Below are 139112 nucleotides of genomic sequence, written 5' to 3' on the forward strand. Positions count from 1 at the left end.
GGCCGCCTCGGGCCGGACGTCCCGGGGGCCCGGCTCCTTCCGGAAGGCTTCGACCACTCGGGCCAGGCCCAGGTAGTCCTTCCACGGGTTGAAGGCCTCCATCGGCGGGGCCGGGCCGGGCCGGGGGGGCCCGGGGGGTCGGGCGGCGGCCGAGCCCCCGGGAGCTAGGGGGAGAAAACACAAGACCCCATCGATCCGTCGCATCTCTCGAGCGCCCTCGGGCCACCGGCGGTGTCCGTCCGTCGCTACGGGCGCCCCGGAGCCCGGGCGGGACGCAGCCCCCGTCCCCGATCCCCGCTTTCCGGAGGGGGGGACCGGGGTCCGGGGAGGCGGACGGGCGGCGGGGCCGGCGTGCCGGGCTCTGGGCCCGGCGCCCGGGAGAGGACGACGGAACAGACGCCGGGGGTTTACGGGCCGGGGACTCGGAAACGGTCGGCGGGGGAGCCGGTCGGTCGGGCGGCTGTATTTACTGAGCGCCGACCGTGTGGAAAGCCCCGTACTGAGCGCCTGGGAGAGGAAAAGAGAATAAACGGACACGCCTCCTTGCCCGCCGCGAGCCGACGGTCTGAAGGAAGCGGGGAGGGGGAGCCGGGAGTCCTTCGACCCGGCCGGATTTATTGAGCGCTTACGGTGCGCGGAGCACTGTGCTAAGCCCTCGGGAGAGTAGCGCAGGACCCTAAGCGGACACACCGCCTCCCCACGACGAGCTCTCGGTCTAAGAGGGGGGACTGCGTCTACGCCCCACCCAGGTAACTCTTTCTCGGCGCTTAGTACAGCGCTCTGCACCGTGGAAGCTTCCTGTGGCATCCGTGCCCGCCGGGTGCTGAACCAAGGAATGACGACGTCGGCGTTCGTCAGGCGCTCACGCTGCGCCGAGCACCGTTCTGAGCGCCGGGGGAGATACGGGGGTCATCGGGCCGTCCCCCGGGAGGCTCACGGTCAATCCCCGTTTTACAGATGAGGTCACCGAGGCACAGAGAAGCGACTCGCCCGCGGCCACGCGGCTGACAGGCGGCGGAGCCGGGAGTCGAACCCACGACCTCTGACTCCGACGCCCGGGCTCTTCCCGCCGAGCCACGCACGGTGACGGGGTCGGGGAAGGTCCCCGTCCCCCGGGGGGCTCCCGGCCTTCATCCCCATTTTTCAGACGAGGGGACCGAGGCCCAGAGAAGTGAAGCGACTGGCCCGGGGCCGCACAGCGGACGGGCGGCGGAGCCGGGGTCGGAACCCAGGTCCTCCCCGGTGGGTCTCACTTCCCGTTTTACGGAGGAGGGGGAGACCGGGGCCCGGGGAAGTCACGTGACTCGCCCGAGGTCGATCAAGACATCCAGGGCACTCGCCGAGCGCTTACCGTCTGCAGAACACTGGACCGGCGGCGGGGCGGTCGGGGGAGTCCAATACAGCAGAGTTGGCGGACACGTCGTCCGCCCCACCGGGAGCTGGCGGCCTAGAGGAGGAGAGAGACGAAATCAATTACGGATGTGGACAACGGTGCTGTGGCCGGAGCGACTCTCTTGAGGTAGAGATGATGATGATCATAACGATGACCGCTGCGGTGTCGTCAGCTGCGTGACCGTGGGCAAGTCACTTAACTTCTCTGTGCCTCAGTCTCCTCATCCGGATAAGGGGGGGGGGGGGGCGGACGACTGGGAGCCCCACGCGGGACAACCTGACGACCCACGGCGAGCGCTCAGCCAACACCGTCGTCACCGCTGCCGTGTCAGACGCCGTTGTGAGCGTGATCGGGTCGGACACGGTCCCTGTGGGCGGGGAGCGTCTCCCTCGCCGAACCGCACCTTCCAAGCGCTCAGCGGCGTGCGCCGCACGCCGTAGGCGCTCAGTAAATCCGGCCGTCCCCCGTGGGGCTCGGGGTAGAGGAGCGGCGTGGCTCGGTGGGAAGAGCCCGGGCTTGGGAGCCGGGGCCGTGGGTCCGAATCCCGGCTCCGCCACCCGTCAGCCGCGTGACCGCGGGCCGGTCACTTCTCTGGGCCTCGGTGACCTCATCCGGGAAACGGGGATTCACCGCGAGCCTCACGGGGGGGGGGGGGGGGGGCGGGCCGACGACCCCGCGTCCCCCCCCGGCGCTCTTCTCTTCTGACTCCCGGGCCCCGGCCCTCTCCGCGGCACCGTGCCGCTTCTCTCGTTCATCCGGTCGTATTTACGGAGCGCTCACTGGGCGCGGGGCGCCGCGCCGAGCGCTCGGAGGGTCCAACCGGGCATACGGGGAGAGAGGCCGCCCCTACCCGACGACGGGCTCTCGGTCCGGAGGCGGGGAGACGGACCGCGGAACGAAGCGAGTAGACGGGCGTAACGGACAGAGTGAGTGCTTAACAGATATTATCGTCTCTTTCTTGGCGGCGCATCCGTTAAGCGCTCACTATGCGCCGAGCACTAAACCAAGCACCGGGGGCAGATCCGGGGGTCATCCGGACGGGCGCAGCCCCTGCCCCGCTTGTGGCCGACGATCTCGATCCCCGTTTTTACAGATGACGGAACCTCCCCGCCCCACGGCACTTGCCCAACTCTATCCGTACTTATCGTGATAATTCTATTTATTTTTAATTAACGGTGTGTCTAGATCTATAATTCTATTTGTATCGATTCTACCGATGCCTGTTGACCTGTTGCGCCGTCTCCCCTCCTCTAGACCGTGAGCCCGCTGCTGGGGTGGGACTGTCTCTATCCGTGGCCCAGTTGTACTCTCCAAGCGCTCGGTACAGCGCTCGGCACGTCCGCGCTCAATGAATGCCACCGGGTGACCGGACTGAGCGCTTAACGGGTACCAGTCCAAAGAGAGTGATGACAATTCCTGTTATCCCTCTTCCTTTGACCGTGAGCCCTAAAGAGGCCAGGGACAGTGTCCAACCTGAGTAGTTTTTACCTGTCCCAGCGCTCAGTATAGCGTTAGACGCTTCGATACAGCACTACGCACACGTAAGCTCTTATCGAGTACCAGTAAAATAAAAATAAATGGTTCTCCCTGCAACTCGGACTGTGACCCCCCCCCCCCCATGTGGGCCAAGGGACATGATGAGCTTGTATCTACCCTAGCGTTTAGTACAGCGCCCGGCACCCACTCGCGCTTAGTAAGTACGATTTTTTAAAAGAAATACTTCGCCCTCCCGCTTCGCCTGCGAGCCCCGTGTGAGACCGGGGGGGGGCTGCGTCCACCCTGATGCGCTTCCGTCTCCCGCGGCGCTCAGTACGGCGCCCGGCACATAATAAGCGCTTCGTAAGTACGATTTCTTTTAAAAGAACAGTTCTCCCTCCGGCTTAGACCGCGAACTCCGACTGAGACAGGGGTTGCGCTTCTCTCTCCCCCCCCCCCCCCCGGCGCTCAGTACAGTGTCTGGCACGTGATTAGGCGCTTCTAAGCGAAGCAGCGGGGCTCAGCGGAAGGAGGCCCGGCTTGGGAGCCGGAGGTCACGGGTTCGAATCCCGGCTCTGCCGCTCGGCAGCTGTGGGACCTGGGGCCGGTCACTTGGCTTCTCTGGGCCTCAGTGACCTCCTCCGGAAAATGGGGATGAAGCCCGGGGGCCTCACGTGGGCCGCCCCGATGCCCCTGCCTCTCCCCCAGCGCTCAGCACAGCGCTGTGCACATAGTGAGCGCTTAACGAATACCAACGTGATTATTATTAAGTATATTTTTTTGGAAAAAACGGTTCTCCCGCCTGCTTAGACTGCGGGCCCCATGTGGGGGGGGGGGCTGAGCCCCACCTGATGAGCGCCTGCCTACCCCAGCGTTTAGTACAGTGCCTGGCACCTAGTAAGCGCTTAACGAGTAGCATTTTAAGCAGACGAGCCCCTCTCCCTCCCGAGGCCCCGGGCCCTTCTGTGGGAGAGGGACAAGGTCCAACCTGATGCTTCTCCCTCTCTCGCAGCGCTTAGGACAGCGCTTGGCCCTTCTCGGGAAGCGTTCAGCAAATCCCACGGCGATCAATAAGCTGAATGAGCCCGTCTGCCCCACCCCCCACCCGGATCCAACCCGGAGGACGCCTTTTACCTCTTTGCAAACTCCCTGTAGACGGAAAGCGGGTTGCAATCCCCTTGCAGACGGGAGCGGGTCGCAATCCCCCCCGTAGACGGGAGCGGGTTGCAATCCCCCCGTAGATGGAAACGGGTTGCAATCCTCCCGTAGACGGGAGCTGGTTGCAATCCCCCTGTAGACAGAATAGGGTTGCAATCCCCCCGCAGACGGGAGCGGGTTGCAATCCCCCCGTAGACGGAAGCGGGTTGCAATCCCCCCGTAGACGGAAGCGGGTTGCAATCCCCCCGTAGTCGGGAGCTGGTTGCAATCCCCCCGTAGACGGGAGGTGTTTGCAATCTCCCCGTAGACGGGAGCTGGTAGTGATCTCCCTCTAGACAGAGGCAAATTGCAATCTCCCTGTAGACAGGAGCGAGTTGCAAAATCGTGGGAGACAGAAGCGGGTTGCAATCCCTTTATAAAAGGAAGCGGGTTGCAATCCCCCTCTAGACAGGAGCGGGTCGCAACCTCCCCGTAGACGGAAGCGGGTTGCAATCCCCTTGTAGACGGGAGCGGATCGCAATCCCCCCGTAGACGGGAGCGGGTGGCAACCTCCCCGTAGACGGAAGCGAGTTGCAATCCCCTTATAAAGGGGAGCCGGTCGCAATCCCCGTAAAGACAGGAGAGGGTTGCAATCCCCTGGAGACAGAAGCGAGTTTCAATCCCCTGGAGGCGGGAGCCGGTTGCAATCCCCCTGTAGACGGGAACCGGTTGCAATGCCCCCGTAGACGGAAGCGGGTTGCGATCTCCCCGTAGACGGAAGGGGATTGCAATCTCGCTGTGGACGGAAGCGGGTTGCAATCCCCCTGTAGACGGGATCGGGTTGCAATCTCCCTGTAGACCGAAGGGGATTGCAATCTCCCTGTAGACGGAAGCGGGTTGCAATCGCCCTGTAGACGGGAGCCTGTTGCAATCCCCCTGTAGACGGAAGCGGGTTCGGAGCACCGACCCCGGGGGCCTGGGGAGGAGGGTTTTGGGGGTGGGGGGTCGTTGGGGGGCGGGGCAGGAAGAGGAGGAGCAAGGTTTTGGGGGTGGGGGGGGTCCCACCCCCGCCCTCCCCCCTCTTTGCGGCCTTGCATCCGGTGTATTAAGCGCTTCCTCTGTGCGGAGCGCTGTGCTGAGCGCTCGGGAGAGGCCCGCGCACCAGGGTTGGCAGCTCTGTCCCCTGCCCACACTCAGTGGTGTTTATTGAATGCTTACCGTGTGCGGGGCACTGTGCTGAGCGCTTGGGAGACTACCACTGAGTTGGTGGCTCTGGTCACGCCCACAATCAATCGCTGGTATTTACTGAACGCCCCCCCCCCCCCCCCCAACAACAACAACCCAGCAAAGAAAAACAGCAGAAGATGGAGGTTTATTTGTCGGCAGGACTCCAGCTGGAGAAGGGTACCAAGGAGTGTTTAGAACAGTGCTTTGCACGTCGTAAGGGCTTAACAAATGCCGTTATAATAATAATAATAATAATGTTGGTATTTGTTAAGCGCTTACTATGTGCCGAGCACTGTTCTAAGCGCTGGGGTAGACACAGGGGAATCGGGTTGTCCCACGTGGGGCTCACAGTCTTAATCCCCATTTTACAGATGAGGGAACTGAGGCACAGAGAAGTTAAGTGACTCGCCCACGGTCACACGGCCGACGAGTGGCAGAGCTGGGATTCGAACTCATGAGCCCTGACTCCAAAGCCCGTGCTCTTTCCACTGAGCCACGCTGCTTCTCTATTATTATAAAGTGACCCCCCCCCCCCAAAAAAAAACCCAGCCAAAAGACAGCGGAAGGTCGAGGGAGGTTCATTTGTCAGCGGGACCCCAGCCGGAGAAAGGCGCCGAGGATAACGCGCCGTCGGGCAGGGCCGGTATCTAATCCGCTGCCCAATTATACATCCCAAGCGCTTAGTACGGTGCTGTGCACATAGTAGGCGCTCGATAACTACGACCGGATGAATAAAGGGACCGCCCCCCCCCCCCCCCAAAAGACCTGCCTAGAAAGCAGACGGCGGAAGGTCGAGGGAGGTTCATTTGTCAGCGGGACCCCAGCCGGAGAAAGGCACCGAGGACCAATCGAGTGACGCCCCCCAAAATCAACGGGCGGCCCCAGTTCTCCTCCCTCCTCCTTGGCTCCCCAGCCTCCTGTCTTGCCGCGGCCTTCCCCGGTCCCTCATCTGCTTCCTTCCGGAGCGGCCCGGCCTAACGGAGAGAGCCGGGGTGGGGGGCCCCGAGAGTCAGGGGATCCGGGTCCCGATCCCCGGTCCGCCACCCCTTCGGCTGGGAAACCCCCAGCGGGTCGCTCGGCCTCCCCGGGCCTCGGTCCCCTCGCCCGGAGAAGGGGGGGCGAAGCCCGGGAGCCCCGGGGGGGACCCGCGTGCCGCCCGACCGGCCGCCGCCACGCTTACTGTAGCGCCTGGCACGAGGCCATAATAACGTTGGTATCCGTCGAGCGCTTACTACGTGCAGAGCGCCGTTCTGAGCGCCGGGGGAGACACGGGGGGGGGGGATCGGGTCGTCCCACGTTGGGGCTCACGGTCTTCAGCCCCATTTTACAGTTGAGGGAACTGAGGCTCGGAGAAGTGACTCGCCCACAGTCGCACGGGTGACAGGTGGCGGAGCTGGGATTCGAACTCATGACCTCTGACTCCAAAGCCCACGGCGGATGCCGTTTTTTAAAAAGAAGTCATCCCCGTCCCAAGCACTTGGTACCGTGTTCCGCGGGAAGCGTTCGGCGAGCACCTTTGAACCCAGCCCTGCCGCTCGTCAGCCGTGGGACCGTGGGCGGGTCGCTTCACTTCTCTGGGCCTCAGTTCCCTCGCCTGTAAAATGGGGATTAACCGTGAGCCTCGCGTGGGACGACCTGACGGCCCCGCCCTTAGAACAGCGCTCTGCACAGAGCGAGCGCTCAAATACCAACACTAGTATTACGAGAGGCGGCGTGGCTCAGTGGAAAGGGCCCGGGCTTGGGAGGCGGAGGTCATGGGTTCGAATCCCGGCTCCGCCACCCGTCAGCCGCGGGACCGCGGGCGGGTCGCTTCGCTTCTCTGGGCCTCGGTGACCTCGTCTGTAAAATGGGGATGAAGACCGTCAGCCCCGCGTGGGACCACCCGATCCCCCCGCGTCTACCCCGGCGCTCGGAACGGTGCTCGGCACATAGCGAGCGCCTACCGGATACCGACGTTATCATTACCCATCAGGCTCATGCCGGGCAGGGACCGACCTCTCCCCGGCGCTTAGCCCAGCGCTCTGCACCCAGTAAGCGCTCCACAGATACGATGGATGCCTGTGCTTTCTAGATGCTGGGAGCTGGGGGGGGGCGCGAAAGGGGAAAGAGGCGCTGCCGGGGGGCTTCCTGGGGGCCGGGGGAAAGGGGGGCTCCGCCCGCCTTTATCCTTCCATCGGGAAACCGATGGACTTCCTGGATCAAAAAAGCCCCTCAGCAACCTCACCCTCTCTAGGCGATGGCTGCAACGTCTCCGTTGTTGCGGGGTGCGATTCATTGGCTTTCTCGTCCCCCGGTCCGCTCCTCCGGGCAAAAATACACCGCCTCGCCTGTAAATGCCCACCCGCGAATGCCCACCTGCAAAGACACACCTGCAGGACCACCCCCCCCCCCGCCCTTGCTCCTACTCTCCGCTCTCCCACCCGACTGGAGGCTGATTCCTCAACCTCTCTGTGCCCCGGTCTCCCCGGCCGCGACTGGAGGCGGCAGTGGAAAGAACCCGGGTCGGTCACGTTTATTGAGCCCTTGCCGGGGGCGGGGCGCTGTGCTGAACTCTCGGGGGTCTGTCAAGCGCTCGCTGGGTGCCGAGCCCCGTCCTAAGCGCTGGGGGAGATCCGGGGTCATGGGGTTGTCCCCCCGTGGGGCTCCCGGTCACGGTATAATAATATGACGGAAACATTCCCCGCCCACGGTGAGTTTCCAGTCTGGAGGGGGAGACGGACATTAATATACGTAAATAGATCGATCGCTCGACTGGCACCGAGCCAACTTCAGTCCGATTCGCTATCGTCTTTATCGTCGTGTCTCGGAGAAGCGGCGTGGCTCAGTGGAAAGAGCCCGGGCTCTGGAGTCACGGGTCATGAGTTCGCATCCCGGCTCTGCCGCTTGTCGGCTGGGGGGGCCGTGGGCGAGTCGCTTCACCGGGCCTCAGTTCCCTCATCTGGAAAATGGGGATGAAGACCGTGAGCCCCACCTGGGACGACCTGATTCCCCTGCGTCTACCCCAGCGCTTGGGACGGCGCTCGGCACATAGTAAGCGCTTACCGGATAGCGACATTATTATGAAGCGGATAAAGCCCGGGCCTGAGCGTCGGAAGGACCTGGGTTCTAATCCCTGCTCCGCCACTCGTCTGCCGTGGGACCCTGGCCAAGTCCTTTAACTTCTTCGGCCTCTCTAAAATCGCCGTGTTGTGCCTTCCCCAGCGCTTCGTATGGCGCTCTGCACACGGAGAGCGCTCGGTAAATACGATAGATACGTTCATTCGGTCGTACTTATTGAGCGCTTACTGCGTGCAGAGCACTGGACTAAGCGCTAAATAAAATGGGGGTTAAGAACGGGAGCCCCACGGGGGGGGGGGGGGCCAGGGACCGTGGCCAACCCGACTGCCTTGTAACCGCCCCAAGTGTTCAGACCAGTGCCTGGCCACGTAGTAAGCGCTCAAGTGCCCTTAGTAGCAGTGGAGAGAACGCGGGCTTGGGAGTCAGAGGACGCGGGTTCTAATCCCGGCTCGGCCACTCGTCCGCCGCGTGACCTCGGGCGAGCCGCTTCGCTTCTCGGTGCCTCGGTGACCTCATCTGTCAGATGGGGATTAAAAGCGTGAGCCCCCCCCGCCCCCCCCCCCGTGGGACAAACTGATGACCCCGTATCTCCCCCAGCGCTTAGAACGGTGCTGGGCACGCAGTAGGCGCTTAAACAAATACCGGAGTTATTAGATCAGTGTAGCGTATTGGTATTATTCGTTCATCCCATCAATCGTACACGTATTTATTATTCTATTTATTTTATTAAGGATGCGGATAGGTCACTAGTCCTGTTTATTTATATTGATGCTACTGAGGCCTGTCGACTCGTTTTGCCGCCCGTCTCCCCCCTCCTGGACTGTCAACCCGCTGCGGATAAGGATCGTCTCTCTCTCTGTTGCCGAACCGTACCTTCCCGGGCGCTTAGTACGGCGCTCTGCACACAGTAGGCGCTCGGTCAGTACGGCGGAATGACCGTCAGTTTTCTAGCAAGCAAGGAAGCGCTCAGTCGATACGTTCGAGCGCTGACTCTGCGCGGAGCACCGCGCTGAGCGCCTGGGAAAGTACAGCGCGACCCCCGAACGGTGACAACCCCTGCCCCCGGCGGGAATCCTAGCGCCGGGTTCGGAGCGAGCGAACCTCCTCCGGCCAGGTCCGGAAAGCCAGGCGGCCGACGCGATCGACGATTTTAACGTCCCGGCAGAGTCGGGCCCGGCCGGGCTTCGAAGAATTCCCGCCGGAAAATCCCCCCGGGAGGACCGTCCCGGGGCGCCGGCTCCCCCCGCTCCCCGGCCCCGGCTCAGAAATAGTGGTTGTACATTTTCTGGTGTGAAGCGAGGTGGGCGTAGCGGTAGAAGACGGTCTCGCACCGCCAGCAGCTGTAGGGCCTCTGGCCGGTGTGGGTTTTCCGGTGCACGGTGAGGTGTGCGTTGCGTTTGAAAGCCTGCCCGCAATCCCGGCACACGAAGCGCCGCTCCTTGCCGTGGACCTTCCCGTGAAGCAGCAGGGAGCGGTATTCGGGGAACGGCTGCCCGCAATCCCCGCACACGTAGGCCCCCTCTCCCGGGGGAGCGCTCGGGCCCGGAGCCGGCCCGGGGTCCGGATTCGGGGACGCCCCGTTCCCGTCGAGCCGCCGGCTCCTCCTCCAGAGGACGGGGGCCGGCCGGCCGGCGGCGTCGGCCTTCCTCGGACGGCTCCCCCGGGGAGGGACCTCCGTCTGACGGCCCCCTCCGGACCGACCCCCCGGCCCTCGGTCGCTCCGCGGAGATTCCCGGCCCCCCTCCGGAGGGCGAGGCGGCGGGACGTTCTCCTTGGCTCCGGCCAGGGGTTCGCCGCCTTCAGAAACGTCCCTTTCGGGAGCGGGGGCTTCCGGCCGGACCCCAGCCCGCTCGTCTGCGGTGGACAGAAATTACGGCCGTCACCCGTCGGCCGGGCCGGAACCCGGCCGGCCGGCTCATCGACCCGTTCGAACGCGTTCGGTGGTATTCAGCGAGCGCTTACGGGGCGCGGGGCCCCGTACCGAGCGCTTGGAAAGCACGACCGGGCCAGGGACGGAGACGATCCCTGCCCGCGAGGGGCTCGCGGTCTAGAGAGGGGGGAACGCGGGCGTCAAAGAAGAGTAGACGGGCATCAGTAGCCTCAAATAAATAGAATTGAAGTAAGCCCCTCCGGGGCAGGACTCCCGTCTCCTATGTTGTAATCTCCTAAGCATCGAGTAGAGTGTCACACTGAGTAGCAGAAATAAGCCTTATCGAAGGCCCAACTCCACCAAGGAGCCCTCCCGGACTGCGCCCGCCCGTCCTCTTGCGCGTCGCCCCGACTTGCTCCCTTTATTCCGGCCCCCCGCCCCCAGCCCCGCGCCACTTCGGCCCGTTTCTGTCGTGTCTTTATCCATACTAACATCCGTCTCCCCCCTCTAGGCTGTAAGCCCCCCGCGGGCGGGGAACGTGCCCGTCGAACCCCGTCGTAGCGCGTTCTCTCCCGAGCGCTCAGTACGGCGCCCTGCGCAGAGTAAAATCGCTCGGGAGATACCCTGGGTGAGAGCGACGACCCACGCACGGGCAGGGGACTTACCCAGGGAGACTCCGTTTCCGTAATTCTTCAGCATCATGTCCCAGTAGAGGTCATACTGGGCAGGATCCAGCCGCTCCCACTCCTCCTGGGTGAACGTCACGGCTTCGCTCACGCGGGGCGTCACCCTCTGAAACGCCATAATCATCAGCGGTGATAATCGCGGATCGGGGTATCCGTTAAGCGCCCACTTCCGTGCCGGGCACCGCTCCGAGCGCCGGGGCAGATGCGAGACGATCGGGTCGGACGCGGACCCTTGTCCCGCGGAGGGCTGGCGGACTTAATCCCCCTTTCGCGGGGGAGGGCTCCGGGGCCCGGGGGAGGGAGTGACCCGCCCGAGGTCACGCAGCAAAGAGGCGGAGCCGGGATTAGAACCCGGGTCCTCCCGGCTCCCGCCGTCCATCCGCTGCTTCCCGTCAGATTTCCCCGCTCGGTTCCGGGGAACGGATGCAGCCCCGACGTGCGGGGAGGAGGGACAAGGGAGAGGATAAGGAGGTTGGGGGGGGGGACGGGGGGGGGACAGGGAGGAGGGAAGGGAGGGAACGACGGAGGGAGGAAGTTCCGGGCCGGAGGCAGGACGGGGGTGGGGGGTCGGCGGCCAGACGGACGGGACCGAGTTAAAGGAAGTGGGTTGGCACTAGCGAGGTTGCCGCGGGCGGGAAACCCGCCCTCTAATTCCGCTCCGTCGTGAAGAGCAGCGTGGCCTAGTGGAAAGAGCGAGGACCGGGGGAATCAGAGGACCTGGGTTCTAATCCCGTGCTCCGCCACGTACCTGCTGTGTGACCTTGGGCATGTCGGATACCGGCCGCGTGACTCTGGGCCAGTCGCTTCACTCCTCTGAGCCTCAGTTCCCTCGTCTGTCGAATGGGGACGAAGCCCGTGAGCCCCACGTGGGACCCCCGGATGATGTCCCCCGGCGCTCAGAACAGCGCCGGGCGCGGAGTAAGCGCTTGACACATGCCATCGTTATCGTTATTATCCTCGGTGCCTCGGCGTCCTCATCTCTAAAACGGGGCTCCAATACCTGTTCCCTCTTCAAGCCAACGCAAGCCGATCGCGTTGTCCCCCCGGGGGGCTCGCCGTCTTCATCCCCGTTTCACAGAGGAGGGGACCGAGGCCCAGAGGAGTGAAGCGCCGGGCCCGAAGCCACAGAGCGGGACAAGTGGCGGAGTCGGCATCAGAACCCACGACCCGTGACCCCCAGGCCCCGGGCTCTCGCCACTGAGCCGCGCCGTTCCACGGGAGGCGGGCGGGCGGAGGAGGGAGTCCCGCGGGGTCATCGGGAAGCGGCGCGGCTCAGTGGAAAGAGGCCGGGCTTGGGAGTCGGGGGCCGTGGGTTCGAATCCCGGCTCGGCCGCTTGGCAGCTGGGTGACTGTGGGCAAGTCACTTCCTTCTCTGGGCCTCAGTGACCTCATCTGGAAAACGGGGATTGACCGGGAGCCTCCCGTGGGACGCCCTGACGACCCCGCGTCTACCCCCGCGCTTAGAACCGTGCTCGGCACAGAGTAAGGCGCCTAACTAATACCAACGTTATTATTATTATCATTATCAGCCGCGGGGAGGTCGCGGGACGGAAAGGACGACCTCGAATCTCGCTGGCGGGAAGTCAGCGGGCAGGGTCCGTTCTTGCGGGCTCCTCTCTTCCAGAAGGACGAGGTCCCGGGCGGCCGGTCGCTCTGCGGGAGGGGAAAGAATTATCAGCGCTGCCTTCCCTCCTAACGGACAGTGGACCTTCTTCGGTCATTCCCTCATTCCCTCGGCCCTATTTACGGAGCGCTTCTTGGGTTCCGGACACTGAACTAAAAGCCGGGAAGAGCACATTATAAGGGTCAACGGACCCATTCCCTTCCCACAGTGAGCTTACAGTCCAGGCCCGCTGTCCCCAAGCCTTTGGAAGCGGTAAGGGTATCCCGACAAAGCCCCTTCCGCGTCTGCCGTTGGGAAATAATTATCAAGTGACGATGGATGCGGTCGTGGGTTCGGATCCCGGTTCCGCCGCTGGTCAGCTGTGTGACTTGGGGCAAGGCACTTCACCTCTCTGGGCCCTCAGTCCCCTCCGCCGTAAAATGGGGGTGAAGACTGTGAGCCCCACGGGGGACAGTTATCATCGTTGAATTTATCACGGCACCGAGTGCCTCTGGCCGTCCGAAACGGCTCAGAATACAACGTGGCCCATCACTTAAGTGCGGTTATCGACTCAGAGGTGTAAGGGACGCGTCGGTCGATCGATCGATCGCACGTATCGGGCGCGCGCTGTGTGCAGGGCACTGTGCCGACCAGTCGGGAGAGGACGACACAACAGCGTCACGGCCGCGGTCCACACAGAGAAGGGAAAGAGCGAGGCCTAATGGAAAGAGTCGGCGGAACTGGGTTCCAATCTTTCATTCCATAGTATCTATTGAGCGCTTACTATGTGCGGAGCCCCGTACCAAGCGCTCGGAACGGACAGATCGGCAACAGATAGAGACGGTCCCCGCCCTTCGACGGGCTCCCGGTCTGATCGGGGGAGACGGACGGACGAGAACGGTGGCGATAAATAGAATCGAGGGGAAGAACGTCGTCTCATTAAAACGATAGCAAATAAATAGAATCAGGGCGACGTACATTGACAAAATAAATAGGGTGATGAAGATCTATACGGTCGAGCGGACGAGTACGGCGCCGAGGGGAGGGGACGGGAGAGGGGGAGGAGCGGAGAGAGGGGGGAGAAGAGGGTTTAGCTGCGGAGAGGTCAAGGGGGGGGGGGGGGTAGAAGGTGCAGGGGGAAAAGGGGAGCTCAGTCCGGGAAGGCCTCTCGGAGGAGGTGAGCTCTAAGTAGGGTTTGGAAGAGGGGAAGAGAATGAGTTTGGCGGAGGCGAGGGGGGAGGGCGTTCCGGGACCGCGGGAGGACGCGGCCCGGGGGTCGGCGGGACGGGCGAGGAGGCGGGCGGCGGAGGAGCGGAGCGTGCGGGCCGGGCGGTGGAAAGAGAGAAGGGAGGAGAGGTAGGAAGGGGCGAGGGGATGGACGGCCTCGAAGCCTCGAGTGAGGAGTTTTTGTTTCGTGCGGAGGTCGATAGGCAACCACTGGACGTGTTTAAGAAGGGGAGTGACGTGCCCGGAGCGTTTCTGCGGGAAGCTGAGCCGGGCGGCGGAGTGAAGAATAGACCGGAGCGGGGCGAGAGAGGCGGGAGGGAGGTCGGAGAGAAGGCCGACACGGTAGTCTAGCCGGGATATAACGAGAGCCCGCAGCGGTAAGGTACCCGTCTGGGTGGAGAGGAGAGGGCGGATCTTGGCGATATGGTAAAGGTGAGACCGGCGGGTCTCGGTGACGGTTCGGATGCGCGGGGTGAACGAGAGAGCCGAGTCAAAGACGACGCCGAGGTCGCGGGCCCGAGAGACGGGGAAGGCTGGTCGTACCGTCCACGGCGATGGGGAGGTCAGGGAGAGGACCGGGCTTGGGAGGGAAGATGAGGAGCTCGGTTTCAATCTCTGCTCTGCCCCTTGCCTGCCGTGTGACCTTGGGAAAGTCACTTCACTTCTCGTGCAAAATGCCCGTTCTCCCTCCTACTGTGAGCCCCATAGGGTACATTCCGAGCGCTTAGTACAGTGCTCTGCACATAGTGAGCGCTCAATAAGTACTGTTGAATGAATGAATGACAGGGACCGTGTCCAACCTGATTATCCTCTCTCCACCCCAGTGATTAACACATAGTAAGCGTTGACAAGTACCACTATTATTATTATTATTATTCTCCCTCCCTTTTAGTCTATCAGCTCCATGGCATGGGGACTGATGGGATTTTCCCCGGCGCTTAGAACAGTGCTTGACGCATAATAAAGGTGAGGGGGCGGGAGGGGACTGACGGGTGGCAGAAAATAAAGCCTCATCACTGAAGAACCAGCATGATTATGTTGGGACCAAGTCAGAAAAGCCAAAGTTGTAGTGGAGCCACATCTCCCCCTCTAGACTCTGAGCTCGATTCATTCATTCAGTCGTATTTACTGAGCGCTTATACTACGCGCAGAGCACCGGACTAAGCGCTTGGAAGGCACAATTGGGCCACAGAGAGAGATCATCCCTGCCCAGTGACGGGCTCGCGGTCTAAACGGGGGAGAGAGACGGCAGAGCGAAAGAGAAGGAAACAAAAACGAGAAAACGTCATCGAGATGAATAGAATCAAGGAGATGCCTACCAACTGTGTTACTGTGTATTCATTCATTCAATAGTATTTATTGAGCGCTTACTATGTGCAGAGCACTGTACTAAGCGCTTGGGATGAACAAGTCGGCAACAGATAGAGACGGTCCCTGCCGTTTGATGTGTACTCGCCCAAGCGCTCGCTACAGTGTTCTGCGCACAGTCGGCGCTCAGTAGATATCCTTGATTGACAGAGATCCTCCCCAGCCTCCCCTGAGATGCAGGTCTTAATAACAGTAATAATGACGTTGGTGTTGTTCAGCGCTTACTCTGTGCAGAGCACTGTTCCAAGCGCTGGGGGAGACACAGGGTCATCAGGTTGTCCCACGTGGGGCTCACAGTCTTCATCCCCATTTTACAGATGAGGTCGCTGAGGCAGAGAGAAGTGAAGTGGCAGAGCCGGGATTCGAACCCATGATCTGCGACTCCCAAGCCCGGGCTCTTTCCACTGAGCCACGCTTACCGTTCTCGCGGAGGAGATGGGGTTCCGGGGACACCCCGCCGGGCCGGCTCTCCGTCTCTGGGGGCGGGAAGCTCAGAGATTCCTGGGCCTTTCCCACCGTCTCGTCCTCTTCGGAGAAAACCTCCTGCCTGGGCTTTGCGGCGGGGACCTGCGGGATGAGGATAACGATCCCCGCGCATCATCGTCATCATCGTATGACGATAATAACAATAATAATAATAGCGGTTGTGAAGAAGACAGCGTAGCCCAACCGATCGAGCGTGGGCCTGGACCTCGTGAAGGACCTGGGTTCTGATCCCCGCTCTGGCCCAAGTCTGCTGGGTGACCCTGGGCAAGTCATTCCACTTCCCTATGCCTCCGTTCCCTCATCTGGAAAATGGACATTAAGAGCGTGAGCCCCGTGCGGGACGGGGACCGTATCGAACCCGGTTAGCCTGCATCTACCCGGGCGCTTAGTACGGTGCCTGGCACGCAGTAAACGCTTAACGGATGCCATCGTCATTATTATTTGTAGGCGTTTACTACGTGCCGGGCACTGTCTACTGTGAGACCCTGGGCAGGTCACGTAACCTCTCTGCACTCCAGTCACTCAGTCGTATTTATTACTGCGGGCAGAGCACTGTGCCAAGCGCTTCAGTCAGCCCATCTGCCAAATGGGGATTCGACGCCGTCCTCCTTAGCCTGTGAGCCCCGTGTGGGATCTCTTGATGACGTACACTAACAATGACGGCACCTGTTAAGCGCTTACTATGTGCCAAGCGCCGTCCTAAGCGCCCCGGAACTCAGTACGAGGCCTTCACCCCGCTCTCAGCCCCACGGCGCTCTGTGGATATCTATAAATGACATATTATAAATGGTTTATATTCACGTCTAGACCATAGTGGTGGGCAGGGAATTTATCTGCCAACCCTATTTTACTCTCCCGAGCACTTAGTCCGGCCCATGGCGAGCGCTCGCCATCATCGACGATCACGTAGCTGGCGCTTAATATAACTATGATTATTATCATCATCGGGTTGGACGCAGTCCCCGTCCCACGTAGGGCTCACGGGCCCAATCTCCCTTTTCCTGAAGAGGTCACTGAGGCCCAGAGAAGTGAGGTGACTTCCCCGGGGTCAGGTGGAGGGGCGCAGGATTAGAACCCAGGTCCTCCCCGGCCCAAATTCATTCAATCCTGTTTACTGGGCGCCGGCTGCGGTCGGAACACTGTACTGAGCGCTCGGGAAGTACGATTCAGCAATCAAGAGAGACCATCCCTGCCCACATCGCAAAGTGGGGAGGGGGCCATCCGAAAGAGCCAACAGGCATCGAAGGCGTTATTATAAATGTACCCTTCCCAGCCCAGAGTTCTGGCTCGGCACACAATAAGGGATCGATAACCATCATCGATCGATGGAGGATTATAGGGGGAAGGGCGGTTGGGGGTGGGGGGGGGGGGGGAGGGGGGGAGGGAGGATCGTTTGCAAAGACAAATGCCTCCGAACAAAGGCCCCGAAAAGATGCCCTGGGGGGTCCAAGTGGAAAGAGACTGCAAAACGCTCTCCGGGAGCTTAACGGATGCCTAATAATAATAATAATGGGCGTATTTGTTAAGCGCTGACTAGGTGCCAAGCACTGTTTCTCAGCAGTGGGAGGGATCCAAGGCGATCAGGTTGTCCCCGGGGGGCTCCCGGGTTTCATCCCCGGGTTCCAGAGGCGGGAACTGAGGCCCAGAGAAGTTAAACGACTGGCCCAAAGCCACCCCGCTGGCCAGCGGCGGGGGCGGGATTAGAACCCAAGACCTGTGCCTCCCAAGCCCGGGCTCCTGCCGCCGAGCCCCGCTGCCTCCCGTGACCGAGATCATTTGAAAAATATTCTCCCGATACGACCCCGATTCTTTTAGAGCACGATTTTAGAGGATGATGCCGAGAGGCAGCAGGGCGTGGTGGCCGGAGCCCGGGCCTGGGTTCTAATCCGGGTGGGACGACCTGATGACCTTGCATCTACCCCGGCGCTCGGGCCAGCGCTCGGCACATTTATCGGATTAATGACGTGGGCATGATCTATAATTCTCTGTAATGGACGACTGTCTCCCCCACCTCTGCGAACCCGGGTAGGGAATGTCTCCATCTGGTGCCTACTCGTACTTTCCAAGCGCTTAGTACAGTGCTGTGCACCCGGTAAGCGCTCGGTAAAGACGATGGAATGAATGAACGGTAGGGGCTTAACAAATGCTATCATTATTGCCAACAAATACCGTCATCGTCACTGATATTAATGATGATGGTATTTGTGAAGCGCTTACTACGGGCCAAGCACCGTTCTAAGCGCCGGGGGAGAGACGAGGTTGTCCCTCGGGGGGCTCAGAGCCTTCATCGCTTAGAACGGTGCTTGGCGCGTAGTGAGCGCTTAACGGACGCCATCGTGACTGAATCCCCATTCTCCAGATGAGGTGACTGAGGCCCAGGGGAAGTGAAGCCACTTGCCCAAGGCCACACAGCAGACAGGCGATTAGAACCCACACCCTCGGACTCCCAAGCGGGGCCTCTGGCCACTGAGCCACGCTGCTTCTCTACCGGTTGATGGACAGTAGGCGCTTACCAAGGCCCCCCCCCCGCCCCCCCGGCACATAGTAAGCGCGTAAAAATAGCATCCTTCTCACTAGTAGTATTCCTATTATCTGGCAGACGAGGAAACTGAGGCACGGAGAAGTGCCTCGGAGCAGCGTGGCTCAGTGGAAAGAGCCCGGGCTGGGGAGTCGGTCGTTCATTCGATAGTATCTACCGGGCGCTTACTAGGTGCGGAGCACTGTACTCAACGCTCGGAATATACAATTGGGCGACGGGCCCACGGTCTAATGGGGGGAGACGGACGGACCAAAAACAGGCCAACGTAGTCACCATAGATAGAATCGGGGGGATGGACACCTCATGAGCAGAATAGTCAGAGGTCATGGGTTCTAATCCCGGCTCCGCCGCTTCTCAGCTGTGTGCCCTTGGGCAAGTCACTCCACTTCCCTGAGCCTCAGCTGGAAGATGGGGTTGCAGACCGTGAGCCCCACGGGGGGGCCAACCTGATGCCCTTCTATCCCCCCCCGCCCCCCGCCCCCGAGCGCTTAGAACAGTGCTGGGCACATAGTGAGGGCCGAACCGCTACCGACACGGTCACGGTGATTCGTCTCCCCCCTCCTCACCTCTGTGCCTCCTTCCATCGCCCGCTCCAGCTCCTCCACCATCTGCACGGCCTGGTCGCCGCTCCGGGGGCGCCGGATCCGCACCCGGGCCCCGGTGTCGGCGGGCAGGATGCTGAGGAACCGGTCCAGGACCAGGAGGTCGAGGATCTGGTCCTTGGTGCGCCGGTCGGGCCTCAGCCACAGGCGGCACAGCTCCCGCAGGCGGCCCAGGGCCTGGCGGGGGCCCGACGCCTCCTCGTACCGAAAGGCCCGGAATTGCTGGCCCAAAAACGGGGGGTCGGGGGGGTCCCCCCGCCCCTGGGCCCGGGCAGCTCCGCCTCCGCAGAATGAGGGGCCCACCGCCCACCAACTCTCCCGGGACATGCTCCCCTCTGCCCCCCAGACACCCTCCCAGAGGAAGAGCGGCCTTGGAGATGCCCGCAGGCACGGGACCGGGGAGGGTCGGGGCTCATTGACACGCTAATCCAGCCTGATAATAATAATAATGACCTATTTATTGATGGGGCGGAGAGACGCCACCCTCCCGGCACCCCTCCCCCGAAAACAAGGTAGCCGCTAAGCGCTTCCTGGGCGCCAGGCCCCGTTCCAAGCGCCGGGGTGGATGCGAGGTCATCAGGTGGTCCCACTTGGGCCTCACAGTCTTCGTCCCCATTTGCCGGGTGAGGAGACTGAGGCCCAGAGAAGCGAAGCTGAGTCGTTTCGCCCGTGAGCCCGTCAGTGGGCCGGGATGGGCTCTATCCGCTGCCCAGTTGTCCGTTGCGAGCGCTTAGGCCAGTGCTCTGCACGTAGTAAGCGCTCAGTAGATACTATCGAATGGGTGAATGAAGTGACCCGCCCGAGGTCACGCAGCTGGTCTCCGTCGCCGAAGCAGCGCCTAGCCCAGGGCTCTGCCCTGTAGAGAAGCGGTTTGGATCTGTGGAAAGAGCCCGGGCTTTGGAGTCAGAGGTCATGGGTTCGAATCCCCGCGCGGCCACTTGTCAGCTGTGTGACTCTGGGCAAGTCACTTCACTGCTCGGGGCCTCAGTCACCTCATCTGTAAAATGGGGATTAAGACCGTGAGCCCCACGTGGGACCACCTGACGACCCCTGTGTCTACCCCGGCGCTTAGAACGGTGCTTGGCGCATAGTAAGCGCTTAACAAATACCAACGTTATTATTATTATTATTGTAAGCGCTCAATAAATACGACTGAACGATTGAGGCGGCGAAATGGGGACCAGAACTCAGGTGGTCGGGCTCCCAGGGCCGGGCTCTTTCCGCGGCGCCAGGCTGTTGCCGAACTGGACGTTCCAAGCGCTTAGTACAGGGCTCTGCACACAGTCAGCGCTCAATAAGGACGAAGGAATGAACGCCTGCTTCTATACCTCTTTTACCAAATTAGCAAAATCTAATGCAGGAGAATTTCGAAAATGGGGATTAAACCACCAGCCTCTGGGCATTTCCAGCTTGGGAGAGCGACTGCAAATGATTATTTTTTTATATTATCATTCGGGATTTTGTTCTATCGCCGCCTCATCACCTCCTTGGCAGTTTCACATTTAATTATCTGATTGAGGGAGGTGTTTTGGGACTGAGCAAAGCGACCATCCGCTGGCAAGAGGCCGAGCTTTTCGGGAGGGGGGGGGGGTCTTCTCTCAAACAAATTCCAAACTCCAGCTCCGTTCATTCAGTAGCATTTATTGAGCGCTTACTATGTGCAGAGCACTGGACTAAACGCTTGGAATGGACAATTCGGAGACAATCCCTGCCCAACGACGGGTTTAGCTCCAGCCCGCTAAGGGTTTTCTTATTCCAATGAGGCCCTGAAGGAAAGGCGGTTGGGTTTCCTCCGCCCTCCTGCCTCAGTCGCAGATTTCCCGCAACTAACTGGGTGACTCGAGGAAGCTGAGAGAAAGGGGGAGAGATTCATTCCACCGTATTTATCGAGCGCTTACTATGTGCAGAGCACTGGACTAAGCGCTTGGGAAGCCCAATTCCGCAACCAGTTTATAAGAACACCAGAAAAATAAGATGACTTTTCATCTTTGGAGCTACCCAAATTCGGTTAGGAATTTCCCTTCCCATTCCACTGCCCATCGGTTCATTCCAACTTACCTCATTAAATAAATACATAAAATAATAATATACACAAAATATAAAATAAAGTTTACTGGGGCTCAATGGAAAGAGGCTGGGCTTGGGAGTCAGAGATCATGGGTTCAAGTGCCGGCCCCAGTGCTTGTCAGCTGTTTGACTTCGGGCAGGTCGCTTCACTTCTCTGGGCCTCGGTGACCTCATCTGTAAAATGGGGATTAAGTCTGTGAGCCCCACGTGGGACAACCTGATCATCTCGTATCCTCTCCGGCGCTTAAAACAGTGCTGGGCCCATAATAATAATGATGGCATTTGTTAAGCGCTCATTATGTGCACTGTTCTGACTCCCAAGCCCGGGCTCTTTAATAATGTTGGTATTTGTTAAGCGCTTACTATGTGCAGAGCACTGTTCTAAGCGCTGGAGTAGATACAGGGGAATCAGGTTGTCCCACGTGAGGCTCACAGTTAATCCCCATTTTACAGATGAGGTAAATGAGGCACCGAGAAGTGAAGTGACTCGCCCACCGTCCCACAGCTGACAAGTGGCAGAGCCGGGATTCGAACCCGTGACCACTGACTCCAAAGCCCGGGCTCTTTCCACTGAGCCCCGCTGCTTCTCCATTCTCACCGAAGATCGCCGTCTTCTATCGCATTCTAGGTTGCGAAACCAGAACGGCGACCGAGGACCCCACTTCCCCGGAGCGGGACGTTTCTGAAGGGACGAATCCGCGCTAGGCGTCATTGGGAAAAACTGAGGCTGGGAATTCTCATGGCTTTGGGGGGGCGGCCTAGAAATGGAGCGCAAGACCCTCACCCGGGAGAGGCCCCGGAGCTCCCCCAGCACGGACGGAGGTCTGGGAAAGAGCCAAGGCGACCTTCGGACCTCCCCGGAGACGCCGCCCCTTCAGTGCGGGCGGTCCCGCCGGCGGAATTCGTCTCCCAGTGAGCAGCAGAGCATTCGAACGGAAGGGAAACCCCACAGGTGCCCCGAGTGCGGGAAGACCCTCAGACCCGGTTCGTACCTCGCCGAGCATCGGGGAATTCCCAGCGGAGAGAGACCGAACCGGCGTGAGGAATGCGGGCAAGCCTTCGGCCAACACTCCACCCTCGTCGGGCATCGGAGGGTTCGCGCGAGGAGAGAAACCCTACGGGTGCAGCCAGGGTGGGAGACTCTTCAGGCAGGACTCGAACCTCACTCATCATCAGAAAATCCAAAGCGGAGAAAAGCCGTAGGCCCGTCGCGAGTGCGGGGAAGCCTTCGGTCTCCACTCCACCCCGGTGAAACATCAGCGGATTCACACCGGGGAAAAGCCCTACGGATGCGACGAGTGCGGGAAAGGCTTCCGAGTGCACTTCGTCCCCGTCGGACGTCGGAGGATTCACGCCGGGGGAAAACCCCACCGGTGTCAGGAGTGCGGGAAGGCCTTCGGTCACCGCTCGGACCTTAATGAACACCGGAGGAGTCACGCCGGCGAGAAACCCGACCGACGTGACGAGTGCGGAAAGGCTCTGGGGCTCCACTCGACGCCCGGTAAACACGAGAGGATCCACGTCGGAGAAAGGCCTTCGAGTGTAAGGACCGTGGGGAGACCTTTATTCACCGGCCCGACCTTAAAACGCATCGGAGGATTCACGCCGGAGAGAGACCTTACGAATGTAATCGGGGCGGGAGGGGCTTCCGCCGGAACTCCAGCCTTCTCAACCATCAGAGAATTCACACCGGGGAGAAACTCTTTAAGTGCGGCGAATGGGGGAAAGCCTTCCGTCTCCATTCGTTAAGCACCCGAGGATTCACGCGAGGGAAAAACCCGCCAGATGCAGTGAATGAAGGAAAATCTTCGGGGGGGATTCCAGCCTAGAGAATTCATAACGGCCACAGAACCGTCCTACGTAAGGAAGACGGAGAAACTGTCCAACGCAGTTCACCTCTTAGGACCCACCAGGTGGTTCACCCTGTAAAAAATGAACCCCATTCTAACCCCAGAACACTTCATTCATCCGTCGGCATTTTGTAAGTGCTTGCTGAGTTGAGGAATCGGACTCATTGATCGATTACACCGTTCGATACCTACGTGCTGAGGTTGGGCATCAATCAATTCTAGAGAGGCCGATGGAGTCAACAGTTTGGGATGCTGGGAATTATTCGGGAAAGACTTGTTGGAGGTGGGCTTTAGGGGGGATTTTCTCCCAAGTACAGTGCTCTGCACACGATAAGCGCTTAATAAATACTACCGATGATGGTTTGAATGTATCCAGATATATGTGTGAATGTATAAATATATATATATATATACATAGTCGGTTGTGGGGAGAGAGTTTCAAGGCGCTCGAGTAAGGGGCTTCTGCAGATTTGAGAAGGGGGTTAAACGGGCAAGAGGTTTGGAATCCAGTGAAAAGAGTTTACTTTTTTTTCCCTTATCTTCAGAACTCGCAGCCCATCCACCCAGCTGTGTGTCACGCACGGGGCGCGTGCCTTCGTCGGTAGTAATTCCACCTCCACGGGGAGTAAACTTTCATTCAGCTTCTACAACCTTTCTGGAGAGGAACGAGGACCGTTGGACGGACCTCATCCGCTGCGTGAAATGGCACGGGCGGAACCGTCACCAATGGCCACGCGTATTCTCCCCAGCGCTTTGTAGGTTGATTGACATCGCCTCCGGGAAGCCCTCCCCGACTAAGGCCGAAGCTACCGAGCTATTTTTCCTCTCCACTGCCTCACCTGTCCATTTAGTCTCATCCTCTGAATGTTTTCTCACCCCACGGCTAGAGCCCTCGTGTATGCATACTTACACTCGGGGTCTCGTTCTCCTTGGCCGTGAATTATTTTAACGTCCTAGCCCGTAAGCGCCCTGAGGACAGAGATCAAGTCTCCCGAATGTACTGTACTGTCACAACCACCTATTCCGGTTCTCTGGGCCTCGGTTACCTCATCTGTAAAACGGGAACCGATTGTGAGCCCCGCGTGGGATATGGACCGTCCAACCTGATTAGCTTGTTTCTACCCCCGAGCTTAGTCCAGGATCTGGCGCGCGCCGTAAACGCTCAGCAGGCAGCATTTTAAGGTAACGAAACCCAAAATTCCGAGCTCAATAAATAGCACCGATCGTCTGGGCGGATCCGACCGGGCTCTCTGTCAGTCTGGACCCGCTCTCTCTCTCTCTCCTCTCATTCTTCCCCAGTTTACACACTCCTCCCTCCCAAAATAATTTACCCGTTTCCAACTCTCCCCCTTGATGAGCCCGTCACCGGGCGGGGGCCGCTCTCTGTTGCCGAATTGTACATTCCGAGCGCTCAGTCCAGTGCAGAGCGCTCAATAAATACTATCCAATGAAATTGAAACCTCCCTCCCACCTTAAATCCACCGCGCTGCGGTTCTCCGGACCTCCGAGGCTTATTAAAAAGAAAACGGGTCTTGCAGGAAGTCGTCCCCGGCTGTCACCTCCCTTCTCTTTAGACTGGAAGTTCGCCGTGGGCAGGGAACGCGTCTACCAGCTGTATTGTACTCTTCAGAGTGCTTCGTGCAGTGCTCTGCACTCAGGGATCGAGGAATAAATGTCGGTCTGTAAGCTCCCTGTGGGCAGGGAACACCTACCGACTCAGATTGTACTCTCCCGAGAGCTTAGTGGTGTTCCGCACAGTGGAAGCGCTCAGTAAATAACATCGATTAATGGATTGTCTACCACTCTGGACTCTAAGCTCCCTTTGGGCAGGGAACGTGACTACCTTCTCTGTTATATTGTCTGCCTTTAAGCGTTTAGTACAGTGCTCGATAAATGCAACTGACTGCCTGATTGTCACCTGATTGTCTCCCCTTCTCCACCTTCCCTGCGGGCAGGGAACGCTACGGATTCCATTCTGCCGTCCTCTCCCGAGTGCTTAGTACAGTGTTCGGCACACAGAAAGCGCTCAAGAACTACGATTTACCGGAGGCCGGGGTTCACCACCCGTCATCCGTCGTAGTTACTGAGCGCTTACTGTGTGCCAAGCACTGTACTGAGTGCTTGGGAGAGGACGGTAGCAGGATAAATGGACACGTTCCCTGCCCTCGACCAGCTTCCAGGGGAATTGGGAGTTTCGGGTTTAGCCGGATAAAGTTGTTCATTCGATCGGATTTCTTGAGCGCTTTACTGTGAGCAGAGCACTGTACTAAGCGCTGTCCTGGCCACTTGGGGAATCCCCAGGGAAAGAACCGGGCTGGATCTGGGCTGCCTCGACGCATGGAAGGGCAAGAGCAGTAACGGTGTGAGAGTGCGAAGAGTGAGAAGAGCTCAGGGAAAGAGGTCGGGCTTGGGAGTCAGAGGTCGCGGGTTCTAATCCCGGCTCCGCCGCTTGGCCGCTGTGTGACTTTGGGCAAGTCACTTCGCTTCTCGGGGCCTCAGTGACCTCATCTGTAAAATGGGGATTAAGACTGTGAGCCCTCCGTGGGACAGCCTGATCACCTTGTATCCCTCAGCGCTTAGACCAGTGCTTTGCACATAGTAAGCGCTTAACAAATACCACCGTAAAAAGTTGCCCATATAACCCCAAACTGGGCTAGGTTTAAGGCTCTGGAGATCCAGTATCGAACCCCCCGCAGACATCGGTGGAAAAAGCCCAGCTCGGTGGAAAACCCAGGCCTGGGAGTCAGAAAACCTGGATTCTGATCCCAGCTCCGCCCCTAGCCTGCCGTGCGACCTCGGGCAAGTCACCTCACCTCTCTGTGCCTCAGTTTCTTCATCTGCCGAAAGGGGATTCGATCCCCGTTCTCCCTCCTGCTTAGACCGTGAGCCTCAGGTGGGATCCGATGATCTCGTAGCTCCCCCGGGCACATAGTGAGCGCTTAACTATGTATGATAATAATTGCGGTATTCGTTAAGCGCTTACTACGTGCCAGGCACTGTACTAAGGGCTGGTGCGGATGCAAGCCGATCGGGTCGGACACGGTCCCCGGCCCCGCGTGGGAGGCTCGCAGTCTTAATCCCCATTTGACAGATGAGGTGACTGAGGCGCAGAGAAGTGAAGGGACTGGCCCAAAGCCACACAGCAGAAAAGCGGCGGATCTGGGATTAGAACCCATGACCTTCCGACCGCCGGGCCCGTGCCCCGTCGGCTACACCGCGCCGCTTCACAAAGGAAGCTGAATGGTCACCCAGCCCCACGAATAGACAGAGGGCATCACCCAGATGGGGACGTCTGGTCCCCTCTTTCTACTGGGACTCACGTTAGGAAGGCAGGCGGCTTCCCCGGAACGCCGTGAGGGATCCACGTGGGAAGCTGCAGATCCCCTCTTCCAGAAGGTCCCGATTCTCCTGTCGCTGTGAATCATCAGGAACGGACTCACGGCCGAGAAGGTGAGGGAAAAAACCAGGTGACCGTTCACCAGCAGAGGTGACTTTTCGCTCAAGTTCACCAAAACGCTCATCGTGATGGTCTGTCGTCCGTAGAGGAGGACGTAGAGGGCGGCCAGGGCGACCACCCTCTTGGCCGCCCGGACCTCGGGCGTCGCCCCGGGGGAGCGTCCGGGCGCGCGGAGGCGCCGGACCCGCCGGTGGTGCCCGTGCAGGACGAACACCACGTAGCCGCTGGCCACGCTCATCAGCCCCACGAAGAACACGTCGCGCAGGGAGACCAAAATCGAAATGACCAAGGTGGTTTCCGCGATGACTTCGGTGCAGTATTTGAGGTCCAGCAGGAGCCGAGCGCTGTCGTTGTTCCCCGGGCCTTTCACGTACAGCAGGGTATCAAAATCTAGGAGCAGACTGAGGGCCCAGGACAGGAGGCAGGAGGGAAAGACGTACCCGGGTAACCTGGCTTTGATCCGGGCCCACCGGGAGGTGCCGGGGCTGAGGGTGACGGCCTGGAAGACGCTCAGGAGGCAGGTGGTGCAGATGGCCAGGCCCCGGGCCACCCGGTACAGGTACACGAGGATTTTACATCCGACGTCGTCCAGGAAGTTCCTCCGTCCCCACGCCGACAGGGTCTCTGGGACTCCGAGAGCGAGGAGGACCATGGTGTTGGCCAAGGCTAGGTGGGCCAGGATCGCGTCGGCGGAGCTGAACTTGTGGCCGGAAGCGAACGTGAGGGTATAAAAAAGGAAGAGGAATCCGTTCTGGGACACCCCGATGCCGAACTGCAGCACGATCGCGATTCCCAACGAGATCTCCCGTGCGTTCATTCTCCGGACTCTCCGGGTAGAGGCAGGCCGGAGGCTTCCTGCCAAGCAACCTGGGAGCAGAGAGGGAGAGCGGGGGAGGGAGACAGACGAGACAGTCTGCGGAGCGACCCGGGGGGCAAGGAGGAAGAGGGGAAGAGTGTGCAAAAGTTAGAAGCGGATGGGACCCTGAAAAGCAACCTGGAAGCAGGGGGAAGAGAGACTGGAGCAGTGGGAGAAAAAAGGGAGAAACGGGTTAGGCATCTTGTAAAGCACCCTGAGAGCAGGGGGAAGAGAGGGAGAGGAAGAGTGTGAGAAAATTTAAAAGAGCGAAGGTACCGCACCGCCCCAGTTAGAAAGAGGAGAGAGAGAATACGTTTATTGGAAGAGAATACAAATGCCTGCACCGGTTAGAAAGAGACGAGGCTCCCCGCAGGGCGACCTGAGAGCAGGGAGAGGGACGGAGAGTGTGAGAAAGAAACAGATGAGACACCCCCGCCAAGCAACCGGGGAGCAAGGAGGAAGGGGGAGAGGGGGAGAGAAAAAAGTCAGAAACGGACGAGCCGGCCTGCAAAGCCACCTGGAAGCAGGGGGAGGAGAGAGAGGGAGCGTGTGAGAGAAAAGTTACAAGCAGACAAAACACCCTGCCAAGCAATCTGCGAGCCAAGGAAAGGAGAGAATGGGAGGGAGAAAGAGAGAGAGGATGAATTTATTGAAAGAGAATACAGACGCCTGACCCGCCCCCCCCCCCCCCCCCCCGGTTAGAAACAGATGAGAGTACAATAATCGATCAATCCGTGGTATTTACTGAGCACTTATCTGCAGAGAACTGTACTGAGCGGTTGGAAGAACACAATGTAATAGTCGGTAGGCACGTTTCCTGCCCCCAGCGAGCTGATGGGACACAAACTCCTGACACTGGTATCTTCAGGGCAGAGAAATGGCTTTATCGTGCTCAGCGTACTCACGTCTCTTCGGTCCCCGCCGTCCTCCGAGTGGACGGTTCGCGAGCGAGCGGTACCTGTCAGGACAAGGTCGAGGCACCATTTATTTATCAGCCACTTTTCTCATCTCTCCCCTCCCTCGGGGAGTGATTAACGTGCGTTTGGGCGAAGGAGTGACTTCCTTCTCGGCGCTGATCTTCTCCCGTGGGGGAAATCTCTGAAAATGTTGAGATTGCACTCCCCGAATCCCCCAAACCTGGCCCTAGATTAAAGCCCAAAGCTCTCCCCTATTATCTGCTACTAATTGACCGAATGAGGAAGCAGCAGGGCCTAGTGGAAAAAGCACAGGACTGGGGGGTCTGGGTTCGAATTCCCCATCTGCCCGAAGTCTGCCGGGTGACTCCGGGCAAATCAGCTCACCTCTCCGTGCCTCACTTTCCCCATCTGCAAAATGCCGATTCAGCTCCCTCCTACTTAGACTGTGAGCCCCGTGAGGGCCGTGGACTGTGTCCCACCTGATTATTCATTCAATCGCATTTATCGAGCGCTTACGGTGTGCAGGGCACCGTACCGAGCGCTTGATTATCTTATTGTCGGGTAGGGATCGCCTCTATCTGCTGCCCAGTTGTACTTTCCGACCGCTTAGTACAGTGGGAATACAACAGTCCTGATTTTAAAAAATAAGCCACACACAACTTAAAATGTTACATTTATTAACCAAAACGTTATTTAAATGAAACGTTCTTGAAGGACCACATGTACATCTGGAATAATAACTGGTATTTCTCAGCACTTCCTACGTACAGGACACTGTAGTAAGCCCTGGGGTGGATACAAGCAAATCGGGTTGGACGCGGTCCCTGTCCCGCGTGGAGCTCACAGTCTTAAATCCCCATTTTACAGATGAGGCGACTGAGGCACGGAGAGGTGGGGTGATCTGCCCGGGGTCACGCAGCTGACAAGCAGCAGAGCTGGTACGAGAACCTAGTCCCTTCTGACTCCTAGGCCGTGTTTCGAACCCAAACCCCCACTGAATCTTGCTGAATTAATCAATCACGAGTGCATGTCGAATACTAACTGTGAGCGGAATACTGTAGTGATAGTAATCATGATTGTGGTATTTGTTAAGCGCTCACTATGTGCCAGGCACCGTAGTAAGCGCCGGGGTAGATGCAAGCTAACCTATCCCACGAAGACCTCACAATCCCAAATCATCCCCCTTTTCCAGATGAAGTCACTGAGGCACAGAGCAGCGTAGTGACTGGCCTAAGGTCACACAGCAGATTGGGGGGGCGGAGCTGGGATTAGAACCCAGGTCTTCTGACTCCCGAGCCCACGGTGCGTTGTGGCCTCATGGAAAGCGCAGAGGCCTGGGACTCGGGGGACGAGGGTTCTAATCCTGCCTTTGCCACCTGTCTGCTGCGTGACCTAGGGCAAGGCACTTCACTTCTCTGTGCCTCCGTTTCCTCATCTGTAAAAGGGGGCTGATTTGGAACTAGGAAACGCAGACTTCTAGGTGTCGGACATTTGGGTGCAAAAAGTTCACGTCCTGAAGCTCCTACCTGTCAAGCCTTAGAATTAGATAAAGCTACACAAATGGGCTGATTTAGAGAAATTACGGCAGGAAGCTGATCTAACTCTTCAAGCTTGGAATCAGAGTCACCACGGTAATAATAATATCTGTAAGGACTTCCTCCGTTCCAAGCACTGTAATAGACGCGAGACGATCATCAGTATTAGTAAGCTCCTTGTGGGCAGGGAATGTGCCTCTCTAGTGTTACATTGTACTCACCCAAGTGCTTAGTGGAGTCCTCTGCACACGGCAAGCACTCAGTAAATACGACTGACAGACTGATTAGTATTTATTACGCACTTATTATGTGAGGAACACTGTACTAAGCGCTGGGGGAGAACAGAGAGGTGGGATGCATGTCTGCTGGGTGACTGTCAGCGATTCCCTTAAGTTCTCCGGACCTCATTTACTTCCTCTGTTCACTGGGGATGAAGACTGTGAGCGCCATGTGGGGCGGGGACTGGGTCCGTCCTGATTAACTCGTGGACACCCCGGCGCTTTGTACGTAGTGAGTGCTCGACAAACACCCTAAAAAAGTGCTGAACGAATATCATAATTATTAAGCAGACCGTCTTCGCCTGTGTTTAAACGGTACGATCGGTTCTACGCTCACCAACGGCTCAGAGTTTTCATTTTACTTGTCCTTTCCGGGCAAACCCGTTGCCCCTCCCCGATTTGGGGCCGAAGGCAGCGTCTGTGCCGGAAGCGGGGTCCTTTTTCCAGAACGTCCTCATTTTCCTGTTACTTTCAATCATCAGGAACGGACTGAGGACTGAGAAGCTGAATGACAGAACCGTATGGAAATTCACCAGTAGAGGATTTCCTTTCAGATTGAGTAAGACCATCGGCACGATGGCCTGCCTCCCGTAGAGGAGGACGTAGAGGGTGACCAGGGCCACCACCCTCTTGGCCGCCCTGACCTCGGGCGCCGCCCCGGGGGGCCGTCCGGGCGCGCGGAGGCGCCGGACCCGCCGGCGGCGCCCGTGCAGGACGAGCACCACGTAGCCGCTGGCCAAGCTCATCAGCCCCACGAAGACGAGGTCGCGGAACGAGGGCACGACGGCGATGAGCAGGGTGGTTTCCGCGCCGACGCTGACTTTCGCGCAATATCTGAGGTCCAGCATGAGTCCAAGTCTGCTGCCGTTCTGGGGGCTCGTCATGTTCAGCACCGTATCAAAATCTACGAGCAGACTGAGGCCCCAGGACAGGAGGCAGGAGGGAAGGACGCAGCCGGGTAACCTGGCTTTGATCCGGGCCCACCGGGAGGTGCCCGGGCTGACGGTGACGGCCTGGAAGACGCTCAGTAAGGCAGGTGGTGCAGATGGCCAGGCCCCGGGCCACCCGGCACAGGTACATGAGGATTTTACATCCGACGTCGTTCGGGAAATTCCTCCGTCCCCAGGCCGACGGGGTCTCCGGGATGCCGACGGCGAGGAGGATGACGGTGTTGGCCAAGGCTAAGTGAGCGACCATCACGTCTGAGGAGCTGAACTTGCGGTTGGTGGAGGCCATGTGGGAGTAAAACAGGAGAACGAATACGTTGGCCGAGACCCCGAAGCTAACCTGGAGCAGAAGCACGATCCCGAAGGAGAGCTCGGTGCCGTCCATTTTCTTGAATTGGTCCCTTAGATCCGGCGGACGCTTCCCGCCGGTGACATGGGAGGAAAACCCCGTCGGTCAATCCGGTCAGTCACTGATGGCGAGCTTACGATACGGAGGACGCTGCCCTCGGGGCCTGGGAGAGAACAGTAGAGTGGGTAGCATGGTGCAGTGGCTAGAGCATGGACCTGACGGGTCAGGAGGTCATGGGTTCTAATCCCGGCTCCACAGCTTGTCTGCCCCGTGACTTGGGCGGGTCGCTTTGCTTCTCTGGGCCTCGGTCCACCTCATCTGTAAAATGGGGATTGAGACTGCGAGCCCCACGTGGGACGGGGACCGCCTCCAACCCGATCGGCTTGTATCCACCCCAGCGCTCAGTAATAATAATAATGATAATGTTGGTATTTGTTAAGCGCTTACTATGTGCAGAGCACTGTTCTAAGCGCTGGGGTAGACACAGGGGAATCGGGTTGTCCCACGTGGGGCTCACGGTCTTCATCCCCATTTTACAGATGAGGTCACTGAGGCCCAGGGAAGTGAAGTGACTTGCCCACAGTCACACAGCTGACAAGTGGCAGAGCTGGGATTCGAACTCATGACCTCTGACTCCAAAGCCCGGGCTTTTTCCACTGAGCCACGCTGCTTCTCTACGGGGCCTGGCACATAGTATACCCTTAACGGATAGCATTATTACTATTAATACTATTATTAGTTGTGATCCCTGCCCCCAGAGAGTAAACAGTCAAGACGGGGAGGCAGATACATTTCAGATACGGAAAACAGCAATCTAAGGATACGGACATAAATAAATGAGGGGTGGGAGTCGGGTGAGTATCAAAGTACTTGTGGGCAGGGAATGTGTCTGTTGATTGGTATATTGCACTCTCCCGAGCGCTTAGCGCAATGCTCTGCTCACAGTAAGTGTTCAGTAAATACCACCGACGTAGGCGGGAGGGTGATAAGGCGAGGAAAGAGGGGTTAGTCAAGGAAGGTTTCGAGGAGATGTGATTTTAGCTGATTCTGTGACGCAGAAACAACAGAGAGGGACTAGGGGAGGTGAGCGGCATTCCCTAGTGGACAGAGCACGAGTCTGGGGGTCAGAAGGACCTGGCTTCTCATCCCGGTTCTGCCGCTTGCCTCCCGTGTGACCCTGGGAAAGCCACAACTTCTCTGTGCCTCTGTAACTTCATCTGTAAAATGGGATTAAGACTGTGAGCCCCACCAGAGACAGAGATTGGGTCCCACCCGATTGGCTCGTGTCTATCCAGGTGCTCAGTACAGTGAGTAGCGCGTAGTAAATGCTTAATAAACGCCGTTAAAAAAACGGGTAAGAAGAACAGAGGAGGCAGGGTGGGGGAAAGGAGTTTAGGGGGAGGGACTAGAAGGGAGATAAGCGGGAAAAGCGGACCACTAACCTTTATGGCTCACTTTCTTGCCGTCTTCACTCGAATGGGGCCCCAGGGCTCTCTGTGAGCCTTCTGACGCTGGCCACTGCCGCCATCGAGCTTCTGTCGGAGCCAGGATAGTTCGTATGGCAGTTGAGTCTTTTGCGATTAAGCACTTACTACGTGCCAAGCACTGGGGTCGATTCAAGAGAATTAGATCGGAAACAGTCCCTGTCCCACTCAGTGCTCAATCGCCTCGCCCGCTCCTACCTCACCTCGCTGCTCTACCGCCATTCGGCCCTCACGTTTCGCTTCTCTAAGGCCGACCTCCTCCCCGAGCCTCGATCGCGTCTCTCTCGCCCCCGACCTCTCGCCCACGTCCTGCCTCTGGCCTGGGAAGCCCTCCCTCCTCATTTCCGACTTCTCCCCCCCTTTCAAAGCCTTATCGAAGGCTCATCTCCTCCAAGAAGCTTTCCCTGACTAAGCCCTCCTTCCCTCTTCTCCCACTCCCTTCCGCGTCGCCCTGACCCGCTCCCTTTATTCGACCCCTCTCCCAGCCCGTCGCTTACGTCCGTGGCCGTAATTCTATTTACTGATGTGAATGTCTGTCTCCCCTTCTAGATTGTCAACTCACCGTGGCCGGGGAACGTGTCTGTTATCTTGTACTCTGTCGAGCGCTTAGTACAGTAAGTGCTCAATAAATACGACTGATTGACTAACTTGGACCGTGAGCCCCATGCGGGACAGGGACTCTGTCCATCCTAATTCACTCATATCTACCCCGGGGCTTAGAACGGTGTTTGACACAGAGTAAGCACTTAACAGATACCATGAACGACCTCCCCCCCCCCAAAAAAAATAGTCCCAGGAAGTGAAAAGATGGGAGAAAGTTGTGGCTCTCAAGCTGCAGTTAGAAGCAATCAACCAGTCGTATTTATTGAGCGCTCGATGTGAGTAGAGCACTCTACTACGCGCTTGGGAGAGCACAAGGCAAGAGCGTTGGGGGACTCTTTAGAGGTGACCGCCTTCTACTTCTACTTCGGCCTTCTGCTAAATGCTGTGACACCCCGCGGCCGGAGAGATACCGTCAGGCTACTCGCCCGTCAGGTTCACCTGAGAGAGCAGCTAGCAGAGCGGCAGACTGGCTGGATGAGGAAGAGGCGGCATTTATCAGCCGATTTTCCTCCTCATCTCTCCCGTCCCTCGGGGAGCGATTGCGGCGCGGGTGGATGAGTGAATCCCTAAGAAGTAATTCCACGCTCAGTCTCGGACCGAGAAATCTCCGGGACGCCCAGACTCCCCTGCTAAAAATCGGGAACAAGGCGGCTTCTTGAGTTCTTTCTCAATTATCTGCCAGTTGACGATCGGAGACACCCCAGGAGAGATGTTTCTGACTGTCTCCCCTCCAGGGTGTGTTTCCAGCTCATCATTAGTAGCAATTAATTAATAGGGCATCGGCGGGCATTCTATAGGTCCTGCTTGACTTGGCACATAGTAAGCGTTTATCAAATACCGTCATCATCATCGTCATTATTATTATTATTGTTGTTCCCTAGTGGAAGAAAGAGAACTGACTCTCTACCGGGTTCGTGACAGGGAACCTGGCCAAGGAGGGTTCAGTGGAGAGCCAGAGGATTCAATCGATCAATCAGTGCTATTTATTGAACGCTTACTGTGTGCCCAGAGCTAGGCTAAGCGCTTGGGAGACATGCTCCCTCCCCACATGGAGTTTATAATCCAGCGGTGGGGCACAGATGTTTGGACGCTCTATCTCCACGTCCCTCTCACTCCTTCATTAAAATCATCATCAAAATGAGAAGCAGTGTGGTTTAGTGGAAAGAGCGTGGGCTTGGGAGTCCGAGGTCGTGGGTTCTAATCCCGGCTCCGCCGCTTGTCAGCTGTCTGACTTTGGGCAAGTCACTTCACTTCTCCGTGCCTCAGTTCCCTCACCTGTAAAATGGGGATTAAGACTGTGAGCCCCACGAGGGACAACCTGATGACCTTGTATCTACCTCAGAACAGTGCCTGGCACATAGTAAGCGCTTAACAAATGCCATCGTTACCATTATTCTTTACTGAGCACCAGCTGTGCGCAGACTACCCTAAGAAGCTCTTGGGAGAGTAACGATACTTGTTAAGCGCTTACTACGGGCCAAGCACTCTACTAAACGCTGGGGCAGATACAAGTTGATCAGGTTGGACACAGTCGCTGTCCCCATTTTGCAGATGAGGTAACTGAGGCACAGAGGAGTGAAGTCACTTGCCCGAGGTCACACAGCAGACGTACGGCGGAGCCAGGATAAGAACCCAAGTCCTTCTGCCTCCCAGGCCCGTGCTCTATCCACTGAGCCACGCTGCTTAATACTTCTCAGAGTACAATAGAGTTAGTAGAAATAACCCCCGCCCTTAAGGATCTTACGTTCTCATCTTATGCCGTCGAGTCGTCTCCGACCCAAAGCGACTCGGCGCACTCATCTCTCCCGGAACGCCCCACCTCCATCTGCGATCGTTCCGGTAGTGGAGCCGGAGCGTTTACTCGGTGAAAATACCGAATTGCCTTCTTCCGTGCGGTAAACTTGAATCTCCGCCCTCGACTCTCTCCCGTGCTGCTGCTGCTGCCCGGCACAGGTGAATCTTGCGTTCCATCCTGAGAAATAGACCCTAAAATTGCTTTCCATACTCTCCCCCTCTTCAAAGCCTTATCCAAGGCCCATCCCCTCCACGAGGCCTTCCCTGACTGAGCCCTCCCTCCCTCTTCTCCCGCTCCCTTCCGCGGCACCTCGACTTGCTCCCTTTTTTCATCCCCCGCCCCCAGCCCCAAAGCACTTATATACCTATCTGTAATTTTATTTATTTCTATTAATGTCCGTCTCCCCCCTCTAGACTGTACGCTCACTGTGGTTAGGGGCCGTTTATTGTTCATTCAATAGTATTTATTGAGCGCTTACTATGTGCAGAGCACTGTACTAAGCGCTGGGGATGAACAAGTTGGCAACAGATATTGTCATACTGTACTCTTCCAAGCGCTTAATACAGCGCTCTGCGCACAGTAAGTGCTCAATAAATCGTCTGATTGACTGAGCTTGTCTACCAACTCTTCTGTATCGTCCTCCCCCTGACTTCCCCATCACCGTAGGTGGCACCACCACCTTTCCTGTCTCACGAGCCCGTCATCTCGTGTTACGTCCCAAAGAGGCCAATTTAGGGACGGGGGAGGCCGTGACTCAGCTTTACCGACGGAACGGACCATGATATTCAGTATTACGGCACGAGAACGTTGATTAGCATGCACAAGACATCAATCGCAAGGGGTCCGGCTTCTAATAGACCCTCCAAACCGGGGGCCGTGAGATCTCCGACACCACTGAGCCCTCCAACCCGGGGGTGGTGAGAATCTCCTAGCGAGAGATGATTAGTTTCGGCCGATATCCAGTCCAAGTACGGGCTACGACCTGCTCGAGCGTCTCCGTCTAAAAGGCCTCCCCCGGCCCGGGCTGTCGGATAAGAGCGAGAAGCAGCGACCGGCCTTCTCCCCCGGCGTTTATACTGTAGTCGTTGACCGTTACATCGAGCTCCTTCGGCATAAGTTATCCTAATCCGCCAACCACAGTTCCTTTGTGTTCTGTTTTCAGAAGGTGTCCGGCCCGGGTTCTGTCAACATTTGGTCTTCGCTTGGAGCCTATCCGCCTGGCTGGTTGGGATCCCAGGAAGCGTGACGCCAAAGCGTTCAAGAGGCGAGAGCCCGGGCTTGGGAGTCAGAGGTCGTGAGTTTTAATCCCGCCTCCGCCTCTTGTCTGCCGTGTGACCTTGGGCAAGTCACTTCACTTCTCTGAGCCTCAGTTACCTCATCTGTAAAACGGGGATGAAGACCGTGAGCCCCACGAGGGACGACCGCATCACCTCGTATCTACCTCGCTGCTTAGAACGGTGCTTGGCACTTTCCTCTTCTCCAACTCCCTTCTGCATCGCCCTGACTTGCTCCATTTATTCATCCCCCCTCCCGGCCCTTCTGCACTTAGGTCCATATCTGTCATTGATTTATTTATATTCATATCTGTCTCCTCCCTCTAGACTGTAAGCTCTCTGTGGGCAGGGAATGGGTCTGTTGATTCTTGTATTGTCTTCTCCTAAGTGCTGAATAGAGTGCCCTGCTCACAGCAACTGCTCAATAAATATGATTGGATGAATGAATATGAATAACGAATGAATATTGGTATATCGTATTCTCTCAGGCGCTTAGTACAGTGGACTGCACACAGCAAGTGCTCCGTAAATACTATCGCCTCGTCTGCCAGTGGTTTCTCTGCTGGATGACCAGGAGTGGGTAATTGCTGGGGGATTCCGGGCTCACCCAGTCCCAGGTTTGGTAGAATTAGTGGGGAATTTGGCCATTTCCAGGGTATCCCAGCAGGCCCGTCACACCGGATTAATGCTCGCAGACCTACGCACCTGCTAATCGCCCCCCGAGGGAGGGGGAGAGACGGGAAGAGCAGCTGATAAATGCTGCCTCCGACGCATCCTACCCGAATCGGACTCCCCGTGAACTTCCCTCCCAGACGGCGTGAACACGGGAGAATCGTGAGTAGGATAAAATCACCTCTCTGATCGTGGCATTTCAGGGGTTTCCATAGGAAATCTGAGGCTTCTAGAGAAGTAGTGTGGCCCAGTGGGTGGAGCACGGGCCTGGGAATCACTGGGATGCGGGTTCTAATCTCTATTCTGTCACTCATCTGCTGCGTGGCCTTGGGCAAATTACTTCACTTCTCTCTGCCTCAGTTCTCTCTTCTGTAAAATGGGGGTTAAGACCGTGGGACACGGATGGCGTCCGGTGTGATTATCTTATATTTTGCTCAGTGTTTAGTAAAGCGCCTGAAACACGGTAAGCTCGTTGTGGGCAGGGAATGTGTCTGTCTATTGTTACTGCGTACTCTCCCAAGCGCTTAGTAGAGTAAGCGCTCAATAAATATGACTGACATAGTAAGTGCTTAATAAATACCATTTTTAAAAAAAAACACAACCAGCTCCTCTCACACCAACCTACTTCCTGCATCTTCCTCCGAGCCAACCCTCTCCTCTTGGTCCCCTCCCTGAAACTCCCTCCCTACTCCTATTTGACAGGCCACCGCTCTCTCCATTTTCAAAGCCCTGCAAAAATTATATTTTCTCTAAGAAGCCTTCTCTAGCTTCTCAACTCGCCACTTGATTCTCCTTCTCTTTGGTGTCTTGTCTTCAAACCCCCTAAAACACTCTGATTCTCACCCCAAGCCCAAAGCGCTTAGGCACAGCCATCCAACAGTCGGTGGTATTTATTACGGGCCCTGCATTCTAATCCTGACTTCCCACTTGTCTGCTGCGTAACCTTGGGTGAGTCACTTACCTTTTCGGTGCCTCAGTTTGCTCAACTGCAAAATGGGGGTGTAATACCCGTTTCCCTCTCCTACGCAGACCGTGAGCCCCATGTGGGATCGTATCACATCTACCCCAGTAAAGTGCTTAACAAATACCGTTATTATTATTGAGAGAGTAGGAAAAGCAGCTTGGCTTAGTGGCAAGAGCCCGGGGCTTGGGAGTCAGAGGGCATAGCCGGGGAAGGCCTCTTGGAGGAGATGTGATTTTAATAAGGCTTTGAAGGTGGGGAGAGTGGTTATCTGGCATAGATAGAGTGGGAGAGACTTCCAGGTCAGAGGGAGGGTGCGGAAAAGGGGCGAGAGGTGAGCTAAACGAGATCGGGGTGCAGCGAGGAAGCTGGGAAACACTCTTCTGAGCACTGGGGCGGTTAGAGTTTAATCAGGTTGGACACAGAGAGGTAAAATAGGAGTCGGTGAGCCCATCGAGTGTTTTAAAGCTAATGCTAAGAAGTTTCTGTTCAATGCAGCGGTGGACGGGCAACCACCGAAGCAAGACCTTAGTACAGAGCTGATGTATCTAGCCATTATTGATTTATTTACATCAATATCTGTCTCTCCGTCTAAACTGTAAGTTCACTGTGGGCAGGGGACGTGCCTACCAAGTCTTCTATTCTACTCTCTCAAGCACTTAGTACTGTACTCTGCACACAGTAGTCACTCAGTAAATACAACTGATTGATTGATTGATTGATTGATTAGGAGCCACAGGTTTTCACCCATGAAGAGTCTTCTCCCAGGACTTCCATTTTCCCATTCGCGGGCTTTTGCAAGAGAGCCCCGTGGCCATTACACCGGACCATGTCCCACCTGAGGTTTGCAGGAATAAAAACTCCATTTTTAATCATGACGTGTAAAATCTTTGCCCTCTCAGAATGGCTTCTGATGGCTCATATTAATAATAACAATAACTGCGGTATCTGTTGAGCACTAACTACGTGCCAGTCACTGTACTAAGGGCCGGGGTGGACACAAGCAAATCGGGCTGGACACAGTCCCTGTTCCGCATGGGGGCTCACAGTCTCCATCTCCATTTTACAGTTGAGGTAACTGAGGCACGGAGAAGTGAAGCGACAGGCTTAAGGTCACTTAGGTGGCGATTGGCTGGGAGGATTGTGGCAGAGAGAGGCATCCATCCAGCCCACATCTCTCTGTATCCCCGCATCCTATCTCATCTCCAGTGACCTCTCACCCAAAACCTGCCTCTGACCAGGAACTCTCTCCCCCACCATATACACCAGGCCGCCGCTCTCCCCACCTTCCGAGGCTTATTAAAAAGCCCATCTCCTCCAAGAGGCCTTCCCTGATTAAGCCCTCTTTTCTCGGACTCCCTTTCCCTTCTACCTCACCTATGAGCTTGCCTCTGTACCCTTTAAACACTTACTAGTCACCCCTCCTTCTACCCTACAGTATTTCCCAAGAGATCCCAGATTTATTCATTTAGATTAATGTCCGCATCCCCCTCTAATCTGAAGGTACTCTGTGGGCAGGGAACAGGTCCGTCAACTTGGTGATAGAGTACTCTCCCACGTGCTTAGTACAGATCTCAATTGAAAACATTTACTGATTGATTGACGCCTTAATTGGATGGTCAGTGAACTCTCTTTGTCTCTCTTAATTTCTCCATCTTCTCCATTCCAGATTGCTCTACAGGAAGGCCCCTCTGATTCTAATTGACAGGTCGAGTGGATGAACGCCACCGACCTCTCCTTTGGGATGGTGTTTCTGTTACAGATCAGCGTCGGGATCTCGGTGAATCTATTCCTCTTCCTCTTCTATTCCTACATGGCCACTGCCAGCCGCAAGTCCAGCCCCTCAGACTTGATCCTCATCCATCTGGCCTTCTCCAACGCCGTCATCCTCCTCAGCTTTGGACTCCCGGAGACCCTGTCGGCTTGGGGACTGAGAAATTTCCTCAGCGACGGCGGATGTAAAATCCTCATGTACGTGTTTCGAGTGGCCCGGGGCCTGTCCATCTGCAGCACCTGCCTGCTGAGCGTCTTCCAGGCCGTCACCATCAGCCCCGGCACCTCCCGGTGGGCCCGGATCAAAGCCAGGCTGCCCGGGTGCATCCTTCCCTCCTGCCTCCTGTCCTGGGGCCTCAGTCTGCTCGTAGATTTCGACAGTCTGTTCAACATCACGGGCCCCCGCAACAGCAGCGTCTTCAGAATCATGTTGGATCTCAAATATTGTTCGAAGGTCAGTGACGGCGCGGAAATCTCCCTGCTCATCGCCGTCGTTCTTTCCTTCCGGGATCTGTTCTTCGTGGTTCTCATGAGCTTGGCCAGCGGCTACATGGTGTTTGTTCTGCACAGGCACCACCGGCGGGTCCGACACCTCCACGGGCCCGGACGCTCCCCCGGGGAGACGCCCGAGGTCAGGGCGGCCAAGAGGGTGGTGGCCCTGGTCACCCTCTACGTCCTCCTCTACGGGCGGCAGTCCATCATGCTGAGCGTCTTTCTAAACCGGAAGGAAAAGTCTCCTTTGCTGATGAGCAGCCACCTGGTGTTTTCAATCGCCTTCTCCTCCGTGAGTCCGCTCCTGATGCTTCACAGCGACCGCAGAATAAGGACAATCTGGAAAAGGGAATCCGTTGGTTCCCGTGTGAATTCCTCATAGAATTCCAGGGAAGCTGCCTGCCTTCCCAAAGAGAATCCCTAGTGGAATTCCAGAGGGGACCAGATATCTCGATTTGGGGAGCACCGTGCTGATGTTGGGGGTTCTGGCCCGGGTCCCACAGCCCCGCTGGCTCTCCCATAATGGCTCCCTGCTAACAGCGGCTGTCCTGCCCTTGCCCAGTTCCGGTGACGCCGGAAACTCCCTTTACCAAACGGGAAAAAGCATCATCATCGTCATCTAATATTTGTGAATATAAATCTGCCTCAAACAGAGACTCCTCACCATCGGCTTTAAAGTGCTCATTCACCTGACTCGCTTCTAACTCATCTCGCTACTCTCCTCTTTACGGTGCAGCCCACGCACTTTGTTCTCCTAACGTTAACCTGGACTGGAAGCTCATTGTGGGCGGGGAATGTGTCTGTTTATTGTTATATCGTACTCTCTCAAGTGCTTGATACAGTAGCCAGACAGTAAGCACTTAATAAATATTGTGGACTGAGTGACTGAACGTCTCCGTTGTATTGAACTCTCCCAAACGTTTAATACAGCGCTCAGTGGAATGTGTGTGTTCTATTGTACTCTCCCAAGAGCTTAGTAGAGAGCCCTGCACATGGCAAGCACTCAATAAATGCCACAGATTGATCGTATTGGCACCTTTAAGCGATGGCTTCTCCGATGGACGACCAGCAGCAGGTGATTGTAGGGACACCAAGGGCTCATCCAGTGCCAACTCTGGTGGGATGAGGGGGAATCCTGTTATTTCCAGGGTATCCCAGCAGGCCCGTCACACCGGATTAATGCTCACAGACCTACGCACCTGCTAATCGCCCCCCGAGGGAGGGGGAGAGACGGGAAGAGCAGCTGATAAATGCTGCCTCCGACGCATCCTACCCGAATCGGACTCCCCGTGAACTTCCCTCCCTGACGGCGCGAGCACTGGAGAATCGTGAGTAGGATAAAATCACCTCTCTGATCGTGGCATTTCAGGGGTTTCCATAGGAAATCTGAGGCTTCTAGAGAAGTAGTGTGGCCCAGTGGGTGGAGCACGGACCTGGAAATCAGTGGGACGTGGGTTCTAATCCCTATTCTGTCACTTATCCGCTCCGTGGCCTCGGTCAAATCACTTCACTTCTCTCGGCCTCAGCTCCCTCTTCCGTAAAATGGGGATTAAGACTGTGGGACCTGAGCTGTTTCCAACCTGATTATCTTGTATCTTGCCCCGTGGTTAGTATGGTGCTCGGCACATAGCAAGTGCTTAACAAATACCATTTAGAAAAACGCACACGCAGCCGGCTCCTCTAAAACTCATCGACTTTCTCCCGACCGCTTCCTCCTGGACTCCGGCCTGCAACTCCCTTCCCACTCCTATCTGACAGACCGCCACTCTCCCCGGCCAAAATCTCCACTATGAAAATCCTATCGCCTCTGAAAAGCCTTCTCTGACTGCTCAACCTTTCTCACCTCCCCGCTCGATTCTCTTTCCCTTTGGTGTCTCGTCTTCAATATCCACTTCAAGCAGTTTGATCCTCATCCCAACCCAGAAGCACTCATGTGCATCCATCCATACAGCAATCAGTGGTATTTATTGCATTCTAATTCTAATTAGAATGCAATTCTACATTCTAATTCTACATTCTAATCCCGGCTCTGCCGCTTGTCTGCTGTGTTACCTTGGGTAACTCTCTTATCTTTACCGTGTCTCAGTTCCCTCATCTGCAGAATGGGAATTTAATACCTGTTCCTCCTACTTGGGCTGTGAGGCCCCTGTGGGATCTGATAATCTCATATCTACCCCAGCACTCAGTACAGTGCCGGACACACGGTAGACGCTTAACGATTTCCGTTATCATTCTTATGATTACTGCGAGGCGGTACGATACAGGAGAGTTGCTAGACACATTCCCCGCATTCAAGCAACTTACATTCTAGAGGGGGAGACAGGCATTAATATATATAAATTATAAACTTGTACATAGAGGCTGTGGGACTAGGGGTGAGGTGAGCATCAAGTGCTTAAAGGATAATAATAATTGTGGTATCTGTTTTTAGCACTTACTATGTGCCAGGGACTGTACTAAGCACTGAGGTAGACACAAGGTAATTGGGTTAATAATAATGGTGGTATTTGTTAAGCGCTTACTATGTGCAAAGTACTGTTCTAAGCGCTGGGGGATACAGGGTGATCAGATTGTCCCACGTGGGGCTCACAGTTTTAATCCCCATTTTACAGATGAGGTATCTGAGGCCCAGAGAAGTTAAGTGACTTGCCCACGGTCACACAGCTGACAAGTGGCAGAGCCTGGAGTCGAACCCATGACCTCTGACTCCGGAGCCCAGGCTCTTTCCAGTGAGCCACGCCCTGTCCCACATAGGGCTCACCGCCTTCATCTCCATTTTACAGATGTGGAAACTGAGGCACAGAGAAGTATAGTAACTTGGCCCAGATCAAACAGCAGACGTGGCAGAGCTGGGATTGGAGCCCATGTCCTTCTGACACCCAGGCCCGTGCGCTAGCCGCTAAGCCACCCTGCTTCTGATAAGATCCAAGTGCAGGGCAGAGACACAAGGGAGAGGGAATTGGGGGATAGAGGGCTTAATCGGGGAAGACCTCTTGGGGAAGAGGTGATTTTAATAAGGTTTGGAAGGTGGGAGAGTGGTGGTCTGGCGTATTTGGAGGGGGAGGGAAGTCCAGGTCAAAGGGAGGAGTCGGGAGACGGGTCAGTGGTGAGATCGGGTCACAGTGAGTGAGCTGGCACTCGAAGAGCAAAATGGATGGGCTGGTCTGAAGTAGGAGATCGGTGATGATGATGATGATGATGATGATGATGATGATACTTGTTAAGAGCTTACTATGTGGCTAGCTCTGTTCTGAGCCCTGGGGTAGATAAAATGTAATTAGGTAGATTGCAGTGAGGCAAGGTAGGAGGGGGTGAGCTGATGGAGTGCTTTAAAGCCAGTGGTAAGAAGTTTCTGTTTAATGCAGAGGTGGCTGGGCCAACACTGGAGCAAGTGTTTAGTTCAGAGCCTGGGTATCTTGCCACAATTCATTTATTTATATCAATATCTGTCTCCCCCTCTAAACTGTAAACTCATTGTATACCAGTTCTTCCATTGAACTCTCCTAAGCGCTTAGTACACAGTAAGCGCTTGAAAAATAGTTTGATTAGGAGCCATGGCTGATAACCCCTGAAGAGCTCTCTCCCAGGACTTTCATTTTCCCATTTGAGGGCTTTTGGGAGAGAGCCCCATCGCCATTACCCTGGATCATCTCCCGCTTGAGGCTTCTGAAAATAACTCCAGTTTGATCAGGAGCTGTAAAGGTTTTGCCCACTAGAGTCATTCATTCAACGATATTTATTGAGCGCTTACCATGTGCAGAGTGCTGTACCAATCAGCCGGGGGAGTGCAGTACGGCAATAAATGGACACACTCCCTGCCCACAGCGAGCTCGCTTTCTAGAAGGGGAGACAGATACCAATATCTATTAATAAATTACGGATAGGTACATAAGTGCCGTGGGTCTGGGAGGGAGGATGAACAAAGGGAGCAAGTCAGGGCGATGCACCAGGGAGCGGGAGAAGAGGAAAGGGAGGCTTAGTCAGGGAAGATCTCTTAGAGGAGATGGGCCTTCGATAAGGTTTGGAAGGAAGGGAGGAGAGTAATTTGAGGAGGGAGGGCGTTCCAGGCCAGAGACGGGATGTGGGCAAGGGGTTGGCAGCAAGCTAGATGAGATGGAGAAAGAGTGAAAAGGTTGGCATCAGAGAAGCAGTGGAGTTTCTTGAGGAGTGGGGAAACATGTCCCGAACGTTACCGTAGAAAAATCATTCGGGAAGCAGAGTGAAGTATGGATTGGAGTGGGGAGAGGAGGAAGCTGAGAGGGTCAGCAAGGAGTTTCATAGAGTAATCAAGGCGGGATAGAATAAGTGACTGCATTAACATGGCAGCAGTCTGGATGGAGAGGAAAGGGAGGATTTTAGCGGCGTTGCGAAGGTGGGGTCAGGGGGATTTAATGGTGGATTGAATACATGGGTTGCGTGAGAGAGAGGAGTCAAGGATAATGCCGAGGTTACGGCTCCTGAGACAGGAAGGATAAAGGTGTCGTCTACAGTGATGGGAAAGTGAGGGAGAACAGGGCATGGGAGGGAAGATAAGGAGCTCTCTTTTGATCACTTCCCACACTTTACTCCTCTAATGCCAACCGACTCACTGTACCTCCATCTCATCTATCTCGCCGCTGACCTCTAGCCCACGTCCTCCTTCTGGCCCGGAAGTCCCTCCCTCTCCATATATGCCAGACTGCCACTCTCCCCACCTTCAGAGCTTTATTAAAACCACTTCTCTTCCAAGAGGCCTTCCCTGATTACACCCTCTTTCCTCCGACTCCCTCTCCTTTCTGTGTCGCCTATGCATTTGGCTCTAACTCTTTGAGCAGTTGCTATTCACCCCACCCTCGGCCCCACAGCACTTCTGTTCGTATTCCGAATTTATTCATTTATATTAACACCTGTTTCCCTACCTAAACTGGAAAGCTCACTGTGGGCAGGAGACAGGTCTACCGACTATGGTATAATGTACTCTCGCAAGCTCTGTGCACCTTAAACACTCAGTAAGAACCATCGATGAAATGATTGACCCTGGTAACGCATGTTCAGTGTACCGTCTTTGTCTCTATCTCTCTTGATCTCTCCATCTTCTCCATCTCACATTGTTCTACAGGAAACCTCCTCTAGTTCTAACCGAAAGGTCGGGTGGATGAACGCCACCGAGCTCTCCTTTGGGATCGCGTTTCTATTACAGATCGGCATCGGGATCTCGGTGAATCTATTCCTCTTCCTCTTTTATTCCCGCACGGTCACTGCCAGCCGCAAGGTCAGCCCCTCAGACTTGATCCTCATCCATCTGGCCTTCTCCAACGCCGTCATCCTCCTCACCTTTGGACTCCCGGAGACCCTGTCGGCTTGGGGACTGAGAAATTTCCTCAGCGACGGCGGATGTAAAATCCTCATGTACGTTTTTCGAGTGGCCCGGGGCCTGTCCATCTGCAGCACCTGCCTCCTGAGCGTCTTCCAGGCCGTCACCATCAGCCCCGGGACCTCCCGGTGGGCCCGGATCAAAGCCAGGCTACCCGGGTGCATCCTTCCCTCCTGCCTCCTGTCCTGGGGCCTCAGTCTGCTCGTCGATTTAGACGCCCCGTTCAACATCACGGGCCCTCGGAACAGCAGCGTCGTCAGAATCATGTTGGATCTCAAATACTGTTCGAAGGTCAGTGAGAGCGCGGAAACCACCCTGCTCATCGCCGTCGTGTTCTCCCTCCGCGATCTGTTCTTCGTGGGGCTCATGAGCTTGGCCAGCGGCTACATGGTTTTTGTCCTGCACAGGCACCACCGGCAGGTCCGACACCTCCACGGGCCCGGACGCTCCCCCGGCGAGACGCCCGAGGTCCGGGCGGCCAAGAGGGTGGTGGCCCTGGTCACCCTCTACGTCCTCCTCTACGGGCGGCAGTCCATCATGCTGAGCGTCTTTCTAAACAGGAAGGAAAAGTCTCCTTTGCTGATGAGCAGCCACCTGGTGTTTTCAATCGCCTTCTCCTCCGTGAGTCCGCTCCTGATGCTTCACAGCGACCGCAGAATAAGGACAATCTGGAAAAGGGAATCCGTTGGTTCCCGTGTGAATTCCTCATAGAATTCCAGGGAAGCTGCCTGCCTTCCCAAAGAGAATCCCTTGTGGAATTCCAGAGGGGACCAGATATGCCGATTTGGGGAGCACCGTGCTGTTGTTGGGGGTTCTGGCCCGGGTCCCACAGCCCCGCTGGCTCTCCCATAATGGCTCCCTGCTAACAGCGGCTGTCCTGCCCTTACCCAGTTCCAGACATGCGAGAAACTCCCTCTACCAACCTGGAAAAAGCATCATCATCGTCATCTAATATTTGTGAATATAAATTTGCCTCAAACAGAGACTCCTCACCATCAGATTTAAAGCGCTCGATCACCTGGCTCGCTTGTAGCTCATCTCGCTACTCTCCTCTTTATGGCGCGGCTCACGAACCTTGCTCTTCCATCGCTAACCTGGACTGGAAGCACCTTGTGGGCAGGGAATGTGTCTGTTTATTGTTATAATGTACTCTCCAAAGCGGTCGATACGGTACTCTGCACAGTAAGCACTTAATAAATATAACGGACTGAATGACTGAGCGTCTCTGTTGTATTGTACTCTCCCAAACGTTTAATACAGTGCTCGGGGAATGTGTGTGTTATATGGTACTCTCCCAAGAGCTTAGTACAGAGCTCTGCACACAGCAAGCACTCAATAAACGCCATCGTATTGCCACCTTTCGCCAGTGGTTTCTCTGATGAACAACCAGCAGCGGGTAATTTTAGCGGGACTCGGGGTTTGGTGGGATGAGGGGGAATCCGGTTATTTCCAGGGTATCCCTGCAGGCCCGTCACACCGGATTAATGCTCACAGATCTACACACCTACTAATCGTCCCCCGAGGGAGGGGGAGAGATGAGAAGAGCAGCTGTTAAATGCTGCCTCCGACGTATCCTACCCGAGTCGGGCTCCCCGTGAACTTCCCTCCCGGACAGCATGACCACTGGAGAATCGTGAGTAGGATAAAATCATCTCTCCGATCGTGGCATTTCAGGGGTTTCAGTATTAAATCTGAGGCTTCTAGAGAAGTAGTGTGGCTCAGTGGATGGAACACGGGCTTGGGAATCAGAGAGACGTGGGTTCTAATCCCTATTCTGTCACTTATCTGCTGCATGGCCTTGGTCAAATCACTTCACTTCTCTCGGCCTCAATTCCCTCTTCAGTAAAATGGGGATTAAGGCTGTGGGACCTGAGCTGTTTCCAACCTGATTATCTTGTATCTTGCCCCGTGTTTAGTATGGTGCCAGGCACATAGTAAGTGCTTAACAAATAGCATTTAGAAAACCCCCCGACACACACCCGACTCCTCTCACTCATCTGCTTTCTCCCGACCGCTTCCTCCTGGAATCCTGCCTGCAACTCCCTTCCCACTCCTATCCGACAGACCGCCACCCTCCCCGGCCAAAATCTCCACTTTGAAAATCACATCTCCTCTAGAAAGCCTTCTCTGACTGCTCAACTTCTTTCACCTCCCCACGTGATTCTCCTTCCCTCCGGTGTCTTGTCTTCATATCCACTAAAGCACTCTGATACTCACCCCGCTCCAACAGTATTTATGTGCACCAATCGGTGGTATTTATTGAGCGCCCTACATTCCAATCCCAGCTCACCCACTTTTCAGCTGTGTTATCTTGGGTAACTCTCTTATCTTTTCTGCGTCTCAGTGCCCTCATCTGCAGAATGGGGACTTAATACCCGTTCCCCCTTTAGACTGTGAGCCACTTGAGGGATCTAATGATCTTGTATCTACCCCAGCACTCGGCACAGTGCCAGGTACATAGTAAGTGCCTAACAATTTCCGTTATTATTCTTATTATTCTTGAGAGAAAGTACAGCGCAACGGAATTGGCAGACACACTCCCTGCATTCAAGCAACTTACAGTCTAGAGGGGGGAAAACGGGCATTAATATAAATAAATTATAAATATGAACATACAAGCTGTGGGACTGAGGGTGGGGTGAATATCAAGTGCTTAAAGGGCAACAATAACTGTGGTATTTGTTAACGGTAAATGTGGTATGTGCCAGGCACTGTGCTAAGCACTGAGGCAGATATGAGGTAACTGGGTTGGACCCGGTCCCTGTTCCACATGGGGCTCACCACCTTAATCCCCATTTTAAAGATGCGGTAACTGAGGCACGGAGAAGTGAAGTGACTTGGCCCAGATCAAACAGCAGGCATGAGGCAGAGCTGGGATTAGAACCCACGTCCTTCTGACTCCCAGGCCCGTGCTCTATCCACTAAGCCACCCTGCTTCTGATGAGATCCAAGTGCAGAGCTGAGGCAGAAGGGAGGGGGAATTGGGGGAAAGAGGGCTTAAGGGGGGAAGACTTCTTGGGGAAGACGTGATTGTAATAAGGCTTGGAAGGTGGGAGAGTGGTGATCTGGCAAATTTGGAGCGGGAGGAAGGTCGGTTCAAAGGGAGGAGGTGGGAAAGGGGTTAGTGGCAAGTTCGGGTCACTGTGAGTAAGCTGGCACTCGCAGAGCAAAACGGGTGGGCTGGTCTGAAGTAGGAGCTCAGTGATGATGATGGTATTTGGTAACAGCAGATAGGATAAGTGATTGCATTAGCCTGGTAGCCGTTTGGATGGAGAGGAAAGGGAGGATTGTAACACTGCCGTGAAGGTGGGGCCGACGGGATTGAGTGACGGTGTGAATACGGGGGTTGAATGAGACAGAGGAGTCAGGGATAATGCCAAGGTTATGAGCTCGTGAGAAAGGAAGGATGGTGGTGACGTCTGGGTGATGGCAGAGTGAGAAGGAGGACGGGGGTGTGGGTGGGAAGATAAGGAGCTCTCTTTCGAACATTTCACTCGCTTTGCTCCTCTAATGCCAACCTACTCACTGTCCCTCCATCTCATCTGTCTCGCCACTGACCTCTTGCCCGCCCACCTCCTGCCTCTGGCCTGGAACCTCCTCCCCCTCCTTTTATGCCAGACCGCCACCTCCCCACCTTCAGAGTCTTATTAAAAGCCCGTCTCCTCCAAGGGGTCTTCCCTGATTAAGGGCTCAATTCTCCTACTCCCTCTCCCTTTAATGTTGTCTTTGCGCTTGTCTCTACGTCTTTGAGCTGTTGCTATTCACCCCACCCTCTGCCCCACGGCACTTCTGTCCCTAGCCTTGATTTATTCATTTATATTAATCTCCGTCCCCCACTCAAGACTGAAGATTAAGTGTGGGCAGAAAACACGTCAGCCCACTCTGTTAAAGGGTACCCTGCCACATGCTTAGCACTGCTCTGCACACTATAAGCACTCAATTAAAACCACTGATTGACTGATAGACTCTCTGAATATGTATTCAAAGAACTTTCTTTGCCTCTCTCTTCATTTCTCCAACTTCTTCATCCCAGATTGTTCTACAGGAAACCTCCGCTGGTTCTAACTGACAGGTCGAGTGGATGAAGGCCACCGAGCTCTCCTTCGGGTTGGCGTTTCTATTACAGATCGGCATCGGGATCTCGGTGAATCTATTCCTCGTCCTCTTTTATTCCAGCACGGTCACTGCCAGCCGCAAGTCCAGCCCCTCAGACTTGATCCTCATCCATCTGGCCTTCTCCAACGCCGTCATCCTCCTCACCTTTGGACTCCCGGAGACCCTGTCGGCTTGGGGACTGAGAAATTTCCTCAGCGACGGCGGATGTAAAATCCTCATGTACGTGTACAGGGTGGCCCGGGGCCTGTCCATCTGCAGCACCTGCCTCCTGAGCGTCTTCCAGGCCGTCACCATCAGTCCCGGCACCTCCCGGTGGGCCCGGATCAAAGCCAGGCTGCCCGGGTGCGTCCTTCCCTCCTGCCTCCTGTCCTGGGGTCTCAGTCTGCTCGTAGATTTAGACACCCCGTTTAACATCACGGGCCCTCGGAACAGCAGCGTCGTCAGAATCATGTTGGATCTCAAATATTGTTCGAAGGTCAGTGAGAGCGCGGAAACCACCCTGCTCATCGCCGTCGTGCTGTCCCTCCGCGATCTGTTCTTCGTGGGGCTCATGAGCTTGGCCAGCGGCTACATGGTGTTTGTCCTGCACAGGCACCACCGGCGGGTCCGACACCTCCACGGGCCCGGACGCTCCCCCGGCGAGATGCCCGAGGTCCGGGCGGCCAAGAGGGTGGTGGCCCTGGTCACCCTCTACGTCCTCCTCTACGGGCGACATTCCATCATGCTGAGTGTCATTCTCAACCAGAAGGAAAAGTCTCCTTTGCTGACGAGCAGCCACCTGGTGTTTTCAATTGCCTTCTCCTCCGTGAGTCCGCTCCTGATGCTTCACAGCGACCGCAGAATAAGGACAATCTGGAAAAGGGAATCCGTTGGTTCCCGTGTGAATTCCTCATAGAATTCCAGAGAAGCTGCCTGCCTTCCCAAAGAGAATCCCTTGTGGAATTCCAGAGGGGACCAGATATCCCGATTTGGGGAGCACCGTGCTGTTGTTGGGGGTTCTGGCCCGGGTCCCACAGCCCCGCTGGCTCTCCCATAATGGCTCCCTGCCTACAGCGGCTGTCCTGCCCTTGCCCAGTTCCACACATGCGAGAAACTCCCTCTACCAACCTGGAAGAAGCATCATCATCGTCATCTAATATTTGTGAATATAAATTTGCCTCAAACAGAGACTCCTCACCATCAGATTTAAAGCGCTCGATCACCTGGCTCGCTTGTAGCTCATCTAGCTACTCTCCTCTTTATGGCGCGGCCCACGAACCTTGCTCTTCCATCGCTAACCTGGACTGGAAGCACCTTGTGGGCAGGGAATGTGTCTGTTTATTGTTATAATGTACTCTCCAAAGCGGTCGATACGGTACTCTGCACAGTAAGCACTTAATAAATATAACGGACTGAATGACTGAGCGTCTCTGTTGTATTGTACTCTCCCAAACGTTTAATACAGTGCTCGGGGAATGTGTGTGTTATATGGTACTCTCCCAAGAGCTTAGTACAGAGCTCTGCACACAGCAAGCACTCAATAAACGCCATCGTATTGCCACCTTTCGCCAGTGGTTTCTCTGATGAACAACCAGCAGCGGGTAATTTTAGCGGGACTCGGGGTTTGGTGGGATGAGGGGGAATCCGGTTATTTCCAGGGTATCCCTGCAGGCCCGTCACACCGGATTAATGCTCACAGATCTACACACCTACTAATCGTCCCCCGAGGGAGGGGGAGAGATGAGAAGAGCAGCTGTTAAATGCTGCCTCCGACGTATCCTACCCGAGTCGGGCTCCCCGTGAACTTCCCTCCCGGACAGCATGACCACTGGAGAATCGTGAGTAGGATAAAATCATCTCTCCGATCGTGGCATTTCAGGGGTTTCAGTATTAAATCTGAGGCTTCTAGAGAAGTAGTGTGGCTCAGTGGATGGAACACGGGCTTGGGAATCAGAGGGATGTGAGTTCTAATTCCTCTTCTGTCACTTCTCTGCTGCATGGCCTTGGTCAAACCACTTCACTTCTTTTGGCCTCAGTTCCCTCTTCTGAAAAATGGGGATTAAGGCTGTGGGACCTGAGCTGTTTCCAACCTGATTATCTTGTATCTTGCCCCGTGTTTAGTATGGTGCCAGGCACATAGTAAGTGCTTAACAAATAGCATTTAGAAAACCCCCCGACACACACCCGACTCCTCTCACTCATCTGCTTTCTCCCGACCGCTTCCTCCTGGAATCCTGCCTGCAACTCCCTTCCCACTCCTATCCGACAGACCGCCACCCTCCCCGGCCAAAATCTCCACTTTGAAAATCATATCTCTTCTAGAAAGCCTTCTCTGACTGCTCAACTTCTTTCACCTCCCCACGTGATTCTCCTTCCCTCCGGTGTCTTGTCTTCATATCCACTAAAGCACTCTGATACTCACCCCGCTCCAACAGTATTTATGTGCACCAATCGGTGGTATTTATTGAGCCCCCTACATTACAATCCCAGCTCACCCACTTTTCAGCTGTGTTATCTTGGGTAACTCTCTTATCTTTTCTGCGTCTCAGTGCCCTCATCTGCAGAATGGGGACTTAATACCCGTTCCCCCTTTAGACTGTGAGCCACTTGAGGGATCTAATGATCTTGTATCTACCCCAGCACTCGGCACAGTGCCAGGTACATAGTAAGTGCCTAACAATTTCCGTTATTATTCTTATTATTCTTGAGAGAAAGTACAGCGCAACGGAATTGGCAGACACACTCCCTGCATTCAAGCAACTTACAGTCTAGAGGGGGGAAAACGGGCATTAATATAAATAAATTATAAATATGAACATACAAGCTGTGGGACTGAGGGTGGGGTGAATATCAAGTGCTTAAAGGGCAACAATAACTGTGGTATTTGTTAACGGTAAATGTGGTATGTGCCAGGCACTGTGCTAAGCACTGAGGCAGATATGAGGTAACTGGGTTGGACCCGGTCCCTGTTCCACATGGGGCTCACCACCTTAATCCCCATTTTAAAGATGCGGTAACTGAGGCACGGAGAAGTGAAGTGACTTGGCCCAGATCAAACAGCAGGCATGAGGCAGAGCTGGGATTAGAACCCACGTCCTTCTGACTCCCAGGCCCGTGCTCTATCCACTAAGCCACCCTGCTTCTGATGAGATCCAAGTGCAGAGCTGAGGCAGAAGGGAGGGGGAATTGGGGGAAAGAGGGCTTAAGGGGGGAAGACTTCTTGGGGAAGACGTGATTGTAATAAGGCTTGGAAGGTGGGAGAGTGGTGATCTGGCAAATTTGGAGCGGGAGGAAGGTCGGTTCAAAGGGAGGAGGTGGGAAAGGGGTTAGTGGCAAGTTCGGGTCACTGTGAGTAAGCTGGCACTCGCAGAGCAAAACGGGTGGGCTGGTCTGAAGTAGGAGCTCAGTGATGATGATGGTATTTGGTAACAGCAGATAGGATAAGTGATTGCATTAGCCTGGTAGCCGTTTGGATGGAGAGGAAAGGGAGGATTGTAACACTGCCGTGAAGGTGGGGCCGACGGGATTGAGTGACGGTGTGAATACGGGGGTTGAATGAGACAGAGGAGTCAGGGATAATGCCAAGGTTATGAGCTCGTGAGAAAGGAAGGATGGTGGTGACGTCTGGGTGATGGCAGAGTGAGAAGGAGGACGGGGGTGTGGGTGGGAAGATAAGGAGCTCTCTTTCGAACATTTCACTCGCTTTGCTCCTCTAATGCCAACCTACTCACTGTCCCTCCATCTCATCTGTCTCGCCACTGACCTCTTGCCCGCCCACCTCCTGCCTCTGGCCTGGAACCTCCTCCCCCTCCTTTTATGCCAGACCGCCACCTCCCCACCTTCAGAGTCTTATTAAAAGCCCGTCTCCTCCAAGGGGTCTTCCCTGATTAAGGGCTCAATTCTCCTACTCCCTCTCCCTTTAATGTCGCCTTTGCGCTTGTCTCTACGTCTTTGAGCTGTTGCTATTCACCCCACCCTCTGCCCCACGGCACTTCTGTCCCTAGCCTTGATTTATTCATTTATATTAATCTCCGTCTCCCACTCAAGATTGAAGATTAAATGTGGGCCGAAAACACGTCTGCCACATGCTTAGCACTGCTCTGCACACTATAAGCACTCAATTAAAACCACTGATTGACTGATAGACTCTCTGAATATGTATTCAAAGAACTTTCTTTGCCTCTCTCTTCATTTCTCCAACTTCTTCATCCCAGATTGTTCTACAGGAAACCTCCGCTGGTTCTAACTGACAGGTCGAGTGGATGAAGGCCACCGAGCTCTCCTTCGGGTTGGCGTTTCTATTACAGATCGGCATCGGGATCTCGGTGAATCTATTCCTCGTCCTCTTTTATTCCAGCACGGTCACTGCCAGCCGCAAGTCCAGCCCCTCAGACTTGATCCTCATCCATCTGGCCTTCTCCAACGCCGTCATCCTCCTCACCTTTGGACTCCCGGAGACCCTGTCGGCTTGGGGACTGAGAAATTTCCTCAGCGACGGCGGATGTAAAATCCTCATGTACGTGTACAGGGTGGCCCGGGGCCTGTCCATCTGCAGCACCTGCCTCCTGAGCGTCTTCCAGGCCGTCACCATCAGTCCCGGCACCTCCCGGTGGGCCCGGATCAAAGCCAGGCTGCCCGGGTGCGTCCTTCCCTCCTGCCTCCTGTCCTGGGGTCTCAGTCTGCTCGTAGATTTAGACACCCCGTTTAACATCACGGGCCCTCGGAACAGCAGCGTCGTCAGAATCATGTTGGATCTTAAATATTGTTCGAAGGTCAGTGAGAGCGCAGAAACCACCCTGCTCATCGCCGTCGTGCTGTCCCTCCGCGATCTGTTCTTCGTGGGGCTCATGAGCTTGGCCAGCGGCTACATGGTGTTTGTCCTGCACAGGCACCACCGGCGGGTCCGACACCTCCACGGGCCCGGACGCTCCCCCGGCGAGATGCCCGAGGTCCGGGCGGCCAAGAGGGTGGTGGCCCTGGTCACCCTCTACGTCCTCCTCTACGGGCGACATTCCATCATGCTGAGTGTCATTCTCAACCAGAAGGAAAAGTCTCCTTTGCTGACGAGCAGCCACCTGGTGTTTTCAATCGCCTTCTCCTCCGTGAGTCCGCTCCTGATGCTTCACAGCGACCGCAGAATAAGGACAATCTGGAAAAGGGAATCCGTTGGTTCCCGTGTGAATTCCTCATAGAATTCCAGAGAAGCTGCCTGCCTTCCCAAAGAGAATCCCTTGTGGAATTCCAGAGGGGACCAGATATGCCGATTTGGGGAGCACCGTGCTGTTGTTGGGGGTTCTGGCCCGGGTCCCACAGCCCCGCTGGCTCTCCCATAATGGCTCCCTGCTAACAGCGGCTGTCCTGCCCTTGCCCAGTTCCACACATGCGAGAAACTCCCTCTACCAACCTGGAAGAAGCATCATCATCGTCATCTAATATTTGTGAATATAAATTTGCCTCAAACAGAGACTCCTCACCATCAGATTTAAAGCGCTCGATCACCTGGCTCGCTTGTAGCTCATCTAGCTACTCTCCTCTTTATGGCGCGGCCCACGAACCTTGCTCTTCCATCGCTAACCTGGACTGGAAGCACCTTGTGGGCAGGGAATGTGTCTGTTTATTGTTATAATGTACTCTCCAAAGCGGTCGATACGGTACTCTGCACAGTAAGCACTTAATAAATATAACGGACTGAATGACTGAGCGTCTCTGTTGTATTGTACTCTCCCAAATGTTTAATACAGTGCTCAGGGAATGTGTGTGTTATATGGTACTCTCCCAAGAGCTTAGTACAGAGCTCTGCACACAGCAAGCACTCAATAAATGCCATTGTATTGCCACCTTTCGCCAGTGGTTTCTCTGATGAACAACCAGCAGCGGGTAATTTTAGCGGGACTCGGGGTTTGGTGGGATGAGGGGGAATCCGGTTATTTCCAGGGTATCCCTGCAGGCCCGTCACACCGGATTAATGCTCACAGATCTACACACATACTCATCGTCCCCCGAGGGAGGGGGAGAGATGAGAAGAGCAGCTGATAAATGCTGCCTCCGACGTATCCTACCCGAGTCGGGCTCCCCGTGAACTTCCCTCCCGGACAGCATGACCACTGGAGAATCGTGAGTAGGATAAAATCATCTCTCCGATCGTGGCATTTCAGGGGTTACAGTATTAAATCTGAGGCTTCTAGAGAAGTAGTGTGGCTCAGTGGATGGAACACGGGCTTGGGAATCAGAGGGATGTGAGTTCTAATTCCTCTTCTGTCACTTCTCTGCTGCATGGCCTTGGTCAAACCACTTCACTTCTTTTGGCCTCAGTTCCCTCTTCTGAAAAATGGGGATTAAGGCTGTGGGACCTGAGCTGTTTCCAACCTGATTATCTTGTATCTTGCCCCGTGTTTAGTATGGTGCCAGGCACATAGTAAGTGCTTAACAAATAGCATTTAGAAAACCCCCCGACACACACCCGACTCCTCTCACTCATCTGCTTTCTCCCGACCGCTTCCTCCTGGAATCCTGCCTGCAACTCCCTTCCCACTCCTATCCGACAGACCGCCACCTTCCCCGGCCAAAATCTCCACTTTGAAAATCACATCTCCTCTAGAAAGCCTTCTCTGACTGCTCAACTTCTTTCACCTCCCCACGTGATTCTCCTTCCCTCCGGTGTCTTGTCTTCATATCCACTAAAGCACTCTGATACTCACCCCGCTCCAACAGTATTTATGTGCACCAATCAGTGGTATTTATTGAGCGCCCTACATTCTAATCCCAGCTCACCCACTTTTCAGCTGTATTATCTTGGGTAACTCTCTTATCTTTTCTGCGTCTCAGTTCCCTCATCTGAAGAATGGGGACTTAATACCCGTTCCCCCTTCTCCTTAGACCTGTGAGCCACTTGAGGGATCTAATGATCTTGTATCTACCCCAGCACTCAGTACAGTGCCAGGTACATAGTAAGTGCTTAACAATTTCCCTTATTATTCTTGAGAGAAAGTACAGCGCAACGGAATTGGCAGACACATTCCCTGCATTCAAGCAACTTACAGTCTAGAGGGGGGAAAACGGGCATTAATATAAATAAATTGTAAATATGAACATACAAGCTGTGGGACTGAGGGTGGGATGAATATCAAGCGCTGAAAGGGCAACAATAACTGTGGTATTTGTTAACTGTAATTGTGGTATGTGCCAGGCACTGTGCACTGAGGTAGATGTGAGGCAAGTGGGTTGGACACGGTCCCTGCAAGGGACTCTCGGTCTTAATCCCCATTTTAAAGATGTGGTAACTGAGGCACAGAGAAGTGAAGTGACTTGGCCCAGATCAAACAGCAGACATGAGACAGAGCTGAGATTAGAGCCCACGTCCTTCTGACTCCCAGGCCCGTGCTCCAGCCGCTAAGCCACCCTGCTTCTGATGAGATCCAAGTGCAGAGCTGAGGCAGAAGGGAGGGGGAATTGGGGGAAAGAGGGCTTAATGGGGGAAGACCTCTTGAGGAAGAGATGATTGTAATAAGGCTTGGAAGTTGGGAGAGCGGTGATCTGGTGTATTTGGAGGGGAGGGGAGGTCCAGGTCAAAGGGAGGAGGTGGGAGAGGGGTTAGTGGTGAGGTTGGGTCACAGTGAGTAAACTGGCACTCGCAGAGCAAAACGGGTGGGCTGGTGTGAAGTAGGAGCTCAGTGATGATGATGGTATTTGGTAACAGCAGATAGGTTAAGTGATTGCATTAGCCTGGTAGCCGTTTGGATGGAGAGGAAAGGGAATATTGTAACACTGCCGAAAAGGTGGGGCCGACGGGATTGAGTGACGGTGTGAATACGGGGGTTGAATGAGACAGAGGAGTCAGGGATAATGCCAAGGTTATGAGCTCGTGAGAAAGGAAGGATGGTGGTGACATCTGCGGTGATGGCAGAGTGAGAGGGAGGACGGGGTGTGGGTGGGAAGATAAGGAGCTCTCTTTCGAACATTTCACTCGCTTTGCTCCTCTAATGCCAACCTACTCACTGTCCCTCCATCTCATCTGTCTCGCCACTGACCTCTTGCCCGCCCACCTCCTGCCTCTGGCCTGGAACTTCCTCCCCCTCCTTTTATGCCAGACCGCCACCTCCCCACCTTCAGAGTCTTATTAAAAGCCCGTCTCCTCCAAGGGGTCTTCCCTGATTAAGGGCTCAATTCTCCTACTCCCTCTCCCTTTAATGTTGCCTTTGCGCTTGTCTCTACGTCTTTGAGCTGTTGCTATTCACCCCACCCTCTGCCCCACGGCACTTCTGTCCCTAGCCTTGATTTATTCATTTATATTAATCTCCGTCTTCCACTCAAGACTGAAGATTAAGTGTGGGCAGAAAACACGTCCACCCACTCTGTTACAGCATACTCTGCCACATGCTTAGTACACTGCTCTGCACACTATAAGCACTCAACAAGAACCATTGATTGATTGATAGACTCTCTATATCTCTATATATTCAAAGAACTCTCTTTGTCTCTCTCTTCATTTCTCCAACTTCTTCATCCCAGATCATTCTATAGAAAACCTCCGCTGGTTTTGATAGGTCGAGTGGATGAAGGTCACCGAACTCTCCTTCGGGATGGCGTTTCTATTACAGATCGGCATCGGGATCTCGGTGAATCTATTCCTCTTCCTTTTTTATTCCCGCACGGTCACTGCCAGCGGCAAGGTCAGCCCCTCAGACTTGATCCTCATCCATCTGGCCTTCTCCAACGCCGTCATCCTCCTCAGCTTTGGACTCCCGGAGACCCTGTCGGCTTGGGGACTGAGAAATTTCCTCAGCGACGGCGGATGTAAAATCCTCATGTACGTGTACAGGGTGGCCCGGGGCCTGTCCATCTGCAGCACCTGCCTCCTGAGCGTCTTCCAGGCCGTCACCATCAGTCCCGGCATCTCCCGGTGGGCCCGGATCAAAGCCAGGCTGCCCGGGTGCGTCCTTCCCTCCTGCCTCCTGTCCTGGGGCCTCAGTCTGCTCGTAGATTTAGACGCCCCGTTCAACATCACGGGCCCTCGGAACAGCAGCGTCATCAGAATCATGTTGGATCTCAAATATTGTTCGAAGGTCAGTGAGAGCGTGGAAACCACCCTGCTCATCGCCGTCGTGTTCTCCCTCCGCGATCTGTTCTTCCTGGGGCTCATGAGCGTGGCCAGCGGCTACATGGTGTTTGTCCTGCACAGGCACCACCGGCGGGTCCGACACCTGCACGGGCCCGGACGCTCCTCCGGGAAGATGCCCGAGGTCAGGGCGGCCAAGAGGGTCATTGCCCTGGTCACCCTCTACGTCCTCCTCTACGGGCGACATTCCATCATGCTGAGTGTCATTCTCAACCAGAAGGAAAAGTCTCCTTTGCTGACGAGCAGCCACCTGGTGTTTTCAATCGCCTTCTCCTCCGTGAGTCCGCTCCTGATGCTTCACAGCGACCGCAGAATAAGGACAATCTGGAAAAGGGAATCCGTTGGTTCCCGTGTGAATTCCTCATAGAATTCCAGGGAAGCTGCCTGCCTTCCCAAAGAGAATCCCTAGTGGAATTCCAGAGGGGACCAGATATCCCGATTTGGGGAGCACCGTGCTGATGTTGGGGGTTCTGGCCCGGGTCCCACAGCCCCGCTGGCTCTCCCATAATGGCTCCCTGCCTACAGCGGCTGTCCTCCCCTTGCCCAGTTCCGGTCACGCCGGAAACTCCCTTTACCAACCTGGAAAAAGCATCGTCTTCATCATCTAATGTTTGTGCAAATAAATTTGCCTCAAACAGAGACTCCTCGCCATCGGCTTTAAAGCGCTCATTCACCCGGCTCGCTTCTAACTCATCTCGCTACTCTCTTCTTTACGGCGCAGCCCACGCACTTTGCTCTTCCATCGCTAACCTGGCCTGGAAGCTCGTTGTGGGCAGGGAATGTGTCTGTTTATTGTTATATTGTACTCTCCCAAGCGCTTGATACGGTACTCTGCACAATAAGCATTTGATAAATATAATGGACTGAGTGACTGAGCATCTCCACCAACTCTGCTACATTGTACTCTCCCAAGCGTTTAATACAGTGTTCGGGGAATGTGTATGTTATATTGTACTCCCTCAAGAGCTTAGTACAGAGCTCTGCACACAGCAAGTGTTCAGTAAATGCCACTGGTTGATCGTATTGCCACCTTTCACCAGTGGGTTCTCTGATGGACAACCAGCAGCGGGTGATTGTAGGGGGACTCGGGGTTCACCGAGTCCCAGGTTTGGGGAATCCGGTTATTTCCAGGGTATCCCAGCAGGCACGACACACCGGATTAATGCCCACAGATCTACACACATGCTAATCACCCCCCGAGGGAGGGGGAGGGATGGGAAGAGCAGCTGATAAATGCTGCCTCCGACGTATCCTACCCGAATCGGACTCCCGGCGAACTTCCCTCCCAGACAGCATGAGCATTGGAGAATCGTGAGTAAGACCAAATCACCTCTCCGATCATGGTGTTACAGGGCTTTCTATAGGACATCTGAGGCTTCTAGAGAAGAAGTGTGGCTCAGTGCATAGAGCACGGATCTGGGAATCAGAGGGACGTGGGCTCTAATCCCTATTCTGTCACTTACCTGCTGCGTGGCCTTGGTCAAATCACCTCACTTCCCTTGGCTGCAGTTCCCTCTTCTGTAAAATGGGGATTAAGACTGTGAGATCTGAACTGTTTCCAACCTGATTATCTTATATCTTGCCCAGTGCTTAGCGTGGTGCCCGGCACAAAGTAAGTGCTTAACAAATACCATTTAGAAAACCCACCCCCCCAACACACACCCGGCTCCTCTCACTCATCTACTTTCTCCCGACCGCTTCCTCCTGGACTCCTGCCTGCAAGTCCCTTCCCACTCCTGTCTGACAGACCGCCACTCTTCCGGTCGAAAACCTCCACTATGAAAATCGTATCTCCTCTAAAAAGTCTTCTCTGACCGCTCAACTCTTCTCACCTTCCCGCTTGATTCTCTTCTCCTTTGGTGTCTTATCTTCCTACCCACTTCAAGTACTTTGATACTCACCTCACCCCTCTAGCACTTATGTGCATCCGTACACCAATCAGTGGTATTTATTGACCGCTCTACATTTTAATCCCGGCTCTGCCGCTTGACTGCTGAGTTACCATGGGTAAGTCACTTATCCATTCTGTATCTCGGTTGCCTCATCTGCAGAATGGGGATTTAATACCTGTTCCCCCTTCTACTTAGACTGTAAACCCCATGTGGGATCTGATGATCTTAGTACAGTGCCGGGAACATTCGGTAAATGGTTAGCAATTTCTATCGTTATTCTTATTATTATTGAGGGAAAGTACAAAACCACAGAGTTGGCAGACACATTCCCTGCATTCAAGCAACTTACAATCTAGGGGGGAAAACAGACATTAATATAAATAAACTATAAATATGTACATACAAGCTGTGGGACTGAGGGTGGGGTGAATATCAAGTGCTTAAATGGTAATAATAACTGTGGTATTTGTTAATAATAATTGTGGTACGTGCCAGGCACTGTGCTGAGCACTGAGGTAGATACGAGATTACTGGGTTTGACACGGTCCCTGTGCCGCTTGGGCTCACAGTCTTAATCCCCATTTTACAGATGCGGTAACTGAGGCACAGAGAAGTGTAGTGACTTGGCCAAGATCAAACAGCAGACGTGTGGCAGAGCCGGGCTTAGAGCATCTGTTCATTTCTACACCAAGGTCACGAAAGCCTCTCATGCGATTGCGAGATCGGAGTCGTTTGAAAAAATTCCGTAACACTCACAACATGCTTACAGTCTACTAGTTAGTAATTGGACTGTGCATGGAACAAAACACGTTAAAATGCTTTGAGAGCTCTAGAGTAACACGGCTGTAGTTATCTTTCTGAAGAAGTGCGAATGTATATATGGAAGTAACGTGAAATGATTTTAATATACCTGAAAAGATTGGTGATCGATTCAGAATCTTTAAATAAATAAACTATCCATCTGAGAGAATTATTTATCTTAATATCTAGAATTAGAGGATGAGCCCATTGTTGAAATTCAGTAAATATTCAATCATATTTCAGTGGCTGTTTTCTCATATTTTGTATTTTGATCATACATCAAAATCAGCGTGTCTAGAAGTATTGAAATAAGGAAATTTAACATGTCCAAGTTGAAATCTTACTTGCCCCAAAGAACACACGTAACCTTTTTGTCTACAAGTTGGGGAGACAAACTAAGCCTCTGAAAGCCTAGTCTTCATTCTGAGTAAGATTTTATTGGATCAAAACAAAAGATTATAATAAAAGGCAGAAAGGCGGATGAAGAAAGGGTGTATTTAAGAATGATAATCACTTTAAATCAGACTGTAGAAGTATGCTCAGTAAAGGTGCTAGATAAGATTGGCTTAATATAACCAAGGGCATGGGAGGAAAGAGACAGATTCCACTGGGACCTCAAGATCTAATCTTGTTCATTATTTAACAAACGCCGACGAGGATCATTGTGGAAATAAGGCTATCACAGAGCCCAGCCCAAAATTTAGATCTCGAGAAGGTCAGATTAACCAATTTTCCAGTAAAGCAGTGTGGCCTAGTGGAAAGAGCACCAGGTTAGAAGTCCAAGGACCGGGTTCTAATCCCGACTCTGCCACTTGTCTGCTGTGTGACCTCGGGCAAGTCACTTAACTTCTCGGTGCCTAGGTTACCTCATCTGTAAAATGGGGATTAAAACTGTGAGCCCCAGGTGGGACAAGGACACTGTTCATCCTGATTATTCTCTTCCCCTAATTCTCTTCCCCTCTTCAAAACCCTACTTAAAGCTCACCTCCTCCAAGAGGCCTTCCAGACTGAGCTCCCCTTTTCCCTCTGCTCTGTCTGCTCCCCTTCTCCCCCCCTTCACCTCTCCTCAGCTAAGCCCTCTTTTCCCCCCTTTCCCTCTGTTCCTCCCCCTCTCCCTTCCCCTCTCCTCAGCACTGTGCTCGTCCGCTCAACTGAATATATCTTCATTACCCTATTTATTTTGTTAATGAGATGTACATCACCTTGATTCGATTTATTTGCTGTTGTTTTAATGAGATGTTCATCCCCTCGATTCTATTTATTGCTATTGTTCTCGTCTGTCCGTCTCACCCCTTTAGACCGTAAGCCCGTCAAAGGGCAGGAACTGTCTCTGTCTGTTACCGATTTGTACATTCCAAGCACTTAGTACAGTGCTCTGCCTATAGTAAGCACTCAATAAATACTACTGAATGAATAACTCCCAGGCCACTAGGCCACACTGCTTCTGATAAGATCCAACTGCAGAGCTGAGGGAGAAGGAACTGGGGGAAAGAGGGCTTAATGGGGGAAGACTTCTTGGAGAAGAGGTGATTTTAATAAGGCTTGGAAGTTGGGAGAGTGGTGGTCTGGCCTATTTGGAGGGGGAGGGAGGTCCACGTCAAAGGGAGGAGTTGGGAGATGGGTCAGCGATGAGATCGGGTCACAGTGAGTAAGCTGGCACTCGAAGAGCAAAACGAGTGGGCTGGTCTGAAGTAGGAGATTGGTGATGACGACGATGACGATGTTACTTGTAGAGAGCTTACTCTGTGCCTAGCACTATTCTGAGAACTGGGGTAGATAGAATTGAATCAGGTAGGACGCAACGAAGCAAGGTAGGAGGGGCTGAGCTGATGGAGCGCACTGAAGCCAGTGATAAGAAGTTTCTGTTTAATGCAGAGGTGGCCGGGCAAATACTGCAGCAAGTGCTTAGTTCAGAGCTTAGGTATCTAGCCACAATTCATTTATTTATATCAGTATCTGTCTTCCGTTCTCAATTGTAAGCTCATTCTATACTAATTCTTATATTGAACTCTCCCAAGCGCCTAGTACTGTGCTCAGCACACAGTGAGCACTGAATAACTATGACTGACTAATTGATTAGGAGGCATGGCTGATGACCCCTGAAGGACTTTCTCCCAGAACTTACATTTTCCCATTTGAGGGCTTTCGGGACAGAGCCCCATTGCCATTACACTGGATCATCTCCCTTCTGAGGCTTCAGAAAAAAACTCCAGTTTAATCATGATCTGTAAAATTTTGCCCACTAGATTCATTCACTCACTCATTCGATCATATTTACTGAGCGCTTACCGTGTGCAGAGCACTGTACCAATCTTTTGGGATAGTGCAGTACAGCAATAAACAAATTCCCTGCCCACAGCGAGCTCGCCGTCTAGACGGGGAGACAGACACCAAGAGAAATAAATAAATCTCAGTTAGCTGCATAAGTGCTGTGAGTTTGGGAGTGGGGATAAATAAAGGGAGCAAGTCAGGATGATGCAGAAGGGAGTGGGGAAACATCTCCCCAACATTATTGTAGTAAAATCATTTGGGCAGCACTGTGAAGTATGGATTGGAGTGGGGACAGATAGAAGGCTGGGAGGGTCAGCAGGGAGGCTGGTACAGTAATCAAGGCGGGATAGAATAAGTGATTGTATTAACATGGTAGACGTTAGGATGGATAGCAGTGTTGTGAAGTGGGACCGACGGGATTTCGTGATGGATTGAATAGGTGAGTTACCTGAGGTTACGGGCTTGTGAGACAGGAAGGATGGTGGTGCCGTCTACGGGGAATGGAAAGTGAGAGGGAGGACGGGGTTTGGGTGGGAAGATAAGGAGCTCTCTTTTGATCACTTCACACACTTTGCTCCTCTAATGCCAGCCTACTCACTGTACCTCCAATCTCATCTATCTCACCACTGACCTCTCACCAACGTCCTCCTTTTGGCCTGGAATTTCCTCCCCCTCCATATATGCCAGACCTCCACTCCACCACCTTCAGAGCCTTATTAAAAGCCCATCTCCTCCAAGAGGCCTTCCCTGATTAAGCCCTCTTTTCTCCGACTCCCTCTCCCTTCTACATCGCCGATGCACTTGGCTCCGCACCCTTCAAGCACTCACTAGTCACCCCACCCTCGGCCCCCCAGCACTTCTATCCATATCCCCAATTTATTGATTAATATTATTGTCTGTCTCCCTGTTCAGACCGAAAGCTCACTGCAGGCAGGAAACAGGTCTACACATTCTGTCAGACTCTCGTAAACCTGAAAGTGGTGCTCTGAGTACCGTAAATGCTCACTAAAAATGATTGATTGATTGATACTATAAATGCATATTCAACGAATTCTCTCTGTCTCTCTTTCTCTTCATTTCTTCAACTTCTTCATCCCAGGTTGTTCTACAGGAAGCCTTCTCTAGTTCTAACCGAAAGGTCGAGTGGATGAACGCCACCGAGCTCTCCTTTGGGATGGTGTTTCTATTCCAGATGGGCATCGGGATCTCGTTGAATTTATTCCTCTTCCTCTTTTATTCCCGCACGGTCACTGCCAGCCGCAAGTTCAGCCCCTCAGACTTGATCCTCATCCATCTGGCCTTCTCCAACGCCGTCATCCTCCTCAGCTTCGGACTCTCGGAGACCCTGTCGTATTGGGGACTGAGAAATTTCCTCAGCGATGTCGGATGTAAAATCCTCATGTACGTTTACCGAGTGGGCCGGGGCCTGTCCATCTGCAGCACCTGCCTCCTGAGCGTCTTCCAGGCCGTCACCATCAGCCCCGGGACTACCCGCTGGGCCCGGATCAAAGCCAGGCTAGCCAGGGGCGTCGTCCTCTCCTGCCTCCTCTCCTGGGGCCTCAGTCTGCTCGTAGATTTAGACGCCCTGTTCAACATCACGGGCCCTCGGAACAGCAGCGTCGCCAGAATGATGTTGGATCTCAAATACTGTTCAAAACTCAGTGACAGCGCGGAAACCACCCTGCTCATCGCTGTCGTGTTCTCCCTCCGCGACCTGTTCTTCGTGGGGCTCATGAGCTTGGCCAGCGGCTACATGGTTTTTGTCCTGCACAGGCACCACCGGCAGGTGCGACACCTCCACGGGTCCGGACGCTCCTCCGGGGAGATGCCCGAAGTCCAAGCGGCCAAGAGAGTGGTTGCCCTGGTCACCCTCTACGTCCTCCTCTACGGGCGGCAGTCCGTCATGCTGAGCGTCATTCTGAACCGGAAGGAAAAGTCTCCTCTGCTGACGAACAGCCACCTGGTGTTTTCAATCACCTTCTCCTCCATGAGTCCGCTTCTGATGATCCACGGCGACCGGAGAATGAGGACGTTCTGGAAAAGGGAATCTGCTGTGTCCCACGTGGATTCTGCAGTAGAATTCCAAGGAAGCCGCCTGCCTGCCCAACGAGAGAATTCCTAGTGGAATTCCAGAGGGGACCAGATATCCCGATGGGGGGAGCACCGTGATGATTTTGGGGATTCCAGGCTGGGTCTCCCAGGCCCGCTGGCTCTCCCATAATGGCTCCCTGTTCACAGCGCTAGTCCTGCCCTTGCCCAGTTCCAGCTCTCCCAGATACTTCCTTCACCAACCTGGAAAATCAACATCCACTAATACTTATGAATATAAATTTTCCTCAAACAGAGACTCCTCACCGTCGGCTTTGAGGCACTCAATCACCTTGACGCGTCCTAGCCCACCTTGATACTCTCCTACTACAGTCCAGCCCCAACACTTTGCTCCCCTATCACTAACCTAGACCGTAAGCTCTTTGCGGGCCGGGAATGTGCCTGTTCAGTGGTATATCGTACTCTCCCGAGCGTTTGGCAGAGTACTCCGCACAGCATAAGCACTCAATAAATATGATTAAATGAATGAATGAAAAAACTTCTCACTGTGCCTCGATCTTGTCTATCTCACTGCCCACCTCGCGCCCACGTCCTGCCTCTGACCTGGATCGCCCTTCCTCCTCATATCTGACAAACAATTACTCTCCCCGCCCTTCAAAGACTTACTGAAGGCCCATCTCCTCTAAGAGGCCTTCCCTGACCAACCCCTCCGTTCCTCTTTTCCCACCTCCTTCTGCATCACCCTGACCTGCTCCCTTTATTCATCTCCCCTCCCAGCCCCAGAGCCCCTGTGTACATAGCTGTAATATATTTATTCATATTAACGTCTGCCTCTCCCTCTCGACTCTAAGCTTGTTGCGGGCCGGGAATGTGTCTGTATATTGTTGTGGGATGGTTTCCACAGCACTTGGTACAGAGCCCTGCACACGGCAAGCGCTCGGTAAATGCCATCGATTGTATTGGCACCTTTCGCCAGTGGCTTCTCCGATGGACGACCAGCAGCGGGTAACCGTAGGGGGACTCAGGGTTCATCCAGTGCCAGGTTTGGTGGGATGAGGGGGAATCCGGTTATTTCCAGGGTATCCCAGCAGGCCCGTCACACCGGATTAATGCTCACAGATTTGCACAGCTGCTAATCGCCCCCCGGGGGAGGGGGAGAGATGGAAAGAGCAGCTGATAAATGCTGCCTCCGACGCATCCTACGCGAATCGGACTCCCCGTGAACTTCCCTCCCAGACAGCATGAACACTGAAGAATCGTGAGTAAGACAAAATCATCTCTCCGATCATGGTCTTATAGGGATTTCTGTAGGAAATATGAGGCTTCTAGAGAAGTAGTGTGGCCTAGTGGATAGAGCATGGGCCTGGGAGAACTAGGTACATATCTGTAATTAATTTACTTATATTAATGGCTGTCTTCCCCTCTAGACTGTAAGCTCCTTGTGGGCAGGGAATGTTTATTATTATATTTTACTGAGTAGAGTGTTCTGCGCACAGTAAGTGCTCAATAAATACAATTGACTAGCCAAGTGACTGAGTCAGAAGAACCTGTGTTCTGTCACTCGTCTGGTGCGTGGCCTTGGGCAAGTGAAGGATGCAGTTTGCATCCTGGTAAGCGTCTTGGTAAGATATGCATCGACGTGTCTCTTCCTGTGATGGCAACCGGACGGATGGCAACCGGACGGACGAGACCAAGACCAAATGTTTACTCAACCTTGGGCCCGGGTGAGACACCTTCTAAGAACGGAATACAAGGGAACTGTAATTGACAGATTAGGATAATTAAGGGGAAGACGTCCAACAAGTAGAGTAGAAAAGGCTGGGGGCAACACCTGTTCCTTTTAGGTGGAAAGGAAGGTAGAGACAGCCCGGCCCGAGGGATTTATTAAGGTGGGATGCCCTTGCTGGTGCAGCCTGTTAAGGACCTGGACACCGAACAAGACTAATCATCTTGCGGTAGAAGACCCTGTTGGGAGGGAAAGAGTTGTATTACTACTATTATTATTAATATTACTACTAATAAGAAGAATCATATGTTTTGAGTGTTTTCTCTGTGCAAAGCACTGTACTAAGTGCTTGGAAGAAAACAGTAGAATATAGCACACACTTCTGTGATAAAGCTGAATCTTTGACTTTCTGTTGATTGCAACCTGAAAATTAAAGTATCTAGTTTCTTACTAAATGGGGGCAACCATTCCCTCTGCAGCCCCGAGACACGAGCCCTCTAAAATAATCTCGGGTAATGAGTTACCCTCTCAGCAGCGTGGCTTAGTGGAAAGAGCCCGGGCCTGGGAGTCAGAGGTCGTGAGTTCTAATCCCCGCTCTGCCACTTGTCGCTGTGTGACCTTAGGCAAGCGGCTTCACTTCTCTGTGCCTCAGTGACCTCATCTGTAAAATGGGGATGAAGACTGTGGGCCCCACGTGGGACAACCCGATTCCTCTGCATCTACGCCAGAGCTCAGAACAGTGCTTGGCACATGGTAAGCACTTAACAAATATCATAATTATCGTGCCTCCACCTCTCTATCTCGCCACCGACCTCTGGCCCATGTCCTGCCTCTGGCCTGGAACTCCCTCCCCGTTCATCTATGCCACTCCACCACTCTTCCCACCTTCAGAGCTTTATTTCACTCCCCCTCCAAGAGGCCTTCCCCAATTAAGCCCGCTTTTCTCCAAGTTCTTCTCCCTTTTCGTTGCCTATGCTCTTCGCTCCGTACCCTTTAAGCACTTGTTATCACCGCACCCTCCATCCCCGAGCATTTCTGTGCACATTCCTAATTTGTTCATTCATGTTAATGTCCATCTCTCCCTCTACCTGTAAACTCGCTGTGGGCAGGGAACATGTCTGCCATCTCTGTTATGTTCTACTCTCCCATGTGTTTAGAGTAGTACTCTGTACTCTGTAGAGAAGCAGTGTGGTTCAGTGGAAAGATCACGGGCTTTGGAGTCAGAGGTCATGAATTCGAATCCCAGCTCTGCCACTTGTCAGCTGTGTGACTGTGGGCAAGTCACTTCACTTCTCTGGGCCTCAGTTCCCTCATCTGTAAAATGGGGATTAACTGTGAACCTTACGTGGGACAACCTGATGACCCTGTGTCTATCCCAGCGCTTAGAACAGTCCTCTGCACATAGTAAGTGCTTAACAAATACCAACATTATTATTATTACCTAAATGCTCAATAAAAACCATTGATCGATTGACGCTATAAATACACGTTCAACGAACTCTCTTTGTCTCTCTCTTCATTTCTTCAACTTCTTCATCCCAGATTGTTCTACAGGAAACCTCCTCTAGTTCTAACCGAAAGGTCGGGTGGATGAAGGCCACCGAGCTCTCCTTTGGGATCGTGTTTCTATTACAGATCGGCATCGGGATCTCCGTGAATCTATTCCTCTTCCTCTTTTATTCCCGCACGGTCACTGCCAGCCGCAAGGTCAGCCCCTCAGACCTGATCCTCATCCATCTGGCCTTCTCCAACGCCGTCATCCTCCTCAGCTTTGGACTCCCGGAGACCCTGTCGGCTTGGGGACTGAGAAATTTCCTCAGCGACGGCGGATGTAAAATCCTCATGTACGTTTTTCGAGTGGCCCGGGGCCTGTCCATCTGCAGCACCTGCCTCCTGAGCGTCTTCCAGGCCGTCACCATCAGCCCCGGGACCACCCGGTGGGCCCGGATCAAAGTCAGGCTACCCGGGTGCGTCCTTCCCTCCTGCCTCCTGTCCTGGGGCCTCAGTCTGCTCGTAGATTTCGATGCCCTGTTCAACATCACGGGCCCTCGGAACAGCAGCACTGTACAAATCGTGTGGGATCTCAAATATTGCTCAAAAGTTAGCAACAGTGCAGAAATCTCCCTGCTCATCACCGTCGTTCTCTCCTTCCGGGATCTGTTCTTCGTGGTTCTCATGAGCTTGGCCAGCGGCTACATGGTGTTTGTCCTGCACAGGCACCACCGGCGGGTCCGACACCTCCACGGGTCCGGACGCTCCCCCGGGGCGACGTCCGAGGTCAGGGCGGCCAAGAGGGTGGTGGCCCTGGTCACCCTCTACGTCCTCCTCTACGGGCGGCAGTCCATCATGCTGAGTGTGTTGCTAAACAGGAAGGAAAAGTCTCCTTTGCTGGTTAGTAGCCACGTGGTGTTGTCATTCACTTTCTCAGCCATGAGTCCGTTCTTGATGATTCACAGTGACCGGAGAATTAAAACATTCTGGAAAAAGGGATCTGCGCTTTCCCACGTGGATTCCTCATAGAATTCCAAGAAAGTTGCCTGCCTTCCCAACGAGTCCCAGCGGACCCCCAGAGGGGACGGGGTGTCCCAATTTGGGCAATCCCACACTGATTTTGAGGGTTCTGCCCTGGCTCCTACAGGCCCACTGGCTCTCCCGCAACACCTCCCTGCTAATAGTGGCAATCCTGACCTTGCCCACTTAGCGGGCCAGGAATTCCCTTCACCAACCTGGAAAAATTATAATTATAATAATCGTTAAAGGACTTTCTATGTGCCAAGCACTGTTCTAAGTGTTAAAATGGACACCAGACTATCAGGTAGCATAGAGTCCATGTCCCAAACGAGTCGCACGGTTTAAGGGGGAGGGAAAAAAGATATTTAAATGGAGCAGGTCAGGGAAACGTAGAAGGGAGTGGAAGAAAAGGAAATGAGGGGCTTAGTCAGGGAAGACCTCTTGGCGGAGATGTGCCTTCAGTAAGGCTTTGAAGGGGGGGTGGCTAATGATCTATCAGAGATGAAACGCTCCACCACTTGTCTGCTGGTGTCACCTTGGGAAAGTCACTTTACTTCTCTGTGCCTCAGTTCCCTCATCTGTAAAATGGGGATTAAGACTGTGAGCCCCATGTGGGACAGGGACCGTGTCCATCCTGATTCCAAGCGCTTAGTACAGTGCTCCGCACATAAAAAGTGCTCCATAAATACTAGCTACTATTGAAATACTATTATCTTCTATCTACCCCAGTGCTTAGTATAGTACCAGCCACTTAATAAGCACTTCACAAATGCCAGAAAAGAAAAATGCCATTGATTGATTGAGTCAAGGACCATAGGTGGTGGGAGTCCATAACAGATTCCCCGATTCCAGAACATCTAGGCCGCAGGAAAGCTGTCTGCCATCGGTATTCCCAACGGGCCCTGATCAAGCCGGGAAAGGACTCAAACGCCAGCAGCTTGTGAGAGCTGTGGCTTCGACTTCTGGACGAAGCCACGAGGAACCCGAAACCCTTCCATCTCCTGTTTGTCACCTTCCTTGCCACACTGCTTCTTTATTTTTATTTTTATTTATAAAATGAACACATAACAATGTGCCTTCTGTGCCTGTCACCAATGCTCTCCTCCCTTTGTCTTAGATTATGAGGCCCTTGAGAGCTAAGGACCAAGTCTAATACTTATAGAGAGCCACGTCCCCCCTTGTAGAGATCACGGGCCTGGGATCCAGAAAACCTGGGTTCTAATTCCCGCTCCGCCACTTGTCTGTTGCGTGACCTTGAGCAAGTCACTTCACAACGCGGGGCCTCAGTTCCCTCATCTGTAAAATGGGGATGAAAACTGTGAGCCCCATGTGGGATATGGACCCAGTGATTAGCTTGTATCTCCCCCAGTGCTTAGTACAGTGCCTGGCACATGGTAAGCGCTTAACAAATACCACCAAAAAAAAAAAAATCTTGTCCGTGTACTTTTTCCACGTACTTCGCATATGTTAGTCCTTTAAAAATACTATTACTGTTACCGCTGTTCCTCCATGTCAAGCTCTTTCTCTGTCTCTTTCTCTGCTGTCCCTTGGCCTCACTCTTTTTCCGTCTCTCCTCCTCTTCCTCCTCTCTCTCTGCCTCTGTCCCTTTGTCAATCATTTAATCATATTTATGGAGCAATTCATATCTGACAATTACCCACTCCTGCTTCAAAGCCTTATTGAAGGCCCATCTCCTTCAAGAAGCCTTCCCTGACTAAGCCTTCATTTCCTTTTCTTCCACTCCTTTCTGCGTCACCCTGACATGCTCCATTTAATCATCCCCCTCATCCCAACTCCCATAACACTCAAGCCCATATACTGTAAGCTCGTGGCCGGCAGGGAATGTGTCCATCCATTGTTATATTGCCCTCTCCCAAGCGCTTAGTACAGTGTTCTGCACACAGTAAGCACTCGATAAATAGGATTGAATGAAAAATACATTTATATTAACGTCTGTCTCTCCCTCTAAACTGTAAACTCATTGTGGGCAGGAAATGTGCCTCTACACACAGTAAGCACTCAATAAACGTGATCGATTGATTGGTTTGGCATCACTTCTCTGGGCCTCTATTACCTCAACTGTAAAATGGCGCTAAAGACTACGAGCCCCAGGCGGGACAGGGACGTTATTTATTTATATTCATGTCTGTCCCGTCTAGACCGTTGGCTGCGTGCAGGGAATGTGTCTCTTGTTTTTACTCACTTGCCTGATATTTACTCATTTGACTGACTGTAAAATGGGGATCAAGCCTGAGATCCCAATGTGGGACATGGACTACGTCCAACCTGATAAACTCCTATCTACCGTAGCGCTTAGTACGGTGCCTGGCTTGTAGTAAATTTATACAAACTTCCTCACTGGGTCTCATTCTCACATCTCCTATCTGCCCCAGCGCTTAGTACAGTGTCTAGCTCATAGTAAACTTAAATTTCCTCACTGGGCCTCATTCTTGCATGTCCTATCTGCCCCATTGCTTAGTATAGTGTCTGGCTCGTAGTAAACTTAAATACACTTCCTCACTGGGCCTCATTCTTGCATCTGCTATGTACCCCAGCGCTTAGTACGGTGTCTAGCTCATAGTAAACTTAAACTGCCTCACCGGGCCTCATTCTCACATCTCCTATCTACCCCAGGGCTTAGTACAGTGTCTGGCTCTCAGTAAACTTAAACAAACTTGCTCACTGCGCCTCATTCTCGCATCTCCTATCGACCCCAGCGCTTAGTACGGTGTCTGGCTCATAGTAAGGTGACATAAACCTCCTCACTAGGCCTCATTCTCGCCGGTCCGCCGGCGACCCATGGCCCACGTCCTGCTTCTGGCCTGGGAGGGCCTCCCTCTTCACCTCCGCCAACCTAAGTCTCTTCCCCTCTTCCAAGCCCTACTGAGAGCTCCCCTCCTCCAGGAGGCCTTCCCAGATGGAGCCCTCCCCATCTCCCCTCCTTCTTCTCTTCCCCTCCCCACAGCACTTGCGTCTCTATGCGCCTATTGTTCTTTTTATTTTATTAATGGCGAGTATCTATCTCTCATTTATTTATATTGACGCTACCGATGCCTGTCCACTTTTGTTTGGTTGTCCCGCCCCTTTAGACACTGGGAGCCCGTTGTGAGGGAGGGATGGTCCCTGTTGCCCAACTATAGTGTCCGAGGGCTTAGTCTCGTGTTGTGCACACTGTAAGCGCCCCAGAAATACGACTGCGCGCCTGAGCGAAGCCCATTTAATAGTAATTTAAGAAGAGAGGCTGTTTCAGCTGAAGGATGTTGGCTCCCCCCCCCCCAGCCTTTCCCCTTTCCCTCAGGTTCCCTCAGGCGCCGCCATCTTTGTCCCCTCCCCGAGGGCGGCTCCTTCCCGCCCCGGCCTGGCGCGCGGGCGCCCACGTAGCGCTCGCGCCCCCCCTCCCCCCGCGAGCGCGGGCGCGCCTTCCCATTGGCTCCGAGTTGCCCGGGGTGGGTGACGTCACCCGGGGGCGGGGCCCTGCCCTCCGCGCCCTCCTCCCCCCTCCGCGGCGGGCAGTCGAGGGCGGGCGGCGGGAGCGGCCCCCCGGCCTCCCCGGGGGCTCGACCGCCCCCTCGCGGCTCCTCGCGGCGGCCGCGGGAAGGGAAGGGGGCGACCAACGAGAGCGGAGGCCTCCGGCGGCCTAGAGGGGAGCCGGAAGGGCCGTCCGGGGCGCGGGGAGGGGGAGGCCGCCTTTCCGGCGCGCGCCGTTGGGGGGCTCCGGGCCGAGGCCGAGGCTGCGGGCGCCGCCCGGACCGGTGAGTGGGCGGTGCGCACCTTGCGCGGACGCTGTGCGGGAGGAGGGGGGGGAAAATCCACCTTAATCACGCCCCCCTTACCGCGTGCTAAGCCCTGCCCTAAGCGCTTGGCCCAGCGGGGGAACCCCGCCCCTCCCCCACGCTCACTCTGTGCGAAGCGCTGCGGGCAGCTCAGCTCCCCCCCCCCCCCACCCCCTTGCGGGCTGCAGAGCCCCGTGCGAAGCGCTCGGAAGTAGCTCAGCGCCATCCAGTTGGTAAACAAGGCCTTTCCCCACCCACACTGGTGCTTATTGAGCGCCTGCCGGGGGGCAGAGCGCTGTGCGAAGCGCTCAGAGGAGTTCAGCACAACAAAGTTAGCAAACAAGGAACTTCCCCCCCCCCCCCCGCTGGTGTTTATCGAGCACTTGATGTGTGCAGAGCGCTGCGCGAAGCGCTTAGGGCAGTTGAGCGTAACGAAGTTGGCCAACCAGGCCCTTCCCCACCCCCAGTGGGGTTTATTGAGCGCTTACTCTGTGCAAAGCGCTTAGGGGAGCTCAGCCCAACAAAGTTGGTAAACACGGTCCTTCCCCACAAATATCGCCATCTATTGAGCGCTTGCTGGGTGCAGAGCACTGTGCGAAGCGCTTAGGGGAGTTCGGCGCAACAGAGTTGGTAAACAAGGCCTTTCCCCACCCATAGTGGTGCAGAGCACTGTGCGAAGCGCTTAGAGGAGTTGGGCGCAACAAAGTTGGCAAACAAGGAGCTTCCCCACCCAAAGTGGTGTTTCTTATGCGCTTATTGGGTGTAAAGCACTGTGCGAAGCGCTCGGGGGAGTTCAGCGCAACCAAGTTGGTAAACAAGGCCCTTCCCCACCCACAGTGGTGCCTATTGAGCGCCTACCGGGTGCAGAGCACTGTGCGAAGCGCCCAGAGGAGTTCAGCACAACAAAGTTAGCAAACAAGGCCCTTCCCCCCCCACACAGTGGTGTTTATCGAGCACTTACTGTGTGCAGAGCGCTGTGCGAAGCGCTTCGGGGAGTTCACAACAAAGTTGGTAAACACGGTCCTTCCCCACAAATATCGGTATATACTGAGCGCCTGCTGGGTGCAGAGCACCGTGCGAAGCGCTTAGGGGAGTTGGGCGCAACAAAGTTGGCAAACAAGGACCTTCCCCACCCAAAGTGGTGTTTCTTAAGTGCTTATTGGGTGTAAAGCGCTGTGTGAAGCGCTTAGGGGAGTTTGGCGCAACAAAGTTGGTAAACAAGGCCCTTCCCCACCCACACTGGTATTTATTGAGCTCCCACCGTGCGCCGAGCGCTGTGCAAAGCTCTGAGGGGCGTTCACTTTAACAAAGTTGGTAAACACCATCCTTCCCCACCCACAGTGGTGGTTATTGAGCGCCTACCCTGTGCAGAGCACTGTGCGAAGCGCTTAAGGGAGTTCAGCGCCACAAACTTGATAAACACCTCCCTTCCCCCCGCCCAAATATCAGTATTTATTGAGCGCTTACCGTGTGCAGAGTGCGGGGCAAAGCGCTTAGGGGAGTTCAGCGCAGAAAAGTGGGTAAACCCGGTCCTTCCCCATTCAAAATGCTGTTTCTTGAGCGCTTACTGTGTGCAGAGCACTGTGCGAAGCACTTAGGGGAGTTCGACGCACAAAAGTCGGTATGCACATTCCTAGCTCACAAACAATGGTATTTATTGAGCGCTTGCAGTGGGAAGCACTGTACGAAGGGCTTGGGAGAGGACAGAATGGCAGAGTGAGCAGACGCGTTCCTTGCCTTCAAACAGTGATATTTATTGAGCGCTTAGAGTGTGCAGAGCGCTGTACGTAGCGCTTGGGAGAGGACCGTGCAACACTTAGTAGACGCTTTACTTGCCCTCAATCAATCCGTGGTATTTATCGGGCACTTACTGTGTGCAGAGCACTGTACTCACCCCCTGATGGCCATTTTACAGCTGAGGTAACAGACCCAGAGAAGTTAAGCGACTTGCCCAGAGTCACCCAGCAGACGTGTGGCGGAGCGGGGATTAGAACCCAGGTCCTTGTGCCTCCCAGGCCCGTGCTCCATCCCTTAAACCACGCTGCTTCTCTAAGCGCTCGCCTCATGCCGAGCGCTGTACTTAGCACCGGGGTAAATACGGAGTAGGAGAGAGAACCGTCGTCGAGTTCCCGTTTTGGCGGTGAGGAAACTGAGGCGCAGAAAAGTGAAGTGACTTGCCCTAGCTCATCCGGCGGGCGAGTGGCGGGGCCGGGATCGGAACCCGCGACCTCTGACTCCCGAGCCTAGCGGAAGCACCGACCCCTCCTTAAAGTCCGTCGCCCCCGCAGGCCGTTCGCTCCCCGTTGAGAGGGAACTTGTCTTCCCTCTCTCACGTGAGAAGCAGCGTGGCTCGGTGGAACGAGCCCCGGCTGGGGAGCCAGAGGTCGCGGGTTCGAATCCCGGCTCCGCCACTCGTCAGCCGGGCGACCGTGGGCGAGTCGCTTCACTTCTCCGGGCCTCGGTTCCCTCGCCCGGGAAATGGGCTTGAAGACCGTGAGCCTCACGTGGGACATCCCGATGACCCTGTGTCTACCCCAGCGTTCAGAGCGGCGCTCTGCACGTAGTAAGCGCTTAACGAATACCAATATCATTGTCTAGAGACCGTTCTGTTGTACTTGCCTCCAGCGCTCCGCACAGAGTAGGCGCCGACCGATCGGCACCTCCGGGAGCCCGGCCTCCCGAAGGATCGGAGGCGGCCCGTCGGTCCCTTGGATCTTTGAAAAGCTTCGTTTTCCCTGCCCGGCAGCCTGGAAGAGCAGCGCCGGGAGAGCCTCCGGAGAGCAGAGGCCGAGAGAGGCGTGGGGCGGGCCGAGCGCCTGCCGCGTGGAGGGCCGTGGACCGAGCGCTCGGCGGAGCGAAGCCGGAGCCCCCCCCCCGTCCCGGGACGGTGGACGATGACGGCAGAGTCGAGGTGGGAAGCCACCCTGGAGCCTCGGGAGCAGGAGGGATTTCCGCTGGTGAAAACAGAGGAGGAGGAGGGGCCCTGGGAGGCCGAATCCAGCCCCCACGGAAGCGGCAGGATCTTCCAGCAGCGCTTCCGCCAGTTCCGCTACCAGGAGGCGTCGGGGCCCCGCGAGGCCCTGGGCCGCCTGCGGGAGCTGTGCCATCTGTGGCTGAGGCCCGACCGGCGCACCAAGGAGCAGATCCTCGACCTGCTGGTGCTGGAGCAGTTCCTGCTGGTCCTCCCGGAGGAGATCCAGGCCTGGGTGCGGCTCCACCGGCCCGAGAGCGGCGAGGAGGCCGTGGCCGTGGTGGAGGAGATGCAGGGCGAGCAGAACGAGCCGGGGCAGTGGTTCAGCGAGGAGAAGTTCGTAGTAAGTGGCCCGGCCCGCGGCCCCCGGGCACCGCCGTCCATCGAGCGCCCGGGCGGGCCCGGTAGAACGGAGCCGGCGGTCGCGTCGCCTGCCCGCCGAGGGCTCGCGGTCTGCAGGGACGGCGGGTTTTTCCGCAGACGAGGGGCCGGTTCGGTCGTGGGTGGACCCGGTCGGGAAAGGATGACGACGGGAGCGAGGGGTCCGTTGACGGTCGGATCGTCTCCTCCCGAGCGCTCGGTACGGTGCTCCGCCCGCAGCGAGCGCTCGGTAAATACGACCGACCGTCCGGGCCCCGGCGCGCCCCCGCCGACTGGGGCGGAGGAGGTGGCCGGGGTGCCGGGCGGGAGGGCTCGAACCCGTCCGCCGGGCGTCTTCTCACCGTCCCCCCCTTCTCTGTGCCGTTCGCCGCCGCCAGGTCCCGGCCTGCGGGTCCCGATCGGAAGCGCTCGAGGAAGACACGGAGGCCCCGGGAGCCTCCCAGGAGTCACTCGCCACCTCTCCCCAACCCGGTTCGTCACCGGCGCAGACGGAGGCGGGATCCCTTCAGCCCGAGATGTCGCTCCACCTCCCCAAACACGGTACTCGCCGCCACGCTGGGTCTGGGCCGCCCCTCGAGACCGTCGGCTCGTCGCCGGCGGGGACCCTGTCTGTTCGCCGTTCTGTGGTACTCTCCCGACGGTACCGTACTCTGCGCCCAGTGAGCGCTCAGTAAATAGTTCGCTCGACCGACCGCCTCCTCCCGTCGCTCGAACCCACCCGTTTTTCTTAGGCCGGAACTCCCCTTGTCCTCGGTCCGTCTTCCCCTTCCTGCGGCTAATCGTGATAACAGCGGCGCTCGTTAAGCGGTGCGCTGGACGCTGTTCTAAGAGTCGGGGCAGGTACAAGTTAGTCAAGTTGGACACGGTCCCTGCCCCACATGGGGCTCACGGTCTAAGCAGTGTATGCTCTGTGTCTCTCCTTCCAGTTAGACTGTCCGCTCCTTTGGGTCCGGGAGCGGGGGTCTCCTGTTTTCGTTCTTTTGTTTTTACTATGTGCCGGCCTCTGTACTGAGCGCTAGGATAGATGCAGGCTAGACGCGGTCCCCGTCTCGTGTTCTCATCCCCGTTTTTACAGTTGAGGTAACCTGAGGCACAGAAGAGCCAAGCGACCTGCCCGGGATCGGACGGCGGGCAGAGTCGGGATTAGAACCCTAAACCCCCCTTTTCCACTTGCCTCTCCCTTCTGCCTCACCCTGTCTCGCTCCCTTCAGCACGTGGGACACCCTGAGGAGCCCCTGTCTCCCCCAGCGCTTAGAACGGTGCTCTGCACGTAGTAAGCGCTTAACAAATACCAACATTACTGTCACTGTTACCCCGCCCAGCCCCCGGCACTTGCATCCATTTATTCACTCCTGTTAACGTCCCTCTCCCCCTCTAGACCGGAAGCTCGGCGTGGGCGGGGAATGTCGTATCGTTGTAGCGGGCTCTCCCGAGCGGTCGGGAGCCCCCAAGGGCGAACCGAGCGGAACGAGCGAGTCGGTGCGTTTTCTCTCTCCCCCGCAGATAACCCGGCCGAAACGGAGGGGAGGGAGTCGCTGTCGGCGAAGGAGGGCACGTTTGAGAAGGTGGGTTTCCAGAGACCCTTCCGGGGAAGACGCCAACCCAACATCCTCACGGCCTCGGCGGGCGGAAACACCGGCGAGCCCGAAGGCAGGTTAGAGAGCCAGCGCGGCAGGCCGGCCCGGGGCAGACCCAGAAGAGCCGCTCCCGGGGGCGGAGACTTTAAAAAGGTCAGAGAGGCCCAGAAGAGACCCGCCGCCGAGAAGAGGTCGTACGAGTGCAACGAGTGCGGCAAGGCCTTCAAGTGGAGCTCCAACCTGCGCGCCCACGAGCGGATCCACACCGGGGAGAACCTCCGCAGGTGCGACGACTGCGGGAAGGCCTTCAGCGCCCGCTCCACGCTCATCATCCACCAGCGCATCCACACCGGCGAGAAGCCCTACCAGTGCAGCGAATGCGGGAAGGCCTTCAGCCAGCACTCGTCCCTCATTTATCACGAGCGGGTGCACACCGGCGAGAAGCCCTACAAGTGCAACGAGTGCGGGAAGATCTTCAAGATCAGCTCCAACCTGCGGGCCCACGAGAGGATCCACACCGGGGAGAAGCCCTACGAGTGCAACGAGTGCGGGAAGGCCTTCCGAAACCGCTCCACCCTGAAGACCCACCTGAGGATTCACAGCGGAGACAGCTGCCCCGCCCAGCGGCCGGCCCCCGCCGGGGCCCAGGGAGGCTTCGGCGGGCCCCCCCTCTTCCCCGTCGAACCGTTCGAGGACCGGGGTCAGGTCCCGGCGGTCACCGGCCCGTGAGAGCGCGCCCCGGCCTCCCCCCCCCCCAGGGATCTGGGGGGCGACGCCGCCCGTCCTCGGCGCCCGAAATCCGCGTGCAGTTCTGTCAACTCCGCTCAAGGCCGACGGCAGCCGCGCATCCCCCGCTCGCTTCTCCCTCTCCCTCACACCTTGGATGGTTAGCCCCGGCCGGCCCCGGTTCTCCCCTCTCCCTCCTCTCTCGCCCTCCGGCCGGCCCCGAGCCGCTCCTCACCTCCCCGCCGTGGCCATGCCGGCCCACCGACGGCGGGGGGGGGCGGAGTTCACTTCAGGACGCCGGACGGGCCGGCGCGGGTCTCGGGGCTTACCGGCCGGAGCCGGCCCTCTCCCAGATGGCGCCTGAAATTGCCCCTGCTCCTCCGCCCCTCCCTCTCCCTCTTTTTGTTCCCTCACCTCCTTAGCCGCGGCGCTCTTTCCCGGGACCCCTCCATTTCACAGGCGACGGAGAGAAACGCTTAAAAACGTAGCGGTGATGGGAGATCCTCCGCCCCGCTTCGTTCCCCCATCGCCCTTGACACCGCCCATCCTCCCCGTTCCTAAAGCCCGCACCCTCGGCGACGTCCTCAGCTCCTCCCCTCGCTCATCTCTCTCGCGTTCGGCCCGTCCCCGAACCCCCTCCGCCCCAACATGTCCGCGATCCTCCCTCTTGGTCCAGATGGCCGCCGCCCCGGGCCCAGCCCCTCGTCCTCTGCGGCGCGGCTAGAACATCAGCCTCCCAACTGGACTCCCCGACTCTGGCCTCGCCCCCCTCCCCGCCCCGGCCCACGCTACGCTCTCTCCTGCCCGGCTCATTCTCCGAAAACGTCGTTCCGCGCTCATCTCCCCCGCGACGTCCTCTGGCTTTCGGTGTCTGCCCGTTCCTCTCCGTGACGAGTGGAAACTTCCAACCCTTGGCGGGGAGGTCTTCGATCGGCTTTCTCCCTCCCGCTTATCCTCTCCCTCCTCCCGCTGGGCCCCGGCTCGCCCTCTTGGTTGCTCTCAGGCTGTCTCCCAAAGCATCCGGTCTCTTCCCCCACCTCCCTCCCGACTCCTCCCGTCAGGAAACCTCCTCCCGGTCGCATCGGTCAGATTCCCGGTTCCCGGCATCCTCGGAGCCGTTCGGAAAGCCCGGATCCGTCTCCGCTCACCTCGGCACGTCCTTACCGACTATGCACTTCCCGTACTCGCCACCGACCGTAGCACTTCTGTTCCTGTTGATTTAGGAATCCTATCAAGTATTCATTCTTCTGATATGCACTTTTCCTTCCTCCTGTCTGTAAATTATTTCAGGGCCCTCCCTCGCCGCCCCCCGCCAAGGTCATCACCTCCTTCCGTGCAGGATCTCGAATACTAACTCTCTTCTATTTCCCCTAGAGTTTAATACAGTACTCTGCCCGCGGTAGCCGCTCAAAGTGAGGAGCAGTGGGGCCCCGTGAAAAGAGCCGCCGGGTGACCCTCGGGCAAGTCACTTCTCTGTGCCTCAGTTTCTTCACTCGCGGGACGGAGACCCGATACCCGTTCTCCCTCCGACCGTCTGTGAGCCCCGTGCGGGACCCGATTATCCTGTATCTATCCCGGCGCTCAGCACAGTGCTTGGCACGTAGTAAGCGCTTTAACGAAAACTCCAATCATTAATAAACGGTATCGATTGAAAGCTCTGAAGTGGTTTCGAGAGGCCGACTCCCGGCCGGCTGGCGACCGGGAGGCGCTAGGAATGCGGAGCCGGGGCGGAGGGGTGACGGGTCGGACCTCCCACGGACGACCGCGCCCCGTCGTCGTCCACTCCGGCGGGGGCTTCGGGCCCCGCTGAATTCCTCCCGGGGCGTTTTCTAGGTGTGGCGGAACTTTTTCCGTTTCGGAAAAGTCCCGCTACGGGGCGGCCTTAGGACCGTCGCCCCTCTTTAAAGCCAGCTGGCTGGGGGGTGGGAGGTGGGGGTATCCTGCCGGGGGAAGGGGCCGGGCCCGACATCTAACGCCCTCAGAAGACGTTGGCCCTGGGACGGGTCTGCCGGAGCTGAGAACCCTGCGCAACACGGTGACCCATCAGTCGGCGGCGCGCGTCTTGAGCGCCGATGGGCGGGACGCGGTCCGCGGGGGAGGACGCCGCCACAGAATTAGCAGGGAAGCAGCACGTCCTCGCGGGTGAGGCGTGGACCTGGGGGTCGAAACACTCTGTGGACTAGAACCCGTCCCTTTAGCCTCTCTGTGCCTCACTTTCCTCATTGGTAAAATGGGGATGCAATACCTCTTCTCCTCCTCTCAGACCGTGAGCCCCATTTGGGACGGAGATGGTGTGCGATCTGATGGACCAGCGCTTAGCCTAGTGACACCCAATACTGTAGTGGGCTGGCACCCCCGATGAGTGGTGCGAACCGCCCCCAAATCGCCCTTTCTCCGTGCAGACTTAACCCTGACTCCAGGCTACCTCTTGAACGTCAAATCCCTTCAACCGGGAGCCCCAGGTGGGACGGGGACTGGGTCTGACCGGATTGCATGTTTCCCGGCGCGTGGCATACTGTACGCGCTTGATGAGTAACAGTAATTATTAACAGCATCCATTTTTCCCTCTCGATCGCAAACTCGTGGGCGGGGAACGTGCAGTCATTCATTGGATCACATCGAGTGCTTGTGCGTGGAGACGCCTGTACGAAGCGCCTGGGAGAGTTCAGTAGACCGGACGCGTTGCCTGCCCACGTCGAGCACTCGAGTCATATTAAGGGCTTTCTGTGTGTGGAGCACTGTACTAAACGCTCGTCTAATCTACGTACCTACCAGCTCTGTTGTACTGGGCTCTCCCAAGTGCTTAATAAAGTGCTCTGCTCGCGGAAAACGCTTAAACACCGGTGATTGATCGATTTTGCGTCACTATCGTTGGTTAAAGACCTCCGACACCCGGGAAACGGGCCGTTCTTCCTGGAGGCACAGAGAAGAATTCGCACCTGAAGGAGAAGGGGGAGACCCCCCTCTGGATTTATATTTACCTAAATGCTGTGGGTTTGAGGGCGGGGTGAATATCAAGTATTAAAGGGGTACAGATCTTAATACCTAGGGAGAGGGAATCGGGGAAAGGAAGATTTAGTTGAGAAAAGCCTCTTGGAGATGTGATCTTAGGAGGGTTTGGAAGGTGGGGAGAGTGGTGGATTTGAAGCGGGCTGAAGTTCATTCATTCGATAGTATTTATTGAGCGCTTACTATGTGCAGAGCACTGTACTAAGCGCTTGGAATGTACAAATCGGTAACAGATAAGTTGGCCAGGAAGGACGCGGGCCGTGAGATAGGCGACGTTGAGGTCCAGTGAGCAGGTTGGTCTTAAAGGATTAGGGTAGGATTTCAACGTGGTAGCGTAAAAGGGCAACAGCCGATTGAATCCAGTTTCATACCTTGCCCCAGAAACCTTGGTTCCCACACAACAAATTGATTGCCATTGCAATCCTCTGCTCTGAGGCACGGTTTTATTTTTCTTCTTCCAGTTTTTCGCTGGTTTTTTTCCCTTGAGGGTAGGTGGGAATGGACACAAACGTGATGCGGGTTTATAGACGAGCAACCACACCGGGCACGACGGCAACGGATAGAGACGATCCCTACCCAACAACGGGTGAATTGGGATGGGCTCATTCCTAGGCTCTGTGTGTTACTGGGGATTCGTTGACCTTGGGATCATGAGAAGCAGTGTGGTACAATGGATAGAGCACGGGCCTGGTGGTCGGAAGAACCTGGGTTCTAATCCCAGCTCTGCCACTTGTCTGCTGTGTGAACTTGGGAAAAGTCACTTAACTTCTCTGTGCCTCAGTTCCCTCATCTGTAAAATGGGGATGAAGACCGTGAGCCTCATGTGGGACAACCGGATCACCCTGTATCTCCCCCAGTGCTTAGAACAATGCTCTGCACATAGTAAGCGCTTAACAAATACCAACATTATTAAAAGATGTTTTATGCTAAGAGGTAGACTGGAGGTTTGAATTGAATAATTCGTAGAAATGTTCTACCAGGAAAGCCAGTGATAGAGAAGGGGAAGCCAGAGGGAGAGCTAGGGTGAGGAAAAGGGACTGAAAAAGAGGCAGAGAGACAGAGAAAGATAGAGGCAAATAGAAAGAGCAGAGAATGAAGCTCAATTGAACTCTTTTTCCCAAATTTTTCCTTTGAAACATTACTGCGCCCTATCACCTGGAGTGCCTACACAACCCTCAGGAGAAGAGAAAAGATAAATGGAATTGTGGAGGAAAAAAATGGTTGAAGGAGGTCATTTGGATTAAAGGTGACTCTAAATAATACCATTATTGTTGTAAATGATGCAATTCTTGAGGAGTAACATGGCCTCATGGAAAGGGGAAGCAGCGTGGCTCAGTGGAAAGAGCACGGGCTTTGGAGTCAGGGCTCATGAGTTCGAATCCCAGCTCTGCCACTTGTCGGCTGTGTGACTGTGGGCGAGTCACTTAACTTCTCTGGGCCTCAGTTACCTCATCTGTAAAATGGGGATTAAGACTGTGAGCCCCACGTGGGACAACCTGATTCCCCTATGTCTACCCCAGCGCTTAGAGCAGTCCTTGGCACATAGTAAGCGCTTAACAAATACCAACATTATTATTATTATTAAAGAGCACAGGCCTGGGAGTCAGAGGACCTGAGTTCTAATCCTGCCTCTGCCACTTGTCTGCTGTGTGACCGTGAAAAGGAATTTAGCTTCTCTGTTCCTCAGTTATCTATAAAATGGGGATTAACACTGTAAACCCCATGGACGACATGGACTGTGTCCAACCTGATTATTTTCAATCTACTCCAGCGCTTAGTACTATGTGCCTGGCACATAGTAAGTGTTTAAATGCCAATAAAAAAAGTCTGTGTGGCCAGCGATTGGGAGAGTACAGTATAACAAAAAGCAGACACATTCCCTGAATAAAGTGAGCTTACTGTTTAGAGCAGTGAAGACAGACATTAATCAACTAATAAATGACAGATATGTTCAAAGGGGGTGTGGGGCTGGGAAAGGGGCCGAACAAAGGGAGGATGTCAGGGTGAGGCAGAAGGGATTTGGAGAAGAGGAAAGGGAGGGAGGGTGGAGGGTTCAGGTTCCTTCCCATCTGCTGGAGGTAGAAAATGACTGGCAGTTGACGGTGGGGGAAATGGTAAGAGTTTGCCCAGAGATCATCAGGAACCCATCGGCTAGTCAAGAAAATGACATAGACGAAGGGGACAGCGGATCCAGGTTTGATTCAGTCAGTCAGCCAGTCAATCAGTTGTATTTATTAAGTGCTTACAGCGCACAGGGCACTGCGGTAAGTGCTTGGGAGAGTACAGTAGAACAATAGACAGACACCCTCCCTGCCCACAACAAGCTTCATGGTTCCTTCTGTGATCTAGTCTGCTCCTTGGTCCACTCCTCCCTAGCTCATCTGCCTTGCTCTCCCTCATTCCATCCAGTGCTCCCAGTTTGGGATTTTTTTTTCCTCAGCTGGTTGCACAATTGATAAAAATCGAAGAACAAACAGCAGCGCCCTGAATCCCCTGATCTCTCCTCTGAAGCCAAGCCCTGATATCACAGAGTTTCCATAGTGAAGTGGTTATCACATCTGCCTAGCACGCGAAAGGTAACGGGACAGAAAGTCATTTTGGTTCACCGACCTAAAGCTTTTCCCAGTTAACGACAAAGATAATAATGATAACGGTATGTGTCAAACGCTTTCTATGTGTCGGGCACTGTACTAAGTGCCGGGGGAGTGGCAAGGTAATCGGATTGGACATAGTCCCTGTCCCATGTAGGGCACACAGCCTTAATCCCATTTTACAGATGAGGGAACCGAGGCCTTGAGTTGTAGAGTAACTTGCCCAAGGTCACACAGTAGACAAGTGGTGGAACCCAGGTCCTTCTGACCCCCAGGCCCATGCTCTATCCACTAGGCCATGCTGCTTCTCCATGAGGCAATGACGAAGCCCTTCTCTAGAAGGTGAACTCTGACAGGTCAAACACGTCGGAAGGAAAAGCTCTGGGGCCGCCTAATCCCGGATTGGTGGGCCGCAGGGAGTGGAGTCTGAGCATTTCCAGAGAAATCCCTATCTGACTATCAGAGCGGATCGGTGCTCTGCAAGTCACTCATCCTCTCCCTCCTGAACACACACTAATCATTCCCTGAGGGAGGGAGAGACAAGGAACGTGGCTGATAAATACAGCCTCGCTCTTGTTCTGCCCAAATCTGACTGCCCACGAGCTGCCCTCCCAGCCAGCACCAGCGATGGAGAAGGGTGAGTAGGATAAATCTGCCTCTCTGTCAGTGAAGCTGCGGGGTCGGACTCTGAATTTCGTTCGTTCAATCATAATTTATTGAGCGCTTATTGTGTGCAGAGCACTGTACTAAGCGCTTGGAGTGTACAGTTCGGCAACAGATAGAGACCGTCCCTACACAACAACGGGTGAATTGGGAAGGACTCATTCTTTGGCTCCGTGTGTTACTGGGGATTCGTTGACCTCGGGATCAGGAGAAGCAGTGTGATACTGTGGATGGAGCACAGGCCTGGTAGTCAGAAGAACCTGGGTTCTAATCCCAGCTCTGCCACTTGTGGGCTGTGTGAACTTGGGGCAAAGCCACTTAGCTTCTCTGGGTCTCAGTTACCTCATCTGTAAAATGGGGATGAAGAATCTGGGCCCCATATAGGACAGGGATATTGTGTCTAGCCTGACAGATTCGTATCTACCCCAGGGCTGAGTGCAGTGCTTGCCCATTAGTGAGTGCTTAACAAATATTATCGGGATTATTGATGATCGATTAGGATATTTATTATACTTCCATGATACCCTGGACACTGGGCACGAGGAGGCCAAAATGAAGAAATCAGTTATGGTCTCTCACAATCTAAGTGGCAGGGAGGACAAATAAAGACACCGGGAATTAGTGGCCAACAATGGGACCTATTAAAGATGTAAAACTTCAGAGGATTAAATAAGCAAAAATGCACTGGAGTGGCCAGATTTCATCCCCCCCACTACACCCACCCCATTTTGGCCTGACCCTCTATATCCTAATCTCATCGAGAAGCAGCGTGGCTTTCTGGAAAGATCCCGGGCTTGGGAATCGGAGCTCGTGAGTTCTAATCCCAAATCTGCCACATGTCAGTTGTGTGACCTTGGGCAAGTCACTCAACTTCTCGGTTCCTCAGTTACCTCATCTGTAAAATGGGGACTAAGGCCGTGAGCCCCATGTGGGACAACCTGATAACCTGGTATCTAACCCAGTGCTTAGAACAGTTCTTGGCACATAGAAAGCACTTAACAAATACCATCATTATTACTATTATTATTGTGGACAGAGAATGGGTCTCTTATACTGTACACTCACAAGCACTTTGGTACAGGGCTCTGCGCACAGTAAATGTTCAGTAAGAAAAATAGAGAAGCAGCATGGTCTAGGGTTCCCATGGGCCGAGCACTGTACTAAGCACTTGGGAGAGCAAACTACCACAGAGTAGGTAGACATGTTGCCTGCTCAAAAGGATAGTAGAGTCAAGAGGAGTGGAGAATTGCCTAAATGACGATAACATCCTACCAGAGGCAGCGGCATGTAGCACGGACCAAGGAAGGGAAGAAGATGGAGTCTAGAAGACCGACGAGGAGTCCGATATAATCGACTAGCCGTGATGAGACCAGAGATGGTTCATTCTGGTAATGGTTAGTGCAGAGAGGAAGGAGTTTATCTGAGAGTCGCGTAGGAATAACCAGCAAAATTTAGCAGTGAGATCGAATGAGGGAGCTGAAGGGCAAGTTGGAGTAGAGGATAACACTATGGTGAGGGACTTTTAGCGTAAGTGGGTTGATGGTGAAAGTTAGGAGGGCAAGGTTTTCCAGCCCTTCCTTCCAAATCTGGGATAAACCAACAGTGCTTGAGTGAGGACCATTACAAGTCAGACAGACAATGTGGACTTTTGATGTGTATTAATTTAACCCGGAGTCAAATTTCTGAGGGTCAGATATATATTATAATATCTAATATCCAACTATCTATATCTATTGACAATATATATATCAAACAACCTTGTATTTAATATATGTAACGTCCTAATACATATCATATCTCCATGAAGTCTCCTCTCTCTTTCTGTTGATCTCTCTCTCACTCTCCGACAATCCCTCCTCCTCTCAGTTCTTCCCTGCAGGTCGCTCTGTAGACGCCTCCCTTAACTCACACTGAGAATTCGTATCAATGGGCGACGCTCGGCTCTCCTTTGGGATTGTGATGCTGTTACAGACCGGCACTGGGCTTTCCGTGAATGCCTTCCTCCTCCTGTTTTATGCCCGTGTGATCTCCCTCAGCCACAGGCTCAGCTCCTCTGACCTGATCCAAGCCCAACTGCCCTTGGCCAACATCGTCATCCTCCTCACGGGGGCCGTCCCAGGCACTCTGTCATTCTGGGAGTTGAGAATTTTCCTGGACGACGTTCTATGCAAACTGAACATGTATCTTTATCGAGTGGGCCGGGGCCTTGCCATCTGCACCGTCTGCCTCCTGAGTGTCTTTCAGGCCATCACCATCAGCCCCAGCACTGCCCGGTGGGCCCGGTTAAAGGCCAAATTGCCCAAGTGCTTCCTCCCTGCCTGTATCCTCTCCTGGGTCCTCAATCTACTGATAAATGTTGGTGTACCTATGGGCACAAGAGGCCCTGTAAACACCTCTTTTCAGGCCAGTTATAATCTTAAGTATTGTTCAGTGGCTCCTGTCAGTACAGCAATCATGTTGGTGAATACTGTTCTTTACTCTGCCTCGGATCTGTCCTTCGTGGGGCTCATGAGCTTGGCCAGCGGCTACATGATGTTTGTCCTACTCAGGCACCACCGACAGGTCCGGCACCTCCACGGACCCGACCGCTCCCCCGGGGCGATGCCCGAGGTCCGAGCGGCCAAGAGAGTCGTTGCCCTGGCCACTCTCTTTGTCCTCCTCTATGGGCGACAGTCTGTTATGTTGAGTATTTTGCTGAACGTGAAAGGGTACTCACTTAGTGTGTTAAACAGTCACCTGGTTTGGTCGTTCGCCTTCTCGGTTTTCAGTCCGTTCCTGATGATTTGCAGTGACCAGAGAGTGAGATCATTCTGGAAAAGGGAATCAGCTATTTCCAACCTGGATCCCTCCTAGGATCCGAGGAAAGTCAGCCGCTTTTCCCCTTGAAGCCCAGAGCGAGAGCGACCCGTAAGCCGGAAACATATTACAGAGGTGCGCGCTGTCTCGAGAGACTCACTACACTCCAGTCCCGAGTCCTCCCTGACACTAAGGGGTGATGTAGGTGTTTCTCAGCAGTGGCCAAGCTCTCCCCTCATGGTAAGCACCGAACCATGGCAGCGCAGAGGACAACCGTACATCTCACGTAGGCCTCTGGGCTTTTGACCCTTAATTCTAAGGCCGGTTCCACTTCTGAGACTTAGATGCCCAGCTCTGCCACTTGTCAGCTGTGTGACTGTGGGCAAGTCACTTAACTTCTCTGTCCCTCAGTTCCCTCTTCTGTAAAATGGGGCTGAAGACTGTGAGCCTCATGTGGGACAACCTGATCACCCTATATCTCTCCCAGCACTTAGAACAGTGCTCTGCACATAGTGAGTGCTTAACAAATACCAACATTATTAAAAGATGTTTTGTGCTATCAGGCAGACTGGAGGTTTGAATTGAATAATTGGTGGAAATGTTCTACCAGGAAAGCCACTGAATGAGAAGGGGCAGCCAGAGGGAGAGCTATGGTGAGGAAAAGGAACTGAAAAAGAGGCAGAGAGACAGAGAAAGATAGAGGCAAATAGGGAGAAAGAAAGAGCAGAGAATGAAGCTCAATTGAACTCTTTTTCCCAAATTTTTCCTTTTGAAACATTACTGCTCCCTATCACCTGGACTGCCTACACAACCTTCAGGAGAAGAGAAAAGATAAATGGAATTGTGAAGGAAAAAAATAGTTGAAGGGTGAAGGTCATGTGGACTAAAGATGACTCTAAATACTACCATTATTGTTGTGAATGATGTAAATCTTGAGGAGTAACATGGCCTCATGGAAAGAGCACAGGCCTGGGAGTCAGAGGACCTGGGTTCTGCTCCTGCCTCTGCCACTTGTCTGCTGTGTGACCTTGAAAAGGCATTTAGCTTCTCTGTTCCTCAGTTATCTCATCTGCAAAATAGGGATTAAGATTGTGAACCCCATGGACGATATGGACTGTATGCAATCTGATTATTCATTCATTCATTCAGTAGTATTTATTGAGCGCTTACTATGTGCAGAGCACTGTACTAAGCGCTTGGAATGAACAAGTCGGCAACAGATAGAGACAGTCCCTGCCGTTTGACGGGCTTATGGTCTAACTGGGGGAGACGGACAGACGAGAACGATGGCAATAAATAGAGTCGAGGGGAAGAACGTCTCGTAAAAACAATGGCAACTAAATAGAATCGAGGCGATATACAATTCATTAACAAAATAAATAGGGTAATGGAAATATATACAGTCGAGCGGACGAGTACAGTGCTGAGGGGATGGGAAGGGAGAGGTGGAGGAGCAGAGGGAAAGGGGGAAAAAGAGGGTTTAGCTGCGGAGAGGTGAAGGGGGGGTGGTAGAGGGAGTAGAGGGAGAAGAGGAGCTCAGTCTGGGAAGGCCTCTTGGAGGAGGTGAGTTTTAAGTAGGGTTTTGAAGAGGGGAAGAGAATCAGTTTGGCGGAGGTGAGGAGGGAGGGCGTTCCAGACCGCGGGAGGACGCGGCCCAGGGGTCGACGGCGGGATAGGCGAGACCGAGGGACGGTGAGGAGGTGGGCGGCGGAGGAGCGGAGCGTGCGGGGTGGGCGGTAGAAAGAGAGAAGGGAGGAGAGGTAGGAAGGGGCGAGGTGACGGAGAGCCTCGAAGCCTAGAGTGAGGAGTTTTTGTTTGGAGCGGAGGTCGATGGGCAACCACCGGAGTTGTTTAAGAAGGGGAGTGACACGCCCGGATCGTTTCTGCGGGAAGATGAGCCGGGCAGCGGAGTGAAGAATAGACCGGAGCGGGGCGAGAGAGGAGGAAGAGAGGTCAGAGAGAAGGCTGACACAGTAGTCTAGCCGCGATATAACGAGAGCCCGTAGTAGTAAGGTAGCCGTTTGGGTGGAGAGGAAAGGGCGGATCTTGGCGATATTGTAAAGGTGAAACTGGCAGGGTTTGGTAACGGATAGGATGCGTGGGGTGAACGAGAGAGACGAGTCAAGGATGACACCGAGATTGCGGGCCTGAGAGACGGGAAGGACGGTCGTGCCATCCACGGTGATAGAGAAGTCCGGGAGAGGACCGGGTTCGGGAGGGAAGATGAGGAGCTCAGTCTCGCTCGTGTCGAGTTTTAGGTGGCGGGCCGACATCCAGGTGGAGACGTCCCGGAGGCGGGAGGAGATGCGAGCTTTTACGAGATGTTCTTCCCCTTGACGCTGTTTACTGCCATTGTTCTTGTCTGTCCGTCTCCCCCGATTAGACTGTAAGCCCGTCAAACGGCAGGGACTGTCTCTATCTGTTGCCGACTTGTTCATCCCAAGCGCTTAGTACAGTGCTCTGCACATAGTAAGCGCTCAATAAATACTATTGAATGAATGAATGAATGAATGCGAGCCTGAAGGGACGGGGAGAGGACAGGGGCGGAAATGTAGATCCGCGTGTCATCTGCATAGAGATGGTAGTCAAAGCCGTGAGAGCGAATGAGTTCACCGAGGGAGTGAGTGTAAATGGAGAACGGAAGAGGGCCAAGAACTGACCCTTGAGGAACTCCAACGGTTAAAGGATGGGAGGGGGAGGAGGCGCCAGCGAAGGAGATCGAGAACGACCGGCCAGAGAGGTGAGAGGAGAACCGGGAGAGGACGGAGTCCGTGAAGCCAGGGTGAGATAAGGTATGGAGGAGGAGGGGATGGTCGACAGTGTCAAAGGCAGCAGAGAGGTCGAGGAGGATGAGAATGGAGTAGGAGCCATTGGATCTGGCAAGAAGGAGGTCACGGGTTACCTTAGAGAGAGCAGTCTCGGTAGAGTGGAGGGGACGGAAGCCAGATCGGAGGGGGTCTAGGAGAGAATGGGAGTTAAGGAATTCTAAGCATCGATCGTAGATGACTCGTTCTAGGATTTTGGAAAGGAAGGGTAGTAGGGAGATAGGGCGATAACTGGAGGGAGAAGTGGGGTCGAGAGCGGGTTTTTTTAGGATGGGGGAGATGTGGGCATGTTTGAAGGCAGCGGGGAAGGAGCCATTGGAGATTGAGTGGTTAAAGATAGAAGTTAAGGAAGGGAGGAGGGCAGGGGCGACGGTTTTAATAAGGTGAGAGGGAATGGGGTCCGAGGCGCAGGTGGAGGGGGTGGCACTCACGAGCAGGGAGGAGATCTCCTCTGAGGATACCGCAGGGAAGGATGGGAAAGTAGGGGAGAGGGTCGGTGGGGGGGAGGGGAGAGGCGGAGGGCTGACTTTGGGGAGCTCAGATCTGATTGTGTTGATTTTCGTGAGGAAATAGGTGGCCAGATCATTGGGGGTGAGAGATGGGGGACGGGGAGGAACAGGGGGCCTAAGGAGAGAGTTAAAGGTCCGGAACAGTCGGCGGAGGTGACGGGCATGGGTGTCGACGAGGGAGGAGAAGAAGTTTTGCCTGGCGGAGGAGAGGACAGAGTTAAGGCAGGAAAGGATAAATTTGAAGCGTGTGAGGTCGGCTCGGTGCTTGGACTTTCGCCAGCAGCGCTCGGCAGCTCGAGCATAGGAGCGTAGGAGGCGGACGGAGGAGGTGATCCGGGGCCTGGGTTAGTGGAGCGAGAGCGGCGGAGGGAAAGGGGGGCGAGAGAGTCGAGATGAGTAGAGAGGGTGGAGTTGAGAGCGGAGACCCGATCATCGAGAGTGGGAAGTGAGGACAGGGCGGCAAGGTGAGGAGAGATGCTTTTGGAAAGACGGATGGGATCGAGAGAGCGGAGGTCCCTGTGGGGCAGTAGCGAAGATTTGCAGGGGGAGGGAGTGTGAGAGATGAGGCAGGTGAGAAGGTTATGGTCAGAGAGAGGGATTTCAGAGTCGGTGAGGGAGGAGGTAGTGCAGCGGTAGGAGATGACGAGATCGAGGGTGTGACCGAGTCGGAGAGTGGGCGCGGTATGGTGGAGGAGGAGGTCGGCAGAGTCGAGGAGGGATAGCAGGCGGGCGGCAGAGGAGTCGTCGGGTACATCCGTATGGATGTTGAAGTCTCCGAGGATCAGAGTGGGCAGAGAGAAGGAGGGAAGGAAGGTGAGAAAGGGGTCCAGGTGGTTGAAGAAGTCGGAGGTGGGACCGGGAGGGCGGTAGATGACAGCGACAAGTATCCGGAGGGGGTGGTAGAGGCGAATGATATGGGCTTCGAAGGAGGGGAAGGAGAGGGAGGGAGGAGGAGGGATAGTGTGGAAGCGGCAACGGGGTGAGAGGAGCAAGCCGACGCCTCTTCCCTTACCGGTGAGTCTGGGGGAGTGAGACTCTAGCACTTACTACAGTGCCTGGCACAGAGTAAGTGGTTAACAAATGCCAATTAAAAAAAGTCTCAGTGTGGCCAGCAATTGGGAGAGTACAAAATAACAATGAGACACATTCCCTGTAAGAAGGGAGCTTACTGTTTAGAGCAGTGAAGACAGATATTAATCAACTAATAAATGACAGATATGTTCAAAGGGGATGTGGGGCAGGGAAAGGGGCAGAACAAACGGAGGAAGTGTGGGTGATGCAGAAGGGAGTGGGAGAAGAGAAAAGGGAGGGAGGGTGGGGGGTTCAGGGTCTTTCCCATCTGCTGGAGGCAGAAAATGACCTGCAGTTGACGGTGGGGGAAATGGTAAGAGTTTGCCCAAAGACCATCAGGAACCCATTGGCTAGTCAAGACAATGACATAGACGATGGTGACAACGGATCCAGCTTTGATTCAGTCAGTCAGCCAGTCAATCAGTTGTTTTTAATAAGCACTTACTCTGCGCGGGGCACTGTGGTAAATGCTTGGGAGAGTACAATAGAACAATAAACGGACAACCTCCCTGCCCACAACAAGCTTCATGGTTCCTTCTGTCATCTAGTCTGCTCTTTTGTCCACTCCTCCCTAGCTCAGCTGCCTTGCTCTCCCTCATTCCACCCAGTGCTCCCAGTTTGGGATCTTTTTTTTCCTCAGCTGGTTCCGCAATTGATAAAAATTGAAGAACAAACAGCAGAGTCCTGTATCCCCTGATCTCTCCTCTGAAGCCAAACCCTGTTATCACAGAGTTACCATAATGCAGTGGTTATCACGGTTGCCTAGCACGGGAAAGGTAACTGGGAAGAAAGACATTTTGGTTCACCGAACAAAAGCTTCTCCCAAATAACAACAAGAATGATAATAATGATAACGGTATGTGTCAAGCGCTTCCAATGTGTCAGGCACTGTACTAAGTGCCGGGGGAGTGGCAAGGTAATGAGAGTAGACATAGTCCCTATCCCAGGTAGGACTCACAGCCTTAATCCCCATTTTACAGATGAGGGAACGGAGGCCTTGAGTAGTTGAGTGACTTGCCCATGGTCACACGGTAGACAAGTGGTGGAACCCAGGTCCTTCTGACCCCAGGCCCACGCTCTATCCACTAGGCCTTGCTGCTTCTCCATAAAGCATTAACGAAGCTCTTCTCTAGAAGGTGAACTCTGACAGGTCGAACACGTCAGAAGGAGAAATTCTGGAGTCACCTAGTCCCGGATTGGTGGGCCGCAGGGAGGGGAGTCTGAGCATTTCCAGAGAAATCCCTATCTGACTGTCAGAGTCTATCCCTGCTCAGCAAGTCACTCATCCTCTCCCTCCTGAACACACACTAATCATTCCCTGAGGGAGGGAGAGACAAGGAAAGTGGATGATAAATACTGCCTCGCTCTTGTTCTGCCCGAGTCTGACTGCCCACGAGCTGTCCTCCCAGCCAGCACGAGCGATGGAGAAGGGTGAGTAGGATAAATCTGCCTCTACCAGTAAAGCGGCAGGGTCGGACTCTGAATTTCGTTCCTTCAATTGTTATTTATTGAGCGCTTATTGTGTGCAGAGCACTGTACTAAGCGCTTGGAGTGTACAATTTGGCAACAGATGGAGATATTCTCTACCCAACAACGGGTGAATTGGGAAGGACTCATCCTATGGCTCTGTGTGTTACTGGGGATTCGTTGACCTTGGGATCATGAGAAGCAGTGTGATACTGTGGAGGGAGCACAGGCCTAGTAGTCAGAAGAACCTGGGTTCTAATCCCACTCTGCCACTTGTCGGCCGTGTGAACTTGGAGCAAAGCCACTTAGCTTCTCTGGGTCTCAGTTACCTCATCTGTGAAATGGGGATGAAGAATCTGGGCCCCATATAGGACAGGGATATCGTGCCTAGCCTGACAAATTCGTATCTACCCCAGGGCTGAGTGCAGTGCTTGCCCATTAGTAAGTGCTTAACAAATACCACAATTATTATCATGATTATTGATGATTGATTAGGATATTTATTAAACTTCCATGACGCCTCGAACACTGGGCACTGGGCACAAGAGGAGGCAAAAATGAAGAAATCAGGTACGGTCTCTCACAATCTAGGTGGCGGGAAGGACAAATAAAGACACCGGGAATTAATGGCCTACAACGGGACCTATTAAAGATGTAAAATTTCAGAGCTTTAAATAAGCAAAAATGCATTGGAGTGGCCAGATTTCATCCCCCCCACTACACCCACCCAATCTTGGCCTGAACCTCTATATCCTAATCTCATTTAGAAGCAGCGTGGCTCAGTGGAAAGAGCCCGGCCCTGTGAGTCAGAGGTCATGGGTTCTAATCCAGGCTCTGCCACTTGTCAGCTGTGTGACTGTGGGCAAGTCACTTCGCTTCTCTGGGCCTCAGTTATCTCATCTGTAAAATGGGAATGAAGACTCTGAGCTTCACGTGGGGCAACCCGATTACCCTGTATCAACCCGCAGCGCTTAGAACAGTGCTCTGCCCATAGTAAGCGCTTAACAAATACCAAAAAAAAAAAAATTGCCACTTGTCAGCTGTGTGACTTTGGGCAAGTCACTCAACTTCTCGATGCCTGAGTTACCTCATCTGTAAAATGGGGACTAAGGCTGTGAGTCCCATGTGGGACAACCTGATAACCTGGTATCTAACCCAGTCCTTAGAACAGTACTTGGCACATAGTAAGCGTTTAACAAATACCATCGCTATTATTATTATTACTTTTGTGGGCAGCGAATGGGTCTGTTATATTGTACTCTCTCAATCACTTTAGTACAGGGCTCTGCACACAGTAAATGATCAGTAAACAAAAATAGAGAAGCAGCACGGCCTAGTGTTCCCGTGGGCCGAGCACTGTACTAAGCGCTTGGGAGAGCAAACTACAACAGAGTAGGTAGACGTGTTCCCTGCCCATCAGGATAGTAGAGTCAATAGGAGTGCAGTTTTGTCTTAATGACGATATCATCCGCCCGGAGGCAGCGGCACGTAGCACGGACCTAGGAAGGGAAGAAGCTGGAGTCTAGCAGACCGATGAGGAGTCCGTTACAATAGAATAGCCATGATATCACCAGAGATTGTTCATTTTGGTGATGGTTAGGGCAGAGAGGAAGGAGTTTATCTGAGAGTCGTGTAGGAATAACCAGCAAAATTTAGCAGTGAGATCGAACGAGAGAGCTGAAGGACAAGTCGGAGTAGAGGATAACACTCTGGTGGGGGACTTTTAGCATATGTGGGTTGATGGTGAAAGTTAGAAGGGCAAGGTTTTCCAGCCCTTCCTTCCAAAACTGGGATAAACTAACAGTGCTTGTGTGAGGACCATTACAAGTCAGACAGACTATATGGACTTTTGATGTGAATTAATTCGACCCGGAGTCAAATTTCTGAGGGTCAGATATAATATATAATATAATATATAGTATCCAACTAGCTATACCTATCAACAACATATATATAAAACAACCTTGTATTCAATATATGTAACATCCTAATACATATCATATCTTCATGAAGTCTCCTCTCTCTCTTTCTGTCTGTCTGTCTTTCTCTCTCTCACTCTCCAGCAATCCCTCCTCCTTTCAGTTCTTCCCTGCAGGTCGATCTGTAGACGCCTCCCTTAACTCACACTGAGAATTCATATCGATGGGTGATGCTCGGCTCTCCTTTGGGATTGTGATGCTGTTACAGACCGGCACCGGGCTTTCCGTGAATGCCTTCCTCCTCCTGTTTTATGCCCGAGTTATCTCCACCAGCCACAGGCTCAGCTCCTCTGACCTGATCCAAGCCCAACTGCCCTTGGCCAACATCGTCATCCTCCTCACGGGGGCCGTCCCAGACACTCTGTCATTCTGGGAGTTGAGAATTTTCCTGGACGACGTTCTATGCAAACTAACCATGTATCTTTATCGAGTGGCCCGGGGCCTTGCCATCTGCACCGTCTGCCTCCTGAGTGTCTTTCAGGCCATCACCATCAGCCCCAGCACTGCCCGATGGGCCCGGATCAAAGTCAAATTGCCCAAGTGCTTCCTCCCTGCCTGTATCCTCTCCTGGGTCCTCAATCTGCTGATAAATGTTGGTACAGCTATGTACACAAGAGGCCCCGCGAACACCACTTTTCATGCCACCTATGATCTTAAGTATTGTACATTGGCTCCTGTCAGTACAGCAGTCATGTTGGTGAATACTATTCTGTACTTAGCCTCAGATCTGTCCTTGGTAGGGCTCATGAGCTTGGCCAGCGGCTACATGGTGTTTGTCCTGCACAGGCACCACCGACGGGTCCGGCACCTCCACGGACCCGACCGCTCCCCCGGGGCGATGCCCGAGGTCCGAGCGGCTAAGAGAGTCGTCGCGTTGGCCACTCTCTTTGTCCTCCTCTATGGGCGACAGTCAGTTATGTTGAGCATTTTGCTGAACGTGAAAGGGTACTCACTTAATGTGCTTAATAGTCACCTGGTCTGGACGTTCGCCTTCTCGGTTTTCAGTCCGTTCCTGATGATTGGCAGTGACCAAAGAGTGAGATCATTCTGGAAAAGGGAATCAACTATTTCCAACCTGGATCCCTCCTAGGATCCCAGGAAAGTCAGCCGCTCTTCCCCAGAGGCTCAGAGCGAGAGTGAATCGTAAGCCTTAAAGACATGACAGAAGCGCCCGTTGTCTCGAGACACTCACCACATTCCAGTACCCAATCCTCCCTGACACTAAGGGGTGATGTAGGTGTTTCTCAGCAGTGGCCCAGCTCTCCCCTCAGGGTAAGCACCAAACCATGGCAGCACACGGGATGACCATAGATCTCCCGTAGGCCTCGGGGCATTTGGCCCTTACTTCTAGGACCTGTTCCACTTTTGAGACTTAACGATGTTTTTCGGGCAAAAGATGTTTTATGCTACGAGATAGACTGGAGGTTCGAATTGAATAATTGGTGGAAATGTTCTACCAGGAAAGCCCTTGAGTGAGAAGGGGAAGCCAGAGGGAGAGCTAGGGTAAGGAAAAGGGACTGAAAAAGAGGCAGAGAGACAGAGAAAGACAGAGGCAAATAGAGAGAAAGAAAGAGCAGAGAATTGAACTCAACTGAACTCTTTTTCCCAAATTTTTCCTTTTGAAACATTACTGATCCCTATCACCTGGACTGCCTACACAACCTTCAGGAGAAGAGAAAAGATAAATGGAATTGTGAAAGAAAGACATAGTTGAAGGGTGAAGGTCATTTGGACTAAAGATGACTCTAAATACTACCATTATTGTTGTGAATGATGTAAATCTTGAGAAGTAACATGGCCTCATGGAAGGAGAACAGGCCTGGGAGTCAGAGGACCTGGGTTCTGATCCTGCCTCTGCCACTTGTCTGCTGTGTGACCTTGAAAAGGCATTTAGCTTCTCTATTCCTCACTGATCTCATCTGCAAAATAAGGATTAAGACTGTGAACCCCATGGACGATATGGACTGTATGCAATCTGATTATCTTCAATCTACTCTAGCACTTAAAACAGTGCCTGGCACAAGTAAGTGCTTAGCAAATGCCAATAAAAAATGTCTCAGTGTGGCCAGCCATTGGGAGAGTATAATATAACAATGAGCAGACACATTCCCTGTATAAAGTGAGTTTACTCTTTAGAACAGGGAAAACGTATATTAATTGACTAATAAATGACAGATATGTTCAGGTGGGGTGTGGGGCTGGGAAAGGGGCAGAACAAAGGGAGGACATCAGGGCGACGCAGAAGGAATTGGCGAAGAGGAAAGGTAGGGAGGGTGGGGTGTTCAGGTTCTTTCCCATCTGCTGGAGGTAGAAAATGATTTGCAGTTGACAGTGGGGCAAATGGTAAGAGTTTGCCCAAAGATCAACAGGAACCCATTGGCTAGTCAAGAAAATGACATAGACGAAGGGGACAGCGGATCAAGTTTGATTCAGTCAGTCAACCAGTCAATCAGTTGTATTTATTAAGCGCTTATTGTGCGCAGGGCACTGTGGTAAGTGCTTGGGAGAGTACAACAGAACAATAAACGGACACCCTCCCTGCCCACAACAAGCTCCATGGTTCCTTCTGTCATCTAGTCGGGTCTTTTGTCCACTCCTCCCTAGCTCAGCTGCCTTGCTCTCCCTTATTCCACCCAGTGCTCCCAGTTTGGGATCTTTTTTTCCTCAGCTGGTTCTGCAAATGATAAAAATCGAAGAACAAACAGGGGAGTCCTGTATCCCCTGATCTCTCCTCTTAAGTCAAGCCCTGTTATCACAGAGCTTCCATACTGCAGTGGTTATCACATTTGCCTAGCACGCGAAAGGTAACGGGAAAGAAAGACGTTTTGGTTCACCGTCCTAAACCTTTTCCCAAATAACAGCAACAATGATAATAATGATAACGGTATGTGTCAAGCGCTTCCTATGTGCCGGGCACTGTACTAAGTGCCGGGGGTGTGGGAAGGTAATGAGATTAGACATAGTCCCTGTCCCATGTAGGACTCACAGCCTAATCCCCATTTTACAGATGAGGGAACTGAGACTCTGAGTAGGTGAGTGACTTGCCCATGGTCACACAGTAGACAAGTGGTGGAACCCTGGTCCTTCTGTGACTGTGTGGAAGTCTCTTAACTTCTCTGGGCCTCAGTTGCCTCACCTGTAAAATGGGGATTAAGACTGTGAGCCTCATGTGGGACAACCTGATTACCCTGTATGTACCCCAGCGCTTAGAAGAAGTAAGTGCTTGACAAATACCAACATTATTATTATTGTTCTGACCCCCAGGCCCACGCTCTATCCACTAGGCCATGCTGCTTCTCTACGAAGCATTGACGAAGCCCTTCTGTAGAAGGTGAACTCTGACAGGTCGAACACGTCGAAAGGAAAAGCTCTGGGACTGCCCCGTCCTGGTTTGGTGGGCCGCAGGGAGGGGAGTCTGGGCATTTCCAGAGAAATCCCAATCTGACTGTCAGAGTGGATCGGTGCTCAGCACATCACTCATTCTCTCCCTCGTGAACACGCATTAATCATTCCCTGAGGGAGGGGAGAGTCAAGGAAAGCGGCTGATAAATGTCACCTCGATCTTGTTCTGCCTGAGTCTGACTGCCCACGAGCTGCCCTCCCAGCCAGTACCAGCGATGGAGAAGGGTGAGTGGGATAAATCTGCCTCTCTGTCAGTGAAGCTGCAGGGTCGGATTCTGAATTTCATTCGTTCAATCGTATTTATGGAGTGTTTATTGTGTGCAGAGCACTGTACTAAGCGCTTGGAGTGTACAATTTGGCAACAGAAAAAGACAATCCCTGCCCAACAACGGGTGAATTGGGAAGGACTCATTCCTAGGCTCTGTGTGTTACTGGGGATTCATTGACCTTGGGATCATGAGAAGCAGTGTGGTACAATGAATAGAGCACGGGCCTGGTAGTCAGAAGAACCTGGGTTCTAATCCCAGCTTTGCCACTTGTCTGCTGTGTGAACTTGGGCAAAGTCATTTAACTTCTCTGGGCTTCAGTCACCTCATCTGTAAAATGGGGATGAAGAATCCGGGGCCCATATAGGACAGAGATATTGTGTCTAGCCTGACAAATTTGTATCTACCCCAGAGCTGAGTAAGTGCTTGGCCATTAGTAAGTGCTTAACGAATACTACAACTGTTTTTATTATCATGATTACTGTTGATCGATTAGGATATTTATTAAACTTTCACGACTCCCTGGACACTGGACACTGGGCACAAGAGGAGGCCAAAATGAAGAAATCACTTACGGTCTCTCACAATCTAAGTGGCAGGAAGGACAAATAAAGACACCGGGAATTAGTGGCCAACAATGGGACCTATTAAAGATGTAAAACTTCAGAATATTAAATAGTATTAAATAGACAAACATGCACTGGAGTGGCCAGATTTCATCCCCCACGCTAAACCCACCCAATCTTGGCGTGAACCTCTATACCCTAATCTCCCTGACAAGCAGCCTGGTTTTGTGGAAGGAGCACCGGCTTGGGAGTCAGAGTTGGTGGTTTCTAATCCCGGCTCTGCCACTTGTCAGCTGTGTGACTTTGGCCAAGTCTCTTAACTTTGCGGTGCCTCAGTGACTTCATCTGTAAAATGGAGATTGAGGCTGTGAACCCCACGTGGGACAGCCTGATAACCTGGTATCTAACCCAGTGCTTAGAACAGTGCTTGGCACATAGTAAATGCCTAACAAATACCACCATCATTATTATTCTCATCGTCAGCAGGGAATGCGCCTGTTACATTGTACTCTCGCATGCACTCTAGTACAGTCCTCCGCATACGGTCAGTAAAAAAAATAGAGAAGCCGCACGGTCTAGCTTTCCCACTGGCCGAGCACTGTACTAAGCGCTTGGGAGAGCAAACTACAACAGAGGAGGTAGACGTGTTCCCTGCCCATAAGGATAGTAGAATCCAGAGGAGTGGAGATTTGTCTTAATGACAATAGCATCCTTCTGGAGGCGGCAGCATGTAGCACGGACCGAGGAAGGGAAGACGTTGGTGCCTAGAAGACCAGTGAGGGGGCTGATACGGTAAACTAGCCATAAATGACCAGAGATTGTTCATTTTGGTAATGGTTAGGGCAGAGAGGAAGGAGTTTATCTGAGAGTTGCATGAGAATAACCACAAAATTTAGCAGTAAGATTGAATGAGAGAGCTGAAGGACAAGTCGGAGTAGAGGATAAAAGTCAGGTGATGGACTTTTAGCATATGTAGGATGGTGGCGAAGGTTAGGAGGGCCATGTTTTCCAGCCCTTCCTACCGAAACTGGGATAAACTAACAGTGATCGTGGGAGGACCGCTACAAGACAGATAGAATACGTAGGTTTTTAATGTGAATTAATTTAACCCGGAGTCAAATTTCTGAAGGTAAGATATGTTATATATAATAGCCAACTACCTATACCTACCGACAATGCGTATATATGTATTTATATTCATATATATATATGAAGCATCCTAATATTAATATACGTAAAAAGGTCCTGTTATATATTATACCCTAATGAAGCCTCCTCTCTTTATCTCTATCTCTCTGTCTCTCTTTTTGTATGTCTCTCTGTATGTCTGTCTCTCTCATCTCCCTCCCTCCCTCCTCCTCTCAGCTCTTCCCTGCAGGTCACCCTGTAGGAGCCTCCCTTAACTCGCACTGGAAATTCATACGAATGAGCGACGCTCAGCTCTCTTTTGGGATTGTGATGCTGTTACAGACCGGCACCGGGCTCTCGATGAACATTTTTCTCCTCCTGTTATATGCCCGGGTCGTTTCCGTCAGCCACAGACTTAGCTCCTCTGACCTGATCCTCGCCCACCTGGCCCTGGCCAACATCATCGTCCTCCTCACGTGGGGCATCCCAAATACTCTGTCGATTTTGGAGTTGAGAATTTCCCTGGACGAAGTTGGATGCAAAATAATCACGTATCTCTATCGAGTGGGCCGGGGCCTCTCCGTCTGCATCACCTGCCTCCTGAGCGTCTTCCAGGCCGTCACCATCAGCCCCGCCACCCCCCGGTGGGCGGCGGCCAAAGCCAAATTGCCCAAGTGCATCCTCCCCTCCTGTATCCTCTCCTGGGTGCTCAATCTACTGATAAATGTTGGTATGCCAGTGTACGTAAGAGGCCCGAAGAACACCACTTTCCAAGCCGCATATGATCTTAAATATTGTTCAGGGGCTCCTGTCAGTACAATAATTATGTTGGTGAATACCGTTCTTTACTCTGCCTGGGATCTGTCCTTCGTGGGGCTCATGAGCTTGGCCAGCGGCTACATGGTGTTTGTCCTGCACAGGCACCACCGGCGGGTCCGGCACCTCCACGGACCCGACCGCTCCCCCGGGGCGATGCCCGAGGTCCGAGCGGCCAAGAGAGTCGTCGCGCTGGCCACCCTCTATGTCCTCCTCTATGGGCGACAGTCAGTGATGTTGACTATTTTGCTGAACGTGAAAGGGTACTCACTCAGTGTGTTTAATAGTCACCTGGTCTGGTCGTTAGCCTTCTCGGTTTTCAGTCCGTTCCTGATGATTTGCAGTGACCAGAGAGTGAGATCATTCTGGAAAAGGGAATCAACTATTTCCAACCTGGATCCCTCCTAGGATCCCAGGAAAGTCAGCCGCTCTTCCCCAGAGGCCCAGAGCGAGGGTGAATCGTAAGCCTTAAAGACATTACAGAAGCGCCCGTTGTCTCGAGAGACTCACCACGTTCCGGTAGCGAGTCCTCCCTGACACTAAGGGGTGATGAAGGTGTTTGTCAGCAGTGGCCCAGCTCTCCCTTCTGCGTAAGCACCGAACCATGGCAGCGCACGGGACAACCATAGATCTCCCGTAGGCCTTGGGGCATTTGGCCCTTACTTCTAGGGCCTGTTCCACTTCTGAAACTTAACGATGTTTTTTGGGCAAAAGATGTTGTATGCTAGGAGGTAGACTGGAGGTTCGAATTGAATAATTGGTGGAAATGTTCTGCCAGGACGGCCAGTGAATGAGAAGGGGAAGCCGGAGGGAGAGCGAGGGTAAGGACAAGGGATTGAAAAAGCGGCAGAGAGGCAGAGGAGGACAGAGGCAAAGAGATAGAGAGGAAGAAAGAGCAGAGAATGAAGCTCAGTTGAACTCTTTTTCCCGGATTTTTCCTTTGGAAACATTACTGCTCCCTATCACCTGGACTGCCTATACAACCCTCGGGAGAAGAGAAAAGATAAATGGAATTGTGGAGGAAAAAATGGTTGAAGGGTGAAGGTCATTTGGATTAAAGGTGACTCTAAATACTACCATTATTGTTGTGAATGATGCAATTCTTGAGTAACATGGCCTCATGGAAAGAGCAAAGGCCTGGGAGTCACGGGACCTGGGTTCTGATCCTGCCTCTGCCACTTGTCTGCCGTGCGACCTTGAAAAGGCATTTAGCTTCTCTGTTCCTCAGGTATCTCATCTGCAAAATAGGGATTAACACTGTAAACCCCATGGACGACACGGACTGTCTCCAACCTGATTATTTTCAATCTACTCCAGCACTTAGCGCGGTGCCTGGCACATAGTAAGTGCTTAACAAATGCCAATAAAATAAAGTCTCAGTGTGGCCAGGGATTGGGTGAGTCAAATATAATCATAGTGGTATTTGTTAAGCGCTTACTATGTGCAGAGCACTGTTCTAAGCGCTGGGGTAGAGACAGGGTAATCAGATTGTCCCACATGGGGCTCACATTTTTAAATCCCCATTTTTACAGATGAGGTAACTGAGGCACCGAGAAGTCAAGTGACTTGCCCAAGGTCACACAGCAGACAAGTGGCGGAGCCGGGATTAGAACCCACGACCTCTGACTCCTCAGCCCGGGCTCTTTCCACTGAGCCACGCTGCTTCTAACAATAAGCAGACACATTCCCTGTATAAAGTGAGTTTACTGTCTAGAACGGGGAAGACAGATATTAATTAATTTATAAACGACAGATATGTTCAAAGGGGGTGTGGGGCTGGGAAAGGGGCCGAACAAAGGGAGGATGTCAGGGCGAGGCAGAAGGGAGTGGGAGAAGAGGAAAGGGAGGGAGGGTGGGGGGGTTCAGGTTCTTTCCCATCTGCTGGAGGCCGAAAATGACCTGCAGGTGACGGTCGGGGAAATGGTAAGAGTTTGCCCAAAGACCATCAGGAACCCATCGGTTAGTCAAGAAAATGACATAGACGAAGGGGACAACGGATCCAGGTTTGATTCAGTCAGTCGGCCAGTCAATCAGTTGTATTTATTAAGCGCTTACTGTGCGCAGGGCACTGTGGTAAGTGCTTGGGAGAGGACAATAGAACAATAAACGGACACCCTCCCTGCCCACAACAAGCTTCATGGTTCCTTCTGTCATCTAGTCTGCTCCTTGGTCCACTCCTCCCTAGCTGAGTTGCCTTGCTCTCCCTCATTCCACCCAGTGCTCCCAGTTTGGGATCTTTTTTTTTTTCCTCAGCTGGTTCCGCAATTGATAAAAATCGAAGAACGAACAGCAGAGTCCTGTGTCCCAAGACGTCTCCTCTGAAGCCAAGCCCTGTTATCACAGAGTTTCCATAGTGCAGTGGTTATCACGTTTGCCTGGCATGCGAAAGGTAACGGGGCAGAAAGACATATTGGATCACCGATCTAAACCTTTTCCCAAATAACAACGACAAAGATAATAGTGATAACGGTATGTGTCAAACGCTTTCTATGTGTCGGGCACCGTACTAAAAGCCGGCGGAGTGTCAAGGTAATAGGATTAGACATAGTCCCTGTCCCATGTAAGGCTCACTGCCTTAATCCCCATTTTACAGATGAGGGAACCGAGGCCCTGAGTAGTTGAGTGACTTGCCCGAGGTCACACGGTAGACAAGTGGTGGAACCCAGGTCCTTCTGACCCCCGGCTCCCCCCCCACGCTCTATCCACTAGGCCATGCTGCTTCTCCACGAAGCATTGACGAAACCCTTCCCTAGAAGGTGAACTCTGACACGTCGATCACGTCGGAAGGAAAAGCTCTGGGGCCGCCCGGTCCCGGACTGGCGGGCCGCAGGAAGGGGAGTCTGGGCATTTCCAGAGAAATCCCAAACTGACTGTCAGAGTGGATCTGTGTTCAGCAAGTCACTCATCCTCTCCCTCATGGACACACACTAATCGTTCCCTGAGGGAGGGGCGAGGCAAGGAAAGCGGCTGATAAATGCCGCCTCGCTCTGGTTCTGCCCGAGTCTGACTGCCCACGAGCTGCCCTCCCAGCCAGCACCAGCGATGGAGAAGGGTGAGTAGGATAAATCTGCCTCTCTGTCAGTGAAGCTGCGGGGTCGGACTCTGAATTTCGTTAGTTCGATCGTTATTTATTGAGCGCTTATTTTGTGCAGAGCACTGTACTAAGCGCCTGGAGTGTACAGTTCGGCAACAGATGGAGCTATTCCCTACCCAACAACGGGTGAATTGGGAAGGACTCATTCTCAGGCCCTGTGTGTAACTGGGGACTCGTTGACCTTGGGATCATGAGAAGCTGGGCGGTTTAGTGGATGGAGCACAGGCCTGGTAGTCAGAGGAACCTGGGTTCTAATCCCAGCTCCGCCACTTGTCAGCTGCGTGAACGTGGAGCGAAGCCACTTAGCTTCTCTGGGCCTCAGTTACCTCATGTGTAAAATGGGGATGAAGAACTGGGCCCCATATAGGACAGGGATATTGTGTCTAGCCTGACAGATTCGTATCTACCCCGGGGCTGAGTGCAGTGCTTGGCCATTAGTAAGTGTTTAACAAATACCACAATTACTTTCATGATTATTGATGATTGATTAGGATATTTATTAAACTTTCATGACGCCCCGGACACTGGGCCCTGGGCACAAGAGGAGGCAAAAATGAAGAAATCAGGTACGGTCTCTCACAGTCTAAGTGGCGGGAAGGACAAATAAAGACACCGGGAATGAGTGGCCTACAATGGGACCTATTAAAGATGTAAAACCTCAGAGCATTAAATAAGCAAAAATGCATTGGAGTGGCCAGATTTCATCCCCCCCACTACACCGACCCTATCTTGGCCTGAACCTCTATATCCTGATCTCACTGAGAAGCAGTGTGGCTCTGCGGAAAGAGCCCGGGCTTGGGAGTCAGAGGTCATGGGTTCAAATCCCGGCTCTGTCACTTGTCAGCTGTGTGACTGTGGGTAAGTCATGTCACTTCTCTGGGCCTCAGTTATCTCATCTGTAAAATGGGAATGAAGACTGTGAGCCCCACGTGGGACAACCTGATTACCCTGTATCAACCCCCAGCGCTTAGAACAGTGCTCTGCACTTAGTAAGAGCTTAACAAATACCAGAAAAAAATTTTTTTCCACTTGTCAGCTGTGTGACGTCGGGCAGGTCGCTCAACTTCTCGATGCCTCAGTTACCTCATCTGTTAAATGGGGACTAAGGCCGTGAGTCCCATGTGGGACAACCTGATAACCTGGTATCTAACCCAGTACTTAGAACAGTACTTGGCACATAGTAACCGTTTAACCAATACCATCGCTATTATTATTATTGTGGGCAGGGAATGGGTCTGTTATATTGTAAGCAGCGTGGCTCAGTGGAAAGAGCCTGGGATTTGGAGTCGGAGGTCATGAGTTCGAATCCCCGCTCTGCCACTTGTCAACTGTGTGACTGTGGGCAAGTCACTTTCATTCTCTGTGCCTCAGTTACCTCATCTGTAAATGGGGATTAAGACTGTGAGCCCCACATGGGACGACCTGATTCCCCTGTGTCTACCCCAGCGCTTAGAACAGTGCTCTGCACATAGTAAGCGCTTAACAAATACCAACATCATTATTATCACAGGGCTCTGCACACGGTAAATGCTCAGTAAAAGAAATAGAGAAGCAGCATGGTCTAGTGTTCCCGTGGGCCGAGAACAGAAGTGTTACCGTGGGCCTAAGCGCTTGGGAGAGCAAACTACAACAGAGTAGGTAGACTTGTTCCCTGCCCATAAGGATAGGAGAGTCAAGAGGAGTGGAGATTTCTCTCAGTGACGATATCATCCTCCCGGAGGCAGCAGCATGTAGCACGGACCAAGGAAGGGAAGAAGCTGGAGTCTAGAAGACCGTTGAGGAGTCCGATACAATAGAGTAGCCGTGATATCACCAGGGATGGTTCGCTTGGGTAATGGTTAGGGCAGAGAGGAAGGAGTATATCTGAGAGTCGCGTAGGAAAAACCAGCCAAATTTGACAGTGAGATTGAATGAGAGAGCTGAAGGACATGTCGGACTAGAGGATAACACTCTGGTGAGGGACTTTTAGCATTTGTGGGTTGATGGTTGAAAGTTAGGAGGGGAAGGTTTTCCAGCCCTTCCTTCCAAATCTGGGATAAACCAACAGTGCTTGTGTGAGGACTATTACAAGTCAGACAGACTATGTGGACTTTTGATGTGTATTAATTTAACCCGGAGTCAAATTTCTGAGGGTCAGATATATAATATAATATATAATATCCAACTATCTATATCTATCAACTATATATATATCTATATAACAACCTTGTATTTAATATATGAGCGTCCTAATGCATATCATATCTTCATGTAGTCTCCTCTCTCTCTTTCCGTCTGTCTGTCTATCTCTCTCTCACTCTCCAACAATCCCTCCTCCTCTCAGTTCTTCCCTGCAGGTCGCTCTGTAGACGCCTCCCTTAACTCACACTGAGAATTCATATCGATGGGCGACGCTCGGCTCTCCTTTGGGATTGTGATGCTGTTACAGACCGGCACCGGGCTTTCCGTGAATGCCTTCCTCCTCCTGTTTTATGCCCGTGTGATCTCCACCAGCAACAGGCTCAGCTCCTCTGACCTGATCCAAGCCCAACTGCCCTTGGCCAACATCATCATCCTCCTCACGGGGGCCGTCCCAAGCACTCTGTCATTCTGGGAGCTGAGAATTTTCCTGGACGACGTTCTATGCAAACTGAACATGTATCTTTATCGAGTGGCCCGGGGCCTTGCCATCTGCACCGTCTGCCTCCTGAGTGTCTTTCAGGCCATCACCATCAGCCCCAGCACTGCCCGATGGGCCCGGATCAAAGTCAAATTGCCCAAGTGCTTCCTCCCTGCCTGTATCCTCTCCTGGGTCCTCAATCTGCTCATAAATGTTGGTACAGCTTTGTACACAAGAGGCCCCGCGAACACCACTTTTCATGCCACCTATGATCTTAAGTATTGTACATTGGCTCCTGTCAGTACAGCAGTCATGTTGGTGAATACTATTCTTTACTCTGCCTCGGATCTGTCCTTCTTGGGGCTCATGAGCTTGGCCAGCGGCTACATGGTGTTTGTCCTGCACAGGCACCACCGGCGGGCCCGACACCTCCACAGACCCGACCGCTCCCCCGGGGCGATGCCCGAGGTCCGAGCGGCCAAGAGAGTCGTCGCGCTGGCCATTCTCTTTGTCCTCCTCTATGGGCGACAGTCAGTTATGTTGAGCATTTTGCTGAACGTGAAAGGGTACTCACCAAGTGTGTTAAACGGTCACCTGATTTGGTCGTTCGCCTTCTCGGTTTTCAGTCCGTTCCTGATGATTTGCAGTGACCAGAGAGTGAGATCATTCTGGAAAAGGGAATCAACTATTTCCAACCTGGATCCCTCCTAGGATCCCAGGAAAGTCAGCCGCTCTTCCCCAGAGGCTCAGAGCGAGAGTGAATCGTAGGCCGGAAAGACATGACAGAAGCGCCCGTTGTCTCGAGAGACTCACCACGTTCCAGTACCGAATCCTCCCTGACACTAAGGGGTGATGTAGGTGTTTCTCAGCAGTGGCCCAGCTCTCCCCTCAGGGTAAGCACCGAACCATGGCAGCGCACGGGACGACCATAGATCTCCAATAGGCCTTGGGGCACTTGGCCCTTACTTCTAGGGCCTGTTCCACTTTTGAGACTTAACGATGTTTTTCGGGCAAAAGATGTTTTATGCTACGAGCTAGACTGGAGGTTCGAATTGAATAATTGGTGGAAATGTTCTACCAGGAAAGCCACTGAATGAGAAGGGGAAGCCAGAGGGAGAGCTAGGGTAAGGAAAAGGGACTGAAAAAGAGGCAGAGAGACAGAGAAAGACAGAGGCAAATAGAAAGAAAGAGCAGAGAATGAAGCTCAATTGAACTCTTTTTCCCAAATTTTTCCTTTTGAAACATTACTGCTCCCTATCACCTGGACTGCCTACACAACCTTCAGGAGAAGAGAAAAGATAAATGGAATTGTGAAGGAAAAAAATAGTTGAAGGGTGAAGGTCATTTGGACTAAAGATGACTCTAAATACTACCATTATTGTTGTGAATGATGTAAATCTTGAGGAGTAACATGGCCTCGTGGAAAGAGCACAGGCCTGGGAGTCAGAGGACCTGGGTTCTGATCCTACCTCTGCCACTTGTCTGCTGTGCGACCTTGAAAAAGTATTTAGCTTCTCTGTTCCTCAGTTATCTCATCTGCCAAAATAAGGATTAAACTCCATGGATGATATGGACTGTATGCAACCTGATTATCTTCAATCTACTCTAGCACTTACAACAGTGCCTGGCACAAGTAAGTGCTTAACAAATGCCAATAAAAAATGTCTCAGTGTGGCCAGCCATTGGGAGAGTATAATATAACAATGAGCAGACACATTCCCTGAATAAAGTGAGTTTACTCTTTAGAGCAGGGAAGACAGATATTAATCAACTAATAAATGACAGATATGTTCACATGGGGTGTGGGGCTGGGAAAGGGGCAGAACAAAGGGAGGATGTCGGGCGAGGCAGAAGGGAGTGGGAGAAGAGGAAAGGGAGGGAGGGTGGGGGGTTCAGGTTCTTTCCCATCTGCTGGAAGTAAAAAATGACTTGCAATTGACGGTGGGGCAATTGGTAAGAGTTTGCCCAAAGACCATCAGGAACCCATTGGCTAGTCAAGACAATGACATAGACGATGGGGACAACGGATTCAGGTTTGATTCAGTCAGTCAGCCAATCAGTTGTATTTATTAAACACTTACTGTGCGCAGGGCACTGTGGTAAGTACTTGGGAGAGGACAATAGAACAATAAACGAACACCCTCCCTGCCCACAACAAGCTTCATGGTTCCTTCTGTCATCTAGTCTGCTCTCCTTGGTCCACTCCTCCCTAGCTCAGCTGCCTTGCTCCTCCTCATTCCACCCAGTGCTCCCAGTTTGGGATCTTTTTTTTTTCCTCAGCTGGTTCCGCAATTGATAACAATCGAAGAACAAACAGGGGAGTCATGTATCCCCTGATGTGTTCTCTGAAGCCAAGCCCTGTTATCACAGAGTTTCCATAGTGCAGTGGTTATCACATTTGCCTAGCTCACGAAAGATAATGGGGCGGAAAGACGTTTTGGTTCACCGTCCTAAATCTTTTCCCAAATAACAACAATGATAATAACGATAACGGTATGTGTCAAGCGCTTCCTATTTGTCGGGCACCGTACTAAGTGCTGGGGGAGTGGCAAGGTGATAGGATTGGACATAGTCCCTGTCCCACGTAGGGCTCACAGTCTTAATCCCCATCTTACAGATGAGGGAACTGAGGCCTTGAGTAGTTGAGTGACTTGCCCACGGTCACACAGTAGACAAGTGGTGGAACCCAGGTCCTTCTGACCCCCAGGCCCATGTTCTATCCTCTAGGCCTTGTTGCTTCTCCATGAGGCATTGATGAAGCCCTTCTCTAGAAGGTGAACTCTGACAGGTCGATCACGTCGGAAGGAAAAGCTCTGTGGCCGCCCGGTCCCGGATTGGTGGGCCGCAGGGAGGGGAGTTTGAGCATTTCCAGAGAAATCCCAATCTGACTGTCAGAGTGGATCTGTGTTCAGCAAGTCACTCATTCTCTCCCTCATGAACACACACTTATCATTCCCTGAGGGAGGGAGAGACAAGGAACGTGGATAATAAATACCGCCTCGGTCTTGTTCTGCCCGAGTCTGACTGCCCACGAGCTGCCCTCCCAGCCAGCACCAGCGATGGAGAAGGGTGAGTAGGATAAAGCTGCCTCTCTGTCAGTGAAGCTGCGGGGTCGGACTCTGAATTTCATTCGTTCGATCGTTATTTATTGAGCGCTTATTGTGTGCAGAGCACTGTACTAAACGCTTGGAGTGTACATTATGGCAACAGATGGAGACAATCCCTACCCAACAACGGGTGAATTGGGAAAGACTCATTCTTAGACTCTGTGTGTTACTGGGGATTCGTTGACCTCGGGATCAGGAGAAGCAGTGTGGTACAATGGATAGAGCATGGGCCTGGTAGTCTGTAAAATGGGGATTAAGGCTGTGAGCCCCATGTGGGACAGCCTGATAACCTGGTATCTAACCCAGTGCTTAGAACAGTGCTTGCCACATAGTAAACACAACAAATACCGTGATCATTATTATTATTATTGTGGGCAGGGAATGCGTCTGTTATATTGTACTCTCGCAAGCACTTTGGTATAGTCCTCTGCAAACAGTAAATGCTCAGTAAAAAAAATAGAGAAGCAGCATGGTCTAGTTTTCCTGTGGGCCGAGCACTGTACTAAGCGCTTGGGAGAGCAAACTACATCTGAGAAGGTAGACATGTTCCTGCCCATAAGGATAGTACAGTCTAGAGGAGTGGAGATTTGTCTTAATGACAGTAGCATCCTCCTGGAGGCGGCAGCATGTAGCATGGACCGAGGAAGGGAAGAGGTTGGTGCCTAGAAGACCACTGAGGAGGCTGATACAGTAGACTAGCCATAAACGACCAGAGATTGTTCAATTTGATAATGGTTAGGGCAGAGAGGAAGGAGTTTATCTGAGAGTTGCGTGAGAGTAACCACCAAAATTTAGCAGTGAGATTGAATGAGAGAGCTGAAGGACAAGTCGGGGTAGAAGATAAGACTCTTGGGATGGACTTTTAGCATGTGTAGGATGGTGGTGAAAGTTAGGAGGGCAATGTTTTCCAGCCCTTCCTTCCAAAATTGGGATAAACAAACAGTGATCGTGTGAGGACCGTTACAGGATGGATAGAATACGTAGACTTGTGTTTATGTAATTATGTAATCACTTAATATGTGAATTAATTTAACCAGTAGTCAAATTTCTGAGGGTCAGATATGTAGTATATAATATCCATATACCTATAGCATGGCTCAGTGGAAAGAGCCTGGGCTTCGGAGTCAGAGGTCATGGGTTCGACTTCCAGCTCTGCCACTTGTCAGCTCTGTGACTGTGGGCGAGTCTCTTCACTTCTCTGTGCCTCAGTTCCCTCATCTGTAAAATGGAGATTAACTGTGAGCCTCACGTGAGACAACCTGATGACTCTGTATCTCCCCCAGTGCTTAGAACAGTGCTCTGCACATAGTAAGCGCTTAACAAATACCAACTTTATTATCACCTATCGACAATACGTATATGTGTATTTCTATTCGTTTATATATGAAACATCCTAGTATTAATGTATATAAAAGGTCCTGTTATATATTATACCCTAATGAAGCCTCCTCTCTTTATCTCTATCTCTCTGTCTCTCTTTTTGTATGTCTCTCTGTATGTCTCTCTCTCTCATCTCCCTCCCTCCCTCCTCCCCTCAGCTCTTCCCTGCAGGTCACCCTGTAGGAGCCTCCCTTAACTCGCACTGGAAATTCATATGAATGAACGACTCTCAGCTCTCCTTTGGGATTGTGATGCTGTTACAGACCGGCACCGGGCTCTCGGTGAACATTTTTCTCCTCCTGTTATATGCCCGGGTCGTTTCCGTCAGCCACAGACTTAGCTCCTCTGACCTGATCCTCGCCCAGCTGGCCCTGGCCAACATCATCGTCCTCCTCACGTGGGGCATCCCAAATTCTCTGTCAATTTTGGAGTTCAGAATTTCCCTGGACGACGTTGGGTGCCAAATAATCACGTATCTTTATCGAGTGGGCCGGGGCCTCTCCGTCTGCATCACCTGCCTCCTGAGCGTCTTCCAGGCCGTCACCATCAGCCCCGCCACCCCCCGGTGGGGGGCGGCCAAAGCCAAATTGCCCAAGTGCATCCTCCCCTCCTGTATCCTCTCCTGGGTGCTCAATCTACTGATAAATGTTGGTATGCCTGTGTACGTAAGAGGTCCCAAGAACACCACTGTACAAGCCTCATATGATGTTAAATATTGTTCAGGGGCTCCTGTCAGTACAGTAATCATGTTGGTGAATACCGTTCTTTACTCTGCCTGGGATCTGTCCTTCGTGGGGCTCATGAGCTTGGCCAGCGGCTACATGGTGTTTGTCCTGCACAGGCACCACCGGCGGGTCCGGCACCTCCACGGACCCGACCGCTCCCCCGGGGCGATGCCCGAGGTCCGAGCGGCCAAGAGAGTCGTCGCGCTGGCCACCCTCTATGTCCTCCTCTATGGGCGACAGTCAGTGATGTTGACTATTTTGCTGAACGTGAAAGGGTACTCACTCAGTGTGTTTAATAGTCACCTGGTCTGGTCGTTAGCCTTCTCGGTTTTCAGTCCGTTCCTGATGATTTGCAGTGACCAGAGAGTGAGATCATTCTGGAAAAGGGAATCAACTATTTCCAACCTGGATCCCTCCTAGGATCCCAGGTAAGTCAGCCGCTCTTCCCCAGAGGCCCAGAGCGAGAGTGAATCATAAGCCTTAAAGACATTACAGAAGCGCCCGTTGTCTCGAGAGACTCACCACGTTCCGGTAGCGAGTCCTCCCTGACACTAAGGGGTGATGTAGGTGTTTCTCAGCAGTGGCCCAGCTCTCCCCTCTGCGTAAGCACCGAACCATGGCAGCGCACGGGACAACCATAGATCTCCCGTAGGCCTTGGGGCATTTGGCCCTTACTTCTAGGGCCTGTTCCACTTCTGAAACTTAACGATGTTTTTTGGGCAAAAGATGTTTTATGCTAGGAGGTAGACTGGAGGTTCGAATTGAATAATTGGTGGAAATGTTCTGCCAGGACGGCCAGTGAATGAGAAGGGGAAGCCGGAGGGAGAGCGAGGGTAAGGACAAGGGATTGAAAAAGAGGCAGAGAGGCAGAGGAGGAGAGAGGCAAAGAGATAGAGAGGAAGAAAGAGCAGAGAATGAAGCTCAGTTGAACTCGTTTTCCCAGATTTTTCCTTTGGAAACATTACTGCTCCCTATCACCTAGACTGCCTATACAACCCTCGGGAGAAGAGAAAAGATAAATGGAATTGTGGAGGAAAAAATTGTTGAAGGGTGAAGGTCATTTGGATTAAAGGTGACTCCAAATATGACCATTATTGTTGTGAATGATGCAATTCTTGAGTAACATAGCCTCATGGAACGAGCACAGGCCTGGGGGTCACGGGACCTGGGTTCTGATCCTGCCTCTGCCACTTGTCTGCCGTGCGACCTTGAAAAGGCATTTAGCTTCTCTGTTCCTCAGGTATCTCATCTGCAAAATAGGGATTAACAGTGTAAACCCCATAGACGACACGGACTGTCTCCAACCTGATTATTTTCAATCTAATCCAGCACTTAGTGAGGTGCCTGGCACATAGTAAGTGCTTAACAAATGCCAATAAAAAAATGTCTCATTGTGGCTAGGGATTGGGTGAGTACAATATAACAAGAGGCAGACACATTCCCTATATAAAGTGAGTTTACTGTCTAGAACGGGGAAGACATATTAATTAATTTATAAATGACAGTTATGTTCAAAGGGGGTGTGGGGCTGGGAAAGGGGCCGAACAAAGGGAGGATGTCAGGGCGAGGCAGAAGGGAGTGGGAGAAGAGGAAAGGGAGGGAGGGTGGGGGGGTTCAGGTTCTTTCCCATCTGCTGGAGGCAGAAAATGACCTGCAGTTGACGGCGGGGGAAATGGTAAGAGTTTGCCCAAAGACCATCAGGAACCCATCGGTTAGTCAAGACAATGACATAGACGATGGGGACAACGGATCCAGGTTTGATTCAGTCAGTCGGCCAGTCCATCAGTTGTATTTATTAAGCGCTTACAGGGCGCAGGGCACTGTGGTAAGTCCTTGGGAGAGGACAACAGAACAATAAACGGATACCCTACCTGCCCACAACAAGCTTCATGGTTCCTTCTGTCATCTAGTCTGCTCCTTGGTCCACTCCTCCCTAGCTCAGCTGCCTTGCTCTCCCTCATTCCACCCAGTGCTCCCAGTTTGGGATCTTTTTTTCCTCAGCTTGTTCTGCAATTGATAAAAATCGAAGAACGAACAGCAGAGTCCTGTATCCCCTGATCTCTCCTCTGAAGCCAAACCCTGATAACACAGAGTTTCCATAGTGCAGTGGTTAGCACGTTTGCCTAGCACGCGAAAGGTAACGGGGCAGAAAGACGTTGTGGTTCACCGACCTAAACCTTTTCCCAAGTAACAACAACAATGATAATAATGATAACGGTATTTGTTAAGCGCTTACTATGTGCCAGGCACCTTTCTAAGCTCAGGGGAGAGGCAAGGTAATCGGATTGGACGTAGTCCCTGTCCCACGTTCATTCATTCAATTCATTCAATAGTATTCATTGAGTGCTTACTATGTGCAGAGCACTGTACTAAGCGCTTGAAATGTACAAATCGGCAACAGATACATTCCCTGCCCTTTGACGGGCTTACGGTCTAATCGGGGGAGACGGGCAGACAAGAACAGTGGCAATAAATAAAGTAAAGGGGAAGAACATCTCATAAAAACAATGGCAAATAAATAGAATCAGGATGATGTACATCTCATTAAACAAAATAAACAAAATAAATAGGGTGATGAAGATATATACAGTCGAGCGGACGAGTACAGTGCTGAGGGGGTGGGACGGGAGAGGGGGAGGAGGAGAGGGAAAGGGGGGAGAAGAGGGTTTAGCTGCGGAGAGGTGAAGGGGGGGGTAGAGGGAGCAGAGGGAAAAAGCGGGGAGCTCAGTCTGGGAAGGCCTCTCAGAGGAGGTGAGCTTTAAGTAGGGATTTGAAGAGGGGAAGAGAATTAGATTGACGGAGGTGAGGAGGGAGGGCGTTCCAGGACCGCGGGTGGACGTGGTCCGGCGGTCGACAGAGGGATAGGCTAGACCGAGGGACGGTGAGGAGGTGGGCGGCGGAGGAGCGGAGCGTGCGGGGTGGGTGGTAGGAAGGGGCAAGGTGATGGACAGCCTCAAAGACAAGAGTGAGGAGTTTTTGTTTTGAGCGGAGGTCGATAGGCAACCACTGGAGGTGTTTAAGAAGGGGAGTGACAGGCCCAAAGCGTTTCTGCAGGAAGATGAGCCGGGCAGCGGAGTGAAGAATAGACCGGAGCGGGGCGAGAGAGGAGGAAGGGAGGTCAGAGAGAAGGCTGACACAGTAGTCTAGCTGGGATATAACGAGACCCTGTAGCGGTAAGGTAGCCGTCTGGGTGGAGAGGAAAAGGCTGATCTTGGCGATATTGTAAAGGTGAGACCGGCAGGTCTCGGTGACGGATCGGATGCGCGGGGTGAACGAGAGAGCCGAGTCAAAGATGACACCGAGGTCGCGGGCCCGAGAGTCGGGAAGGATGGTCGTACCAACCACGGTGATAGGGAAGACAAGGAGAGGATGGGGCTCGGGAGGGAAGATGAGGAGCTCATTCTTGTTCATGTTGAGTTTTAGGTGGCCGGCAGACATCCAGGTGGAAACGTCCCGGAGGCGGGAGGAGATGCGAGCCTGAAGGGAGGGGGAGAGGATCAGGGCAGAGATGTAGATCTGCGTGTCATCAGCATAGAGATGATAGTTGAAGCCGTTAGAGTGAATGAGTTCACCGAGGGAGTGAGTGTAAATGGAGAACAGAAGAGGGCCAAGAACTGACCCCTGAGGAACTCCAACAGTTAAAGGATGGGAGGGGGAGGAGGCGCCCGCGAAGGAGACCGAGAATGACCGGCCAGAGAGATGAGAGGAGAACCGGGAGAGGACGGAGTCCGTGAAGACAAGGTGGGATAAGGTGTGGAGGAGAACGTAGGGCTCACAGCCTTAACCCCCCTTTTACAGATGAAGAAACTGAGGCCCTGAGTAGCTGAGTGACTTTCCCAAGGTCACACAGTAGACAAGTGGTGGAACCCAGGTCCTTCTGACTCCCAGATCCGCCTTTTCCTCTCCACCCAGACGGCTACCTTACTGCTACAGGGTCTCGTTATATCCCAGCTAGACTACCGTGTCAGCCTTCTCTCTGACCTCCCTTCCTCCTCTCTCGCCCCGCTCCGGTCTATTCTTCACTCCGCTGCCCGGCTCATCTTCCTGCAGAAACGCTTTGGGCCTGTCACTCCCCTTCTCAAACACCTCCAGTGGTTGCCTATCGACCTCCGCTCAAAACAAAAACTCCTCACTCTTGTCTTTGAGGCTGTCCATCACCTTGCCCCTTCCTACCACCCACCCCACACGCTCCGCTCCTCCGCCGCCCACCTCCTCACCGTCCCTCGGTCTAGCCTATCCCTCTGTCGACCGCCGGACCACGTCCACCCGCGGTCCTGGAACGCCCTCCCTCCTCACCTCCGTCAATCTAATTCTCTTCCCCTCTTCAAATCCCTACTTAAAGCTCACCTCCTCTGAGAGGCCTTCCCAGACTGAGCTCCCCGCTTTTTCCCTCTGCTCCCTCTACCCCCCCCTTCACCTCTCCGCAGCTAAACCCTCTTCTCCCCCCTTTCCCTCTCCTCCTCCCCCTCTCCCGTCCCACCCCCTCAGCACTGTACTCGTGTACTCTCACAATCTAGGTGGCGGGAAGGACAAATAAAGACAACGGGAATTAGTGGCCTACAACGGGACCTATTAAAGATGTAAAACTTCTGAGTATTAAGTAAGCAAAAACACACTGGAGTGGCCAGATTTCATCCCCCCCCCACTACACCCACCCAATCTTGGCCTGACCCTCTATATCCTAATCTCATCGAGAAGCAGCGAGGCTTTCTGGAAATATCCTGGGCTTGAGAATCGGAGATGGTGAGTTCTAATCCCAATTTTGCCACTTGTCAGTTGTGTGACTTTGGACAAGTCACTCAGCTTCTCGATGCCTCAGTTACCTCATCTGTAAAATGGGGACTAAGGCCATGAGTCCCATGTGGGACAACCTGATAACCTGGTATCTAACCCAGTGCTTAGTGCCATTGTTCTTGTCTGTCCGTCTCCCCCGATTAGACTGTAAGCCTGTCAAACGGCAGGGACTGTCTCTATCTGTTGCCGACTTGTTCATCCCAAGCGCTTAGTACAGTGCTCTGCACATAGTAAGCGCTCAATAAATACTATTGAATGAATGAATGAACAGTACTTGGCACATAATAAGCGTTTAACAAATACCATCATCATCATTATTATTATTATTATTGTTGTGGGCAGGGAATGGGTCTGTTATATTGTACTCTCTCAAGCACTTTAGTACAGGGCTCTGCACACAGTAAATGATCAGCAAAAAAAAATAGAGAAGCAGTACGGTCTAGTGTTCCCGTGGGCCGAGCACTGTACTAAGCGCTTGGGAGAGCAAACTACAACAGAGTAGGTAGACGTGTTCCCTGCCCATCAGGATAGTAGAGTCAATAGGAGTGCAGTTTTGTCTTAATGACGATATCATCCGCCCGGAGGCAGCGGCACGTAGCACGGACCAAGGAAGGGAAGAAGCTGGAGTCTAGCAGACCGATGAGGAGTCCGTTACAATAGAATAGCCATGATATCACCAGAGATTGTTCATTTTGGTGATGGTTAGGGCAGAGAGGAAGGAGTTTATCTGAGAGTCGTGTAGGAATAACCAGCCAAATTTAGCAGTGAGATCGAATGAGAGAGCTGAAGGACAGGTCGGAATAGAGGATAACACTCTGGTGAGGGACTTTTAGCATATGAGGGTTGATGGTGAAAGTTAGAAGGGCAAGGTTTTCCAGCTCTTCCTTCCAAATCTGGGATAAACTAACAGTGCTTGTGTGAGGACCATTATAAGACAGACATTGTGGACTTTTGATGTCAATTAATTTAACCCGGAGTCAAATTTCTGAGGGTCACATATAATATATGATATAATATATAAGATCCAACAATCTATATCCATCGACTATATATATAAAACAACCTTGTATTTAATATATGTAACGGCCTAATACATATCTTCATGAAGTCTCCTCTCTCTCTTTCCGTCTGTCTGTCTTTCTCTCTCTCACTCTCCAGCAATCCCTCCTCCTCTCAGTTCTTCCCTGCAGGTCCCTCTGTAGAAGCCTCCTTTAACTCAAACTGAGAATTCATATCGATGGGCGACGCTCGGCTCTCCTTTGGGATTGTGATGCTGTTACAGACCGGCACCGGGTTTTCCGTGAATGCCTTCCTCCTCCTGTTTTATGCCCGTGTGATCTCCACCAGCAACAGGCTCAGCTCCTCGGACCTGATCCAAGCCCAACTGCCCTTGGCCAACATCATCATCCTCCTCAAGGGGGCCGTCCCAAGCACTCTGTCATTCTGGGAGCTGAGAATTTTTCTGGACGACGTTCTCTGCAAACTGAACATGTATCTTTATCGAGTGGCCCGGGGCCTTGCCATCTGCACCGTCTGCCTCCTGAGTGTCTTTCAGGCCATCACCATCAGCCCCAGCACTTCCCGGTGGGCCCAGTTCAAAGCCAAATTGCCCAAGTGTTTCCTCCTTGCCTGTATCCTCTCCTGGGTCTTCAATCTACTGATAAATGTTGGTACACCAATATTCACAAAAGGCCCCGGGAACATCACTTTTCATGCCACCTATGATCTTAACTATTGTTCAGTGGTTCCTATCAGTACAGCATTCATGTTGGTGATTGGTATTGTGTTCTCTGCCTCGGATCTGTCCTTCGTGGGCTCATGAGCTTGGCCAGCGGCTACATGGTGTTTATACTGCACAGGCACCACCGGTGGGTCCGGCACCTCCACGGACCCGACCGCTCCCCCGGGGCGATGCCCGAGGTCCGAGCGGCCAAGAGAGTCATCGCGCTGGCCACTCTCTTTGTCCTCCTCTATGGGCGACAGTCTATTATGCTGAGTGTTTTGCTGAACCTGAAAGGCTTCTCACTAAGTGTGTTAAACGGTCACCTGGTGTGGTCGTTCACCTTCTCGGTTCTCAGTCCATTCTTGATGATTTGCAGTGATCAGAGAGTGCGATCATTCTGGAAAAGGGAATCAGCTATTTCTAACCTGGATCCCTCCTAGGATCCCAGGAAAGTCACCCGCTCTTCCCCAGAGGCCCAGAACGAGAGCGAACTGAGGGCTGGAAGGATATTACAGAGGTGACCGTTGTCTCGAGAGACTCACTACACTCCAGTTCTCAGTCTACCCTGACACTAAGGGGTGATGTAGGTGTTTCTCAGCAGTGGCCCAGCTCTCCCCTCAGGGTAAGCACCGACCCATGGCAACGCATGGGACAACCATAGAACTACTATAGGTCTCTGGGCTTGTGACCCTTAATTCTAAGGCCGGTTCCACTTCTGAGACTTAATGATGTTTTTCAGGGCCAAGATGTTTTATACTATGAGGTAGTCTGGCGATTCAAATCGAGTAATTGGTGGAAATGTTCCACCAGGACAGCCAGTGAATGAGATGGGGAAGACAGAAGGAGAGCTAGGGTAAGGAAAAGGACTGAAAAAGAGGCAGAGAGGCAGAGAAAGACAGAGGCAAAGAGATAAAAAGAAAGAGCAGAGAATGAAGCTCACTTGAACTCTTTTTCCCGGATTTTTCCTTTTGAAACATTACTGCTCCCTATCACCTGGTCTGCCTATACAACCCTCAGGAGAGGGGAAAAGATAAATGGAATTGTGGAGGAAAATAATAGTTGAAGGGTGAAGGTCATTTGGATTAAAGGTGACTCTAAATTCTACCATTATTGTTGTAAATGATGCAGTTCTTGAGGAATAACATTCATTCATTCAATAGTATTTATTGAGCACTAAATGTGTGCAGAGCACTGTACTAAGCACTTGGAATGTACAAATCGGTAACAGATAGATACAGTCCCTGCCCTTTGACGGGCTTATGGTCTAATCCGGGGAGACGGACGGACAAGAACAATGGCAATAAATAGAGTCGAGGGGAAGAACATCTCATTAAAACAATAGCAAATAAACAGAATCAAGGTGAGGTACATCTCATTAACAAAATAAATAGGGTAATGAAGATATATACAGTTGAGCGGATGAGTACAGTGCTGAGCGGATGGGACGGGAGATGGGGAGGAGCAGAGGGAGGGGGGGAGAAGAGGGTTTAACTGCAGAGAGGTGAAGGGGGGTAGAGGGAGCAGAGGGAAAAGGGGAGCACAGTCTGGGAAGGCCTCTCGGAGGAGGTGAGCTTTAAGTAAGGTTTTGAAGAGGGGAAGAGAATCAGTTTGGCGGAGGGGAGGAGAGAGGGCATTCAGGGACCGCTGGAGAACGCGGCCCGGGGGTCGACGGAGGGATAGGCGAGAACGGGGGACGGTGAGGAGGTGGGCGGTGGAGGAGCGGAGCGTGCGGGGTGGGCGGTAGAAAGAGAGAAGGGAGGAGAGGTAGGAAGGGGCAAGGTGATGGAGAGCCTTGAAGCCTAGAGTGAAAAGTTTTTGTTTCGTGCGGAGGTCGATAGGCAACCACTGGAGTTGTTTAAGAAGGGGAGTGACATGCCCAGAACGTTTCTGCAGGAAAATGAGCTGGGCAGCGAAGTGAAGAATAGACTGGAGCAGGGTGAGAGAGGAGGAAGGGAGATCAGACAGAAGGCTGACACAGTAGTCTAGCCGGGATATAACGAGAGCCCGTAGCGGTAAGGTAGCCGTCTGGGTGGAGAGGAAAGGGCAGATCTTGGCGATATTGTAAAGGTGAGACCGGCAGGTCTCGGTGACGGATCGGATGTGCGGAGTGAACGAGAGAGTCGAGTCAAAGATGATACCGAGGTCACGGGCCCGAGAGTCGGGAAGGATGGTCGTACCACCCACGGTGATAGAGAAGTCAGGGAGAGGACGGGGCTCGGGAGGGAAGACGAGGAGCTCGGTCTTGTTCATGTTGAGTTTTAGATGGCGGGCAGACATCCAGGTGGAAACGTCCCGGAGGCAGGAGGAAATGCGAGCCCGAAGGGAGGGGGAGAGGACAGGGGCAGAGATGTAGATCTGCGTGTCATCTGCATAGAGATGATAGTTGAAGCCGTGAGAGCAGATGAGTTCACCGAGGAAGTGAGTGCATATGGAGAACAGAAGAGGGCCAAGGACTGACCCTTGAGGAACCCCTACGGTTAGAGGATGGGAGGGGGAGGAGGAGCCCGCGAAGGAGACCGAGAATGACCGGCCAGAGAGATGAGAGGAGAACCGGGAGAGGACAGAGTCCGTGAAGCCAAGGTGAGATAAGGTGTGGAGGAGAAGGGGATGGTCGACAGTGTTAAAGGCAGCCGAGAGGTCGAGGAGGATTAAGATAGAGTTCGAATCCCAGCTCTGCCACTTGTCGGCTGTGTGACTGTGGGCAAGTCACTTAACTTCTCTGTGCCTCAGTTCCCTCATCTGTAAAATGGGGATTAAGACTGTGAGCCCCACGTGGGACAACCTGATTCCCCTATGTCTACCCCAGCGCTTAGAACAGTGCTCGGCAGATAGTAAGCGCTTAACAAATACCAACATTATTATTATTATTATTAGAGTAGGAGCCATCGGATTTGGCAAGAAGGAGGTCATGGGTGACCTTTGAGAGAGCAGTCTCAGTAAAGTGGAGTGGACGGGAGCCAGATCGGAAGGGGTCCGGGAGAGAATGGGAGTTAAGGAATTCTAAGCAGCGAGTGTAGAAGACTCATTCTAGGATCTTGGAAAGGAAGGGTAATAGGGAGATAGGGCGATAACTGGAAGGGGAAGTGGGGTCGAGAGAGAGTTTTTTTAGGATGAGGAAGACATGGGCATGTTTGAAGGCAGAGCGGAAGGAGCCATTGGAGAGTGAGCGGTTAAAGATAGAAGTTGAGGGGAAGAGGGCAGGGGCGATGGTTTTTATAAGGTGAGTGGGAATGGGGTCCGGGGCACAGGTGGAGGGGGTGGCACTTGCGAGGAGGGAGGAGATCTCCTCTGAGGATGCTGCAGGGAAGGATGGGAAAGTTGGGGAGAGGGTTGGGGGGCGGAGAGGGGGGAGCAGAAAAAGGAAGGGTGACTTTGGGGAGCTCAGACATGATTGTGTTGATTTTTGTGATGAAGTAGGTGGCCAGATCATTGGGGGTGAGAGATGGGAGAGGGGGAGGAAAAGGGGGCCTAAGGAGAGAGTTAAAGGGCCGGAATAATTGCCGGGGGTGACGGGCATGAATGTCGATGAGGGAGGAAAAGAGGTTTTGCCTGGAGGAGGAGAGGGCCTCATGGAAAGAGCACAGGCCTGGGAGTCAGAGGACCTGTGTTCTAATCCTGCCTCTGCCACTTGTCTGCTGTGTGACTTTGAGAAGGCATTTAGCTTCTCTGTTCCTCAGTTTTCTCATCTGTAAAATGGGGATTAACACTGTAAACCCCATGGACAACATGGACTGTCTCCAACCTGATTATTTTCAATCTACTCCAGCACTTAGTATGGTGCCTGGCACATAGTAAATGCTTAACAAATGCCAATAAAAAAGGTCTCAGAGTGGCCAGGGATCGGGTGAGTAGAATATAACAATAAGCAGACACATTCCCTGTATAAAGTGAGCTTACTGTTTAGAGTAGGCAAGACGGATATTAATCGACTAATAAATGACAGATATGTTCAAAGAGGGTGTGGGGCAGGGAAAGGTCAGAACAAAGGGAAGATGTCAGGGCGACACAGAAAGAATAGGGGAAGAGGAAAGGGAGGGAGGGTGGGGGGTTCATGTTCTTTCCCATCTGCGGGGGGCAGAAAATGACCTTCAGTTGACGGGGTGGGAAACGGTAAGTGTTTGTCCAAAGACCATCAGGAACCCATTGGCTAGTCAAGAAAATGACATAGACGATGTGGGGACAACGGATCCAGGTTTGATTCAGTCAGTCGGCCAGTCAATCAGTTGTATTTATTAAGCGCTTACTGTGCGCAGGGCACTGTGGTAAGTGCTTGGGAGAGTACAACAGAACAATAAACGGACACCTTCCCTGCCCACAACAAGCTTCATAGTTCCTTCTGTCATCTAGTCTGCTCCTTGGTCCACTCCTCCCTAGCTCAGCTGCCTTGCTCTCCCTTATTCCACCCAGTGCTCCCAGTTTGGGATCTTTTTTTTCTTCAGCTTGTTCTGCAATTGATAACAATCGAAGAACAGACAGGGGAGTCACGTATCCCCCGATGTCTTCTCTGAAGCCAAGCCCCGTTATCACAGAGTTTCCATAGTATAGAGGTTATCACGTTTGCCTAGCATGCGAAAGGTAACGAGGCAGAAAGACAATTTACCAACCTAAAGCTTTTCCCAAATAACAACAACAATGATAATAACGATAACGGTAAGATGTCAAGCACTTACTAGTTGTCAGGCACTGTACTAAGTGCTGGGGGTGTAGGAAGGTAATCAGATTAGACAAAGTCCCTTTCCTAGAACTCACAGCCTTAATCCGCATTTTACAGATGAGGGAACTGAGGCCTTGAGTAGTTGAGTGACTTGCCCACGGTCACACAGTAGACAAGTGGTGGAACCCAAGTCCTTCTGACCCCCAGGCCCATGCTCTATCCACTTGGCCATGCTGCTTCTCCATGAAGCATTGACGAAGCCCTTCTCTAGAAGGTGAACTCTGACAGGTCGATCACGTCGGAAGGAAAAGCTGTGGGGCTGCCTAATCCCGGATTGGTGGGCCGCAGGGAGGGGAGTCTGAGCATTTCCAGAGAAAGCCCTATCTGACTGTCAGAGTGGATCTGTGTTCAGCAAGTCACTCATTCTCTCCCTCATGAACACACACTTATCATTCCCTGAGGGAGGGAGAGACAAGGAACGTGGATAATAAATACCGCCTCGGTCTTGTTCTGCCCGAGTCTGACTGCCCACGAGCTGCCCTCCCAGCCAGCACCAGCGATGGAGAAGGGTGAGTAGGATAAATCTGCCTCTCTGTCAGTGAAGCTGCGGGGTCGGACTCTCAGTTTAATTTGTTCAATCGTTATTTATTGAGCGCTTATTGTGTGCAGAGCACTGTACTAAACGCTTGGAGTATACATTATGGCAACAGATGGAGACAATCCCTACCCAACAAGGGGTGAATTGAGAAGGACTCATTCTTCGGCTCTATGTGTTACTGGGGAGTCATTGACCTTGGGATCATGAGAAGCAACGTGGTTTAGTGGATAGAGCACAGGCCTGGTAGTCAGAAGAACTTGGGTTCTAATCCCAGCTCTACCACTTGTCGGCTGTGTGAACTTGGAACAAAGCCACTTAGCTTCTCTGGGCCTCAGTTACCTCATCTGTAATATGGGGATGAAGAATCTGGGCCCCATATAGGACAGGGATATTGTGTCTAGCCTGACAAATTTGTATCTACCCCAGGGCTGAGTACAGTGCTTGGCCATTAGTAAGTGCTTAACAAGTACTACAATTATTATCATGATTATTGATGATTGATTAGGATATTTATTAAACTTTCATGACTCCCTGGACACTGGGCACAAGAGGAGGCCAAAATGAAGAAATCAGTTACGGTCTCTCACAATCTAAGAGGCAGGAAGGACAAATAAAGACAATGGGAATTAGTGGCCTACAATGGGACCTATTAAAGATGTAAAACTTCAGAGTATTAAATAGGCAAACATGCACTCAAGTGGCCAGATTTCATCCCCCCAACTAGACCCACCCAATCGTGTCCTGAACCTCTCTAGCCTAATCTCACTGACAAGCAGCCTGGTTTTATGGAAAGAGCACGGGCTTGAGAGTCAGAGTTGGTGGTTTCTAATCCCAGCTCTGCCACTTGTCAGTTGTATGATTTTGGCCAAGTCTCTCAACTTCTCGGTGCCTGTTACCTCATCTGTAAAATGGGGATTAAAGCTGTAAGCCCCACATGAGACAACCTGATAACCTGGTATCTAACCCAGTGCTTAGAACAGTGCTTGCCACATAGTAAACGCTTAACAAATACCATCATCATTATTATTATTATTGTTATTATTTTCAGCAGGGAATGTGCCTGTTATATTGTACTGTCGCAAGCACTTTAGTATAGTCCTCTGCATATGGTAAATCCTCGGTAAAAAAAATTAGAGAATTGGCCTTGGGCCAATTGGCCGTGGGCCGAGCACTGCACTAGGCACTTGGGAGAGCAAACTACAATAATAATGTTGGTATTTATTGAGCGCTTACTATGTGCAGAGCACTGTTCTAAGAGCTGGGATATACAGGGTAATTAGGTTGTCCCACATGAGGCTCACAGTCTTCATCCCCATTTTACAGATGAGGGAACTGAGGCAGAGAGAAGTTAAGTGACTTGCCCACAGTCGCACAGCTGACAAGTGGCAGAGCTGGGATTCAGACTCCTGACCTCTAACTCCCAGTCCTGTGCTCTTTCCACTGAGCCACGCTGCTCCTACAACAGAGTAGGTAGACATGTTCCCTGCCCATAAGAATAGTGCTGATTAGGGGAGTGGAAATTTGTCTTAATAACAATAGCATCCTCCTGGAGTCGCCAGCATGTAGCATGGACCGAGGAAGGGAAGAAGTTGGTGCCTAGAAGACCATTGAGGAGGCTGATACAGTAGACTAGCCATAAACGACCAGAGCTTGTTCAAATTGGTAATGGTTAGGGCAGAGAGGAAGGAGTTTATCTGAGAGTTGCATGAGAATAACCACAAAATTTAGCAGTAAGATTGAATGAGAGAGCTGAAGGACAAGTCGGAGTAGAGGATAAAACTCAGGTCATGGACATTTAGCATATGTAGGATGGTGGTGCAAGATAGGAGGGCCATGTTTTCCAGCCCTTCCTTCCCAAATTGGGATAAACAAACAGTGGTCGTGTGAGGACCACTACAGGATGGATAGATTATGTAGATTTATGTTTATGTAATTATGTAATTCACTTAATATGTGAATTAATTGAACCCATAGTCAAATTTCTGAGGGTCAGATATGTAGTATATAATATCCAACTATCTATACCTATTGACAATATATATATGTACATATATTCACACATATATATATATATTAAAAAAATCCTAATATTTAATATATGTGACATCCTTTCATATACCATACCCTAATGAAGTCTCCTCTCTTTATCTCTATCTCTCTGTCTCTCTTTTTGTATGTCTCTCTGTATGTCTCTCTCTCTCATCTCCCTCCCTCCCTCCTGCTCTCAGCTCTTCCCTGCAGGTCACCCTGTAGAAGCCTCCCTTAACTCGCACAGGAATGCATATGAATGAGCGACTCTCAGCTCTCCTTTGGGATTGTGATGCTGTTACAGACCGGCACCGGGCTCTCGGTGAACATTTTTCTCCTCCTGTTATATGCCCGGGTCATTTCCGTCAGCCACAGACTTAGCTCCTCTGACCTGATCCTCGCCCAGCTGGCCCTGGCCAACACCATCATCCTCCTCACGTGGGGCATCCCACACACTCTGTCAATTTTGGAGTTGAGAATTTCCCTGGAAGACGTTGGATGCAAAATAATCACGTATCTCTATCGAGTGGGCCGGGGCCTCTCCGTCTGCATCACCTGCCTCCTGAGCGTCTTCCAGGCCGTCACCATCAGCCCCGCCACCCCCCGGTGGGCGGCGGCCAAAGCCAAATTGCCCAAGTGCATCCTCCCCTCCTGTATCCTCTCCTGGGTGCTCAATCTACTGATAAATGTTGGTATACCTGTGTACGTAAGAGGCCCCAAGAACACCACTTTCCAAGCCTCATATGATCTTAAATATTGTTCAGTAGCTCCTGTCAGTACAGTAATCATGTTGGTGAATACTGTTCTTTACTCTGTCTGGGATCTGTTCTTCGTGGGGCTCATGAGCTTGGCCAGCGGCTACATGGTGTTTGTCCTACACAGACACCACCGGCGGGTCCGTCACCTCCACGGACCCGACCGCTCCCCCGGGGCGATGCCCGAGGTCCGAGCGGCCAAGAGAGTCGTCGCCCTGGCCACTCTCTTTGTCCTCCTCTATGGGCGACAGTCAGTGATGTTGAGTATTTTGCTGAACGTGAAAGGGTACTCACTTAGTCTGTTAAACAGTCACCTGGTTTGGTCATTCGCCTTCTCGGTTTTCAGTCCGTTCCTGATTATTTGCAGTGACCAGAGAGTGAGATCATTCTGGAAAAGCGAATCGTCTATTTCCAACCCGGATCCCTCCTAGGATCCCAGTTATGTCAGCCGCTCTTCCCCAGAAGCCCAGAGCGAGAGTGACCCGTAAGCTGGAAAGATATTCCAGAGGTGCCCTATGGCCCGAGAGACTCACCATACTCCAGTCCCGAGTCCTCCCTGACACTAAGGGGGGATGTAGGTGTTTCTCAGCAGTGGCCCAGCTCTCCCCTCAGGGTAAGCCCCGAACCATGGCAGCGCATGGGACAACCTTAGATGTCCCGTAGGCCTCTGGGCTTTTGACCCTTAATTCTAGGGCTGGTTCCACATCTGAGACTTAACGATGTTTTTCGGGCAAAAGATGTTTTAAGCTATGAGGTAGACTGGAGGTTCAAATCGAATAATTGGTGGAAATGTTCTACCAGGACAGCCAGTGAATGAGATGGGGAAGCCAGAGGGAGAGCTAGGGTAAGGAAAAGGGACTGAAAAAGAGGCAGAGTGGCAGAGAAAGGCAGTGGCAAAAAGATAAAAAAGAAAGAGCACAGAATGAAGCCCAAGTGAACTCTTTTTCCCAAATTTTTCCTTTGAAACATTACTGCTCCCTATTACCTGGAGTGCCTATACAACCAATCCTCAGGAGAAGAGAAAAGATAAATGGAATTGTGGAGGAAAAAAATGGTTGAAGGGTGAAGGTCATTTGCATTAAAAGTGACTCTAAATACGACCATTATTGTTGTAAATGATGCAATTCTTGAGTAACATGGCCTCATGGAAAGAGCACGGGCCTGGGAGTCAGAGGACCTGGGTTCTGATCCTGCCTCTGCCACTTGTCTGCTGTGCGACCTTGAAAAGGCATTTAGCTTCTCTGTTCCTCAGTTATCTCATCTGTAAAATGGGAATTAAAACTGTAAACCCCATGAACGACATGGACTGTGTCTAACCCGATTATTTTCAATCTACTCCAGCGCTTAGTACAGTGCCTGGCACATGGTAAGTACTTAACAAATGCCAATAAGAAAAAGTCTCAGTATGGCCAGCGATTGGGAGAGTACAGTATAACAATAAGCAGACACATTCCCTGTATAAAGTGAGCATACTGTCTAGAGCGGGCAAGACGGATATTAATTTATAAATGACAGATATGTTCAAAGGGGGTGTGGGGCTGGGAAAGGGGCAGAACAAAGGGAGGAAGCGAGGGCGAGGCAGAAGGGAGTGGGAGAAGAGGAAAGGGAGGGAGGGTGGGGGGGTTCAGGTTCTTTCCCATCTGCTGGAGGCAGAAAAAGACCTGCAGTTCACGGTGGGGGGAATGGTAAGAGTTTGCCAAAGACCATCAGGAGCCCATCGGTTAGTCAAGACAATGACATAGACGATGGGGACAACGGATCCAGGTTTGATTCAGTCAGCCAGTTAATCAGTTGTATTTATTAAGCGCTTACTGTACGCAGGGCACTGTGGTAAGTGCTTGGGAGAGTACAAGAGAACAATAAACGGACACCCTCCCTGCCCACACCAAGCTTCATGGTTCCTTCTGTCATCTAGTCTGCTCCTTGGTCCACTCCTCCCTAGCTCATCTGCCTTGCTCTCCCTCATTCCACCCAGTGCTCCCAGTTTGGGATCTTTTTTTCCTCAGCTGGTTCGGCAAATCGAAGAACAAACAGCAGAGTCCTGTATTCCCTGATCTCTCCTCTGAAGCCAAATCCTGTGAACACAGAGTTTCTATAGTGTAGTGGTTATCACGTTTGCCTAGCACGCAAAAGGTAACAGGGCAGAAAGACATTTTGGTTCATCGACCTAAAGCTTTTCCCAAATAACGACAACAATGATAATAATGATAACAGTATGTGTCAAGCGCTTCCTATGTGCTGGGCACTGTACTAAGTGCCGCGGGAATGGCAAGGTAATAGGATTAGACATAGTCCCTGTCCCATGTAGGACTAACAGCCTTAATCCCCATTTTACAGATGAGGAAACTGAGGCCCTGAGTAGTTGAGTGACTAGCCCAAGGTCACACAGTAGGCAAGTGGTGGAACCCAACTCTTTCTGACCCCCAGGCCCATGCTCTATCCACTTGACTTTGCTGCTTCTCCATGAGGCATTGACCAAGCCTTTCTCTAGAAGGTGAACTCTGACAGGTCGCTCACGTCGGAGGGAAAAGCTCTGGGGCCGCCCGTCCCGGATTGGTGGGCCGCAGGGAGGGGAGTCTGGGCAATTCCAGAGAAATCCCAATATGACTGTCAGAGTGGATCCGTGCTCAGCACATCACTCATTCTCTCCCTCATGAACACACACTAATCGTTCCCTGAGGGAGGGGAGAGGCAAGGAAAGCGGCTGATAAATGCCGCCTCGCTCTTGTTCTGCCCGAGTCTGACTGCCCACGAGCTGCCCTCCCAGCCAGCACCAGCGATGGAGAAGGGTGAGTAGGATAAATCTGCCTCTCCGTCAGTGAAGCTGCGGGGTCGGACTCTGAATTTCATTCGCTCGATCGTTATTTATTGAGCTCTTATTGTGTGCAGAGCACTGTACATAGGTATAGGTGGGTATAGGTAGAAAAAATCCCTACGCAAACATGGGTGAACGGGGGAGGACTCATTGCCTGCTTCTGTGTGTTACTGAAGAATAGTTGACTTTGGGATCATGAGAAGCAATGTGATACAATGGATAGAGCCCGGGCCTGGTAGTCAGAAGAACCTGGGTTCTATTCCCAGCTCTGCCACTTGTCTGCTGTGTGAATGTGGGCAAAGTCACTTAGCTCCTCTGGGCCTCAGTTACCTCACCTGTAAAATGGGGATGAAGAATCTGGGCCTAATATAAACGAGGATATTGTGTCTAGCCTGACAAATTCGTATCTACCCCAGGGCTGAGTACAGTGCTTGGCAATTACTAAGTGCTTAACAAATACCACGCTTATCATCATGATTATTGATGATTGATTAGGGTGTTTATTAAACTTTCATGACGCCCCGGACACTGGGCATTGGGCACAAGAGGAGGCAAAAATGAAGAAATCAGGTACGGTCTCTCAGAATCTAAGTGGCGGGAAGGACAAATAAAGACAACGGGAATTAGTGGCCTACAACGGGACCTATTAAAGATGCAAAACTTTAGAGCATTAAATAGGCAAACCTGTATTGGAATGAGCAGATTTCTTCTCCCCCATTACACCCACCCCATCTTGGCCTGACCCTCTATATCCCAATCTCATCGAGAAGCAGCGTGGCTTTCTGGAAAGATCCCGGGCTTGGCAATCGGAGGTCGTGAGTTCTAATCCCTAATCTGCCACTTGTCAGCTGTGTGACTGGGCAAGACACTCAACCTCTCGATGCTTCAGTTACCTCATCTGTAAAATGGGAACTAAGGCCGTGAGCCCCATGTGGGACAACCTGATAACCTGGTATCTAACCCGGTGCTTAGAACAGTACTTGGCACATAGTAAGCGCTTAACAAATACCATCATTATTATTATTATTGTGAGCAAGGAATTGGTCTGTTATACTGAACTCTCGCAAGCACTTTAGTACAGGGCTCTGCACACGGTAAATGATCAGTAAAAAAGATAGAGAAGCAGCATGGTCTAGGGTTCCCGTGGGCCGAGCACTGTACTAAGAACTTGGGAGAGCAAACTACCACAGAGTAGGTAGACATGTTCCCTGTCCATAAGGATAGTAACCGTCTAGAGGAGTGGAGATTTCTCTCAATGACGATATCATCCTCCCGGAGGCAGCAGCCTATAGCACGGACCGAGGAAGGGAAGAAGCTGGAGTCTAGAAGACCATTGAGGAATCCGATACAATAGAGTAGCCATGATATCACCAGGGATGGTTCGTCTGGGTAATGGTTAGGGCAGAGAGGAAGGAGTTTATCTGAGAGTCATGTAGGAATAACCAGTACAATTTGACAGTGAGATTGAATGAGAGAGCTGAAGGACAAGTTGGACTAGAGGATAACACTCTGGTGAGGGACTTTCAGCATATGCGGGTTGATGGTTGAAAGTTAGGAGGGGAAGGTTTTCCAGCCCTTCCTTCTAAATCTGGGATAAACCAACAGTGCTTGAGTGAGGACCATTACAAGTCAGACAGACTATGTGGACTTTTGATGTGAATTAATTTGACCCGGAGTCAAATTTCTGAGGGTCAGATGTATAATATAATATGTAATATCCAACTATCTATATCTATCGACAACATATATATAAAACAACCTTGTATTTAATATATGTAATGTCCTCATACATATCATATCTTCATGAAGTCTCCTCTCTCTCTTTCCGTCTGTCTGTCTATCTCTCTCTCACTCTCCAACAATCCCTCCTCCTCTCAGTTCTTCCATTCAGGTCGCTCTGTAGACGCCTCCCTTAACTTACACTGAGAATTCATATCAATGGGCGACGCTCGGCTCTCCTTTGGGATTGTGATGCTGTTACAGACCGGCACTGGGCTTTCCGTGAATGCCTTCCTCCTCCTGTTTTATGCCCGTGTAATCTGCACCAGCCACAGGCTCAGCTCTTCTGACCTGATCCAAGCCCAACTGCCCTTGGCCAACATCATCATCCTCCTCACGGGGGCCGTCCCAGACACTCTGTCATTCTGGGAGTTGAGAATTTTCCTGGACGACGTTCTATGCAAACTAAACATGTATCTTTATCGAGTGGCCCGGGGCCTTGCCATCTGCACCGTCTGCCTCCTGAGTGTCTTTCAGGCCATCACCATCAGCCCCAGCACTTCCCGGTGGGCCCGGTTCAAAGCCAAATTACCCAAGTGCTTCCTCCCTGCCTGTATCCTCTCCTGGGTCCTCAATCTGCTCATAAATGTTGGTACACCAATGTACACAAAAGGCCCCGCGAACACCACTTTTCAGGCCACCTATGATCTTAAGTATTGTTCAGTGGCTCCTATCAGTACAGCAATCATGTTGGTGAATACTATTCTGAACTCTGCCTCGGATCTGTCCTTCGTGGGGCTCATGAGCTTGGCCAGCGGCTACATGGTGTTTGTCCTGCACAGGCACCACCGGCGGGTCCGGCACCTCCATGGACCCGACCTCTCCCCCGGGGCGATGCCCGAGGTCCGAGCGGCCAAGAGAGTCGTCACCCTCGCCACCCTCTTTGTCCTCCTCTATGGGCGACAGTCAGTTATGTTGAGTATTTTGCTGAACGTGAAAGGATACTCACTTAGTATGTTAAACAATCACCTGGTGTGGTCGTTCGCCTTCTCGGTTTTCAGTCCGTTCCTGATGATTTGCAGTGACCAGAGAGTGAGATCATTCTGGAAAAGGGAATCAACTATTTCCAACCTGGATCCCTCCTAGGATCCGAGGAAAGTCAGCCGCTTTTCCCCTAGAAGCCCAGAGCGAGAACGACCCGTAGACTGGAAATATGTTGGTATTTGTTAAGGGCTTACTATGTGCAGAGCACAGTTCTAAGCACTGGGGTAAACACAGGGGAATCAGGTTGTCCCACGTGGGGCTCACACTCTTAATCCCCATTTTACAGATGAGGGAACTGAGGCACAGAGAAGTTAAGTGACTTGCCCACAGTCACACAGCTGACAAGTGGCAGAGCTGGGATTCGAACTCAAGAGCCCTGACTCCAAAGCCCATGCTCTTTCCACTGCGCCACGCTGGATAGATATTACATAGGTGCCCGCTGTCTCGAGACACTCACTACACTCCAGTCCCGAGTCCTCCCTGACACTAAGGGGTGATGTAGGTGTTTCTCAGCAGAGACCAGCTCTCCTCTCAGGGTAAGCACCGAACCATGGCAGCGCAGAGGACAACCGTACATCTCACGTAGGCCTCTGGGCTTTTGACCCTAAATTCTAAGGCTTGTTCCATTTCTGAGACTTAATGATGCCCAGCTCTGCCACTTGTCAGCTGTGTGACTGTGGGCAAGTCACTTAACTTCTCTGTGCCTCTGTTCCCTCATCTGTAAAATGGGGATAAAGACTGTGGGCCTCATGTGGGACAACCTGATCATCCTGTATCTCCCCCAGTGCATAGAACAGTGCTCTGCACATAGTAAGCGCTTAACAAATACCAACATTATTAAAAGATATTTTATGCTAAGAGGTAGTGGAGGTTCGAATTGAATAATTGGTGGAAAGCCAGTGAATGAGAAGGGAAAGCCAGAGGGAGAGCTAGGATAAGAAAAAGGGACTGAAAAAGAAGCAGAGAGACAGAGAAAGATAGAGGCAAATAGAGAGAAAGAAAGAGCAGAGAATGAAGCTCAACTGAACTCTTTTTCCCAAATTTTTCCTTTTGAAATATTACTGCTCCCTATCACCTGGACTGCCTATACAACCTTCAGGAGAAGAGAAGAGATAAATGGAATTGTGAAGGAAAATAATAGTTGAAGGGTGAAGGTCATTTGGACTAAAGATGACTCTAAATATTACCATTATTGTTGTAAATGATGCAATTTTTGAGGAGTAACATGGCCTCATGGAAAGAGCACAGGCCTGGGAGTCAGAGGACCTGGGTTCTGATCCTGCCTCTGCCACTTGTCTGCTGTATGACCTAGAAAAGGCATTTAGTTTCTCTGTTCCTCAGTTATCTCATCTGCAAAATAGGGATTAAGTCTGTCAACTCCATGGACGATATGGACTGTATCCAACCTGATTATCTTCAATCTACTCTAGCACTTACTACAGTGCCTGGCACAGAGTAAATGCTTAACAAATGCCAATAAAAAAAGTCTCAGTGTGGCCAGCAATTGGGAGAGTACAAAATAACAATAAGGAGACACATTCCCTGTATGAAGGGAGTTTACTGTTTAGAGCAGTGAAGACAGATATTAATCAACTAATAAATGACGGATATGTTCAAAGGGGGTGTGGGGCAGGGAAGGGGGCAGAGCAAAGGGAGGAAGTGTGGGTGATGCAGAGGGAGTGGGAGAAGAGAAAAGGGAGGGAGAGTGGGGGGTTCAGGTTCTTTCCCATCTGCTGGAGGCAGAAAATGACCTGCAGTTGAAGGTGGGGGGAAATGGTAAGAGTTTGCCCAAAGACCTTCAGGAACCCATTGGTTATTCAAGAAAATGACATAGACAATGGGGACAACGTATCCAGGTTTTTGTTCATTCATTCATTCAATAACATTTATTGAGCGCTTACTATGTGCAGAGCACTGTACAAAGCATTTGGAATGTACAAATCAGCAACAGATAGAGACAGTCCCTGTCCTTTGACGGGCTTACAGTCTAATCGGGTGAGACAGGCAGACAAGAACAAATGCAATAAATAGAGTCAAGGGGAAGAAGATCTCATTAAAACAATGGCAAATAAATAGAATCAGGGTGATGTACCTGCTCCATTACAGGTAAACTACCTTTCATCCATGACCTTTTCCTTTCCCGCTCTCTCCTCCTCCTCGCCCTTTCGGAAACGTGGCTCACTCCTGAAGACACGGTCTCCGCCGCTGTTCTCTCCGGCGGTGGCCTCTCCTTCTCCCACTCCCCCAGACTCACCGGTAAGGGAGGAGGCGTCACCTTCCTCCTCTCACCCCGTTGCCGCTTCCGCACTATCCCTCCTCCCCCTTCCCTCTCCTTCCCCTCCTCGAAGCCCATATCATTCTCCTCTACCACCCCCTCCAGATACTTGTCGCTGACATCTACCGCCCTCCCGGTCCCATCTGCGACTTCTTCAACCACCTGGACCCCTTTCTCACCTTCCTTCTCTCCTTCTCTCTGCTCACTCTGATCCAAAATAAATAGGGTGATGAAGATATGTACAGTTGAGCGGATGAGTACAGGGCTGAAGGGAGGGGATGGGAGAGGGGGAGGAGCAGAGGGAAATGGGGGAGAAGAGGGTTTAGCTGCGGAGAGGTGAAGGGGGGTGGTAGAGGGAGCAGAGGGAAAAGGGGGGAGCTCAGTCTGGGAAAGTCTCTTGGAGATGGTGAGCTTTAAGTAGGGATTTGAAGAGGGAAAGAGAATTAGATTGTCGGAGGTGAGGAGGGAGGGCATTCCAGGCCCGCGGGTGGACGTGGCCCCGGGGGTCGACGGCGGGATAGGCGAGACCGAGGGACGGTGAGGAGGTGGGCGGCAGAGGAGCGGAGCGTGCGGGGTGGGTGGTAGAAAGAGAGAAGGGAGGAGAGGTAGGAAGGGGCAAGGTGATGGAGAGCCTCGAAGCCTAGAGTGAGGAGTTTTTGTTTGGAGCGGAGGTCGATAGGCAACCACTGGAGTTGTTTAAGAAGGGGAGTGACATGCCCAGATCGTTTCTGCAGGAAGATGAGCCGGGCAGCGGAGTGAAGAATAGACCGGAGCGGGGCGAGAGAGGAGGAAGGGAGGTCAGAGAGAAGGCTGACACAGTAGTCTAGCCGGGATATAACGAGAGCCCGTAATAGTAAGGTAGCCGTTTGGGTGGAGAGGAAAGGGCGGATCTTGGCGATATTGTAGAGGTGAAACCGGCAGGTCTCGGTAACGGATAGGATGTGTGGGGTGAACGAGAGGGACGAGTCAAGGATGACACCGAGATCGCGGGCCCGAGAGACGGGAAGGACGGTCGTGCCATCCACGGTGATAGAGAAGTCTGGGAGAGGACCGGGTTTGGGAGGGAAGATGAGGAACTCAGTCTCGCTCATGTTGAGTTTTAGATGGCGGGCCGACATCCAGGTGGAGACGTCCCAGAGGCAGGAGGAGATGCGAGCCTGAAGGGACGGAGAGAGGACAGGGGCGGAGATGTAGATCTGCGTGTCATCTGCGTAGAGATGGTAGTCACTTGCGAGGAGGGAGGAGATCTCCTCTGAGGATACTGCAGGAAAGGATGGGAAAGTAGGGGAGACGGTTGTAGGGGGGGAGGCAAGAGGGGGGAGGGGTGACTTTGGGGAGCTCAGACCTGATTGTGTTGATTTTTGTGATGAAGTAGGTGGCCAGATCATTGGGGGTGAGGGATGGGGGAGGGGGAGGAATAGGGAGCCTATGGAGGGAGTTAAAGGTCCGGAACAATCGGCGGGGGTGACGGGCATGGGTGTCGATGAGGGAGGAGAAGAAGTTTTGCCTGGCGGAGAAGAGGGCAGAGTTAAGGTAGGAAAGGATAAATTTTAAATGTATGAGGTCGGCTTGGAGCTTGGACTTTCACCAGCAGCGCTCGGCAGCTCGAGCATAGGAGCTTAGGAGGAGGACAGAGGAGGTGATCCGGGGCTGTGGGTTAGTGGAGCGAGAGAGGCGGAGGGAAAGGGGGGCGAGAGAGTCGAGATGAGTAGAGAGGGTGGAGTTGAGAGCGGAGACCCGATCATCGAGAGTGGGAAGTGAGGACGGGGTGCAAGGTGGGGAGAGATGCCTTTGGAAAGACGGATGGGATCGAGAGAGGAGAGGTCTCTGTGGGGCAGTAGCGAAGATTTGCAGAGGGAGGGAGTGTGAGAGATGAGGCAGGTGAGAAGGTTATGGTCAGAGAGAGGGATTTCAGAGTCGGTGAGGGAGGAGGTAGTGCAGCGGTAGAAGATGACGAGATCGAGGGTGTGACCGAGTCGGTGAGTGGGCGTGCTATGGGGGAGCAGGAGGTCGGCAGAGTCGAGGAGGGATAGCAGGCGGGCGGCAGAGGAGTCCTCGGGTACGCCCGTGTGGATGTTGAAGTCTCCGAGGATCAGAGTGAGCAGAGAGAAGGAGAGAAGGAAGGTGAGAAAGGGGTCCAGGTGGTTGAAGAAGTCGCAGGTGGGACCGGGAGGGCGGTAGATGTCAGCGACAAGTATCTGGAGGGGGTGGTAGAGGAGAATGATATGGGCTTCGAGGAGGGGAAGGAGAGGGAAGGGGGAGGAGGGATAGTGCGGAAGCGGCAACGGGGTGAGAGGAGGAAGGTGACGCCTCCTCCCTTACCGGTGAGTCTGGGGGAGTGGGAGAAGGAGAGGCCACCGCCGGAGAGAACAGCGGCGGAGACCGTGTCTTCGGGAGTGAGCCACGTTTCCGAAAGGGCGAGGAGGAGGAGAGAGCGGGAGAGGAAAAGGTCATGGATGAAAGGTAGTTTACCTGTAATGGAGCAGGGGTTCCAGAGGCCAAACTTGAAGGTAGCTGTGGGTGCAAGGGGGGGGAGAAGGGGGAGAGCTGGGGAAGGGGAGGGTTTGGATGGGAAGGAGGTGGCGGGGCCCTGGACGGGGAGAGGGGGAGGAGGGGTGGCGGTGGGACAGGAGGACTGGGATGGGGCGTGGGTGGGGAAGAGGGAAGGGGAAGGGGGGTGAGGAGGGGGCTTGGTAGGGGGGAGAGTAGGGGGAGGGGGAAGAGGGTGGTGCTGGTAAAGCGGGGTTCTAGGGTGGGGGAAAGGAGGGGGGGAGGAGGCAGAGGAGAGAGCGGGAAAGAGCTGGGAGAGAGAGGGGAAGGGGAAGGGGAGGATAGGAAGGGGCAGGAGGGAGGAAGGAGGGTGGAGGGACATGGTGAGGCCAGAGAGGTAGGTGGCAGGACTGACAACAATAAACAATAAACAATAAGGTTTGATTCAGTCAGTCAGCCAGTCAATGTTATATTTAATAAGCACTTACTATGCGCAGGGCACTGTGGTAAGTGCTTGGGAGAGTACAACAGAACAAGAAACGGACACCCTCCCTGCCCACATCAGGCTTCATGGTCCTTCTGTCATCTAGTCTGCTCTTTTGTCCTCTCCTCCCTAGCTCAGCTGCCTTGCTCTCCCTCATTCCACCCAGTGCTCCCAGTTTGGGATCTTTTTTTTCCTCAGCTGGTTCTGCCATTGATAAAAATCGAAGAACAAACAGCAAGGTCCTGTATCACCTGATCTCTCCTCTGAAGCCAAGCCCTGATATCTCAGAGTTTCCATAGTGCAGTGGTTATCACGTTTGCCTAGCACGTGAAAGGTAACGGGGCAGAAAGACATTTTGGTTCACCGACCTAAAGCATTTCCCAAATAACAACAACAATGATAATAATGATAACGGTATGTGTCAAACGTTTTCTATGTATCGGGCACTGTACTAAGTGCTGGGGGAGTGGCAAGGTAATAGGATTAGACATAGTCCCTGTCCCATGTAGGGCTAACAG

The 139112-nt window shown here is 53.0% G+C and overlaps 14 protein-coding genes and 5 pseudogenes across 14 annotated transcripts in view; 16 read left to right on the forward strand and 3 right to left on the reverse strand.

Moving 5' to 3' along the window:
- The window catches only part of LOC100681943 (nanos homolog 3-like), a 465-nt gene extending 363 nt beyond the window's left edge, over positions 1-102 (reverse strand). Inside the window, exon 1 of the mRNA XM_003429386.3 lies at positions 1-102. This exon is cut by the window's left edge and continues 363 nt beyond it. Coding sequence (XP_003429434.3) covers positions 1-102 — 102 coding nt within the window.
- A 25710-nt stretch (positions 103-25812) lies between these two features.
- On the reverse strand, positions 25813-26862 carry ORNANAV1R3102 (vomeronasal 1 receptor ornAnaV1R3102). Its single transcript, NM_001253494.2, has one exon. The coding sequence runs from the start codon at positions 26860-26862 to the stop codon at positions 25813-25815; it is 1050 nt and encodes a 349-aa protein (NP_001240423.2).
- Positions 29985-30963, reverse strand: ORNANAV1R-PS3263 (vomeronasal 1 receptor ornAnaV1R-ps3263 pseudogene; annotated as a pseudogene).
- On the forward strand, positions 39557-40325 carry ORNANAV1R-PS3888 (vomeronasal 1 receptor ornAnaV1R-ps3888 pseudogene; annotated as a pseudogene).
- On the forward strand, positions 45116-46045 carry ORNANAV1R3223 (vomeronasal 1 receptor ornAnaV1R3223). Its single transcript, NM_001253615.2, has one exon. The coding sequence runs from the start codon at positions 45116-45118 to the stop codon at positions 46043-46045; it is 930 nt and encodes a 309-aa protein (NP_001240544.2).
- A 3370-nt stretch (positions 46046-49415) lies between these two features.
- On the forward strand, positions 49416-50345 carry LOC114807582 (olfactory receptor class A-like protein 1). Its single transcript, XM_029053729.1, has one exon. The coding sequence runs from the start codon at positions 49416-49418 to the stop codon at positions 50343-50345; it is 930 nt and encodes a 309-aa protein (XP_028909562.1).
- On the forward strand, positions 53902-54621 carry ORNANAV1R-PS3015 (vomeronasal 1 receptor ornAnaV1R-ps3015 pseudogene; annotated as a pseudogene).
- Positions 57982-58911, forward strand: ORNANAV1R3010 (vomeronasal 1 receptor ornAnaV1R3010). Its single transcript, NM_001253402.2, has one exon. The coding sequence runs from the start codon at positions 57982-57984 to the stop codon at positions 58909-58911; it is 930 nt and encodes a 309-aa protein (NP_001240331.2).
- Positions 58912-64682: 5771 nt separating this feature from the next.
- Positions 64683-65630, forward strand: ORNANAV1R3011 (vomeronasal 1 receptor ornAnaV1R3011). The gene has a single exon (NM_001253403.2). The coding sequence runs from the start codon at positions 64683-64685 to the stop codon at positions 65628-65630; it is 948 nt and encodes a 315-aa protein (NP_001240332.2).
- Positions 65631-68873: 3243 nt separating this feature from the next.
- On the forward strand, positions 68874-69803 carry LOC114807583 (olfactory receptor class A-like protein 1). Its single transcript, XM_029053730.1, has one exon. It carries the CDS (start codon positions 68874-68876, stop codon positions 69801-69803), a length of 930 nt encoding a protein of 309 aa, XP_028909563.1.
- A 3664-nt stretch (positions 69804-73467) lies between these two features.
- On the forward strand, positions 73468-79309 carry LOC100074357 (zinc finger protein 397). Its single transcript, XM_029053716.2, has 4 exons — positions 73468-73546; positions 76314-76881; positions 77297-77459; positions 78423-79309. The coding sequence occupies exons 2-4, from the start codon at positions 76462-76464 to the stop codon at positions 79223-79225; spliced, it is 1386 nt and encodes a 461-aa protein (XP_028909549.1). The 5' UTR covers positions 73468-73546; positions 76314-76461; the 3' UTR covers positions 79226-79309.
- Positions 79310-87411: 8102 nt separating this feature from the next.
- LOC114807587 (vomeronasal type-1 receptor 1-like) lies at positions 87412-88338 on the forward strand. The gene has a single exon (XM_029053735.1). The coding sequence runs from the start codon at positions 87412-87414 to the stop codon at positions 88336-88338; it is 927 nt and encodes a 308-aa protein (XP_028909568.1).
- Positions 88339-96295: 7957 nt separating this feature from the next.
- ORNANAV1R3117 (vomeronasal 1 receptor ornAnaV1R3117) lies at positions 96296-97222 on the forward strand. The gene has a single exon (NM_001253509.2). The coding sequence runs from the start codon at positions 96296-96298 to the stop codon at positions 97220-97222; it is 927 nt and encodes a 308-aa protein (NP_001240438.2).
- Positions 97223-101791: 4569 nt separating this feature from the next.
- On the forward strand, positions 101792-102718 carry LOC114807586 (olfactory receptor class A-like protein 1). The gene has a single exon (XM_029053733.1). The coding sequence runs from the start codon at positions 101792-101794 to the stop codon at positions 102716-102718; it is 927 nt and encodes a 308-aa protein (XP_028909566.1).
- Positions 107691-108050, forward strand: ORNANAV1R-PS3964 (vomeronasal 1 receptor ornAnaV1R-ps3964 pseudogene; annotated as a pseudogene).
- On the forward strand, positions 112709-113635 carry ORNANAV1R3119 (vomeronasal 1 receptor ornAnaV1R3119). Its single transcript, XM_029053734.1, has one exon. It carries the CDS (start codon positions 112709-112711, stop codon positions 113633-113635), a length of 927 nt encoding a protein of 308 aa, XP_028909567.1.
- ORNANAV1R-PS3318 (vomeronasal 1 receptor ornAnaV1R-ps3318 pseudogene) lies at positions 119234-120048 on the forward strand (annotated as a pseudogene).
- ORNANAV1R3121 (vomeronasal 1 receptor ornAnaV1R3121) lies at positions 127272-128198 on the forward strand. The gene has a single exon (NM_001253513.2). The coding sequence runs from the start codon at positions 127272-127274 to the stop codon at positions 128196-128198; it is 927 nt and encodes a 308-aa protein (NP_001240442.2).
- Positions 128199-132520: 4322 nt separating this feature from the next.
- ORNANAV1R3199 (vomeronasal 1 receptor ornAnaV1R3199) lies at positions 132521-133447 on the forward strand. The gene has a single exon (NM_001253591.1). It carries the CDS (start codon positions 132521-132523, stop codon positions 133445-133447), a length of 927 nt encoding a protein of 308 aa, NP_001240520.1.
- The last annotated feature ends 5665 nt before the right edge of the window (positions 133448-139112 follow it).

This window comes from Ornithorhynchus anatinus, chromosome X3, assembly GCF_004115215.2.
Source record: "Ornithorhynchus anatinus isolate Pmale09 chromosome X3, mOrnAna1.pri.v4, whole genome shotgun sequence".
Classification (NCBI taxonomy): Eukaryota; Metazoa; Chordata; class Mammalia; order Monotremata; family Ornithorhynchidae; genus Ornithorhynchus; species Ornithorhynchus anatinus.

Coding starts and splice junctions, on each gene's coding strand:
- ORNANAV1R3102 (NM_001253494.2), bottom strand. CDS start 26,862: ATGAACGCACGGGAGATCTCGTTGGGAATCGCGATCGTGCTGCAGTTC.
- ORNANAV1R3223 (NM_001253615.2), top strand. CDS start 45,116: ATGAACGCCACCGAGCTCTCCTTTGGGATCGCGTTTCTATTACAGATC.
- LOC114807582 (XM_029053729.1), top strand. CDS start 49,416: ATGAAGGCCACCGAGCTCTCCTTCGGGTTGGCGTTTCTATTACAGATC.
- ORNANAV1R3010 (NM_001253402.2), top strand. CDS start 57,982: ATGAAGGTCACCGAACTCTCCTTCGGGATGGCGTTTCTATTACAGATC.
- ORNANAV1R3011 (NM_001253403.2), top strand. CDS start 64,683: ATGGTGTTTCTATTCCAGATGGGCATCGGGATCTCGTTGAATTTATTC.
- LOC114807583 (XM_029053730.1), top strand. CDS start 68,874: ATGAAGGCCACCGAGCTCTCCTTTGGGATCGTGTTTCTATTACAGATC.
- LOC100074357 (XM_029053716.2), top strand. CDS start 76,462: ATGACGGCAGAGTCGAGGTGGGAAGCCACCCTGGAGCCTCGGGAGCAG. Junction 76,882..77,296: donor TCAGCGAGGAGAAGTTCGTA/GTAAGTGGCCCG, acceptor CGCCGCCGCCAG/GTCCCGGCCTGCGGGTCCCG. Junction 77,460..78,422: donor GCTCCACCTCCCCAAACACG/GTACTCGCCGCC, acceptor TCTCCCCCGCAG/ATAACCCGGCCGAAACGGAG.
- LOC114807587 (XM_029053735.1), top strand. CDS start 87,412: ATGGGCGACGCTCGGCTCTCCTTTGGGATTGTGATGCTGTTACAGACC.
- ORNANAV1R3117 (NM_001253509.2), top strand. CDS start 96,296: ATGGGTGATGCTCGGCTCTCCTTTGGGATTGTGATGCTGTTACAGACC.
- LOC114807586 (XM_029053733.1), top strand. CDS start 101,792: ATGAGCGACGCTCAGCTCTCTTTTGGGATTGTGATGCTGTTACAGACC.
- ORNANAV1R3119 (XM_029053734.1), top strand. CDS start 112,709: ATGAACGACTCTCAGCTCTCCTTTGGGATTGTGATGCTGTTACAGACC.
- ORNANAV1R3121 (NM_001253513.2), top strand. CDS start 127,272: ATGAGCGACTCTCAGCTCTCCTTTGGGATTGTGATGCTGTTACAGACC.
- ORNANAV1R3199 (NM_001253591.1), top strand. CDS start 132,521: ATGGGCGACGCTCGGCTCTCCTTTGGGATTGTGATGCTGTTACAGACC.